Source organism: Emydura macquarii, unplaced genomic scaffold (assembly GCF_026122565.2).
Source record: "Emydura macquarii macquarii isolate MOO-44397 ecotype Brisbane River unplaced genomic scaffold, CSIRO-AGI_Emac_v2 contig_1253, whole genome shotgun sequence".
NCBI lineage: Eukaryota > Metazoa > Chordata > Testudines > Chelidae > Emydura > Emydura macquarii.
The window spans coordinates 41,749,499-41,893,677 of record NW_027131390.1 but is presented as its reverse complement, the minus strand read 5'-3'; the positions used below and the strand labels follow the sequence as shown (position 1 = coordinate 41,893,677).

The 144,179-nt window shown below is 45.3% G+C and overlaps 1 protein-coding gene and 1 long non-coding RNA gene across 6 annotated transcripts; one reads left to right on the top strand and one right to left on the bottom strand.

Annotated features, from left to right (window-relative positions):
- Positions 1-24,173: 24,173 nt before the first annotated feature.
- SH3BP4 (SH3 domain binding protein 4) lies at positions 24,174-123,758 on the bottom strand. 5 transcript variants are annotated; one of them, XM_067548611.1, is made up of 8 exons: positions 123,629-123,748; positions 93,448-93,551; positions 91,470-91,526; positions 91,110-91,327; positions 54,876-55,137; positions 43,448-45,807; positions 28,216-28,404; positions 24,174-27,130 (listed from the first exon to the last, which is right to left on the bottom strand). In XM_067548611.1, exons 5-8 carry the CDS (start codon positions 54,991-54,993, stop codon positions 26,906-26,908), a joined length of 2,892 nt encoding a protein of 963 aa, XP_067404712.1. In that variant the 5' UTR covers positions 54,994-55,137; positions 91,110-91,327; positions 91,470-91,526; positions 93,448-93,551; positions 123,629-123,748; the 3' UTR covers positions 24,174-26,905. The 5 variants fall into 5 exon arrangements, with proteins under 5 accessions (XP_067404712.1, XP_067404711.1, XP_067404713.1 ...); XM_067548610.1 differs by lacking the exons at positions 91,110-91,327; positions 91,470-91,526; positions 93,448-93,551 and having other exon boundaries at positions 123,629-123,758; XM_067548612.1 differs by lacking the exons at positions 91,110-91,327; positions 91,470-91,526; positions 93,448-93,551; positions 123,629-123,748 and adding an exon at positions 65,614-65,651.
- A 3,306-nt stretch (positions 123,759-127,064) lies between these two features.
- LOC137154052 (uncharacterized) lies at positions 127,065-134,728 on the top strand. The gene is made up of 3 exons (XR_010920048.1): positions 127,065-127,081; positions 133,841-133,988; positions 134,660-134,728. It is a non-coding gene; the product is annotated as an uncharacterized lncRNA (long non-coding RNA).
- Positions 134,729-144,179: the final 9,451 nt, after the last annotated feature.

Sequence of the window (144,179 nt, the reverse complement as noted above, 5' to 3'; positions counted from 1 at the left end):
AAGGTTAAAGCAGGTAACATACACTCACAAGTGAGTTGCAGTATGAGGTTTGAAAAAGTAATAGAATAAAATAGAATAAAAGTAATATGCAAGCTCTGTGTGTCCTTTAGGGCTAACCCAAGCTAAACAGCCAGGGATCCCTTACTTATGCTTAGAAATATTGTTCTCGCCAAATTCCAAGCAGCATAGTGATAACTCCTCAACAGGGATTTTTGTTCCCTTCCCCCAGCTTTCAAGCTGTGATGGGACGTGGGCTTGCATAGCTCCTCTTCGAGGGTGTGGGGGAAGCAATCAACAAAGACTTTTGTCCACGGATGTTCCACAATGGTTTCTCTGGTGTCTATGGGGCTTTTTTGGTTGGGCAGGTGATGACACTTTTTGCGGTAAACTAGTATTTCACACTTGGTAATGCTTTTCTCCTGACTGGAGGGGTTTACAGTTTTAGTAAACACTTAAATATGACCTTATAACATGGGAGACAGATATAAATCAGGTCAATACATGTGGCATCCTACAAGAATTTCGTAAACTCTAAACATGGACTTATAAAATTAACAATGCTCACACACAGGTGAGCCAGACAGGTTTCCAGGTATGCATTTGTCCGTGGTCAGCGAGGCCTCAGGAGCTTGGCATGAGCTGTCCCCTGGTCTGCCAGAGCCACACTTTCCATGTGAGCTGAATTGAACCATTCATGGTTTTCTCTCCCTTCTGCATGGCAAGGGCAGGAGCGAAATATTTTCTAGGGCACTGGGCACCTGCTGAGACTGGCACATGGCTGCAGGCAGATAGGAGACACATCTGCCCTATGATCACTTTTCATAGCCGGGGCAGCAGCAGTTTCTGTAGTCTGCTGGCGGAGCCATGGGTTGGTTACCAGGGTATTGATTACCACACGGCTAGGTCCCAATTGTGTCGCACCTGCTACGTGAAGAATCACATTACAGGTAATAACAAGGTCTCCTGCGCAGGATGAGAGGGCGGCAGATTGCTCTGCACACATGTCAAATTAACACAAATTAAACTCTCACATCTGAGGATGGCAGCAGCTGAATAAGTGACTCTAAAGCCCGCCCCAGATTTGCTTGTATTCACAGTCCTAACAGAAAGAAGGCAACAGATGCATTTCCTCAAACAGGCCTACAAAATGGGAGGAATTGCTGACATACTTCTGAGCTGAATCCTCGTCATGGGATGGATGTCCATCCTGAAAGGCCGGTCACATTGTCAGGCTATTGTGCAAGAGAGTTACAAAGGGTTTCACAAACCCAGGTCATAGTTCAGGGGGAAGATTTATTAAAAGGGCAGAGGTACCCAAATTCTCATTGAATACCAGATTTCAATGGAGGGAGGCACCTAACTGGTACTTGGACCTCTGAAACTTTTCCCTTCGCCAGCAAAATACAGATTTAGGAGCCTAACTCCAGGTACTGATATTTAAAAGAAGTCTCGGCCTGAGATTTTATTCCATGCAGCAAAAAAACGGCATTAAAAGCATTTCCCAACCAGATGGCCTGCACAACCTTAATTCTGTCCCATCTCTATTAAGAACATCAGATTGACCATATTAGGTCAGACCAATGGTTCATCCAGCCCAGTATACTGTCTTCCAACAGTGGCCAATGTCAGGTGCTTCAGAGGGAACGAACAGAATAGGTAATCATCTAGCGATCCATCCCGTCATCTTTTCCCAGCTTTTGGCAAACATTACAACACAGTGATCACATCATCCCATGATGTTTTTAACACAGATCCTCTGTCTCACTGCAGGTACCACTCTCCCAAGACCAGCCAGCTCTATGGGTCATTTAAGCTAGGTTTAGAAAGATGCTTTGTGCCAACTCTCTGCACCAAGGGAATGTCGCCCTGAGCAAGAGAAGCTAGTTCATGCCCGGTGAACAGCTGGCTAATATATATCTTTATCCTCCCAAATTGCTGTGCAGCCCCCATGCTCCCTGGACAGCACACCGTCCAACCTCTGTGTTGAATGAGGCAGGAGCTTGGTGGTTCAGATAGGACGTGATCAGCTACATGAGGACAGTCCATTCACGCATACCTCTGCCTCGTTGATTGCACATTGTCCCAGGTCCTACAGAAAAAGTAGTTTAGGACCATTTAATGAAAGGCTGTGTAGGTGAAATTTTCAGCCAAAACCTTTTTTCTGCAAAACATGCAGATTCAGTGACACCAAATCCTCTTCTCATTTTGAGTCAATTTTGCCAAATTTTTTGCTTGGGGGGGGAAAGGGGGAGGAGGAGAAGGAAATAAGCTCTGGAAAAAAAAATCAAGACGTTTCATTTCGACATTTTCAATATGAAATATTTGCAATTTTTTGGTTTGAAACAAATCTTTCCTTTCAAAATTTCCTTTAATTGTATTTCTAAAAACTCAGAATCATTGTGAAATGGTTGAGATCAAAAGGAAACATTTCAATTTTGTTGAAACAAAAAATGATTTGTACAACCCGAAACAAACTTTCTTCCAACTTTTCCAATACTACCAGCAAAGCCAAAAACCCATTACTGGCCTGGCTCTATTGTGTCGTACTGCATGTGAACACAGCATCAGGGATACAGATCCCATTCTACAGTGAGCTACTTGGCAACAGACTCCTGTTCCCACATGACCCTCCACTGAAACCAGTAAGGGATTTACACCATACAGAACTCGGTGCAGGATCTGGCTTCTCATTCCTAGGTCGCTCCAAATGACTGAGGTGCTAGAGTTAATCAAAACCAGACTGTAACTGGAGTGTAAATAAAATGGAAAGGATGCATTTCATCTCCTATTCTGTACTACAGAATGGCTGAATCCTTTCTGTTGAAATGCTCCACAAACGTGCTGCTGAATTGTGAACAAACATGGAAAACGTCAGCCCCCAAAGCTGGAAAAAGCTATAAGTATTATCTAGGGGTATGTCTCTACACTGCAGAGTGAAGTCAATTTCAGTCGACTTTCACCCACCGAACTTACGAAGTTGGAGATGCGTGATCATACTACGTGCATTGTGTCGGGGGTTTGCGTCTCCACCAGCTGCATTGGCATTGATAATCAAAGTGGTGCACCGTGGGTAGCTATCCCACAGTGCAACTACCCGCAGTCTCTTGTGGGAAGGTTGTCATCCTCCCATGATGCAACATGCCCCTCCCGTCCCCTCTTGTCCAAAACAGACGAAAGTTTTTCGCGCCATTTTTCCAAACCCATCTCTGCTGCACACATGCCATTGCCAGAGAGGCATGGAGCCTGCTCAGTCTGCATTATCATCATGAGCATCACAAACACCTCATGACTTATCCTGCAGTATTTTCAGAGGCGAGACAGGAGCTGCAGTGCTGAAAATTGCGATGTTACTGAAGCCGCCCTGCTACAAGCCATAGAGCGAAACAATTCCTATTTGCTGCAAGCTGTCATGCAGCATCTTCAGTCAGTGGAGTGCCACTACTGGTCCCGTGAAACAAGCCGTGATCAGTGCGGTTGCATCGTTATGAAGGTGTGGGATGATGAGCAGTGGCTGCAGAACTTCTGTATGCAAAAGACCACTTTCATTGAACTTCGCACAGAGCTGTCCCCAGGCCTAAAGTGCATGAATACTCACTTAAGACCTGCTATGACAGTGGAGAAGTGAGTGGCCATCGCTCTGTGGAAGCTAGCAACTCCAGACTGCTACCGGTCAGTTGGGAATCAATTTGGATTAGATAAATCCACCATGGAAGCTCCTGTGATGCAAGTGTGCAGGACCATCAATAGACTTCTGATAAGGGTAGTGACTTTGGGGAATGTACAGGACATAATGGACGGGTTTGCCACAATGGGGTTCCCAAACTGTGGCGGGGCGATTGATGGGATGCACATCCCCATCCTGGCACCTGACTACCTTGCCACAGAGTACATAAACCTAAAGGGATACTTCTCAATGGTATTGCAGGCACTTGGGGATCACAGGGGACATTTCACCAACATCAATGAGGGGTGGTCTGGAAAAGTGCATGATACATGCATCTGTAGGAACTCTGGTCTGTTCAAAAAGATGCAGGCGGGCACTTTCTTCCCTGTCCAAAAAATAAATATTGGCAATGTTGAAATGCCAATAGTGATCCTGGGGGACCCTGCCTACCCCTTGCTCCCCTGGTTAATGAAGCTCTACACTAGGCACCTGGACAGCAAGGAGGAGTGTTTCAGTAATAGGCTCAGCAAGTGTAGAATGGTGGTGGAATGTGCATTTGGCTGCTTAAAGGCTAGATTGCGCAGTTTGTCACTAGATTAGACCTCAGTGAATGCAGTATCCCAACCATTATGTCTGCCTGCTGTGTGTGCCATAATGTGTGTGAAACAAAGGGGGAAAGTTCCTGCAAGGTTGGGTCATGGAGGCTGATAGGCTGGTCGCAAATTTTGAGCACCCAGATACCAGTGCTACACTGAGAGACAACTGCGAAGCGCTGCACCTCAGGGAAGCAAAGAAAACCCATTTTTGCAATGAACCGCAGTAATGTACATCTCTGTCAGTGCTGTGCCTTCCCTTCCCATCCTACACCCGCGCACTATCGGTCCCCTCCTCTTCTTTCCCTGCTGACAGCCCCCGAGCTCTCAATGAATAAAGAGTAATGTTTTTTTAAAGCAGAAAAGTTTTATTGGTGATCCGTTACAGTGGGGGGCAAGGATGATAATTTAACATTCTCATAAGACTGTTAGGGAATCCAGAGCAAAGTGTTACTGTGCGAACAGCAAAGCATGCACATTCCCAGTTCTTAAAGGGGCCGTCGCCTCTTTCTGCTCCCCTCCACCAGTGTGGAGTGGAGCACATATTGCACCCTGCTCAACCTTCTCCTAGAGGGCTTGGGGGTGGGGGCTGGTAAGAAACAGCTTGTTGGTTGAGCATTTTGCAGGGGCTGCAGAGGGAGTCTGTCCTGCTGCTGTTCTTCCTGGAGCTCTCCCACACATCTCAGCATGTCAGACTGATCCCTCATAATATGCAACATCTCCTGTTGCGTTGCACGCTCCTGGGCTGATTTTCTGTTTTCCATGTCCATGTTCAGTTTTTATGACAGTGACATCATCCAGGCTGTGCGCTCTGTTTCACCAGCTGAGGAGGCATTCGTTAGTTCATTGAACATGTCATCCTGAGTTTTTTTCCCCCCACTTTCTAATCTGGGAAAGGCGCTCTGCAGGAGTAGAAGCAGGGATGAAGGCCGAGGTGTCCACTGTAAGGCAAGCAAAGCACAAAGTTTGCATTGTTAGCTGGGCCCAGAGACGAAAAATGTTACTATGTAAAAAGAACTCCCCTTCATATTCACAAGGCAAAGCCAGACCTGCATACCAATCTGTACCTATTGCACAGGTTGGAGTGGCGTTCCAGCCATGGTAAGTAAGGGCCCTTGCATCCATTATAGGGAAGTCTCCGTAGCACTAAACTCTCCAATCCACACTTAATCAAGGAGCAGGATCATTGGGTTCCCCTTTACCATCTCCAAGACCAGTTTGGGAGGAGGTGGTCCAAAGGGATTGGAGGAGGGTGTGGGTGAAGTGTCACTGGAGAAAAAATATAGAGGCACCCATTCCCAGATGTCTAACACGTGCCAACGTCATGGCTAGGAATGGTCTGTATTAGAGCCCAGGACACAGTCCATGGCAGGGGAATAACGCACAGTGACTATATTGTTTGGGTACTGTAAACTTGCGCCATCTTCCTTAGGTGACAATGTGTGATATCTGTCTCCTGAGGGTAACACAGGCGGAAAGGGAAGATTTGCTGCAAGCGCCTGGGTACAGGCCTGGCGCTTATGCTGCTATGCTGTGTTCTGCAATGATGCCAGCTCATTTAAAGCAGAGTGGGGTCGAAAGTGTCCTACCATGGTAGAAGAAATAAGGCTGCCCTCCCCAGAAACCTTCTGCAAAGGATTGCAGAGTACCTACCTGAAAGTTTCCTGGAGATATCCATGGAGGATTCTCGGAGCATCCCTGTGCACATAAATAGTCTGTTCCGGGGGTAACCCTCTGCTTAAGTGGGCCAACACCCAGGAAGCCGATCCACACAAAAACACAAACTCCTTCTTTCCAAGAAATAAGAAAGTGGACTAAGGCTATAACCACAGAAATACGATTTGCTATACACACTCACCAGATGTGCCTTCCCCAGCATCAATGACACTGGGCTGCTCTGGGGTAACAAACAGGTCCTGGCTCTCAGGGAGAATGGATACCCCACTCGCCTGCCCCATTCTCCTCATCCACAGAGTCTTCCTCATTCATCCTGGACTGGGTTCTGCGGAGGTATCTACGCTGCACAATGGTATAGTAGTGGGGTCACTGCCGAGAATTGCATGCAGCTCCTCATAAAAACAACGTCTTTGTAGATGAACCAGAACGACTGTTCACCTCCTTAGTTTTCTGATACTCCTGCCTCAGCTCTTTGATTTTAACGCAGCACTGCTGTGTCCCCCTATGGTGGCCCTTCTCCACCATACTGTGTGATATCTTCTCGTAGATATCCACATTTCTTTTGCTGGCTCAGAGCTGAGCCAGAACAGACTTCGACCCACAGGCTGATGAGATCTAAGACCTCATGTCAACTCCATGCTGGAGCATGTTTGGGGCATGCAGTCGCCATAAGCAGTTCAGCTACAGAGCTTTGTCCCTGCTGACCAAACAGGAAATGGGAATTCAAACTTTCCCAGGGCTTCAGGTGAGGGGCTGTTTCCTGTCCATGTGGCTATGGTGCAGAGTGCGAATGTCCAGAGCAGTCACAATGGAGCATTATGGTATACCTCCCGGAGACCAATGTCGTCGATTTACGTTGCGCTCTGCCTATACTGACGCTCATTCGACCCACACAATTCGACTTCAGCGCTACGCTACTTGCGGAGGTAGTTTTATTAAGTCGAATTTTACCATGATTTAGGTCAGCAGAACTGACATGCCAGAGAGGAGACATACTTTATGTGGTCGACGTAAGCTGCATTCCGTTGACCTACATTGTCAGTGTAGACCAGGCCTAGAAAGGGGATCTTTATAATAGAAACACTTGGACAAACTTTCATGTGAATGTCACTCTGTGCGCCGCTCCTCCCGCATCTTCTTAGGCAACTCAGGTCATGTGTTTCATTATCCCTTGCGCTGTAACACAAGTCACTATGGAATACAGGCAGGTTGTTTTCAATCAGACAGCTTTGGCAGGAAAAACTCTCTCTGATGTATCCCAGGATGATTTAAAATCCACTGTGGGAAAAACAAAACAAAATACCCTGTGTCATTTAGGGGGGAAAAAATCTTTTACCAAAGGAAACAAATTGCCTTGGATCCAACTTAGCATCAGGAAGGGGGTTTTGATAATGACTGAAGTGTGGATGAAAGAATTGCTAGCAGCCAATCAATCCCTCCAGCTTTGCAACAGAGGAGGAGGAAAGGAAAGGACAGGACTGATGAAAGAGAATCTGTAGGGAGAAATCCCACTGAGATGGTTGGGTTTATCTGAGGATCTTTTGTAGTGAGCAAACCTAAAATCAAAGCTTGTATTAGAGCACATTTTAATTACAGCATAGCATGTAAAACAAGACATAATGGTAGAGATCTCCTCTTTCTCTCCCTATACTGATTGGGTGCAGCCCAGACTAGGATATTATCATCCAGTTCCTCCTTACACTGGCTGGAGTTTAGCTGCCAAAAGGAGAAAGTTGTGATCCAATAACCCTGGTTTTTTGCAATGGGAATATCTTCCCAAAGTCTCCAAAACTGTCTCCAAAACAGAGAGACTAGACTTAGAGCTTCTGACGTAGGCCCAGGTCAACCCATCCCCTGCAACGCTTGCACAATCCCCAAGATACCGGCTTTGCCAGGCAGCGGAGTTTCCCTGCCTGACGAGTGGATGCCCTGGCTTCTGTGTGGAGCTCAGTGCTGTGCATAGAGGTCAGGGGCTCTGCTGCGCTCCTCTCCACTGAGCGACCTGATTCAAAACCTGTTGAAATCAACAGAAGCCTTTCCATCAACGTCAGTGGGCTTTGGATCGTGTCCCATGCTTGGCCTGTGCGCTGTCCGCCTCTTCTCCCCCTATTTCCATCAGCCCGTGTGAAAGGTTATGATGTTACTACTTAATTAACTCAATCGCACTGGATTGGGTGTGGTGTGGATCCTTGCTTCAGGCAAATATCTCAAGTGGAATCTGTTCTGGATTTGGTGTTATTTAACATCTTTATTAACAGCCTGGTGTAGGACTAGAAAGCACGCTGATCACAGAATCATAGAAGATTAGAGTTGGAAGGGACCTCAAGAGGTCATCTAGTCCAACCCCCTGCTCAAAGCAGGACTAACTTCAGCTAAATCATCCCAGCCAGGGCTTTGTCAAGTTGCAGCTTAAAAACCTCTAAAGATGGAGATTCCACCACCTCCCTAGGTAACCCATTCCAGTGCTTCACCACCCTCCTAGGTAAAAAGTTTTTCCTAATATCCAGCCTAATCTTCCCCCACTGTACTTGGGACCATTGCTCCTTGTTCTGTCATCTGCCACCACTGAGAACAGCCTAGCTCCATCCTCCCTAGAACCCCCCTACAGGTAGTTAAAGGCTGCTATCAAATACCCCCTCACTCACTCTTCTCTTCTGCAGACTAAACAAGCCGAGTTCCCTCAGCATCTCCTCATAAGTCTTGTGCTCCAGCCCCCTAATCATTTCTGTTGCCCTCTGCTGGACTCTCTCCAACTTGTCCACATCCTTTTTGTAGTGGGGGGCCCAAAACTGGACACAATATTCTAAATGCGGCCTCACCAATGCCAAATAGAGAGGAATAATCACTTCCCTCGATCTGCTGGCAATGCTCCTACTAATGCAGCCCAATATGCTATTAGCCTTCTTGGCAACCAGGGCACACTGCTGACTCATATCCACTTCTTATCCACTGTAACCCCCAGGTCCTTTTCTGCAGAACTGCTGCCTGTCGGTCCCCAGTCTGTAGCTGTGCATGGGATTCTTCCATCCTAAGTGCAGGACTCTTCACATGTCCTTGTTGAATCACATCAGATTTTTTTTGGCCCAATCTTCCAATTTGTCTAGGTCACTCTGTATCCTATCCCAACCTTCCACGATATCTACCACTCCCCCTAGCTTAGTATCATCTGCAAACTTGCTGAGGGTGCAATCCACCCCATCCTCCAGATCATTAATGAAGATGTAGAACAAACCGGCCCCAGGACCGACCCCTGGGGCACTCCACTTGTTACCAGCTGCCAGCTAGACATGGAGCCATTGATCACTACCATCTAGCCAGCTCTCTCTTCATTTTATAGTCCATTCATCCAACCCATGCTTCTTTAACTTGCTGATAAGAATACTGCGGGAGACTGTATCAAAAGCTTTGCAGGTGACACAAAGCTAAGGCAGGTTGCAAACACCTTGAGGGGACAGAGCCAAAATTCAGAGCAATCTTCATAAATTGGAGAACTGGGCTATAGGCAACAAAATGAAATTCAACGAAGAAATGTAATGTGCTACACTTAGGGAAGAAAAACCAAATGCACAAATGCAGAACAGGGGGAAAACTGGCTTAGCAGCAGCACTGTTGAGAAGGATCTGGGAGTTGTGGTGGATCACAACCTCACCACGAGTCAGTAATGCAATGATGTTGCAAAAAGAGCAAATGCATTTTTGGATTGCATTAACAGAGGCATAGCATACAAGGCATGGGAGGCGACAGTAACCGCTCTGCTCAACGCTGGTTAGGCCTCACCTTGAGTACTGTGTCTAGTTTTGTCCACCAATGTCTAGAAAGAATGTGGAGAAACTGGAAAGGATCCAGAAGTAAGTGACAAGAATGATCAAATGGATGGAGTGCAAGCCATATAAGCGAAGGCTGAAGGAACTGGGTATGTTTAATTTGGAAAAAGATAGCAGGTGACCATAAAAAAGATGAAAAAGCGTTGTTCTCTCTTGCTGCAGAGGGCAGGACAAGAGGCAATGGGCTCAAACTACAGCACAGCAGATTTAGATTAAATCTCTGGAAAAAATTCCTAACGGTAATAATAGGACAATGGAACAGACTGCCTAGGGACGTCGTGGAAGCTCTTTCACTGGCGGTTTTCAAGGAGGCGGCTGGATAGCCATCTGTCTTGGATGGCTTAGACACAACAAATCCTGCATCTTGGCAGGGGTTAGACTAGATGGCCCTTGCAGTCTCTTCTAACCCGATGGTTCTATGCAGCAGCCAGTCCCCAGCTCCCATGAAGGCTGCACTGATATAGCCCAGACAAACCCAGTCCCAGCTCCTGGGCTGGCATGGAGGACATTCCACAAGCTGGGTGCAGAGGGGAGGAAGTAATGCTGCTTCAGAGGCCTCCCCTGCCCATTAGCTCACATCATCCCCCCACTTTAAGAAAGCAGGGTGGAGAGCTGATGTGCAGCTTCATATCTTGGGAGTGTCTCCTTTCAGGGCGGAGGTGAGAGCATGATACAAATCTAGCACATTTCTGAACAAAAGAAAAAAAAATTATGGAGGGTGGGAAATCACCATTTGCAAGTGAGAAACTGCTTTCTCCCTTTTCCCTGTATAGGGATCCCTGCTACCCCCACCTGAGACATCCACAAAAAGTTCTGTATACTAGAAACCACTGCAATTTAAACAGCTCTCAGTGCAGGCATTGGGATCCTCCCATTCTAGTTTTGATTCTTTAAACAACACTTAAAACTCATGGGATTTTTGTTGTTGTTGACATTATGGAAATAAATAAGGCCCCGATCCTTTAGCAGAAATTGAGGGGGCTCCATACAGGTGCCTGGGCCTCCTTGCAAAGAGATCAGTGCAGGATTGGGAGCTAAAAGATTTAAGACCAAACACTAAATGGCCGGGGGGGGGGGGGGGGGGGTGTCTTTGTAATTGCAGAGGGTTTAGAACTCCAGAATGCACAGAAAAATGACAGCAGTAAAGCAGAACAGTGGTTGGATCATGGAAAAATATCTGGGGGAAGGAAAAAGCCACAGATGCGTCACAAAGAGTAAGATACCATGACTCGCATGTGACTCCTTACAGAGCTCCTTTACCATACCAGCATCAGTTTCACTGTACTTGGAACACAGCCTCATTAGAGAGCCAAATGGCTGGGAATCCTTCCCCGCGCCTAGGGGCCGGAGGGCAGATCAGATCCTGGCTCCTTCAGGGGATAGAAGAGCTTGTATGGGGAAAAACTCCTATAAAATCATCTTATGTTCCTCTCCCGCTCCCATAAAAGCCACAACTGTGATAGCGTCACTGAGGTTAAGATGTGACATGTTTGCATATACCAGAAGAGTCCGTACAGCCGCATGCTAAGCAAATCCAATAAAAAACCCCCACTCAATTATAAAAAATGAATGCTAGCTTGTGTCTGACTGTGAACTGCAAAATCTGAGCCCAGGTGACAGCCAAGCCTGCATAGGCATTAGCTCTGGCAAATCGGTTCTTTTCTTCAACGAATTTTGCCTCTTTTTGGTTTGAGAGTCGCCTATGAACAAACTCAGATTTAATTGTTATTCAAAATCATGCACCAGACAAACACAGTGACCAACTCTGGGTCTGCAGATTGTTCTCAAGTGGTTTGTTTATGTCGGACTATTCAATATTTGAAAGTAGAAACAATTTGTTTGCTTTGTCATGTCACGGGCAGCTGTGCTGTGACTGGGTTATCATCGGTGTCTCAACTCTCAGGTTTATAATGGTGAAATTTATCTTCATGGTTTCCACCTACATTCCTGCTAGTCAATAGGTTCTCTACCATCAGAGCCTGATGCGACACAGACTTCGGCAGGTGCTAACTTCATACACTGCAAGTAGCTCCACTGAAATCAACCTGGAGGTAACAGCCTCTTATCTGCTAGAGGAATTGACCACTCAGCACAATTTGAACCATAAGGGGACTATTTACAGTGGAAGGTTCCCCTTAGTTTTGGGTTTTTAAAACTTCTGTAACATGTGGCATTTTTATGGTCCTTTGTCTGTACAAAGAACTGAGAAGACATTAACTCACTGATCTGTAAAACAAGCCAGCTAAATTGGTGGTTAAATATCATCCCCATTTTACAGATTGGGAAAAAGTCAGAAAGACGAAGCAACTTGCCCAAGGCAATGGAGTGACTCAGTAGCAGAGCTAGGATTAGGATTTAAGATCTCCTGGCTCCTGTGCTCATCCCTCCAGCCACTTCTGCGACAGAGATGGCAATTTCCTGCCATAGCCTGGAGAGACCTTGGTGAACGAAGTGTGAGAATCTTTAGGGTCCATTTTATTAAATGAATTCTGTGTTGTCGTGGGCCATGATTGTGTGTAACCCCTCAGGGGTGTCGGGGGGGAAGGGGGGGGGGAGAGAGGAGGAAGTGACAGATATGAGACCTGGGGTTCAAAGGATTGTACTGAACAATGTCTAAGACAAGCATGGACTTTTGGAGCAAAGAGTGTTAAGTGGTTTTCTTGAAGACTATCAAGGGAGAGGCGAATGCCAACTCACCACCCCCTCGCTGGTTATGCACAAATCCAGCCCTCTGAAGCCATGCCATGAGGAGGGGGACCTGGATCACCTTCTACAGGAGGCCAAGATCAAAGGCCCGAGCTGTATAAAAGAAAGACTGAATTATTCCTGATTGAGAACCAGACAATCGGAGTCAGTGATGGACTTGTAATCACAGAGACCACCAGGGTGGGCTTTGAAGGACTGACACCTACCAGAGGCTGAGGCTGGAGTTGGGGAGACCTCGGTAGGCTTTTTATCATGTGGGTAGGTTCTTTTGTTGGTTTCAATATGTTTTCTCTGCAATATTTTCACCTTACGAATAAAAGGGCTTGCTTCTAGATAGATGTTACCACACAGCTAACTGTGGGGAATTACAAATGGTCAGAGCCTCCAAAGAGGCAGCCAGGCACAGACGCTGGTCTGGTTAGTCAGGGAGCTGTGCAGCCTGGAAGACCCCTGATCAGGAGGTAGACACGGGTCCCTACACAAGAGAGATGTGGGCTGAGGAGTGGGATCTGAGGCTGGATGCTCTTGGTGGATCGCAGAGGGGGAAATACAGGTGCAGTTACTCTGAACTGTGGCAAATGCCTTTTTCTAACCAGTGCTAAGTCTGGCTTGAGACAACTCAACACACCATATTAGCTGCATTGTTTCCTAACCCTTCAAAAGAAACAAAAAACTTTCCAGCTACTTGCTTCAACGTCTTGTGAGAAGGCCCAGCTATTGTCATGAAAGATCTGGCCCCCACTATTTCCATTTGTAAGAACTTCAGCTTTCCACGTGGCACCTTGCATTGTATCTGCAGAGCTGCACGTGTCCTCGTACCGAAAAGCATGATCACATGGGCAAAGCCAGAAATAAAGCTCCCGAGACCGTTGGCGCAGCGTCAAGCGTCTTTTCTGGCTATCCGACAGAACAGCTCTTTCGTGTGCATGGATGACTCACTATCTGGGAGGGCAAGATCGCCCCTGACAGTGAAGAGAGAGATATTCTTAACCGGACCCATTGCTGCAGAACTCAGAGCAGGAGATTAATTATCACCTGCAGATGCATTTATAGGCATGGGTGTTATTTACAGTTAAGTGAGGATAGCTGGAGAAAGCAATGGGCTGAAATGGGCCAGTAGCAAAGTCAAGTTTTCCCAAGGAAAAGAAACATCCAAAAAGAACCTGCAGAGTACGTACTGGGAGAAGAAAAGGACTACATGGCTCAGGGGAGTGGAAGACGCCTCCAGGCGGTTGGAGTGGATGTGACCCGTTAGCACACAACTGTTTGCTATCCTAACCGAGCTGAGTTCTCAGTGCAGTTCCTAGTGCACAAGGCTTTGTCTTCACTAGAAACCAGTGTCCCCATTTTCCAGCATCCCCAATGCCAGCTAAAGTGTTTGGAGCAATTTTCAAAAGCACCTAAGGACTTATATGTCCAGCCTCCCTTGACTTTGAAACCTGCCCCCAGTAAGAGCAAGTGTAGCCCACTCGCTGCTAAATACAACTGGGTTTTATAACCCAGTGGCGAGCCTGGTCTGTAGCCAAGCTTCAAATCATTCCTGGCACTACACAAAATTACTTTGAATTCTGAGGATTGGAAGGATTTGATTATCATGAGGGACTGTCAATTTCAACACACACAAACCAGCAAAAAAGCATTTCCATTGATTGCAATCGAAATTTACCGAGTGGCAAAGAAACAGGCTGCATGAGAACTTACTGGAGTTTGAGTTAAGGCTATTCACTTTGTATATTTTGACCTGTGACACTGACAATTGGCATTTTAACAGTTATAAAGCTTTAAACTTTCTGAATCTCAACAGCTCCTGTTATTAAATAATTACTTTGACCCCCCCCCCATTGTCTTACCCCTTGTGATTGCTCATAACTGTGAACGCCCATAACTGTGAACATTTAAATTAATGAAAATGGAAAATAATGCTTAAAAATAAACATTGATAGTGTCGAAATTAAAAAAAAAAAAAATTCTGCCAATCATTTTTAATGTAGTCGCTTCTCCAATAGCATCTCACACACACATATCCCCCACAGCAGAATGGATATGGAAACTTCTTACTTGTAGAGATCACCTCTGTAGGGCAGGTCTAAGGCATGCTGGCAGGGCATTGTGGGAAGGAGGTGGGTACTGCTCATGCCTGGAGCATTGGCCTGGGATTCAGGAGATCTGGGAGCTGCCTCTGGCCTGCCAGGTGCCCTTGGATGAGTCACTTCACCTCTCTTTGCATCTGTAAAATGGGAATAATGATGCTGACTTGGAGTAAAATGCTATGAGAGATATGGGTGAGGAGCGCTATAGTAACGAACAAAAAGCATGCTTTACAAATAAAACCAAACCGTAAAGAACTTTCCCCCTCCCCCCTTCTTTTGACCTCATTAGGGAAATTGTAGATTGCACTCATCACTGTGCTCTCCCAAACAGCGTGCCAAAGACAGATCTCCAAGAAAAAACTGGCAAAGGGCGCTGCGATTTCCAGAAGGGCACAGAGGAAAGATCCAAGATCATCTTACACAGGTCGCACCCCCAGGCAGAAATCTGCTGCCAGGCAAAGGGGTCTGCGTGCTAGCTTCACAGCACCCAGAGGTCAGGGCAAGGGGAAGCCAACCAGATGGTACAATTTTAGGTCACATTCATCCCTTCAGTTATCTGCAGTAACAAGTGTTATTTGATTGCTTTCCTTTCCATTCAGAATAATAAGGCCACGCACACAGGATCTGATGGTTTAAAAACCCAGAACCAAGTATACAATTTGGGGTCAGAGAACATCTTCTGCCTGGAAGTAGGCTCTGTTCAAATCCTATCCCACCACCATCAGCCCGCACCTCAACTTCACTAACTCTCTCCTGAAGCAAATGGTCCCTTGCAGTCCACAAGGTCTGAGTTATCTGGATCAGGAGCTCTGGGATCCCCACAGAGAACATTCTGCCAGCCAAGCCCTCTTGTCACATTAAGGGGGATCTGCCCTCGCTCCCCACCAGTGGAATCTGTACCAGGAATGAAGGGGTTAAGTGAGTGACTGGAGAGAACAATAGCCTTTCAAACTCCAGAAGCCTGGATTAAAACCCTGCTTTAAAACCACCAGTGAAAATGAAGAAGTGGGTTTGCCCTCGTTGCCGTAGGCAACGCATCACTCCCCCAACGTGGCCCAACAAGCGCGAGTGGTGCCAGCGTTCGCACAAGTGATGGTACAACCGGAGATCAGGGCTGAAGGGCCTTCGCAGAGCTGAGCCTGAAACTCTCACATGGCCAGTCTGCAACATGCTGGGTCCAAACTCAACTCCAAGACTTCTTTTAACTAGATAAAACTCACGGACTAAGGGGAAGAAATGGGTGACAAAACACCTTCTTATGGATGCTGGCAGAACACACACTTCTTTCTGCAGGACAAAATAAACTGAGGTGAATCAGTACTGAATTATGTAATTGATTGCTATTTTACATAACATTAAAAACAGCGAGAGTCCTGTAGCACTTTAAGGACTAACAAATTTCTGCTTATGCCTGCAGAAATTAAATTTATTAGTCTTTAATGTGCTACAGAACTCTCGTTGTTTTTGCTGCTATATAGACTAACACGGCTACCCTTCTGGAACTTTACATAACATTGTTGTCACTGAAATGACCTTGGCAAAAACAAGGGCCCTGAGTCCATTTACAAGCCCATCAGGGTCCATTCAGCGCGCAGCGGCAGACGCCAAGCTGATGAGCTGTCCTAAGGAAAGCCCAGCGACAGGCACTAGGAAAGCCAGCCGCATCTGTTGCTAAGCAACCTTGCATGGTTCATTTCTTTCTCTCAGCTGGGGACCAGAATGTGTCCCAGTGACTTAGTCTCCACCAGCCCTCACTTCACAAAGCAATTGCTGAAAACTTTAATTAATGTTCTGCAGGGGGGACGCCAAAGCAGGGCACAAACGCATGGTTCATTACACTCCAGAGGCTACTCTTGCAGTAGGCCCAGCTTTTGTCATAAAGGATCAGCTGTCCTTACCCTTTGAGGGGGGTCAGAGTGAGTGTGTCTTGGTTCCGCACCATGGATGCTTCCAAAATGCATAGGATGGAGCAGATTAGGCAGAGTAAAAAGAGAGACTTGTTAGGGACTCTCAAAACAGACAATTCATTTGCTGCTGCTGAATTCAAGTGAACTCCTTCTCTGGCAAAGTGTGAATAGCCTTATGAAAAATCTTACTCATTTTCCCAATGTTTCATGTTTCCCCATCTCATGCACTAGGACTTCCTTTCATTACATGTGCTGATTCTAATACACAAGCAGTTTTTTTTTTTTTGTCCTTTCCTCCGTGGCCTTTAATGAGCAACATTACATATTTACCCTATTATGGTTATATATTAATACTTATTGCTGTATTGGTCACCACTTGTGGCTAATTTGTCCCTTATGTTTTGCAACTTTATCTGGCTTTTTTCTTTTCTGTGACGTAAGCAACATGTATAATAAAAAAAGGTGGTCATTTACAGTTTGGAATACTCGAAAGAAGTATGGATTGGATGAATGAACTATAAGTGGATAGAAAGCTTGCTAGATCATTGGGCTCAACAGGTAGTGAACAATGGCTCCATGTCTATCTGGCAGCCGGTCACAAGCGGAGTGCCCCAGGGGTCGGTGCTGGGGCCAGTTTTGTTCAACATCTTCATTAATGATCTGGAGGATGGGGTGGATTGCACCCTCAGCAAGTTTGCAGATGACACTAAGCGGAGGGGAGTGATAGGTACGCTGGCTGGAGGGAAGGGATAGGATACAGAGTGACCTAGACAAATTAGAGGATTGGGCCAAAAGAAACCTGATGAGCTCCAACAAGGACAAGTGCAGATTCCTGCACTTAGGACGGAAGAATCCCATGCACAGCTACAGACTGGGGACCAACTGGCTAAGCAGCAGTGGACAAGAAGCTGGATATGAGGCAGCAGTGTGCCCTTATTGCCAAGAAGGCTAACAGCATATTGGGCTGCATTAGAAGGAGCATTGCCAGCAGATCGAGGGAAGTGATTATTCCCCTCTATTCAGCACTGGTGAGGTCACATTTGGAGTATTGTGTCCAGTTTTGGGCCCCCCACTACAGAAAGGATGTGGACAAATTGGAAAGAGCCCAGTGAAGGACAACAAAAACGATTAGGGGGCTGGAGCACATGATTTATGAGGATAGGGTGAGGGAACTGGGCTTATTTAGTCTGCAGAAAAGAAGAGTGAGGGGGGGATTTAATAGCAGCCTTTAACTACCTGAAAGGGGGTTCCAGGGAGGATGGAGCTAGGCTGTTCTCAATGGTGGCAGATGACAGAACAAGGAGTAATGGTCTCCAGTTGCACTGGGGGAGGTCTAGGTTAGATATTAGGAAAAACTTTCACTGGGAGGGTGGTGAAGCACTGGAATGGGTTACCTAGGGAGGTGGTGGAATCTCCCTCCTCAATGGTTTTTAAAGCCCAGCTTGACAAAGCCATGGCTGCGGTGATTTAATCAGGGTTGATCCCGCTTTGAACAGGGGGGGTTGGACTAGATGACCTCTTGAAGTCCCTTCCAACCCTGATCTTCTGTGATTCTATATGATGACCATATGCAGCTGGAAGGTAGCCTAGCCACCAATCTGCAGTGGGAGCTGCGGTTCAAAAGGAGGATGGGCTCCATTAATTTGCTGTAACAGACCCCACATTTTACGAAGGATCAGTGCTGATTACGTTGACTTAGGTCATTTGGGCCCATGAGGATGGGGAGGAAAAAAAAAAAGGGGGAGCCTCTGGCTTCTGCCAGGATTATTTAAGAAGCAGGGGGTGGATGGTCTATTAATTATCTGCCATCTGTGCCTTGCTGCAATTAGGAATGAAAAACAATTAGAGCTTTGCATGGGGCATTCTATGCAGTGATTTCAGCATGGGGGTGCATAATATGAACTGTGCTCTGACCCTTCTCTCCTTTCACACCACCTCTATTGCTCCTCTCCTTCCTCCCCAGGAGAACTGGAGGGATCCCCTCCTGCCTATCTTCCTGTGAATTGCTGCTGCTCAAACACACTGGAGCAGAAGCACATGGAGATCAGGGTAATCAGCTGGCCTCCCGGCTAGGAGGCAGCACCCCTTGTGGTAGTTAGGGAGAATAGAACCTGTAACGCAGACCATCGGGCTAACACTAGGCCAGCCCTTTAAAAGACAAGCTCAGTCCTGCACCAACGATATAATTGCAGACCGGGACTCTGGCTGGCTGAGGCACTAGCTTGCTCTGCCTCCCGGTTACCCTGGTCAAAACGGCAACGCGGACTTTCTGCATCAAAATTCACACCGTCTATTGAACATGGGACACCGCAGCTAGGGAGTGTCTATCAGCCAAGGCTTTAGAACAGAGCAGGTCCTCGTTACAGGTGTCATTCGTTTGCATTTTACACTAACTATGCTTTCCTGCTCCAGTGATCGCAACCGCCATCAATACGATCCAGAGAGCAGGTTCCCTTTTGCAAAGGGACGTGGGCAACTTCCATCAGAGCCCACAGAACGGCCTAGAGAAGCATCTCACATTTGACTGTAGGTAGATGAAACAGACCAATCAGGATGCTATAGAGATGGGGAGAAAAAGTCCACTTGAAACTGATGAATTACTTGCCCCGTAAGCACCTCCAGAACACACAGAACAGTCTGCGACACAGAGAATGACCATTCCTCTGTGCTAGGGAAAACTGACAACATAAATGAGACACACGGTACAGTGGGAGATGAGAAGAATTTTCAGCTTTAGAATACCAGTTAAAAAAATAATTTAATGACTGGCAGTTTATCGTCTGGGGTTCTTGTATTTCATAAACATATACTAACATTCAAGCACAGCTGTACTATACAGTTACTGAGCTCTATCTACAAGTACTGTCTCTCTCTGAATATATAGCTGCAGAGAGGCCTGGAAATACATCTGCATTGTTGTTGCACCTATCCATGGCACGCATTTATCTGCCAGTGCCTGACAAATGGATCTTTATGATTCAGGAATTGGATGTTATCTTTTACTGAGCCCAACAGCAATTCATTGTGCTATCCAGCTTCATGTTTCCATGTTTCATATACAGCGAGCAGCAATCTGGTGTGAAGGAAGAGACCATGGTGACGAGAGAGGGATAAAAACGTAGCACAAGAGTAGCTGCTCAGAAAAAAAATCAGCACGACTGACTCGGCTTCTCCTGCAACATGCTGCTGCAGCGCCTGACATTCCTATATTGCTTTTCCTCCCAAGGACGACTGACGTGCCCCGCACCAGTGAAATACAGCCACCTCCGGGCTGAATAGGGGGCAGCCAAGCAGATCATCGCAGAAAGCCAAAACATTTCTCTTCCTCTCACTAGATACAAAGGCCAGAGAAGTTGATTCTTGGAGATCTTTAATATTTCTCAAGAGTGGGCGGGGATCAAGATGTGAAATAATCTTCCTTCTCCACCCCATATGCTACTGCATTATATGCCTTATATTTACACCGGATGGATGAAGGTCTGACTCACCTCTGGTTCCAGGGACAAGTAGATATTCCAAGCACAGTGCTTAGGTCCCCCATTATCTCCCTGAGCTGTACTAAGACGCAATCAACTCACAAAGACCCATCTTGACCTCCATTGTCTTTATCTAGGCACGAGTTTAGTTCAACTCAAGCCTCACGGGTTTGCGAATCCCACCCGCTTCCTGATGGGCCAATGCTTGGACCCATTTGTAGCTCTCCCTCCTCCAGCCACAAACCAACTGCAAACTAGCAGAAGGGCCAAAAGAGCTGTCTCTGAGGCCACCGGCTGGCAAAAATTCTTGTATCATCCGCAGCCACACATTCTCCATCCCCCCCACTCCTTCCAGTCAGCACTCCAGTACATTATTGTGACCCAGTTAGGACCAAAGGCTGTTTCTGCCTGGAGCTGCAGCTGCCGGGCCTTTCCGTGCTAGGCGGGACAGGAGAGCAGTTTAGAACAGAAGTTTGTATTAAAACATCATCCGTAAAACTAACCTTTGCTGCCTTCTAATTTCCTCATGTCCTCCTAACTCTTACTCCTCCCCGGTATTATTATAATCAAATGTGAGACACAATTTCTTTCAAAATGCCTGCAGCCGCTGGCTCTCCTGCGCAGCTTCAGCAAGTGCTTCCTTTATACGCTGGGCCAGGTCCATATGGCCACAAAGCAGCAGCACTCCACTCAAGTCAACTGCATTAGCCTGATTTAAACTCTGCCGCTTGTTCACACTGGTAGCTGTCACCCAAGTGTTTCTCAAACATTTGAGTTAAAAAAAGATCAAGAACCCATTGCCTCTTCAACTGAGGGCTAGGAGTCTACATCCCACCAAAGAAACCATGGAAGGCAAAATTAGATAGTCCATCTTGGCCAACAGGGGTAGGGGACATTTCAATCACAAATAATGAGCAACAAATCTGCTTAATCAAGGAAAGCGGAGCAAGCAGAATGAAGTGACCTGCAGATCAAATGGCAGTAGCTTCAAGCAGGGGTGGAAGCACACGAAGGGAGCTACGATCATTGCCCATAATTCCAATGTTTCATTTCAAAAGTTCCTGGGGGTCTGGACTTTCAGAGGCTAGGAGCTGTGGAGGACAAAGCGAACTTTTCAGAGCTTTTTCAGCCACTGAGAGACTAATGGGGAACATATCTCCCCACCCCACCCACCCCCAACATAGGTTCCTCAGTCATTTAGCAAAGTGCATTAATAGTGCAAGATGATCACTTGATTTTGATGGGTTAAGGATAGAAGAAAATTGAGAGACTGCATTTCCAAAGTGACCTTAACGGTCACATTTAGCTCCTGTGGTCCAGAGCAAGAAAAAAATAGCAAATAATTCCTCTGAAGTTAAGCTATAAGAGACACAGTCATCAGAGAAACTGGTAACAGAAATCTGATCAACTCAACCAGGTAACTCTTCATGTAAGGCTGTAGACCAGGAATCAATCCACAGTATGGACAAGGGGTGAAAAAATTAAATCAGAGCAATGTCAGGAGAGGTGGAACAATACAGGCAAGAAAATAACCAGGCTTTCACAGATGGCAGCACAACAGAAGAAAACGCACGGAGATATAAGCAAGAGGACTGAAGCATGAGGCTGTCTTGGAGAAGTCCCTTCATACCAAACACGGTGCAGTGCCTGTGCCAAGAGACATCAGCTTAGCAGGGAGCCTCCCTGATTCTCACAGTGTGTCTGTGCCAGCTTCAACTCACTGGCACACGTTAGAGTAGATACAGGGCTGCTTATGCCATGGGACCAGACGCTCCTCCAGAAGCTGGGTAGCAAGCCAGGCCCTCACCCCAACACCATGGGGTGGGAGGGCACTTGGTGCAGGAGCCAGCTACGGCACTTCACACCAGCTCAGGGCTCCCCTACCCCAGGGGAATTTGCCTCTGGCCAGTTTTTGGAACAAAATGGCTCGAAAAGGAAGGCAGATTCTGGGTCAGGGCGGTTTGTATTTTGGGGTCCTCAGGTTCTTGCTTATTCCTAGATTCCAAGGCCAGAAGGGAGTTATCTAGCCTGACCTCCTACAAACCTCGAGTTAGCTGCTTGTCCCCTTACCTCCCCGTAATAAAGCGTAGGCCCTGTTTCAGCCATGCAACTCCGCTGCCTTCATATTATGCAATTGCAGACACCTGTGCAAGGCCTGGGTGACACGAGGCTCCACCGGAGTGAAACAGGAGGAGGATCAGGATCTGCCCTTCTCCCTAAGCCGACTGGGCTCTGCAGGGGGAACATGAGCAAAACCTCCCAAGTGACAGTCACAGGGAGCGGGGCTGCTGAAGGAGCAACGACATCCCCTTTCAGAGCAGAGCTGACCTGCACATTCAGCCATCAACCAGGGCCATGGGGCCAGATTCCTGATATACCCAATGTGCACCCTCCCTCCCCCACGTCCAGAGATTTGGGAGCATGGGCCAGATGTAGCCAAGTGCAAACATACAATTACCACTGGAAATCTGGCCTTTATAACGTACTAGTGCATTCTGCAGACACTGATCCCACGGCCTCCTGGTAGGGTCTCTCTCGAAAGGATTGGCTGAGTTTTACTGAGACCTGGGACTGTTCAGTTTTGCTGAGGTCTCACAAACTCTCCGAAGGCACGTTCCTGCTGAAAAACAAGGTGAAGGAACGGTCAGCAGAACAGAGCTGCACCCATCACAAAGGATCTTGTTAACTTTTCCATTGAGCTGCAGCTTTGCAAACCTTCGATTGGCAGCATCTGGATTTGGGGAATTAATTTAGTGCTCACAAAGGTGATGGATCAATATCCTTGTCTCACCATTGCCAACACCCACGAGCCAATACCAACCATTCTAGCTCAAGAGTCCAGCCCCTCCCCAAAATCATATAATTGGCTTGAAAATGGAGAAACTGACAAAAAGTTGTGAGTTGTTTACATTTCCCTGCTGGCTTCTGAGCCTGCAGTGGTCACATTTTCCAGATTTTCCCCTTGGGCTGTGAAAGGGGAACAAAAAGCACTAGACATTTTCATTCAAGTAAACTGAGATTCTCGTATGATCTTCTGACTCCAGGAGCTGGGGCTTTAAAAACCATCAAACATCACTCAGGTCACATTGAAAATCCCGAGACTTGAGAACCCGGTCTTGAACTAGGCCAAAGCGGGCTGGCGCTACGCAAAGCATTCCTGACTGTAGCTGTGCCCTGTGACTTGCAGCACATGCCCAGTGCAGAGATCCTGGAGCAACAACCGCCAATCATGCAGAGTTGGGCCAAACTGTGAGGAGCGGGGGGCGGCTTCCAGGGTGCATGAATAAAATGAAGTCACCAGACCCAGCTTCACACATGATCCAGGTCAGCAAAGTGGCTAACAAGACAAACTAGTTGCAGAACATGGTGCAAGCTCATTTCACACTTCCACCAGGTGCTACAAATGCTTACAAAAGGCCCGCATTTGGCCACATGTTTAACTCATCAGCTTCCCTACATTGCTAATAACCATCTTGCAACACATAGGTGAGCAACAGGGTGGTTTGACTGTTCAGGTAAAAGCAGAAGCTGCTGTCACGAGCAATGTTACTGGATCAGTAACACTAAAGAAGGTGAACCTTGTGGAATACACGATCATTGTTTGAATTTTTATACGCACACATTCCTCTTACCCTGGGGCTTTTTAGGAACCATCCAACCAGTGATGAATTATCTGATCATTTTCTCCAGCCAGAAAAATGCCAAAGAAGCAGTTATGTAATAAAAATGTCAGCCATAAAATATTGCAGCACATGTAATTATTACTCAGCCAGACAAATTGCCTTTCATTTTTAAAAGTAAAATGTTTTAGGCTTGTCTAGGATTTAAATGCAAATACTAAGTTCAGGCTTGGGGGGGGGGGGGGCCCCAGGGGAGGAGTGCAAATGATTTTACAGCTTGGAAAAAAATTAAACCTACACATATATTTGACCGTAAAATTGCAGCCCCACTGTTTTTGATGAATTGCTTTTGAAGAAGGAAGCAGAACTTGGCTGAGAACTTGACAAAGACTCAAAACTTCAAGGGACAGTTTCCTAGCCATTGATTTTTGTTTCTGTAAAGCATGCCTGGGGGTTGAAGGGAGAGGGATGGCAGAGGCTCATGGGTCAAACAGTTGCTGGGGGGGGGGGGAAGAGATCATCCAGTGGAAACCTAGAGAGAGATGTTTCCATGCATCAAAATAGTCCTAAGACTGAAGCAACTTCTCAGGAAACAAAGCATATTGAAACCTTGCAGGAGTATTCAAATAACCACTGCTTTAATTGTAATATTTTTCTCAAAGATTTTTTAAAAAAAAACATTAGCTGTTAAGTACAATAAGCAATTATTGTCCATACCGTAGTAATGCAACATCCAGGCCTAAGTTCCACAGCAGGGCCTGACATTTGTTGGGTGAAAGGCATTTGAATGGAAAAGGAAGCTGATTTTTAAATTAAAGAGGAAGGGGGGAAATTCATTCAGAACCATTGCAGGTGTGGGAGCTCAAATGATTTTCGAGAAGGGGGAAAAAGAACAGATGAAGCTGGGGAGAAGGGTGGGTTTAGGCTTCCGTAGAAATGTTAAGCTGGACGAACAGTGCCTGAGGTAGTTAGAAAAAAGGGGGAAAAACAAAACTAGCCAGTAATTTCCCATCTTGTAAGAATTCCAGGAGGCTAAAGCATCTGCCCTCTAGCTTGAACACGGCTGTAAGATCGACCTGGCCACCCTGCCTCAACATTGTCTTCATCTACAGTACGTTACACCTGAATTCTCCAACTAGATTCCCTGTGCCAACCACTTATCAAAGCCATTCTGCAAGCTCTGCAGACCCATTTGCAGGATCAGGGTCTTCGACAGTAGCCTTTTCAAGGGATAAAGCCAATAGTTTGGTAAAGCACGCTGCAAGTCTGTGCTTTGAACACAGACTCTTAAGGTCTGTTCCTTCAAAAAAGACCCCTGAGGAGAAAAAGCATGATTAAGGTGCTATTTTTCATTTTTCGTGGGAGTAGGTGATAATGTGAGGAGTGGGGAAACTTGTTTCTAAGGGGTGTTCTTTTGGGGGTGACAGCTGGAGGGGAAATTAGAGGCACAATCTCCATTAAACGGTCTTGTGTTCTTTGCAGGAGTGGATTCCCATAAGCCATACGTGTCTCATGTGTCGCTCTACTCTCGCTACATTCTGGTAACACTTGCCCTGATACACAAGTCATTTGGAGTCTCTGGAGTACTTCAAATGGCAGCCTGTGGCAAGGTCCAGGCAGACTGCACTAAGTTTTTATTTTAGACAATGGATGAAATGGTCCTGTGATACAAGCCAGCCCAAGTGTTCAGAGCAAACCTACTGGTGGATGGCTGACTGATGCCAGCTGCAGTCTCCTAGACATTGGAGGAACCTGACAATGGATAGGAAAAAAAGAATTGTGCCATTATCTCATGGCAACTTGTGATCCCACATCAGTCGATACAAGACTAATGCTTCTAGCAAGGCCACCCCCACCTCTCTTGTCAATATAAAGCTCAAGGAAGAAAAATATACTTCCTATCTAGGTGATCAACCCAGAAGAAACATCTTTAATCAGTAATGTTTTCATCAGTTGTCCACTGCAGGTGGCATTGCTATTTTGTTACGTGACTTGACCCTCAAAACAACCCTCTTCCTTCTGTTCAAAGCTATTTTTCCCCCCCCTCATGTGAAATACCAAAAAAGGGACTTGGCTATTAAAAAGGAGGTGTGTACATCACAGGTGAAGAAATCACAGAAAGGGTAAAATTTCAGCACAATCGAACCATTTATATGGCCAAGAATTATTTACATGGTAGATTGCCATCGAGGCTACTGAGTTCCAATCTCGCCACCAACTTTAATGGGCTTTGGGTTAAGACCCTAAAACTTGCCGACCCTGACCGAAATGGCACCTAAGTCAATGTCGTAACTCCCGCTGACTCCAGAGAGGTTTGGATCAGATCCCAACTTAGCAACCACGTTTTTTAAAAGGACTTCTAAAACACCTCCTCTCCTGACTGCTTCTGGAGTGTGCTGGTCACCGGCAGAGATTGCCAAGATGCTCTTATTGCAGTACGGAGCTGTTAGAGTGAAATGTTACCTTCAAGGAGACTGGCATCTTTTTAGTTAATGTCCATAAAAAGCAAAAAGAGGAAAGACGGGGAGGGAATGCCACTGGACCAGAAATCTTTTCAGCTCCTTCCAGAATGCTAATTGCGGCAGCTGTCATTTGCCTGAATGCTAACAGTAAGCACTGACTCCTCAAGTTAAAAACTGAAGTGGTACATATGAAAAATAATAGGTATCATGTATTTCTAGATCTAGAAATTAGAAAATGTGCATATATAAAAACAAATCACAGAGCTGCTGGAAAAAAAAAAAAAAAGAGTACAACTGCTTTTCTTTGTAACACTTTCTCAGGGTTGTAGGAGGTTCAGAGTTAATGCAATGGTTTATATAAAACAGTTATCCCAGAGTCTCACACTATAGAAAATCAAAAGCCATGTAAGGGGTGGAGGGTTGAAGGAAAGGAAAGGAAAGGAAGAGATTCACAATGTGCTTTGTTTTAAGTACATATTTACATGATTCATGGTCAATTTCAGAAGTGATCATTTAAAAAAAGTTTATACACCACATAAAAATGTAACAACTCTCCCATCAAAGTGGTTTCAACCTTTACTGCTCATTAAAAAAAATTAGATATTTATTTGCAAATGCCTAAAAAAAGGGTAGGTCTCCCCCCCATGTTAACCTTTACATATAGAAAGTTGTGTAACTGGTATCAACTCCACAGCATAGAAAACCCAGCACTTCTGGACTCTTTCTACATGAGGGAGAGAATTCAAAAGAGGACCAGCTTCATTGTGCAATTCCAGTCCCAGCGCAAACGTTCAAACTTTGGCCTTACAAAACTTTGTCCACTCCCTCCTGTTTTTTGCCCTCCACTAAAAACAGGAAGAGTTAAAAGTGTCAGGAATCCCTGCCATCAGATGGCAAAATCTTCATGGTCCTGAGGGCTAAAGGCAGCTGCACGGAGTATGTCCAAGGAATTGACTAGGATCAAGGATCCTGTGAGGTGTTTCCAGCGCTTGGTGATGGGGCTCTTCATTTTATCCAGCCCTATATGCAGCTCTTGGATAACATCGCGGTAGCTATCTCCAATCTGGTTACTCCAGGTTAGCAGAAAGTCATATGCTGGTTTCCACATGGCCTGCGAGTTCCATGCCAGAGACAAGAGAAAGCAAAAACAAACAGAATTGAGAGATCTGTTCTTGTTACTTAGACTAGACGCTGTTCTATAGAAACTCAGCAGTTTGCTGGGCATTTCCATGGTTGCTTAGAGACACAGGAAAAATGGCAATAGCAGAACAGGCCCTAGTACAACTGAATGCTTTGAAGCGCAGACCATACTGGATTGGATACTTGCCCATTCAGGCCTGACCTCAGCAAAGCCAATCCCTATTCTGCAAGGGACTTAAATGCTTGCTTGCAGCTGAGTGTGTGTAAATGCCATCAACTTCAGTGAGGTTCAACCACATTCTTTGCTGAATCAGGGCCCAAGTCCAGATTCATGCTGTTTGCTCTCCAGCTCCTGACGCTCCACAGCAAGGTGACCCTGCTGCCACAAGCCTGCTACATGCACAGCCAAGCTGTGCCATGCTGTGCATGTGGGAAAGAGGGTTGCTAGAGCCCTGCAGTGGTCAGATTTCACCCCAGAGCCACTGCTCTGGGAAAAAACTAAACTTGAGCCAGAGGGTTGTGTCAGAGGATAGTACAAACATTTATTCAGATTGAAAGTGCCTCAGAATTTCCATCAGGCATTGAGGTGCTATTTATTTTTTAAAGGGAATGCAGAGAGGTGATTGAAACGAACCATCCTTTGGCCCACCCCAAACCAAAACCACTCAGTGAGATGCAAGCAGCGAGCCTACGCAGAACAGCTGATTGCTCCATTCCCCTAGGGCAATGTGCGTGTGTCACACCAGGTGTCCATCAGGGCACCATCAGCAGGAACATATTACGATTTGCCCCCTTCCAAAGAGAGAAAATTGGACAATTGTGAAGAAAATGAAACCCTTGCCCGCCCCCGCCCCGCCCCGGGCACTGTTCCCGAGACCCACAGATCAAGGAAGCTTTTCCTCTAAGGAGCCACTTTCAGGCCCTTACACCTGGCTAGAGCAGCCGGGTGATCGGAGAAGAACATTCCTGTTGCAATGCTCAAGCATTTGCTTCCAGTCCACTAAACAAAGCCCATCACGCAGCACGACTTTACGGCACTGTAAAATCTAGCCTCACCTCGCTATCCACCACTCCACTCTTGTCTCGGTGGGGGGCTTCATAGGCGTCCATCTGGTGTTTGGAGACCTTGGCTAGCTTCTCAGCTAGCTCTCTCCAGCGCTGAGCCACTTCCACAGCTGTGGTGAGGAGCACAAAGTCCTGAATGAGCCTCACGACCAACCCCTGGCAGTCCATTTTCAGCAAGGCCTGAGAGAAGACAGAACAAACCACACAAAAGTCAGGTGCAGCCACAGGGTTTCGCCTTCTAGCAGCCATCAACAGTATTCTCCTGCCACTATGGCCCAATAAGGGCTGAGAACAGTCACAATTCATTCCTACAATGGACGTCATTCTTGGCGCTCAAATACCGAAGCGATAAAGCTTGTGAGAGAGAAGGAAGCCAAAGCCTTCCCCTGCCAAAAATCCAGCTCAATCTCCCCTTCTCTGATATGGTCATTCAAACCCCCATCCACAAGGCAAGTCCAGAAATCCCCTTTCTAACTGTGCAGCTGGTTAAACAATCCCGTCTATTTACATAGGGAAATCTTGTCAATAAATCAATACCAACTCCCCTCCCCCATATGACAGGTGGTGAAATAAGGTCACTGGACCTATGGGAAGAATAATCCCATTAAGTGGATAAAGAACTCTGCCTTGATTTTAGAGGTAGGGCTGGGTGTTCTAGCCAGATCTTCCAGGCAAATACGCTAAATATTTAGCTCCCATGCTGCAGTTTAAGCCTGTAAGAACTGAGAAAAATACCAGCATGTAATAAAGACAATTAACTTAACATGGCCAATGTACCTTGGAGGTGAGTGACCAGAGAAGAACAGAACAGCGCTTTCAAAACAGAGAATAAGGAATAAGTGCAACCAGGTATTTGTTAATAATCAGAACATCTGCTTGCTAAGAGCTGCACGCCAGCCCCGAGAAAGCTAGGTCTAGATCCAGTTCCAGTGAATCCCAGCTGAATGGGCAGTTCAGAGATTTAGGTAGAGAGAGAGAAGCAGTCATTTTGCTGAGGACTCTGGCTCACTTTACATTGCTTTTGTTCTGCATGCTTCAACTTTCAGTTCATTAGACTGTCTCTAAAGCCTTGAAAGATGGTTTACTGATTTAAGAACGGAGATTTCTGCAAACCCTTCTCTCGGGCTACTTCAATTAGCGGACCGGGAGTGCTCTGAAGTATGAGTTTACATACTTTATTTACACAGGATTTTAAAAAAAGATTAACTGTGGATGAGATGATCCGCAAGTGTCTAATCATTTTTCAGTCTCATAAATCCTTGGCCTCATGGATATCTTGCAGCAGTAAGTTCCATCGGTTGTGTACAAATTCATTTCCTTTGATCCGTTTTAAAGTTTGTTGCCTGGGTAGCCTCTGTTCTTGTGTTATAAAAGGCAGGTGTCTCAAAATGGGCACAGTGAAGGTTGTGGTTCCAGAGCTACCCAGTGAGACACACAACAACATGACAAAGAATTTTAACAGGGAATCTCATCTCAACATTACTGCGAATACAAAAATGCTGCACACAGACAAATGGAAGATAAAGTGGATAAAATCCCTCAACAGCATTTTAAAACTTGAACATGCGTGCATGTGAATTTGCTACAAGTCATAAAATGCTTCCCCCAGTTGCCAAAAGGTTTTTGCATAAGCATCTCCCATAACTGCATCACGAGGATGACATCATTATACTGCGGACACCACAGAGAACAGCACCCTAAGAAGAGAGAAAAGCAATGTCTAGTTCCTAAGGTTTAAACTACCAAATCTTTCAGGGCCAAGTTTCCAGAGGCCCACATGTTTATCACTAGGGTCCCACCAAATTCACCGTTCATTCTGGTCAATTAGTGCCTGGCCACTGGATCACACTGCCTCACCACAGAAGAGACGTCTTGGAAACTGCACTTGTCTCCCTACTTTGCTTCCTTTGTTTGAGTGGGACATTGAGGCACAAGGTGTGGAGGAGGAGCAAACAGGTGGTACAGAGGGAGACTGCTCTTTTGATTTAAAGACACGGGATCAAACAAGCACAGTAATTCCATTTCTCACGTCCAAAATGCCCCTCTTCCCCAGAAGTGCACATGTAATACAGCAGTTGGGGGGGATAGAAAACCACTAGCCCTGCAAACTGATCCATCGGTTCACAGACTGAAACAAAGTTAATCTCAAGACACCCCTGGGAGAACATCACCCCCTTTTTAAAAGGCCTTCGAGGTTTGTGCACTCTTCTAGGCACATGAGCGTCAATCCAGCGTCGTGGACCAGGGGACTGTAATTACAGGGCAGGAGCCGCTTGGATTGCTTCATTCTGATGTCCTCTCCAGATGAACATAACATGAAATGAGGCCCAAAAGGACGGAGCCAGAGAGACTATTTCTTCTGACTGAGACAGCCAGGCTTTATCTGCTGCGCAGCCATGGGACACGGCAGCCTCGCTCGGTGGCAGAAGCAAACCTCAGGCCAAACCGAGCAGCTTGGCAAGCTTCCTCTAACAGCAGAGAGCGTAGGGGAAACACATGCGCAGGAGTAATGGAGAACACTGGCTTTCAAAGCCAGGGCTCAGTGATTAGAAAGAGGCGTTGGTGACTGATGCTCAGTGAGCAAACCCCAACCAACTCATCCCCTGCACCCTACTACCACCCAATTTTCCCCTTGCACTCTCTCTCATGGAGGTTCCTCTAGAAGAGTCCCCACCAGTAGCAGGGATAGGTGGGCCACCCTACAACCTCAGACAGTGGGGTGGGAGGGCATGTGTCTCCTCTGGTGTGGGGCAAAGTGGCCATTTGGGCAACAAGCCACTGGAGGACTTGCCTAGGATTTCACTTAGAGGATCTGCGAGGGATGAGAGTCCCCAGAGAGTCTCCTCTGGGGTTTAAAGGGGGCTCTCCAGGCTCCTTTGAATTACCAGCTCTTCAGAGTCCAGGCCACGGTTGGACAGTGAGAGAAGATGGACGATGCGGCTGGCAGGCAGGGGGCACATGTGGAAGAGGCTACAAGGCATGGCCCCTTTACCCCCTTGGCGGCAGCAGCTGCAAGAACACCTGTCTTGCAGCTCACCTGCGCTTGTCACAGCTGGGGGCACACTCAGAGCCCAGGACGTGTGGTGTCGGGGGCCAGCATCAGCCCTTTCAGCCTCAACCATCCCCACCTTTTCAGGGCCCAAAGGCTGGACCATCTGAAGGGCTTAGATCCTCTGTCTCATCAGGGCTGCAAACCAGCGAGGAAGGAGAGAAGCCTTCCTTTGCAGTGGCAAGGCAGCCGAGTCACTAATTGCACTGAATATCAGCCTTTGGTTGTGTTTCCTAGACAATTAGAGTTAATTACATATATACAAACACAGAAGCTACCCAATGCTTAGCAAACAGTGTGGCAAGCCACTCTGAACTCCTCTTCACCTCACGGCAGGGACATTTGGGAGAAAAGGTGCCTCGAGGAGGCAAAAGGTTGCTGTCTCCTTCTGCTTTAAGACATTTGAATGGTCAGTTCAGCAAATCTAACGCCAAGCCACAAGTGGCATGGGTTAAAGGGAGGAGACACAGACTTGGAGAATTAGTTTACAAAGAAGTCATCACAAAGCCATATTTATAAATAAATTATTTTGTGACGTACTGAAAGAACAGTCCACCTTTTACTATGCCATCTTATCTGTAAGATGTCAAAATAGAATTTATTATGCTTTTCTAAAGCTCAGACTGGGAAAATGCTGTCTGGTTCAGCACAGAAATATTAGAATATACAATTATATCTATATAATTACGTAACATATAGAATATAAAATATAATGTAATATAATGTTTATATAATGATATATGATTATTACACACACACACACCCCAGTGTGCGCGCGCACACGCTTACAGATCAATTCAAGAAAATTACTAAATGATTCTGTGAAGGACAACCAGAGTCTCCTGCTCTCTTTCAAATACAGTACTTGTTTTAAGGTGGTCTGTGAAACTGCTTGCAGCTGCAGACCTTAAAACAATGTTTAAATCAGAGACTTGAGGCTTTGGGCATTTGTGAGTCCACAGAGTTTGCTGAAGGTTCCACTCTTTGACACAGGTGCGTGCCACAAAGAATCTAAGCTTTTCTGGATGTTTCGAGCCTTCCTGGTAGGGAAGGAAACTTAATGAGCTGAACTAAAAGGAAAGCAACGCCAGCAGCATATCTGGGAGGTGTGAACTTCCCCATTCATCTCAGTGGATTAACTCAAACCCAAAGATGATCATTTGAATATCCATGCCACTCATGTCACCTCTGACCATCGTAACAGAAACACCCAGCTCAGGATTTAGCCCCCAGCCCTGGATTGCCTCTCCTGGTACTAAAACCCCAGCTGTCACTTAGCCAGCAGCAGCTTCACAGCTAGGATGTTAGGAGTGACAGATACAAAAAGGCACCAAAAGCGGAAAGTGTGGGGACAGCGTAAAAATTTAACATAGCACATAAAAAGCCAGCACACGTATGCTATTCATCAGCCCGTGACCTCATGTACGTCAGGACGCAAACATGATGAGAGGCAGGCCAGGTGTGACACAATGGAAAGTAAAGCCAACTACAGACTAACGTGAGCAGAAGGGGCTTGGAGTAGAGACAGAGAAGGGAGGGTGGCTAACGGAGAAAAGCAGCTACAGTCCAAGCGGATATGGGGGGGGGGGGGGGGGGTGGGTTGGGTTGAGGACAGAGATAAGGGGATTATGGGACCAAACCCCCCCCACTGCCACTTCCACAGAATGACAATGCCATAAATGAAAGAACTTGATAGGTTAAAGAGGAGAAAAGTAGTCAAGAATTAGAACGTGCAAAGTCTAATCAGCACTAAAAGCAGGCCAGGGCCCATGGCAGCTGAGCCTTGGTCTGACTTCACCCAGGTGGGAATTCAGAGACAACGGAGGCACGCTCCCACCATCCCTGGCAACGGAATCCCAACGATCAAGCCAAGTGGGTTCTGTTCTCTCTCTGTTACCGTTCTCCACTGCCTCGCACCTCACCACGTCCTTTGCGCTGTGCTGTGGGAATGCAGCTGGAGCACAAAGCCACCAGACTGGAAAGGCTGATTTTACAGCCATGGTGCAGGGGGAGGGCAGGAACACGGACAACGAGGCATGCTGCAAAGCAGTGGAGAATCCGGCCTCTGGCTCATAACTTACTCTTGTGCTACAGTAGGACAGGGAGCTTCCTTGCTTTTTATTCCCTCACACTGGGAGAGTCAAGGGGAGCCTACTTACTGTTGAATAGGAGAGAACAGCTAGGGCCTGCGTGGATGGTGGGGGGACCGGGAATGAACAAACAAGTGGAAAGGAGGGAGCACTGTGAGTGGAGAACAGCTTAGTGGAAGATTGCAGAAACCATGATAGTAGCTGGTCAAGTGAGAGCCTGGCTAGAAAGAGATGAAAAATAGGAGAGGCACAGCAAGGTTTGTCGGGGGCAGGACACATTCACATCAACGGAGCGATGTTGTATCCCTGTGTGTGTATATCAGAAAAAGAGTTCATTAGTAACACCCACCCCCTCGCACCCAGAGGGGTCTATTTATGATAGCAAAAGCAACGGCAATAATAAAAGCAAACGCCCCAGATCACCTCTGGCTGTTGGACAACTCATCCCCTTTGCCACAAAAACGCACACAATGAAATCACAGATACATTTGCCTTCAAAGCGATTACTGGTCCATATGGGATTAGCAGGGGTCACAACAGATGTTAATCCTGAATCAGGCTTTTATAGCTACACTTGCTGCCTCCCTCCCCGCCAAAAAAGAGATAGAAGAATGTGTGTTTTGCTCTTAAAATCTACTCCAAATATTTCAGTTCCCGTTGCCATTGGGATACATTTATTTCTGAGGTCTGACCATTGTCATCGCTTAAAGCACGATATTGACAATGCTCTCCAAAGTCTTTGTTAGCCTCAGATCCTTTCAGCCTGCTCTATGAGAGACTAGCACGCAGCACAGCACGGAAGAGGGTTTGATATTCAAATTGTATTTCAAGCAGTGCAGCCGAAGACACACTTAAAATGCATCTAGATGCCATATTTGCATCCCAGTGCCGAAAGACAGGCACCCATTTCCAATTCTCTAATTATGGAAAATAGCATCTGAGCAAAAGATGAGCAGAGTGCCCAGAGGGGAATTTAGTACAAAGCTTTGGCGGCGGCTGAGTGACAAATGCACTATTCACAATGGTGTTTGCAGAAACATGCAAATCTCACTCCCTCCCACCCCAAATTAGCTAGACTCATTTTAGTCTATGGAAAATGTTGATTGCAGAGGGTGAGAAAGCCCTAGGCCTGATTGTCTGTTGGCCCAGGTGGACAGCAAAGCAGCTGGCATCCTGATTAGTGATTGGGAAGGTGCACTTTGTGTGGTAGAAAGTGACTATATAACTGTGCAACAATGCAGCTGAGCTGCATGATTCCTGGGGTCCTGCCCCCACCTCTGATGCCAATTTGCTGGGTGGCCTAAGTGAACAAAACCCCATCCATCTGCACCTCCCTTTCCCCTTTTGTGAAATGGGGGAAAATGCTTCTTCCCCACCCTCGGGCATGCAAAGCTGAATGAATTAGGGTCTGCGGGCCCCAGATGGAAGTCATTAAGGAAATGCAGAATTTTTCATTAATGATTCCTGATGCCATTTAAGTTGCAAAGCACTCAAGCAGTTCGAAGCATTGAGACCAACTGTAGAGCATTACTACATATTAGTCTGTCTGAACTTTCTGTAATATCATAAATTAAAGGTAGCCAGTGGCGGAGGAGGCGGCAGTAATTTTCAGTATTAGAGTACCTCTTCTCAGAGCGCTACGGGGATGTGATAATAAAGAAATGATCTAAAGTAAAGCTATGGGGGAAAAGATACCCACTGCCTTGGAGAACAAGCCAGGAAGGGGGATGTTACCTTACTCTGTAGGCTGGATTTCTCAGGCCATGACCTCAATCCAGACAGCTGGAATTGGGGTCCATGCCCCCCACATCTGATAGATTAGAAACGTGCAGTGTCACATGCCACTTCTGCTCCACTCCTGGCTACTGATGATTTGGAAGAAAGCACTTAAATAAGCAAATGTTCATTCTACTTTTTCTTCATTTCTGCTCTGCCGTATTAAAATTTCAATTTTAGGGCAGCTATGGATTTTTGCATTGAACATGCACAACTACCGTGCGGCAGAGGTTGGGGAAAGCAATGGGGTTGGAGACAAGCCATGTTTTGGGCATGGGGGAATACCTCTCTCTCTCTCCATACCTTTGATCAGGGGCAGAGGTGACCTAAGTTTGAGATAGGAGGGCAACACGCCTTAGTCCACTCTCCAACATAGTGTGACAGCCATGAACTGATTCTCCCCACCCCATTTCAGGATCTGCCATTACAGCCAAGGCTGGAGAAGGCCATTAGCTTTCAAGACCCACACTAAACTTCTGCCCTGCTGACAAAGCAGGCTTCTCATGCTTTAGGACTAGCAGGCTATTCAAAAAAACACAATCACAAACCACCCAAGGGTCATTGGTTGCCTCAGGGTGTCTGCTAACTGAGGCAGCTGCCCACTCCCGGCGTCAGTTGCCTCCCACACCCCCAGCATCAGTTACGCTTAACACAACGTGAAAGTGATTTTCATAAAAAAAAAAAAAAAAAAAAAAAAAAACAATTGGAAGGACTGGAGGATTTTTTTGTTTGTTTTGGTTTGGTTTTTTTTGTTTAAAGCTAGCTTAGAGTCTGGAACATTTCTAAATGAAACACATCAAGAAATGGGAATCTTTCCCCTCTGCTACAAGTAATGAGGGAATCTAAAAGAATTAGCAACAAAAGATGATGCCCTTTGATTTTAATGGGCTGGTAGGCATCAGGGGGATACTACTACTAACCTTTTATTTTGTGCATTTCACCCTGGTCAAACATATTTCATACTATGGCTCCATTTTTGCCTAAGTGAGGCACACAAGTTTCCTCCAGGAATTAAAGCACTAAGCACCTGCAGATGCTCTATGTCCATGTAACACTCAGGAGCGTTGGAGAGATTCTATAGCTTTCTGCTATTTAAACGGACGGGGGCTGAACCCGAGAGGTGGATATAGCCCCGCTGGAGTGTCATGAGCAAGCTATTCCTGTACCTTCTTAGCTTATGCATGTTTGGTACATCTGGACAGCCATCTAAAGTCTGATCTTTCCCCCGTGGAAAGATTCCCACTGACATTAGGACTTTAGGCCCCTTAATTCTTAGTTGGTTCTCGCCTCCACCCCGGCCCCTATATGACACTATCAGCGTACAAGGCCTCAACCGATTACAAGTGAATTCCCCTGGAGTGAACACAATATAGAGCCACGAGCGTGACCCTATGATCTTGCGCCCAGGGAAAAAGCCTTGTAGCATCCCATACTGTAGCGACTTGCACAAACTTACATCAACAGCCCAGAATTCAGGCGGTGCAAAGGAGGTGTGAGGCCATCTTGACCTCTCCACTATTCTGAAGTTGCACGTCTCAGGAGACGTATAAGGGGGTCTGCGCTTACTTTGTACCTAGAATAGAAGTGTTATGCTGAGGACGTCAGTGCCGAAACCTGTGATTCCAGAGGTCTAAGTTGAACACAACAACAAAGCGAATGGCCTGATTTCATGGGATGGAAAATTCATTTTTTGTATAAACCTCAGTACGGGGCTAACTATCGTACTGTGCAAGAATAGAAAAAAAAGTTAACATGCTGTGATTTTCTTCTCTTTGAGATAACTAGTAGCACCCTGAAACACTGAATTTCAAGAAAGCAACATACTGCTGGAAAGGGCTAGAAGTTCAAGGATTTATAAAAAGAACACTAGAAATTCCAAAGGGAAGTAATTATCTCAAAGATACAACTCTAGCTAGACCTCTGAAGAGCCGGGCAGTGTAGTTACTGTATTGCAAATCCACTGGAGTTTCCCTTCATTGCTCATTTGAGCAGCAATGTCAGCTTTTAGGACACTCTGAGCTACTGGGAGAAATTTTAAGCAGCACCTAAGTCGCATCTAAAAATGCTACTTTGGAAAATGTGACATTCCCTCATCTAGGCATGACAGAGTACATATGAGGCTTCTTAACTCGAATAGTGCTGGGTGTCTTAGGAGCTAAGGAGTACAACAAGAACCCTATTGTTCTGAACAGATTCTGCAATGCCCTTTGTCGTTCGTGGGTCTCAATTAGCACATCATGCATAGGTGTCAGCTGAGCAGAGCACTTCATCACATGCTTTAGGGCTTCACGGAAATCAGGAACTCATTTCCTGCTCTTCCCAGAAGGATGCAGGCCAGTGTCCTTTCTGATTCTGACATGTTTCTTCGCAGAGGAGGTTGTTAAAGATCAATCTGTTGGACTGGATGGCTTAGAGAAGAATGAGGGGGGATTTGATAGCAGCCTTTAACTACCTGAGGGGGTTCCCAGGAAGGATGGAGCTAGGCTGTTCTCAGTGGTGGCAGATGGCAGAACAAGGAGCAATGGTCTCAAGTTGCAGTGGGGGAGGTCTAGGCTGGATATTAGGAAAAAAAATTTCACTAGGAGGGTGTGAAACACTGGAATGAGTTACCTAGGGAGGTGGTGAAATCTCCATCTTTAGAGTTTTTAAGCTGCGGCTTGACAAATCCTTGGCTGGGATGATTTAAGCTGCAGTTGGTCCTGCTTTGAGCAGGGGGGTTGGACTAGATGACCGCCTTAGTTCCCTTCCAACTCAAATCTCAAAGCAGCAGGTTTTGGGCCACTGGCAATTCTCACCCTGATTTAATTATCTTGTGACTACTCAGACAGGGAGAGAGTGTTTTCATTCTTTCCTTCTCATTTAGGCGAGGCAGAACAGTGCCAAGACCTACAAGCCATCTTTGACCTTTAGAGCCAAAAACAGTGAGTCCAAATTAAAACTCATGTAATGCCTACAGTTTTTTGATGCAATAAAAACCCCTAAAGCATTTAAGAGGACAAGTAAATATTTCATTTCAGTCTTACAAAGAGTCCATTTACATCCATTAAACAGAACTACACACACACTCTTACTTGAAAGCAGGCTGCTTGTAAGAGAAAATCATAATTGCTTTGTTAACTCCCTGGAAAACTTTCTGCCTTCCCACCTCCACTCACGCACAACTTCCCCAGTAAGCGAAGTCATGCAGCGCATCCTGATGTCACCAAATCCAGGTCTAGAGAAAGGCCCAGAAGAAATGCACAGCCCAGAGTTCTCCTGCAAGGATGATCCAAACCTGCTGCAGTAGCACACTGGAAAAGATGCAACCTTTGAGGTATCCAAATTATTTAAGGGCTTTTAAAGTCAAATGAACGTCTTGTAATTCACCTGGCAATGTGGTAGCAAATGTTCTACCTAGTTTGCCACTCAGGGTACGTATTCCCTGCATTTAGTCTGGGCTTTTACCTCGGTGTTGCTCCTAACTCCTCACCCCTCCTGTCCACACACAAAACCCTTTCACCTAAGTTTGGTGGTGCTTTAAACTTGGGCTAACTGGCCTGGCTGGGAGTGGGGGGAGCTAAGGTCCCATTTACACTCTGGCTGATAATGTGCCCACTTTGCAATGAAGATACAGGCAAAGGCCATGTCTACACTAGCACTTATGTCTACAAAACTCGTCACACAGGGACGGGAAAATCACCCCGCCTCCCCTGAGCGACAAATTTTGCTAGTATAAGCGCTCGTGTGCACAGCGCTATGTTAGCGGGAGACGCTCAATTCCTCCGTATGCCCAGAGGACAGACAATATTCCACAATTCATTGGGTGAGGAGTTTGGGGGGTGGGGAGGGGAGGAGAACCAGAGCAGCTCAGCTGACTGCAGCGAAGAACCATGGGATACATCCCCAGAAGCCCTAGCGACATACCCAGGGAGCACAGCACCAGGGAGGACACAGTAACTCAGGCAGGGCCTTGCAGTGTGGTCGCTCACACTCAGGCTAGGCTAACCTACAGTGCCCATCACTTGTGGTAGCTCTGCTGGGAACATAGACCTTTAGCTAGAGTTGTTTTTTCAGAGCTCAGGTGGTGGGTGACTTTTCAAGTCCTCTTTACATCAAGCTGCATCCGTGTAACCACTCCGTTCCAGCTGAAATTTTCCAAAGATTATGGATCTGGGGTCCTTCAGTTTTTGGGTACTTGATTTTTTCATGGCCTGCTGACCGAGCCCCAGCCCTCTGAGGTGCCTCAAGCTGGGACCCAAAAGCACTAGACCTGAGTTTTCAAACTTTAGGCTTCAGTTATAGAAATCGTAGAAGATGAGAGTTGGAAGGGACCTCAGGAGGTCATCTAGTTCAACCCCATGCTCAAAGTAGAACCCACCCCAACTAAATAATCCCAGCCAGGGCCTTAGAGATTTTTAAGGACGGAGATTCCACCACCTTCCTAGGTAACCCATTCCAGTGTTTCACCACACTCGTAATGAAAAAGTTTTTCCTAATATCCAACCTAGACCTTCCCCCACTGCAACTTGAGTGTCTTCTGCAGCGGCATGGCAGCAGGTAACAGACTCTGAGTCATAAGCCCTTCTAGTGGGTCTGAACTCTTCTGAATAAATGTTCCACAAGACTGTTCCGATCTCTCCCGCCACCCTGCTAAATGGGTTCCTGTTTTCTTTTTGTACGCTCCTTTGCACGTCTGAGCACACGCACACAGGAAACGTCAAATAACTAAGATTTAAAAAAAAAAAAACACTAGTGAGAGTTGAAGGACCCTACTCAAAGTTAACTGTCTTTAACGTCTCACTTTTTAGACTGGGATTTAAAAGAAGCTGCATTCAAAAAGCAAGACAAATCTGGGTTATTTGCAGAGGAAGGATAATAAACTTCCAAGAGCCAGGGGATTCTGGTACCCCTCAGAGATAAGTAAAGGGAAAAATACAGCTGCTGCACATCTGCAAGGGCTCAGACTGAGGAACAGAATTCAGCCCTAAGGAAAGAACTGATTTCGAGTTTATCCCTGTAAGACGACAGAAAGGTTGGAGCCCATGGATTTTTCAAACCCTCTCTCTTCCATGTTTAGATGCTGATTTGCCTGAAAACCCCACAACTCAGTTTCAAATGAAGTGTTCCCTCAATGGGGGAGGAGCGGGGGTGACAGGACGGGGATGGGGACGAACAGCGTTTGCTTTTGAAGCAGAAGCGAATCCGGGAGAGCTCTGGATTCTATAAGCACCAGTTGGCACTGAAATTATGAATGGGTTAACTGGCCTATCTATGGGAAAAACGAGGTTCATCTTGCTGTCCAACCTACATCAGTCCCCTTTGAATTAGTGGGTCTCTCTCTCACACAGTACTAACCCTGCCTAACAACATTTCTCTTTTCACCTATAAAAATAGCTTGTGGCCTTTAGTCGCCTGCTCCATTTTGCTCTCCATATCAAGGATTCTGTCCTTCTACCTGCTCCTTCCTTAAAGTAGAATTTGTGCTTCTTTGTTCCCTTATTAGACCCCAGTTAGCGATATGCAGCCACACTCTTCCCTTTTGAGTAGGGTCCTTCTCAGCAAGAATTCTTCTCAAGCGCTGCTTTGCCTTTGAATAAGAGCTTGACCATTGAAGGTTTTCAATGATCTCTCAAGACACTTCAGCATTTGGGTCACCATTTTCTATTCCTATCAACGCCCTTCTGCACAAAGCTGACTGGAACTTCGTGTCCCGGTCACAAGCCCATTCCCAGCAATACTGCTGCCTGCCTTTAAAGATGGGAACAGAGGAATGCCACAAGCGGGTACATTTAAAAGAATCTTTTTGCTGCTGGATGGCAAATTAAACAGCTGTCTAGACAGACAGCTATATAGAAGACAGAGGGAGTAGTCCATTTAAAAAATAAAGCCGCACCTGTACTTGAAGTGACAAACAATTGACATATTAAGTGCAGGAAAGTAAGGCCCAGAACTCAGGTGGGCACCTTTCTCATTTGTGAAAACTGGACGGTGAGTGGCAAAACTCATCGGTCCACCCCTCCCCCCCAAGGTCCCACCCCTTCTATCAAGGCCCCGCCTCCTGCTCCGAACTTAGATAAATCTTCAGTCAGTCTTAATAGTTGATGTTTCCAAATGCTTTAGACTGCTCTGAAAAGGTCAACTCTAATTTTATATATTCACATTTAATTAGTTCATTAGGTGGCTACTAGTATCATGTGAATTCCAATAAAACTCAGAGTTGAATCAGTCTCTCTCTGTAGTCCAATATTTTCCCATTCCCGAAAGTGATATATCACTATTTAGATAGGGATTTTAAAGAGCTTGGCAGAATTAAAACATGCTAACAAACAGAGGGAGTATTCACAAATGAATCCCTGAATACGCTAGATAGGATGTCACTGGATAATGACTCCCCATTCTCCAAGATAACAAACGCAGCTTACACCTAATCCTTAACATTCACCACTCTTTTTAAATGACAAAAGATGTGAGTTATTACATATAGCACTCTGCCTTTCTGCACATTTTATCTATGAATAATTTAGTTTCCTCTGCAGTCAGACAAGCGAGGCCTGAAACCATCCAGAGAAGCTTTTGCTAGTCAATAATTAGGTTGACATTTTAAAAACATGATGCGATGTTGCCTCGTTCTCTGCTTTTCTGAAGAACGCCATTTAAAGGATGAGGAGCACAGCAAATCCTGTCTAGAATACAAGCACTGAATTTCTTTGCCTTGTTTCCTGCGAACACACAGAGATCCATGCTGCAAAAAACAAATTTTCAGTGAGATTTTCAAACAGCATCTAAAGCTACAATTGCAGAATTCAAGTTTCCCCTGACTGCAAACAGAAGTTTATTAGAACATCCCTGGTTAAATCATTTTTTAGATGTTCTGCATAATTACGCCATCATTCAGGATGAGCCACCTAAATTCAAGCCGATCCAATCACATGATCTACCAGATATGTTTACAGATGTTTAGAGAAAGAGAAGAAACAGATTTCTGATTAAAAATAACCAGCAGGAAAATTCCTTTTTAAAGAAGCCTAATATTTTTATCCTCTATAAGTAAAGATGCAGAATCCTTTCTTCCCAGAAGCAATCTTTATAACAACCCTTTGCTATACATCAGTTCAAGAGGTTTGTAAATTGACAGTTAACCAGTGCATTCCACTACAGAAGTACTTTTTACATTTCTTGCTATAAACCAGTTTGATCTATTATTACAAGCTTTCATATAACCCCCTCCACCCCCAAAACTGTTGATGCCTAACAAGCATTTAGAGAGGTTTTCTTACAAACTTTTTGCTTTAAGTTGCTAAACTTCCATCACTAGAAACTCTTCACATTATTTCTGAAAGTATGTATTTGTTCCTGAGCTTCAGAGTATTTAATTGAACGCCCCACTTTAGCACTAATGACCAGTTTAAAGCCAAAAGACTACTGAAGCTAGCGTAACAACTGCCAATTACATCAATGGGCTTTTGGATCAGCTACCTTTTAAAATAAAGAAACACCTCTATGGGATCTGCCTAAAACCCCACAGAGACTCTGAACATACAGCTTCCACCACTCAACGAGAGAAGAATCATGAAGTGCCCCTGTAGCTATGTCACCAACCCCACCCTCCAATCTGGATGTACAGCTTCATTTTCATTTTAACGTTTTAACTGTGGAACAGAGAGCAGCCTGCAATGAAAGCATCTTGAACAGCTATGGTGCAGAACTCCACTATGTTTTACTGATCAAAATAATTTCCTGTGCTCTTAGAGGGTGGGAAGGGACACCTCAAACAGAAGACTTATAAACTTCCCAAGTGGTTAAAAGTCATTTTCACTGAACCCCACTGAGAGGCAAAATTTTCTACTGAATAGGGCACTGGTAGACAGTCAGGAGACCTGGGTTCAATTCCCAGGTCAGCCACTGATCTGGTGTGTGACTTAGAATCATAGAAGATGAGGATTGGAAGGGACCTCAGGAGGTCATCTAGTCCAACCCCCTGCTCAAAGTGGGACCAACCCCAACTGACTTGTATAAGTCATTGCACCTCTCGGTGCCTCCTTGCTGTAATAGCTCTTCCGGATAAGGCCTCTCTTCTACTACTGTGTATAAAGAACATATCTAGCATAATGGGGCCCTGATCCCATTTGGAGATTTCTAGGCACTGCTATAATACCAATATAGTGACAGTTTCCCATCAAAACATGATGAGTAACCTGCAAAAAACGCATTAAGATGCACTTTCATTTTTAGGGACCATTTATGAAGAACTGCATTCCTGCTTCTACCTCCAATTCAGAATGCATTTCTTAAATAGATTAAGAATTTCTCTGGCAGGTGGAATACTCACAGCCACTAGCTCCTTCTGGAAAGATTTTCTCTCCCTGTTCTCTGTATTATTGCAGTCCTCTTTCAGCTTCTCCAGCACAGAGGCTACCCGTTCAGGCTCGCTGTCTAGCTCTGCTCGACAGAAGAAAGTGAGTGGCAAGTTTATGTATCCCAAGGCGTCCGCGAATGACCGCCAGCTGCTGATGTTCTCCATCAGCAGCGTCCTGACTGAGGCATAGATGTACGTGAGAAACTTGCAAGGCCTCAGGATTTGCTCAAGCAATACACTGGTGGTGAGATCAGGTCCAGAAAAATAGCTAGGCTTGACTTTCCCAACCACTAGCACATTTTTGTCGTGAACAAGGCCAATTTTCCCTTGGTAGTAGCCAATATACCATTCCTTTGTCCAGAGCTGGCCTTTCAGTCTGATCTTCTCTTCACTGAGCAGCGCTATGACATCTCCTTTCTTATATTCCAGTAGGTAATGGTTCTTGTTTTGGCGCACTACAGTTTTAAGCAGTTTGCCATACTTTAGGCTTGCAACTGGCCGGTCCTGAAAGGCAGGGTATTTGCTAGTGGCAGCCAGGGAGGACAGAATGATCTTCCCAACTTCATTCTTCTTGAGGAACCTTCTCTGCCCAGTGGACTTGATGGCATTTTTAGGAGGCGGCTGTGGCGTTTGCACGCAGAACTGGGTCAATATGGCGCCCTTATCATCCTTGACCTGTATCCTCAACGTGAAATCTGAGAGCTCATCAAGGTCATGGGACAGGATGGGGAAAATGAGGCGGCTAACCTTCCCCAGCTTCATCTGGAAGCCTCGGACGATTTTGGCTTGCTCACTGGCCTTCACCTCGTAATTAGTCATGTTGGAAAACATGCAGAGTTTCAGGTCCTGCGGGCAGGGCAGAGTGAATTGATGCTTGCCCCACAGCTGCAGGGCCACGGGTGCCACGCTGTGGATTTGCCGCGTCACCTCGGTCACCAAGAGAGTCTTTGGCGCACACTCATGTCCAAAAATAGCTACTATGGTTTTAAAAGAAGGATGTATGTGTTTGGGGCCATAGACACCCACTGTGATCTTTTTACTGATGTAGTCCCAGACAGTGTAAGGATACATGACATTCTGCCCATGGGCCACAACAGCTATGTACATGCAAGGTTCCAGGTTATCCAACTGCACCTGTACCGTGTCTCCATAAGAATAGCTGAGTTGCACTGGTGTATAAGGTCCTTCTTTCGTGTCGCTCCGCAGGCACTGTAATCCCACTAAGCTCTTACTCACGATGTCGTTCTTCACCTCCGCCGATACTTTCATCTCCAATATGATGAAGGTTTTTACATCCATGTTGCTCAGTTTAATCTCCAGCACCGGGCTTATGGTGCTGCATTTGTCACTGTTGAGCTCCAGAGGCGGGTCTAACATGGCTTTCATGGAGATTTGCTGTGTTTCTCCTGGCACGATGTGTCCTTCTGGCACGTGGATGCTGATGTTAGTATCTGGCAGCTGCACGGCTCCACCAGAACTATCCAGCTTGCAGACAATGTTGGTCTCCACAGGTTGTGTCTGACCCCAGCCAGGGTTCTGGCCAAGCAAATCCAAGTCATGGCATGACCGTGCCAGCTTCCTATGGTTCAACCACGCAGTTCTAAAATCTTCCCTGCTCTGGAATTGTTCAGGGGTAGGTGATTTTAACCCAGTAAAAAACCCTGATGCCGGAGTTTCTGATTTTGCCTGAAGGACAGACAGTTCCGACAAACTGTATGATCGTTTACTTCTGAAGAAGGGATTGTCTCGTCTCACCGGCTGTTCGAACTCAAATCCATTTGTGGATGGGAGTTCATCAAAGATGTTTCCTATGCTGCTGTTAGTTGCAGAACTGGCCCCTGTAAACGTAGGAGCTGTTGTGTCAAACAGCAGTAAGTCCACTGTGGTTTTGGGGGTGCACTCTTTGTCCAAGCTGGGCATTATTTGCACATTCCCATTCAGAAATGGGTTTGTCTGGACCCCGTTTAAGAAAGGGTTGTTACTGTAGGTGTTGGCAAAGTTCCTCTTTACATCAGTCCACTCTCCAAGCAGATCTAGCTCTCGGACTCCTTCGTCAGGACTCTCAAGTAAATTGTCTATCATTCCACTGTCAGTGAAGGAGGAGTTGCGGTAGTTTACAGGCTGGACATAGGAAGAAGGTATATAACCCATTTCTGTGGTGTTGTGAGCATACCACCATTCGCCTCCTGAGGTATCCAAGACATAGAGGTGGTCACCCTTGGAGAACTTTAAGGTTGTGAAGTTAGTTGGGCAATAATCTTTGATTGCTACAACTTCCTTTGCATTTCCAAAAGACGTGGGATTGTCTACCAGCAAGGCACTAGGAGAAGGCACTGCAAAGGGAAAAGAAACAAGAGTCACAAGCAATCTGCAGAAATCATAAGTTATTTACGAAACTTATGTCTCAGAAAAGCAATCCAATCACTTTGGCCAACGAAGGCCCGACACAGGTTTTATCATATCTTCTGATCATTCTGCTACTTCTGATCTCTTTAAAATTCACCCACCCAGTACTTTGGATGCTTATATGTGCAGTGAGAGAGAGTTTCTGCCCTGAAGATCTTAAAATATAGACAGTCAAAGGGCTTGAGGGAAACAGGAGATTGGCCAAGTCACATGTCATCCAGCAGCCCATGGCAGAACCGGGACCAGAACCCCTGACTCCAAGTCCAGTATGTTACCAACTAAACAACACTACCTCCCCTTTCAATTAAGGTCCTAACAATCTCTTCCATGAGAGAATTTGGCACTCCATGCTCTCATGTTCATGTGTAGAAAGAAGGAAAAGGAGATGCCTTAACGGAGCTTTATCAGAGCTTCAAAGGAGTCGGAGGTTGGGGACATCTTTTAGTCTGCCTGTCCAGTCAGTTTCTTAAACTGGTACCTGTTACCTTAGTCTGTTATAGCTGCAGCCCCAGGACTGCTGCACAGGCTCAACAATATCTTAACACTCTGGCTGATCATTCTTTGTAATCACAGATTGCTTCTTGGGCTCAATTAAATAGTATTACTAAAGGAGAAAGACAAGGTGGGAGGCAATATCTGTTATTGGACCAACTTCCGTTGGCAAGAGAGATGAGCTCTCGCGCTTACACACAGCTCTTCTTCGTGTCTCCAATAATCAAGATTGATGTAAACAAAATACCAAAAGTCTAAAATTCCTGCCCCTCTGAATTTTGAGTGTGGAAGGAGACTTAAAAAAACCACATAAAATCATTGTATTTACAAGAACAAATACCTGCAGACTAAAAATTAATCCTTCTAATAGGCCCCTGATCTGGCAAAACACAAACTCATATTTGTCTTTAAACACATGCTCAAGTCCTCATTGTCTTCAGGATGCTTTTCTGAATTGAAGCACTCGTCACTTGCAACAGAATTCCATGCTTTTTATTTTTGGGCTCCAACCAAAATCAGTGTAGTGCCAGCTTTTCTCCCCTTCTCGTCCAGCATTTGCATTTCAAGGTTATTTAACAAAAATTAACTTCAGGTCCAAAGAGAGATCCATGCAACACAAACTCCCCAAAAAAGCACTGCACCAAAACAGTGTGTATTATCAAGAATTAAACAGTTTCCAAACTCATTTCCAAATCGCAGCACTCAGCCAACCACAGGCCAAACTGCATGTCATTTTAGAGCTCCTGATTACAAACCTAAAGCACTCCAACCTAGCATACAGATGGCCAGCCTGGCTTTTGGCATTCACAGTTGGAACATTTCCTGCAAGAAATGCTAACAGCAAAACTTGGATCCATCACCCATGTTCAAATATGTGTTATCTTGCTAGAAAAACCAAAGAGATGTATGCCTAAGGAAAAAAGTCTACATTAATAATTACACACAAACAGCAAAAAAGGGTGCTAATATTTTTTTAAAAGTGTTCAGACTGAATTATTTCAATATCAAGGCTGAGGCAGAATTAAGATCCTTTCCCCTCATAATAAAAGGGTCATAAAAGTGACTCCCAAATTCTGAAGACAAAAGATGCATGTATATATAAAGCCACTAACCCAATGTAATTCTAAGCTGCTTGAATATAAAACTGGTTTAAAGGCAGAGATGACACCTTAATAGTTATTTTGATAAGCCATATGTTACAACACGCTGTTATACCAGCGAAGAACTAAAAAACTAAAGCTCCCAGGCAGCCTTTAAACACCTCTGCTAGCTCTTAGCTATTGCAGCATATACGGTACACAATATTATGCGTTGATCTGACATTCCCTGAAGTAATATAGGCACAAAAAGGGAAAATGTTTGAAATTCAAATGTTAGTTTTCTTTAAGAGACTTAGGGGTCCCTTGGACGTCCCTTTGCTTTCTACTGTTGCTTTGAGCTACCCTAGAAGTGGGAACATCATACTTTAAATAAAAAAGTAGCTCCTCCACTGTAATTCTAGAAACTTTATAAAGTTTGAATCCTTAAACTCCTACAAAATGAGCCTGATTATATAAGCCAATGCCAAAGAGTTGTTAATATTGCTGAAAATTCCCAATGACTAGCTATGATCAATTTAAAATACTCAGATCGCTAACTATGGAAAGCAAAACTTGAGATTCTTTTTCCCCCGACCCCTCAACCAAGGACAGCATTTTATTTCAAAAGTGGCAAAGGAAAAACAAAGCAGCAATATGCTTATGCTCCTCTCTGCTTACAACGGAGACTGGTTTATACCCAAATTCTATGCCATGTTTGAGTTTTAAGGAGCTGTGGGAGTTAGTTTCATGAATGAATATACTATACTAGGCGAAAACAATCTAGTCATGTAGGTAAAAAAGCCAAAAACGTCTCAGAACGTACAAATTAGATGGTAACAGACAATCCCAGGCATGATTTAACCTGGTGATGTTCTGAACAAAAAGAGCTCTCAACCCGGCTGGTGGGATGAGTGTCGGAAACAAGTACCAGACTCAGACATTCCAGGCGTCAGAGTCACACAGACAGAGTGACCAGGCAGGTGAGGTAATATCTCGACTGCATACCGTGGCAAACGGCCGGCTTCCCTCTAGTGGGTCTCATGCTTTCCTGATTGTAGTGGGCCAGGGAGTTGCCTGTCACCCCGTCTTCCCAGGGGAGGGGGTAGGGACCCGTGCCCGCCCACCCACTCCTCCGGGTCCCAGCCCAGGGGCCCTATGAGAAGCAGCTATGTGCTGCTGTTACTGCTTTCAAAACTGCACACTCTTCCCCTGGGCTAATTTTCCCCCTCCTTCAGTCCTTCTGGCTGCTCCACCACAGAACTCTGCTCTCCAGACTGTTCCTCTGCACAGATCAGCACTCCTATCACAACACAGCAGGGCACTCCTATTTCCTCCAGCACATGCTCTGACTGTTTGGAGCAGAGGGTTTTTATGGAGCACCTGGCTGGTCCTTAATTGGCCTCAGCTGCTCCTAATTGCCCCCTAATGGCTCTCAGTTAGTCACCAGGGAACAAAGCCCTGAGCATTCTGGGGATCACATATCTCCCGTCCACCACTCTCCTACTGCTCTCTGCCTTCGCTATATCACAATACAGACAGTGACAATCCTGGAATCTTAGAGATTCCTTCGTGACGTCCATTTATTTACGGATTGTAACAACAAGGACAGAAGAAAACAAAAGCCAGCTTTATCCAGTGCCGTGGGGCAGAAAGCAATCCTTTTGACCAGATCATTTTCCATTCCACTGGAAACACTACACGGGGGAGGGAGAAGACATGGCATGTAGGGGGGAATTAACTGTCCCCAAAACCCACATTTAATTTTCAGTGTGAAACACAAACCCTCTTAAGTCTTTCTGGCATCCTGGTATGAAGTGCCCATTAATTCAATTAAACACTTGGCTCCCTGGGTGAGGTGCAGCCATCCCTCTGGCTGCTTCTCTACTTGGCACCAATTCTACTAGCTCGGTATTTGGTCTCAGGTTGTTAACCGAGCCACCATTCTTCTGTGACTTGATCGCCCTGCTCCTAACAGGACTTGGGGTTTGCTCTGTTAATTTCAACAGCATCACTAGACACACCGTCGCTATGGCTGCTTATTTTCTCTAGCTCACTTCTGGCTATGAAGCATCCTCCGACTAGCCAGATCAACTGGGGAAGTCGCTGCCATGAAGATCTCCTGAGCCTTGCAGGAGTGATATCATGCTCCCGTATAGTTGCTGGCACGCCAGCTGGGCAGCAGGGCTGGTTGAACAGAGGGAGGGAAAATTATTAAGAAGTTGTGAATTTTCCTCCGAGTCCCTCCCCAATTAAAAGGCTGAAAGACAACTTGATCTACTGGCTCCCCAGTGAAAACTGACCCTCTCCACACACACAACTTCTGACATGGATGGTCTATTCCTCTGCTACAGTACAAAACAAAAAACAAAATAAACGCATGCAGGCAACATATCTTTTTCATTCCACGGGGCCTTTTTTAGAAGGATTTGGACCTCAGTTGATTCTGCCAGCATTCTCACAACGCTGCAAGGAGCCATACCACGTAGCTAAGGTCTAGTACACAGTACACAGGCGGCTTAATTGCAAGCCAACAGTAGCCTGTGAGCAACAGAATCAGCACGACCTCACTCTCTTTAAAGTGCTGAAATTATTTTTCACCTCCAACACAGAAGTTCCCTGAAAGTAACATTTTAAGTAATTCCCATCAGACCCAAAAGAACCCACCTGGGTGATCGTGTTCCCTGGAGAGGGAAGGGGGTTCAGAGAAGGCAACAAACATCAGTTATGACGTCTTCCCAGCTCTGATCTCGCTGGAATGCAAAACACAAAAATAAAAAGCACCTCTTGATGTTAATAGCAAGGGAGGTGGTGTTCCCCATGCACGGTTCTGCACTGCAATCGGCCTTGTGTAGACTTGAGACACATGGGGGATGACTACACCACAAGCACGGTTAGTGAGTCTCAGAGCCCAGCTCTGCAGACTGGCGATCATGGGGCTCAAGCTACGGCACTAAAAAGGTCTACATGGCTGTTTTTAGCACACCAGTGAGAGCCTGAGGGCTAGTCCACACTACAAAGTTAGGCTCTCTTAATTGCATTGCTCAGGGCTGTGAAAAACAGCATGCCCTGTGTGACAGTTAAATCAATCTCTGCCCCAGTGTAGACCCTGCGACACAGATGAAAATTCTTTCATCGACCTAGCTACCGCATCTTGGTGAAGTGGATCTACTGCAGGGATGGAAGAGCCAAATTGGACGCGGCAGTGATGTCTACACTGCAGCTGCAGCATTTCCAGTGTAGACATATCCTGAGTCTGCAGACCCAGGGTCTTAGACTCACTGCTGCGGGTTTTTGTGTTGGTGCAGCGGCCTTGATTAACTCCCAGAATGCTCCGCTCCAGGAGCATGTACCGAGAGGGCACTGCATCTAGGGTTAAACAAACCCAGTGGGAACACCGTGTTCTTAACACAACTCAACACGACTAGTATGAAGACACCAAACCCAAGTGCCTGGTTGAATCACAGCCTTAACGAACAAGCTATTCTGTTCACATTTTCAAAGAAAAACCCAACTGAGTGCTACAAGGACTTTGGACATTCAATTCTGCCTTCGGCTACTCCTGAAACAAAGATACCAAACCACCCCTGGGAGATGGGGAGGTAATGACATCTAACATTTGCCAGCACCTACCTCAATGTAACTGAAATTATTTCTCTGGGCTCATTTAGACTAAACCAGTGGCAAGATTATCTGCCTTTGAGTACTGCACTGTGTATCGGGTACAATGAGATTATTTTACCAAGTATCCAAACATCCATTACATTCTCTTTTCATAGTCTGCACTTCACTGTGGAAAGAAAAAAACTCAATACCTGGCTCTTGTTGGGAAAGCCACTTATACATTCTCTGCTTGTGTGTGAAGGTAAAGAAGCCACATTGATAGCATATGCCTTTCCTAGTTGGACATTAGCTAGTTCATAGCCTTTCCGCCTTAACGAAATGGGGAGGAATTGCAAACAGGTTTGAAGCTGCCGCACCTTTAAGATGAATTGCCTTTTCATAAATGAAAGTGCTTCCATTGATGTATTTAATGTAAACAAGTGATATGCAATAGTCAAATATCGTGTTGCCATTCTAGGGTCCAGCCTAAAAACGATGAACCAAGGACAAAGTGGCCAGCTCCCAGCAGCAAACAAGCTATTTAAAGTTATGCATTGTTCAGTACACAATAGTAGGGAGATGTTCTTTACTTAGGGGAGGTGTGCACATGTGCGCGCGCAAAGGAGGACGGGGAGGGGGAACAGAGAAACCTTGCACAAGGAGCTTAAAATTGAGTAAAGAACAAGTTCAAAAGACATCAGCATTGCATGGTTCCCTCCGCAGCTCAGCCCCAGGGATCTCCCAACTACAGAGCTACCTTTCACAACTGGCTATCCAAACAAGAATTGAAAGCATGTAGTTTAAGTATAGTATAGCGCACGGAAAGGCTGCCCTGAAGTTTGGCCATGCTGGGTCCAGTCTTAGGTCTTGCAAACATGGAGAAATTGCCTGGCAGAGCTATTCCAGAATAACTATTCTTGTCACATGAGGAATGATTCCAAAATAGCTGTAGTGCTTTAAATTCACACTATCTTATTCCAGAATAATATAGATAACGCTTTACATTTCTTAATCAGACAAATGGTCAATGAAGTCAGAGTTTGCACGATCAGCTCCAAAGCAGCATGGTCAACTCTCATGGTATTAGATTATTTTAAAGTCCAGAAGTCATGCGATTAGGGGAGAATTTAAGTTTTTTGTTTTTTTTTTAAATGAAAGTTTCTACCCTTATGGTTGCGGCAAAATACATGAAAATATAAGGGTGCCATAAACGAAACCAAAAAGCAAATAACTGCCCCCTAAATTATCCTTTTAAATCTCATGATTTTGGTGACCTGACATGATTTTTGAATGCCTGAGGTTGGCAAACTGCGATGCCGAGGGGGGCGAAGTGGAGGCAGTTTATTCTGCTGATGGACAAGTTTCAGGACTGCATGATGAGTGGGTCTCCACTTGATGCTTTACGCTGGGCAAGGCACTCCAGTGGACTGGGAAACCCAAAGATTAACGTTTTTCTCCTATGCCAAGGTGTTCCTGTATTACCACCATTTGCACACTCCCAAGGGCAGCTGTCGGTTTCGTTGCCAGTACATTTCTTATTTCTGATCCTTCCTCCACTCCCTGCCCTCGCCTTGGAACTGGGTGCTGTGTGTTTTTCTTGAATTTTTGGTTATTCACTAAATAGTTCATTTGTTCCGAGACAAGACAGACGTGTTTCTATGCAGGAGCAGATAAGTACGAGGCAGGGGGTTATTGACGCAATAGAAGACCCATTGCTAGTCTTCTGTATATATGAGAGGCAGGCTGGAGCCAGAGGATGGCTCTGTGGTTTCATGTAACAGGCCCCATGGGCAAGGAAGGGGAGACCAGTTCAGCCACACCGCCAAGGATAAATTTTCTCCCAGTCCAGCTAGCCTCTTAACTAGAGCACAAGAATTATTCTGCTGCTACCTGCCTCTAGCGATGGAAACCAGAATCAGGCTAGAATGCCTGGCCCCACTGATTGAAAAGGAACAGAGCCAATCTACTGAAAGTGAAGGAACATCTAAGCAAGATCACAAGTCATCATTACCAAAAAAATAAACCATGTTTATTTCAGTTCCATTTGTATCAGGCCAACGCCCCGCTCAAAGACCATATGAACAGCCACGCCGGGTCAGATCAAAGGTCCATCTAGCCCAGTATTCCGTCTTCCCACAGTGGCCAATTCCAAAGCTTCAGAGACAGCAAACAAAAAAGGGCAATATAGAGTGATCCATCCTCTGTCATCCAGTCCCAGTTTCTGGCAGTCAAAGGTTTAGGGACGCCCGGAGCATGGGGTTGAGGCTAACAGCCATTGACGGACCTAGCCTCCATCAACTTATCTCATTCTCTTTTGAACCCAGTTACATTTTTGGCCTTCACAACATCTCCTGGCAAAGAGTTCCACAGGTTGACTGTGCACTGGGTGAATACGTAAATGACGCAAACTACTCTCCCGCCTCTAGCAAATCAATATTTGTTAGATAATGAACTAAACACAATTGTAAGAAATTAGTTGAATGCATCCCTTTCTGGAGACAATGGAAATGGAGCAGGGGCCTAGTCAATTTTCAACTGCTTCTGACATATCAATTAGGGGCTTTATTCACACAATAAATCCTTGAATCCAAGCTGCCTTTACCCCAAGTACTGCAGTCAGCTGTGGAAGATCCCAGGTCTCTTCTAAGTGTTCATGAAGACCCCTACACTTTCACCCCATAAGGAGGAGACATTTTAATCCAGGAAAGTATGGAAACCAAATGGCAGGGGAAGGCGGCTGGTGCTGGTTACAGCAGTAGATTGGGACTCAGAACTTTGAGGGTCAATTCCCAGTTCTGCCACAGATGCCCCATGTGACCTTGAGCATGTCACTTCACCCCTTCGCTTCCCAACTGAAAAGTCAGTCAATTTACCACCATTCCTTTCTCCCCATTCTTTCTCCTTCCTCCTTTGTGCATCTTCTCCAGCACTGGCTTATTCTATGTGCACACAGAGCAGTGTTGCCCAACCTGTGGCCCGTGGGGTCTTTCAAAGTAGCCCACCACTTCCCTCCCGCTGGCTGCAGAAGGGAGCTGCTGCCTAAGGACTCAGGTGGAGCATGCTGCCGCAGGGCTACGAGACCGGTACAGGCTCCTTACTACAGCCAAGGGGATAGGAGATCAATGCTCTCCCCCTGGCTCCAGCAGACAGCACAGCGCTCTGCCTGAGTCCCTAGGAGAGGGGAGCATGGATTTCCCATCCCCCTGGCTGCAGAAGGGAGCCACTACCTAGGGACCCAGTTGGAGCACACAGGACTACAGGATGCATGCGGTTTCCCTGCTGCAGCCAGGGGGACAGGAGGAAATCAGCGAGGAGGCAGCCTCCTCACTCAACTCCTTCCGTCTGGCTGCATTGGTGGGGGGAGAGCAGGTGCTGCTGATGCAGCAGCCAGGACCTACATGCTTGAGGAGGGGCAGGACTCTACAAATCAGTGCCCACCGTGACTTTGCTGCCAGGCTATGTGCTTCAGTGTGCAGTGATAGTCACTCATCTACACTACTGCTTTGTCTGTGAGAGTGTCGTACTGAGAGTCATTTGTAGGTATAAAACAGTGAATGTAAAAACGAGCCCAGTAGCATCAAAATGTTTCCTTGAAATACATAGAGATTTGCAGTCCTATGTCGTATGGTGTGTACAATAATACCTTCTTTATGAGTTGATAGACTCGGGGCCCTTCAGGGTTGTAAAAATTATATTTGTGGCCCTTGAGCCAAAAAGGTTGGGAACCCCTGATATAAAGCCTAATGTCGTGGGCCACTCATCTCAGTCAGGGCCCCTATTTGCTACCGTAATACAAATATCAAATGCTGCAAAATGCTCCTCACCTTTGACATCACTAAAGCTGGTGTCCGAAAACCCATCGCTGAGGTCGATCAGCGTCCCCTCGGACTTGCACCGCGGGAGGCCACTGGAGTTGGCAGCCCGAATCCTCTGGGCTGCCATCCTGAAAATTTGTGCGGTCCTGGGAAACGCTAGTGGGTCATGTTTTCTCTCGGGGGCTTGCTGCAGGCGCTATGCTATCCCGTGTGGGAAATTCCGGCTGCCAAGAGAAGTGTAATCAGATGCAACTTTTACTACCTGGACAACCTGAAGGGAGAATAAAATAGATGGTTAGAGTGAGCATTCACGGCTTGTTTGTAGAAATAATTAGTTAACTGTAGACAATAGGTGTGTGGTATAGCACTGAGCTGCAACTCAAGAGATTTGGGTTCAAGCTCTCATTGTAGGAACCATCTCCTCTCATGTGTCTAGCAGAAATGGGAGCCCTGTTCACACTTGGGTCTCTAAGTACTACATGCACCATTTATAAACAGAAAAATGGTTCCTGAATTCTCTTCGGGGAACAAGAATTCCTGTGCCACCCCAGCACAAGCCACCAGTTCTGAGGTGCTAAAAGCTCTGCTAGTGAGGACAAGTTGACTTTGGAGATCATTTCTCACTGCTGGTAATGAAATCTCTTTTTTTTGTTTTTTGTAGAAAGCAACCATTGCTACTTCCTTTAAGAATTGGTTCAGGGTGTCCGTTCTCAGGTTTATAAGTTAGCCTTTCTTCCAACTTACAGACACTATATTTTAGGATCTGTTAAAATCCTCTAGAACCTATTGTAAATGTGTGGCCTTCAGCTGTGAATTACTGAAATGCCAAGTATTGGAGTCAACTCATTGACAGTGCTCATAGAGTCATTTTCCGCAAGTTAACCCAGGCTGTTCCTGCCGCCTATTGAAATACCAGGATGCTCTTGAAATTTGCTTGTTATGATTTCATTCCTGAGTGTTCCAGCACTTTATGATATATTTAAATGCAGATACTCTGAAGGCAGACACTAGAGTGCTTATAATCTCGTGTCCTACAGGCAAGAGAACAGCTAAGCAGCACAAGTCTTCCACAAACAGCTCATGAGAGGATACAAACGGCTGATCCCAGAGACTACCTGTCAAAAGGTTCAGCCATGCTTCATGGGCATTCGAAGTTACAGCCCTCAGCCAGGACGATATTTGCATGTTAACGATCAGTAAGTAATCCACTGCACACCCAACAGGCATAAGTTAAATCTGTCAGATGGGGAAACACCAGGCATGGCACAAAGTGCCTGGGCATTTTCCACAGCGACAGGTAGAAAAGAGGGATTAGCATGTACCCAGGTTGGCGGTTTACTACATTCATGTATTGTACAGACAGCACAGATTTTGGCAGATTTGGTGCTCATGCAAGTGACAGATCTTTAGAACTAGCTACCACACCTCCAACCTGTATCCTGCACCCTGCCATTCCAGGCTTGCAAAGACGCTGTCAAGAGCTCCATCGAACAGAGATACGTGACAGTTCTAACCTGTGGCCCATGGGGGGTGCCTCCAAGACCCCACTCATTATATAAATCTCTGCTTTCTGACTTGTTCAGAAGTGAATATAGTTTCTCTTCTCTGTATCTCTAATTCCAGAGCCTCGTTCATTTTTTAAATTTTACTTTAAGCTAAAATTCTCAAGTTGTATTTAAAGTAAGGGACAAACAAAGATTTCCAGGTACTTCTAATGAAAATATCCAGACTGCTTGAAACTAAACAGGCATGACTTCCCGGATTATGATGCATTGTTACCAAATCAAACAAGGGAAGTAAGTAACCCTGCCTGTTTCCCTTAAAGCTGCAGCACAAAGGACTTCAAACCCTCTTCTACCATAGCCACTGGACAGCAACTAACAGTATCCATATTTTTCCTTTTCTCAGAGAGGGGAAGGGGCTCATGACAAATATGTTTCAGTAAATTATGGGGGTGCACACCTGACAGAAGGGAAAGAATTAGAGCATTGGCATCAGATTTTCATTTCTGGTATCAAAATAGTTTATATATTTAACAAAAATCAAAATTTACCCCCAGAAATAGATACTGAAGCAAATGGTAAACATTTACTTCTTCAGTCATTGAGTTCTGATGGTCGCCTCAACAGAAGTGTCATTATCTCCTTATCTGTGCTAAACTTCAATTATTATGCGTTGTTTGAAAAATCCAAACATACTCAAGAGCTTTCCCTAGCGAGTATTGGAGCCTCAGACCCCATTTTCTAGAAGATTTAAGCTTTAATGCAACACACAGTTTAGTTTTTAGCCCTTATGGTTACAAAGAATCTGCCTTCCAAATATGAACCAATCAGCATTGCCTTCCTGATTGTGGCAGCTATGATCTGGTTCTGAACAAACAGAAATTAACACAAAATTCTGGTCAGTTTCACCACTGCCATTCAAAACTCTTTGGAAAGCAGTGAAAAACATCAAGAATCATCATTTTACCCACAGGGAAATGACAGCCTGGTAGAAATATCTGCTACTTCCCCTTCTTACAGCCAGGTAAGGCCAAAGTGATGGTTGGGTTTCTAACACACATTTTACGTCCATTATATAGATGCATAAACCGAGGCACAGATCACATTATCTGCCAAAAGACAAAATAGGTAACGGGCAGAGCTGGGAACAGAATCCCAAACCTGACTCCCAAGTTGAGTCTCTTTCATAAAGAAGCATCTTTCACCCCAGCTTCACGGCCACAACAGTTTCATTTCTTCACAGCTCCTTGCATCAGCTCCAGATCCCTCTCCCCATTGCCAGACCTATTCAGAACTGGCTTGTAGAACAGCTCAAAAACTTGGATGTACACCCCGGTTTATATCACAGCCGGGCACGCTCCCCCTACACACAAAGCAGGAAACACACACAAAAGACCGGATCATACATTCTTAAGAGCTCTCTAACAAGACTGCAGTGATACAGTGCAAAACCTAATCACAAAGGAAGAGGTCGAGTTATTATTAAGACTTACCACCTTATCTTCAAGAACTCATCGAGATGGGTGCTGCTGAGACAGAGAAAAAAAAGACTTACTGGAAAAACAAAGTAGGAGCTCTTTGTTTGGGCTTACATAGCCTCAAGTTCCTTTTCTCACCTCCCTTCTCTGGGAGACTCTAATCAAACCAGAGCAATTTGGATCTGAGACACACTACCTGTAGATCTGACCCTGGGTGACAGGTGGATGCTAATTGGATTTAAAGCCAGTGCTCCCTGCACCTCAGCCTTTGCAAAGATTTCCAACTCCTCCCTGGTCTGCTATGTGAAAACTGAATGGCAGTGGCTCTTGGATAATTAGAAAGTAAACCTCTTTGTACAACCCACTTGAGCAGAAGTCATCCACACCAAGCAAAGAGCTCTGTGTAGCTCCAAAGCTTCTCTGTCTCACCAACAGAAGTTGGTCCAATAAGATATATTACCTCATCCACCTAGTCTCTCTAATAACCTGGACTGACATGGCTACAGCTACGCTGCCTACCAACTCTAACCAACCCTGAAACTCCCATCAGAATGAAAGGTAAAGGTTGATCCTTATTGCCTTGGTTTCACATGACGTTTTCAAGCCATTTTAGAATTTGGAGCTTTCCCCATCAGACTCCTAGGTTAATAAAAGGCATAACCCCATCCAAAGGTTCCTGATAATCTCTTCAATTTCAGCCTCTCTGTGGTTCTCCCCTCTTCTCCCCTCCCCACCTGGCCTTTTCTTTTCATTTTGCAGCAAGACATCCTAAACAAACTCTTAAATGGACAGCAGTGTATTTCCTTATGCCCAACAGCAAATCTAGGGTGGGCCTGTAATAAGCAGTACAGCTCCTACCTGCTGGATGAAAGAGGAGCAAAGGAAGTAGGACTGACCTAACACAGGTGGTTTTGCAAAGCAAGCCAGAGGAGGAAGTGGGGGAGGGAGGATTTAAACAACTGCACCTCAAGTACTTTCAGATTCCATCTCAGTGGCTTTTAAATTCAGGTACCAATAGAATCAGGAAGAAAAAGAACGCAGACATCAGCCTCCCAATTCCATGTCACGCTTATGCTCATCTACACAGAGATGACAGCGGCATAAACAGAGCAGCACACGCACTTCATCCTCTTTTTAAAGACTTCGGGTACATTAACACTTAAACAGCTACAGTGGCACTGCTATAGTGCTTCAGCGTAAACACCACCGGTGCTGGTGGGAGGGACTCTCCCATCAGCATAATTAATTCACCTCCCTAAGAGATGGTAGCTTCTTCCGTTGACCTAATGCTGTCTACACCGGGGTTAGGTCAGCATAGCTACGTCTCTTGGGTTGTGGATATTTCACGCCTGAGAAAGATAATTCTACCAATGCAAGTTCCCAGTGTAGACCAGCCTTTAGACACCAGATCAACTGGTCTACCTCAACTAGTCCCGTGTGGTGTGTAGACTGAGCATCTAGGGTGGGGGAAGGACACTTCCTATATAAGTATTTTTTAAACACAAAAACCTCACCAAATAAAAGGATTTATTTACTGGAGAGGGGAGTATCAGACATGTGAAACCACTTGAGTGAGAGTCACTGACCCCAGAACCAGCTGGATAAATACACCTGAACCAAGAGGAGGAAAAACTAATCAGTAGCAGACTGCTTGGAGCTAAGACCTAGCATAAATTAGCTCTCCCTCCTGACCACGCTGCCCAAGAGACTGACAACTCTGGCAGGATTGATCAAAGCACTGTCTGCAGCATCAGATACTAGGGCAAGCATCTCTACTCCTCACCAATGTAAGTACCTCGGCAGGTTGGCTTAGGCCATGTCTACACCAGCAAGCTTACAGTGGCGTCGCCGTAAGATCACTTGCACAGCCACTCTATGCCGACAGAGAGAGCGCTCCCACCAACATAATGAAACCACCTCCATGAGTGGCGGGAACTATGTCGGTGAGAGAAGCTCTCCCACTGACATAGCGCTGTCTACACTAACACTTATGCCTGCTCAACTTATGTCACTCAAAGGGGTGGGGTCCGTGTCCCCCCCCCCCCACACACACACACAGCCCGCACTTGCACAGCTATGCCGACATGACTCCAGCTTGCTGTGTGCTTAAATGTTATTTGCCCAATTCACACAAGAGGAGCAGGGAATTCTTCCTGGGTCTGCCAAGTCCTAGGCCAGACCCACTGGACCATCCTTCCTATTTTTTTTTTTTTTTAATAAAGCTTTCTGCTTGCAAATAGAAAGAACTAAGACTCGTAGGAAATGCACACAAATCACAGCTCTTCAGACAGGGCAGGGTTCTGATAGGAACAGTGAGATAATAGGAAACATGAAGACAAGCTTTTCACTCCTAACAATTTTTCTGGCTGAGGCTGATTGTTATGAACTGGTCAGTTTCTCCCAAGGGAAAGGAGAAGGAGGAAGGAATGTGTCCTGAAGAATAGAGTGCTTTTGCTGGAATGCAATGAAAAGAAACTTACATTTGAGGACTGATGTATTCAATGTGTTTCCCCACAATCTTTCCCATGTCAGCATGTCAGGAATGTGGTTAATTGAAGGGGACAGAGATGCATTAAGTCTTGACAGAAGATTACTCTGAAGTTCTGTGCAATTTTTATTTTAAAGGCATTGTTTCAGGACGTGCTGCCAACCTGCCAGAGTTAGGACTCAAAGGTTTATAAATAAACTGAGCACTAGTTGGAGTAAGACTGTATTGATCAAAAGGTTTGAATCAGGTAATGAGACAGAGAACAAAAACTATCAACAGGATCAGAAGATGAGGTTGTTGGGGAAACGCTATTCCTTTAAAAAAGTAAATGCAAACACTGGTAATTTTGGGACATGCAATTAATCCAAGTGATTACAAGGTGATACAAGCAGAAAGGCATGTAACCTTTCCTACCTTGATTATGGAGGCTAGTGTTTGGCAGCAAGCAATATTACAGAAAGCTGTATTAATAGTCCAGCTGTCAGACACTCCAGTCAACAAGCGTAACAATTGCTATAGCGCTCTCTCTCTCTCTCATTCATGTATCTCTCACATAAAGGAGGCAGAGGGTTTAGAGAACATCTTCCAACTCAGACACACATCTGAAGAGCTCTGGTGCCTTCCATCCCCATATTAACCACATCCTGGGTATCAAGGCAAGCCTGACAGACGATTATTCAACTAGTCTCCATTTAAGTGTAAGAGTTTTCAAAGGAAGACAAATAATTTACAGACCACTGATATATGCTTTATCATTCTTTACTTCCCGCTCAGCCAAGTTGGACCCTTCCATTCACCAACATTCTCAACTAGTGAACTTCAGCCATCAAGCTATGAAAAGAAAAACAAACCTTTATTTTCACAGACAAATGCTACAGAAGTTGAGTGCACCTGTACTAAACCAATGGCTTGGAGGGGAAGGCTAGCAGACCCAAAACGAAGCCTACCTTATGTACACTTCATGCTACACATATCTATTCAAACGCACCACTCCTGATCTTAGTGGGGGGGAGAGGGCGGTGGGGATAAAACCATCCATCAGTTTTCCCAAAACAAGATCTGAAACATGGATCCAATGCCAACTTCTCCACTGTGCAACCTAGGAATAACTCTCCCAGACTAAACTAATATGTCGCTTCACGATCACAGAGGCATATGAACACGTATCCCAAACACTCACCCATTATGCTGTCAATCTACTGGTTTGTTTTTAATTCTGTAGGCAGGTCATCAAGCTAATCAAAAGTCCAGCTTCCCTGAAGTGTGTGCTTTAAGATCCAGATTTATACATATGCTAAATATGGAGCAGACAGGCAGAGCAATGTGGAGAGCAGCACAGCTAATGTTTTTCCATATATACACCAAGTGTCCCTCAAATAGCCGAGTGAATTCTCGGAGGATATAAAAATGTATGTGGGGGGGATAAGATATTGGGGGGGGGCCAGGGCTCTGTGGGAACACTAAGCAGTCTCTCTCAGGTGCCTGGTTTAACTGATCACCATACATGGGGTCAGGAAGGAATTTCCACCAGGTGAGACTGGCAGGGACCGGGGTGGAGGTGGGAATCACTTTCCTCTGCAACGTGGGGTGTGGGTCACTCACCAAGATTATCCGGATATATCTCACTTAACCATTTCCCTGCCATTGCAGCGGTCTCATGCACCAGGGTCCCCCAGTCCCACCTACGCTCTGCTTGTGGCACATAACAGCCTAGTTTCCTGTGGGCTGTCAGTTTGATCTCATTTGCGTGGTTGGCTTTAGTAAGTTGGTAGCTTGTGACATACAGGTGATCTGACTGATCTGGTGGTCTCTTCTGGCCAGACACTCTATTACTCTAATAATTGGGTCAACTCTTTTAGTGAGAAGCACAGCCTTGTTTGTAATGAAGCAAAATAAAGCCTGTGATAGGCTTCCCAGGTCACACCAAAATAGTGATGAATCTACACTTAGGCCTTGTCTACACGTCAAGTTGTACCAATATAACTGTACTAGTATAACTGAAGTGGTACAGCCCTCCCTAGTGTGGACACAGTTCTAGCCGTACAAAGCATCTTTATATCAGCATAGCAGTTCCTGTACGAAAAAAGGGAGGGGAGAAGTTAGGCACAGTGAATGAGGCACCAGACTGGGAGTCAGGAGCCCTGGGTTCTATTCCTAGGCCCAGACACCAGCCTGCTGGATGACCTTGGACAAGTCACAGTACCTCTGTTCCCCCCCGCCTCTGTAAAAACGGGGAGAATGATATGGCCCTCCTTTGTAAAGTGCTTTGAGAGCTATAGATGAAACATGCTACATAAATGTGAGGGTCTTATATGGAATTTTTGTAACAGTTCTGTATAACTGTGTCCACACACAGGGTTTTCCTGGTGTTATAGATGTGTATCAGTTTAAGGAAAAAACATCATCCCCTAACAGACAAATAGAACATAACATTTGTGCACAGACCAGATATTACTGTGACAGTTCAAAGGTATCCAAATTGCAAACACACATTGAGACTGTATTAGTAGCGCAGTTTAACGACTTGTTGGAAACACCTAATGATTTCCCCAGTTACCGTCTCCACTAAACAGCTTTAGTACCTTAGAGGGGTCACTTTCAGGCCACTGATTTGCCCCACTGGGTATCAGTGCACAACAAAAAGTCAGGGACCATTCTTTAATGAGAAGATAAAGGGTCCTGCATTGAGGTTTGAGACACAGGAGTTGACGCAGGACTGGTTTCCCAGTAATGGGAACGCATAAGCTACATCTACCAAGGTCCAGCAACTGCAGATCTCCCAGATTTAGAATCTTCATGCATATGCCAGGAAACACATTTTCTAAAAAACTAATCTTTCTAGTTGGGAAGACGTTAGGCCTACAAATATGTGCGGTGCTGTCAATTTCCCCCCATCATCTGAATGGAGTGTGAACTTAAAGCTTATACACTCAACATCAAAGTTAAATACAGCTTCTGTCTTGAGTACAGCACTCCTCAATACAAAGCACCTGGTGTCATTCCACTTTAATAGATTCCTGCACAACCCCCCAAATCCCCTCATATCAGAGTCTGGAAGCATCCTTGATAGCTCAAATATGTTCTGTAGGGTTACAGGCGCTTTAACCAGGCAACATGAGCAAACTTGAGGCACAGACGCTGATTCAGGAGAAATCGGCTTTTATAACCATGCTTGTTGGTGCATGTGCTCCCTGTGGCAGGTCAGTTTCAATCTATCAGTTTGACATATTTGATATAAATAAGTATTAAAAAGTTTCATAACATTGCCAACTCGTGTTTGTAACACATGGCTCACAAAATAAGTTCATTAGGTCTCAGCTTCTAGACTTATACAAACACATGAAGATCTCAGCTTTCATTAAAAAAGTTTCTAGCCATCGTAAATAGTGGGGAGACCAGGAAAAAAAAGACTGAAAATGTGCACCCTAAAGATGCAAGCCAGAAGGCGAAGCCAGAAGCTGAGGATAGTTCTGCTTAGAGCAGGGGGTTGGACTAGATGACCTCCTGAGGTCTCTTCCAACCCTAATCTTCTATGATTCTATGAAATCAAATCAATTTTTAAGCCCATCTCATGATTTTTCGGGGCTTGACTTACGAATTTTGAATGCTTGGGGTCGGTAATATTGCGAAACCAACATGAACCCTGGGCTTCTAAACTCAAGATGCAAGGCAAACAAGCATTGGGAATCAGGTTGTTGTGGCCTCCACCCAGAACAATCAACATGCAAGAACAAAGAGCAGACAGGCTGGGAGTGGGGGATGCTTGTTGGAATCCACAGGTGGGACAGGAGACAACAATTGTGGGTACGTGCCTTCAAAAGAAGTTAAAAACAGAACAGGAAAAGCAGCCCAATTTGTTTACTCACAGTGAAAAACAGCATCCTGAACGGACATGGGAAACAAACAATGGACGTGTCATAAGGAATTCCATCTCCTCCTCAGTGGGCATATTTGACCGTAGCCAGTGGGAAACAAGAAGTGGCCGACCAAAATGTTCAGAATAGTACAACTGAGAAATCCCAGAGAGGAATGAGGACATGAGAGATTGCGTCTGACATGCTGCCTCCTACTTGGGGCAAGTTCAGAACTACCTGAAACAACATTTTCCTCCCCGGAGAGGAATGGAAGCGTAAGGTGAGAGGAGATAAACATGAACCAAAGTTCGATTGTATGCATTTTCCTACAAACGTAATGTTTGGTTTCATGGATAGTAAATTTAATTCATAAAACAGAACAGATTCACACATGATGCCACATGACTTCTGCAGTAGATGGCATCTAATAAAAACCAGCACTATTCTACCAATAAAGCAAACGGGCTTTCCAACAGCAATTCTAGCTCCAGCTTTGTCCCTCTGTTTACCAAGGGCCATGCTCTGTCTGGAACACTATGCAGAACAAAAACCTCTAGTGGCTGGATAAGATACTGCAAACACATTATACCCATAAGCTATGTCCAACCAGGGCTGTTTAAGAATCTGGAAATCAGTAATCAGACGACAGGGAGTGTTGGGGATGTTCTCATTTTATTCCTCCCAAAGAGGCCACAAGGACGACTAGTGCACTTGAAAAGTTTGCTTAATAACTGAGCAAGTTCCTACATTAATGCTAGTTGGCACTCAGCCCGAACAAGTTAAAAAAGGGCAGTACAGAGATGAGATGCTGAATTGCAGCATTCAAATTCACGCTCCTCAGTTACAGCGACTGACACCAAAGCTTTTCGCCCCTTCCCCGCAGTTTGCGATTGCAGGATCTCTCTTCGTTTTCTCCTACAGTCTGAATCCCGGGACAGCTCGAGATAAAGACCAGCATTAAGTTATTTTCACAAGTAACTTGCAGGACTGTTATAGTTTGCATCAGCTTGTGCTGTCAATAACCAACACAGAGGAAAAACAATCAAATGATCTTTAAGCAAAATTACAACCTTCAGCGTGATAGTGCTTTTCAAAGGGATATCTGTCTGCAGATGGAACAGTTGTCACAAAACATGTTTGAATTCCCAAAATACAGAGCTTAGGAGAAAGCAACTTGCAGAAACGAAAGCCCAAAGACAGCTAACTACTCTGCACACACAGTTATACTAGGTCTTGAGGTCCACCCACACTAGTCCTGGATACACAGGGTCAGACCCTCACTGGGTGTTAATTAACACAGCTTTACTGTAAGTCAGTGTAACTCCAGCTTCCGGTCAGTTGAGGATCTGGCCCACCCCTTGTTACTACAGATTTCAAAGCAAACAGTGGTTAGCAACACAAAGTGCTGGGTGAAATATTACTGACCCCGGTGGTAATCCAGCGCCTGTACTCTTCTGCCTGATTGTGGGCCGTAAGAGATGGCTGTGCGGGAGAGCTTAATGGCTGCCAGCAAGCATGTCTGATCTACTGGCAAACACAGACCTCTGAAGTGGATGGGCATGCTAGCCAGCACTCCTTCAGCTAAATGGAAGAGACATTTCAGCTCCTTTACGACGTAGAGCTGAAATAACAGATGCCATCCCCCAAGGCACTGGACTGGAGTGGAAGGCCAGTGCAAGAACTAATACAAGGCTTTGAAGCTATGCTGATTTGTACCAGCTGAGGATGTGCCTCAAAACATTAGTGTCTATTGGGTAAAGAGAGTCTCTCTCTCTCTGTGTGCGTTGAAGATCCTCTGATGTTCAATGATTGATGGAAGCAGGGTGGAAACCGATCTACAACCTTACAGCAGGCACGAACCCAGCAGTACATTCAGAAACAGTTTAAAATGTTTCCACAGACACAAACGCGTCCCCCCCCCCCCCCCGGGGCTGCGCTGCTAGAGCTCACAGCAAATCCCTTTGCACACTGCGGCTGGGTGAGCAGCTGTAGAGAGAAAGAGGGAAAGTGAAGAAAGCAAATTGCTTAATTGTAGGGGGGAGATGCTTTGCTTTTATATAGCTGCTTTTGAGGTCAAATCTCCAAGTGCTTTTTATAGATTAATTAAGCCTCACTGTCCCATGAGGCAGAAGTAATAGGAACCGGAAGAAACGCGCACGCTAACGGCAATAGTTTCTCTTAACAGTGCAATTAGCTGCTATACAGCTCTGCACCCTCCAGCCTGAAATTCAAATCACCTCCCCCTTCAATGGAAGGAGGTGTGCCAACTTGGGTAAAATCCCGCCCCCCCCAATTATAAAAAAAGAAGTGAAACCCGGCTGGTGTGTGCAGAATTTAATTTCCAGTGAATTCAATAAGGCAAGGAGAAGGCTCATTCCCCTTGGCATAACCTCAGTTCAGTTTATATTGAGCATACTGGAAAGACACTCCCCTCTTTAACACTAGCCCCACCATCAAAACTGCATTTTTCTCCCCCCCCCCACCCCAGTGATGGGATGGCTGTGACCAGGGACCTTTTGATGCTAGCTGGCAGAGGGTTCAGGGGTGCATAAGGGTTACAGGGATCCCATGGGTCTAATAGCTACATGCTAGTTTGCAAAGGGTGTCATGCGTGGTCCCGACTGAAAGCTTGTGTCACAGTGATCATCATAATCACCGCAAATGTAGGTACGGCTAATATGTACAGACTTCTATACAGAAAATTATGCTCTTAAAATCTGAGTTGAGCTGGTCACCAAAAGGTGATGAACAAGTTTCTTTCCAGTGCCAGACGCTTATCCATCTCTCTGGCTAGATGTAGACTGAGCATTGTATATTTCACAACAATGCCTATTTGCAGTCTGAGCAAAATGCTAATCAAATGACTGCAAATTCGCCACACAAGAGTCTAGACAGGGGAAAACAAGCAGCAAGGGGTGCCCTGTTCACAAATGAAGAAATAGGATTGTGGGAAGCAGGGTGCCCAGAGAGCAAGCATGACAAAAATCGGGACGGGGAGTGATAGGCACCCATTTAAGAAAAACCCCTGAATATCGGGATTGTCTCTATAAAATCAGGACATCTGGTCACCCTAGTGGGAATTCTATCTGGGGGAGCAGAGGTGCACCCAGGTATCCTTCATCTAGGAAACAAACTGCCAAAACACAGGGAGGAACACAGCCAGTCTGAGCGTTAAAATGCTGGAAGACAGACTCCGGGTGAGCTAAACTTCATTACAAGGGAAGCATCTTGTTAATAAAGTCTAGGCATTAGAAGGGGTGCGGTGATTTTATTTCACATGTACCCACCTGTTTCTAAAGACTTATCTGCTACTTTGATCTCTTCTCCTTGTTAAGTACATGGCAAAAACAAGTATAAATGAACAGCTCCATGCACTGTGCGTTGAGCACGGCGATGACCCAGAGGCGCACCAGGGAAGCTGGGGTACGCTGTACCTTTGGAACCGGCAGAGTGGATAATTTTGTGAGCCGCCAGCCTCGGGGCCGGTCGGGGTTGGAGCCAGTCTATTGTGAACCTGCTGTGGGACAGGCTGAGAGGAAAGCACTTGCACGCTCCATCTCTGGGGTTGTCAGGGAGCCGACCCTTGGCAAGCACAGACAACAGCTCCCTCCCACCAAGGGTTGGTGGTAGTGAAGCACCTCACACCCTGGGTGCCCTAGCAAAGCATTCGGCCGGCACTGTAGCTCAGGAGCAGGAAGAAGGGAGAATCCTTGAGTGGAGCATTAGAGGAAAAGCAGGCACATCCCAGGCTTAGACTCAGACTCTATGGTCAGAAGGGACCAATATGATCATCTAGTCTGACCTCCCGCACAACGCAGGCCATAGCACCTCACCCACCCTCTCCTGTAATAGACCCCTGATCTATAACTGAGTTATTAAAGTCCTCAAATCATGGCTTAAAGACTAAGGTGAAGAGAATCTCCCAGCAAGTGAGCCATGCCTCATGCAACAGAGGAAGGCAAAGACTCCCCAGAGCGTTTGCCAATCTGCCCTGGGGGAAAATTCCTTCCTGACCCAAAATATGGCGATCAGTTAAACTCTGAGCCTGTGGGCAAGACTCACCAGCCAGACACCCAAGAAAGAATTCTCTATAGTAACTCAGAACCCACCCATCTAACATCCCCTCACAGGTCATTAGCATAGCTACCACCACCAGTCAAAGATTGGTCAATTGCCAAACGAGGCTGTCCCATCATATCATTCCCCCCATAAATGTATTAAGCTCAATTTTTAAGGCAGCTAGATGCTTTAACCCCACTGCTCCCCTTGGAAGGCTATTCGAAAACTTCACTCCTCTGATGGTTAGAAACCTGCATCTAATTTCAAGTCTAAACTTCCTAATGGTCAGTTTATATCCATTAGTTCTGGTGCACCTCTCCAGAAAAGATGGGAGACTCAGACATGCAAACTCCAATAGCACTATTGGATGCGGCTCTCTTGGGCTTCGTTAGGAAAAAGAGACTTAAGGGTTTGATGCAGAACCCAGGGAAGTCCACGCAAAGGCTCCCATTGACTTGTGTGAGCTCAGGATCAAACGCTAAAGCCACTGACCACCGACAAATACAGCTTCGTTAGCAGCACGCTAGGAATGGTGCTCTCATTTGGTTTGCCAGTGACTTTGAATGGAACCAGGAAAAGGGCAGAAGAATGGCCATACTGGGTCCATCTAGCCCAGTGTCCTGTCTTCCGACACTGGGCAATCCATCCCCCATTGCCCACTCCCAGCTTCTGGCAGATGGAGGATAGGGACACCCAGAACATAGGGTTGCATCGCTGCCCATCTTGGCTAACCCCCAATGGCATCCATACATACTGGTAACAGCCATCAGCACACGGGGCAAGTTGGATAGAATCATCGGTATTTTTAACACATTTCGACCAGGGTCAGACCAGGATCCCTCTAACTCAGCTGTTGGAGACGGGTTCTGTCAGCCCCGGCTGCTCCAGAGGAAGGTGCAGCAAGCCCTGCAGTAGGCAGTTCTGGGATAACCTGCCCCCAGGGGAAGTTTCCTTCTGACCCTCCAATAGACAGAGGTTGGCTCATGACCCAAAGCAGAAGGGTTTATTTACCTCCCGTCATTTTGGGAGAGGTGGGCAGTTATAACTGGGATCCTTACAAACAAACTGATCCAGAACTAAACTAGGCAAGAAGTAAAAGAGTTTGTCTTAAATCAACAGCCGCCCTCCCTCTCCACCCCAACTAATAATGGACTGAGGGGCAGAGATGCCAGTTGACAGAGGACAGAAGCAGCAAAAGTAGGGACAGCTGCATTGAAGGGGAGGGGATAAAGTAGGCCTCACTGGGGCCACCCGTCCCCCCCAGCAATCCGTGGACCCACAACTGTGCAAGGGACACCCTCACACCCAGGTGCATATTGTGGAGGACACCTTCCTGCCCCCACACCACATGGTCATGGGGGAGAAGTGTGGAGCGGAACCAGCTGGAGACCTCAAAGAACAGAGCAGCTGCACAAACAGCTACACAGGGACCGTCAGAACTTCCTGCAGTTTGACAGGGCCTTCTCTATCCCATGCCCACTGGCTGCCTACTCCAACCCTCCTGCTCCAGTAGTCTCTTCCCCTTAGCTTCGCTCCACACCTGCCACTTCATCCTGCTCTCCCTTCCTTCCATTTAGCTGACCCCTTCCTAACTAAACTCACGCACCCACCCACCCCCCAAAAATCACAGCACTAACACCATCTGCTGCCATCCAGTTGTTCACTCCACTCTACCGGTGTGTTCTACCCTTCTCCACCTTGGGTCTGTCTAGTCTCTTTAGCTGGTCAGCAACTGTGGGCTACTGTGTGTGTCTGAAAAGTGCCTGGCACAGCATGGCTGCATTCTTGGTTTAGTGGTGCCTATTAATAACACACACACCCTCAGCTGGGCTAAGCTTGATTTCAATGTCGCAGGATAATTTTTCACCCAGCTGAGGATCTGCCCTTTGATGTTCCTCCACAAAGGATGAAAAGATTTTTAAAAAGTTACCTGGAAAATTAAAACAGTGCAAAAAAAAAGAACAAAAAAGGAAGACGTCAGAATTAGGTGCTGAATGACCCAAACAAGAACAGGACAGAGTATTTCAGTATCCAACGTACTGATTTATTTCTCTGCAGCTATAGGTGCAGCTTTCCCTGACTAACTGGCCAAATATTACAGCAGCACCTCACAGCTCTGAGATTGGAGCCCTACTGTGCTAGGCTGCGTGTAAATGCATAGGAAGAGAAACTGTCCCTGACCTGGACGGTTTGTAATCAGCGTTAACAAAACTTGTAGTGATCCAGAGTGTTTCAGTTTCAGGGGGCATGCGGCTCCACGCTGCTCCTTTTCTTGCAGCTGTTTTTATTAGAAAGTATCTTTACCTTTTAGCTTGATTGGGCCACTGATTCACACTGCACACGGCAGGCCAATGCTTGGCTTGGAGTCCCTTTGATTTATAAGGCTCTGATGTGTTCCTCAGAACAAACTGTTCTGCAGATTGAAAACAAACAACAGATGAACATTGTAACCAAGCGCACTGAACAAAGTCAGGCAGGCAGGCAGGCAACCACCCTTCTCAGGACCTAAGAGAACAGTTTTCCCTTTCCCTGTTAGCCTCCCTTTTCTCAGATTAGTCATATTTCTAACAGCATAGACAAATTCTGTCCTGTTGGCAGGTAACAGACTATTCTTCCACTGACGTAGCCACATCCACATTAGGAGTTAAATTGACCTAATAGCGCTCAGGCATGTGAACATCTTTCATTACCCTGAGCCACACAGCTAGGTCAACCTAATATTTAAGTGAGATCAGCCCTGGCCTAAGACACACTTGTCCTCTTGTCTGCTCTGGGCTGCCCCAGACTCTGAGCAGACGGCAGAGTTACTACCCCGTGCTTCTGTGGCTTTAGAAGCCATTCAATAATCCCAAATATTTAATCCTACCTAAAAAAAAGCAAATGCTCCCTTCCCTGCCATTAACCTCCAGGAGCTGTGTGTTTTCAAATGACACCTGCTTGTGAATGCTGATCAAAAAAATTAAGCATGTCCTGGAAAAAAAAGTTTTGCAGGTGTTTTATTTTATTTTATTTTTTTTAAACTTCTTTTTACCTCTTCCCCCTCCTCTTTTTTTTTTTTTTTTTTTTTTTTTTTTTTAAAGGGGAGGGATTTGTATTCCCATTTTCTCTCCCCCCCCTTTGTTAAAAAAATTCCAAAAATTCCTCAACAGAAGGGGGGGGAGAGCGGGGGGATTGATTAAAAGCTTTGAACAAAAACATTTCAGCTAGCTCTCCTATTCAGCCGTTTCCCCTCTCCCACATGCATTCCGCTGAAAAGTTAAGAACCACCCTCTGTAGCACATCTTGATATTTTAAAATGCACTGTAACCTAAAAGCTGTAAACTGAGTTCTTATCTAAATCATTTGATTTTGCCTTCCTCACAACCCTCGTTTTAGAGATTGCACAGACAGCAGTACAGAATTCTTCCCCGTGTCTAGGAATCACCAATGAAATTAACAGTCCTTTGTGGGCAACCATGAAACTAGTTCCAAGTTTTAAATTTAGAAAGCAGCCTCACTGCAAAATGCAGACAGGATGTGGGAATTACAGAGCTCATTTCTAATCAATAGCAAGTGTCAAAGAGAACTTGTGTAAGTGAGAAACATCTACTAAATCCTGTGTTCCGATGCCAAACAGATAAGGAGTAACGTTTTTCAAAAGCATGTGAGTAAGGAAAGCAAGCCCTATTTCCATAAATGAATCAATGAGACTTTGGGTGCTTAACGTTGCTGCAATCCGTCCAGCAATCTACAGAATCTTCCACCAGGCAGGGATGTGAACCCGGTTGTTTAGACCAGTGGTTCTCAAAGTGGGGGGCACAGAGCAAGAGACAGAGCCGGTCCAGCTCCATGCTCCCCGCAGACGGAAGCAGCCACCGCCCACCTCCTGCAGCTGCAGCAGCCCTCCTCTAGATGTTTTTTTTCCCCCCCCCTGAAGTGGGGGCTTGGGGAAAGGGGGGGGGGCGCGCGACTGTTAGGGCCTACAGCATGGGAAGTACCTCCGTTCTTTTCTGAAAGAGCCCCCCCTTTCAGAAGGGGGCGGGATTGGGGGGGGGGGAGGAAGAGGGGGCATGATTGCTAGACAAGAGTCCGCAGGGGGGCACCTCCATTTAAAAAATTTGAAAACCACTGGTCTAGACTGTCTGCTTGGCGAGCAATCTGTTCTGAGCCAGCCTGGGAAGCCACGAAGGTGCAGCCTTGCATAATCTTTTCCAAAAGTACAGGTCACCATGTGTCTCAGTAGCTGAAGGCCATTTCCCACTGAGGTATTTGGATAGTCCTGGCTAGCTAGGTTCAACAGCACGACGAATGAGAAGGCAGGCTTGGCTGCCAAGAAATCCAAGGACACCTCTATAAACTGCATTTTCTGTACAGGGGTCAACGTGGATTTCGACACCAAGCTGGAGATCTAGTTGCAGAAACAGAGAGAAGGGGCTACCTTGTAACCCTACTTGTAAGACCAACCCTTGACCAGCCAATTGGCGAGGTATGGGGACATTACAATTATTTCTCGAAGGAGGTAAGTCGACAACCACTAGAATCTCTGAAAACGCTCTTGCGGCCAAGGAGAGTCTGAAAGGAAGTACCCGGTATTGAAAGTGACCCTGCTATAACAAAGCACAAATATCTTTTGTAAAAGACGTATAGCTATAAGGAAATATACACCTTTGTAGGTGGAGGGCCAAAAGCCAACCCCCTGATCTAGTGAGGGAATTATAGTTGTGTGACGGGGTATACAAACCCCACACTACAGATCACGGGCTTAAGGAGCAGCTCTGGACCCAGGCAGCCCCGCTGGAGCAAAACGAGCTCCAAGGCAGACACTCTTTTTCAGGCCGAGATGGTTGAGAAGGAACAGAGGGTGGTTTGCCAGAGCATGCATAACCTCACAACAGGGAGTGATGACCAACAGGATGCATGCCTGGGTCGAGCATGCACTGCTAACGCAAATCTCCTTGCCCATGTGACTTTGATCACACACCTGCCGCTGGGGACACTCCTCGAAGAACTGTAGTGTTTCTCCCCCTTTCCCTGAAGTTTATGGCCAAATATTTAATTTTTTTCTCTGTATATTATCTAAGGTTTTTTTAAGCTTATCTACATCCCCATACTTCTTGCTAAATATTCACTACATTTTTAGCATTGCACTTTCATCTCCCAATACTTAGTTCTGGCTGACTTTTAACTAATTTTTTTAAACTAAAATAAAAAACAGCCCAGCTGCAGGGATCACATGTTAAAAATGAAGAATTGCTTAAAAATGGATGAGATACTAAGTGGTTACAGTATCATCATGTCTGGAGTTAAGTACCTTATTTCAACTCTTAAAAGGTACACACATTTCTATTCAATGCTGCAAAGCTTACTGGACACTTCTAGGCTTTCTCAGCAGAATCTGCATTCATATGTGAGCCACTTAGAGTTAGCAGAAGATGGAGTATTGTTTGATAAATAAAATTAGACAGACAACGACCCAACACTTCAGTTTGGATGCATGCCTGGCCCCACCTGTCGGTCACAGCTCCTGGACTTCACAGCTTCAAAAATCAAATGGACAGACGGGGAAGGCAGTAGTAGTTTGCTTAGCTGTAATTCTGGCTTCTTAGTGTGGATCCACTGCTCTGGAAAGGGCATGTGTTTTATTGAAAGCCCTTCCTACTGACATGCTGGAACCAACCAAAAAGAAACAAACATCTCCCTCCCTTTCCTCAAAGAAAAATCCTCCATTCCACTGGTTCAGAGAGAGGTACCCATGATGTTATGATCTCTATCCAGAGCAGATGATTCGTGGCCAAAATAAGCATGTTGTGAACAAAGGATGAAAGACTGAATGAGTTGGGTTACCCCTACCACCCCCCACTCATTTGTACCATTCAGGCTTTGTCTTCACTACAAAAAGGTAGGGTCTTAACAGGAGTTCACTAACTTGAGATAAAATTCCAGTGAAGACAAGGGAGTTGGTAGTTTTCTCAGAAGTTAGATTAAGGAAACCTTTAGATTCTACCATAGTCTAACTCAACCTGCTGACTCGTGTGAAAACTACAGACTGCCTGGTCTCCACTAGGACTTTAACACTAGTTCACTAAAGCCTTGTCTACATTACATAGGTCACTTGCAGCCATCCCATTAATTACTGCAGTGGCTGATGCCAACCCTACCCTCCCTGGGTTGGCGGTGTGCATCCCCCATCAGGAGCGCTTCCACCAACAGAGAGGAAGTGAGGGGAGCCCGGGGTCACCGCTCCCTACCAGAAGCCCGACTGCCCTACAGGCTCCCGGTGGGCTGCCCCCTCCCCTGCCCCAGGGCTCTAGCTGCCCGACTTTGTCAGTTTCACAGCTCCATTGACAAGAATGACGGCCAACAGCTGACATAAGGAACGTAGCGTCTACACTGACACCGCATTACCCTAACTACACTGACATAAGCCCTACACCTCCCGTTGAGGTGGCTTTATGATGTCGGCCTAGCAGGGGAGTTATATCGGCAGGAGGAGCATTTCAGTGTGTGCACCTCCGCTGTTGTGTGGATCAAAGCTGACTTTTGGGTGTCAAGTAAGGGCAAGCTAAGAAACTCGTTTTATTAAAAACCTGTTCATGATTTCATTCTCCTGACTTTCACTCATACCACCCATCTCAAAGCGTTGGCATCCATTACTAGTTCCTTATTTTAAATGCATCCCCTTTTCCTTTTGAAGACGAGGCTCTTAGGCACCAATATTTTCCCCATTTCCCCAAAACATTTCTTCATTTACGGTTTAAGTCTAATCAGTTTAGTGCAGAACACAAGTAAATTGACCTTTTCATGGCTAGGAATTAATGCTGTAAAATACCATCATTACATAGTCTCAAGAGTCATTAGCATTTTTGTAATTGGAAACTGAAATAAAGACAACTGTCATTAAGTAAAATATTGATGAGAATGAACACTCAAGATATCATGACTAGTCATAGAAAGCTTATTTCACTGCATTTTTGGTTAAGTTTTCTTGATCTCACCTAGCTTCAACTGTCAGCGCCGTGCTTACAAAGTTATCTGTGCTAAGTAGGGCAGGCTGAGTCTCAAGAGTTTCAGTGTTACAGTCAGACACTATTCAAGCTAGACTTCTTGAAGTTCTACCTACATCAACAAAAATTTTCAAGCAAATCCAAAAACCCCTCCTGTTTCACACTAACTGAAATACCAGGAAGTGTTCTGTCACCTTCAAGTCTCTTTACAATAAAGAGGTAGGTTCTGTCTACACTGTAGTTAAGCGAATGTAAAAGAACCCTATTGGTGTTTGTACAGGTGTAGCTTATACCCTTGGAGAATTACACTACTGCAAACCTCACTTTGCACCATGCTGCATGTCTGCATTAGGGCTTTGCACCCAGCCCAACACACATGGATGTAGCTGCAGTGGCGCAGAGGCCCTTTGTCAACTGTCAGGCCCCTGTGAGAAACAAATTCTGTATTTATTGGAAAGACGAGTCCTGTAGCACCTTAAAGAGTACCAAATTCCTGCAGGCATAAGCTTTCGTGGGCTGCAACCCACTTCGTCAGATGCATGTATTTATTGAAGAAGCACGGAAGTTGAAGACAATAACTCATGAAATGGTCAGAGCAGAAACCAACATTAGTGTTCTGGGGCATGTACAAGACTGCTGTTCTTAGCTGTAACGTAGGTAGAGAATGGAGGATGGTATTTTATACTAGCCAAAGCTTCAAAACAGAGTTTATGGAGATGCGAAAGATTTAAGAAGTTTGCGGCCTTTTTTTTTTTTTTTTTTTTTTTAAAAAAGGGAGTAAATGTAAATTGGCCAGCCTAGCAATAACCATTCTTCGACATGAAACAGGAGAGAGCCATTCTTTTTGGGAAGGAAATTAGGCCATTTCTTCTTCTGATTTAAGGATTGCTGCCTACTCTTCAGTCAGGTCTACACTAGGAAATTAGATTGGGATAACTATGTCACTCAAAGGTGTGAAAAAACCACACCCGAGTGACGCAGTTAAACTGACCTAACCCCTGGAGTAGATAGCACTAAGTTGACGCAAAGCTACTGCCTCTCAGGGAGGTGGAATACCTACACCAACAGAAAAATCCCTCCTGTTGGCATAGGTAGCGTCTTCACTGAAGGTGTGCAGCTGTGCTGCTGCAGAATTTTAAGTGTAGACCTGTCCTAGGTTTCAGCCTTCAATTGTCAATGGCAAACTCCAGATCTTTAGTCTCAACCTTAAATCTCACTCCTGGAACCCTAAAAGCAAGGCTGCCAAGTTTCCTGTGGCTCTGTGATTTCCAGAGCAAGTGGCACACAGCTCACGTGTGAAAAGATTGGCTTTGCAAATGCAACCTGAGCTGTTAGCCAAGTTGGGTTATCTCTGGCCTATGGATCACTTACCATCCTCTGAAAAAAATCCCACAGGTAAAATCCTGCTTCTCAGCTATGCCTGTGGAGCCTCGCTTCCCTCAGACTCCACCGTGACTGGCTCAGAGAAGGGCCAGATGACCCCCCAACTGTGCTGATGGAAGAGGGAGCAGAGACAGTACAGAGTAAAGCATGTGGATTTCCAATAGCAGACAATGCCCTTGGCTGCACGTAGACATTGGATAGTCTGCAAGAGGCTCCAGGAGTCTGTAGCAGCCAGTCACAGCCTGATGCTGGCAAGAAGCCCCTAGATTCACTTCACACCTAAGTTAATGAGAACATCTGCTTTTACCTGTCTCCCACCAGTTTCTCAGCTGAGTGGTGGTGGTGCTATATAGGATAGCAGACAGACCAGATGAACTGGTGATCCCTTCTGGCCTGCAACTCTAATACTCTGGTGTAAATCAGCATAGCTTTCATAGACATCAATGGCACTACCTCGTTTTACATCAGCTAAGGATCTGGCACCTTCATCCCACCCAATGTTGCTAATGGTCAGCTGCCTAAAGCTCCAGCTCCAGGAGCCAGGCGATCATGAGACACGAGGTGGGTGAGGCAATAACTTTTATTAGACCAACTTCTACTGGGGAAAGAGACAAGCTTTCAAACTTGCACAGAGCTTGTCTTTGGGTCTGGGAAAGGTTTGTTTATTTCCAGCGAAATCTAAAAGTTTGCAGCACTCATGGTTGCAGAGAAAAAGTTTGAAAACATGACTCTAGTGCACCCTTAAGAGGTTCAAACACTAGAATAACCCCCAAAATTATAGCTTTTTAAAAAGATCTCATGATTTTCGAGCCAGTCTCATGACTTTTTGGGCCTGCCTTGGTAGCATGTTTAGGTTTTTTTGGTGCATGTTTGGGGTTAGAAAGACTGCCCCCAATGAATCCTGATCACTGTCTCCACAGCCACACTCACCAACAAACAGGAACAGCAGTTCCTGGTTTTAGATTGTAAATCCCCCACTTGACAGCAGGAACCTCCAAAAATGGAACAACTTGAGAAGGACGGACCAAGTGATGTTTGCTACTGCCCCTTTGGTCTCAGATTTATAAAGGAGAAAAAAAAATATTTTCACCTTCAAGAACATACAAAGACTTTTCTTAAAAAGATGTTAAATGCCCTCTGTAGATATAAAAACATGCCAGCATGAACACCCATACGTCCAGTGATAAGTTTTTTGGGGCTGCTGGTATGATAGAACAAAGAAGGATATTTTAATTCAATTCATTAATTTTAAAAAGCCTGAGTTGTAAGAAGTAGAGAGACTAATGGAAAAATGCATAAAAGTGCTAAATCAGACTCACACCCCCTTTCACAATTCAGCCTAACAATCTGGCATCAACAGTGTGCTCCCAACAGCACAGCGTACACCTCCAAAGACTGCATGCAGTGTGGCAGAATCACAGCGACGCCTGCTACTCCAACACGCAGGCTAGAAGTGAAGTCAGCAAGCTGAAGGCTTTGAGATAAGAGTTGAAACGTTCAGAAACAAGAACTACGACACAGCGGGAGAAGCAAAATTAAACTTGCAAAAATATGAAAGTTATTCTGTGGACAAAGGACGTACGTGGGAATATTCTGGGAATAGAGGCAGCTTTAAAAATTCTCATCCCGGAGAAGCAGTGATGATCACTCACCACTAGCATGGCATAGGTGCCGTTCATGGGAGCACCAATCCGGAGCACTACTCAGTTCCACTTCCTTACTGCACTGCTTTATTTATATATATATATATATATTATAAAAAATATAAAAAATGACTGACTGTTGAAAATCTGGCCGCAGGGTTTCTTTTAAAAGACAGATGGGAGCAGAGGACTTTTAGACATCTAAACAAGTAGCCAAATCTTCCAGAGAACTCAGCGTCCAGCAGCTCCCATTCTTCTCCGGGGGAACTGAGCGTGTCTGAAGACCTGGCCTTGAATTCCACACAGCGTTTCAACCCTTTTGCCTTGGCTGATGCTAATCAAGCACAGCTCAGACTCATTCTTGACAGGCAGAGGAGGAACTGAGCAATGGTTAGTCTAAGCAAGAGGGACGCTCTTCAGTTGAGCTGGGCTACCTGACCAGAACACTGGAAATGCTTCCTGGTTAACATGCACATCAGTTACATAGAGAGCATCATAGCCTTAGATCATGATCCTGCAAACCACCCAGGAGCACAGCCCATTAGTCACCGAGGTTGTCAGCTCTTTGGGGCAGGGCCTGTCTTTTTGTTGTGTGTTTGAACGGCACCTACTGGGATACCAGTCCATGACTAAAGGGCTGCCACAATACAAAACAGTGCACAAGCACCACACGCTGCAGGATCGGGGCCTTGTTTTGCTCCAGTTACCCTCACAGGGGTTGTATAAATACACACTCCTTCACCCATTCTGCAATGGATTTCAGAACCAACTCCTCCGGGAAAGGGATTTACAAACAAACCCCCAAAACACTTCTTGTTCCTGCCATCAGGATGCGGAGGCTGGGCTTTCCAACAGCCTGCTATAGATTTCAAGTCTTTGCATGCTGGGACCAAAAAGTTTTCAAACTTGAATGTTTAAAGTCATGTTCCTAAATGGAAACCTCTCTGATTGGGAGCTGCAGGTGCTTAGCACTTAGGAAGGGAAAGGGGGGGAAAATACCAAAATGGAAGTGGCCTGTTTTTTGGGTATCTAAATATGGATTTGGAGCCTTGATTCAGCATGGCACTTAGGTACTTGCTTAACTTTAAGCACATGAGTAATCTCATCCTTGTTCAAAGCTTTTAAGCATGGGCTTATATATCCGACCAACTTAAACACATGCTTAAAGTTAAGCATATGCTACACCAGGGCCTAGGAGACTAACTTTAGGCACCCAGGTTTGAAAGTGTTAGCCTGCAGTCCTTGCTCTGTGCCTTATTCCTAAGGTTAAGATTTTGCCATAGTTATTTTTAGTAAAAAAGTCAGGGACAGGTCACGGGCAATAATTAAAAGTTCACGGAAGCCTATGACCTCTCCTTGACTGTTACTAAAAATAACTGACAAAATGGGGCTGACAGAACACGCTCCACTGGGTGGAGGGTTGGGGGAGGGGTCCAGCACCCACCACTACTTCAGCTGACAGCTCTGGGACCTCCCACTGGCTACAGTGGCTTGGAGTTGCAGGGCCACTGTTGGAGAGAAAGGAGCCAAAAAAAGTTTGAGGATTTAGCACTCACGAGCAAACTCAACCAGGCACAGCTAATGTGGAAAAAGTGCAAAAATTAAAACAGTGCTATCCCAGCTCCACTTGGGGCCAGGAGGAAAGGAAAGGAGAATCAAGGATTAAAGATCTCAGTTCAGTGAACTATCCTTTAAAAAAGAAAATAATAATAATAATACAAATGATGGGTAGGATTTTTAAGTAATTTTGGTACCAAATCCCATCAAAGTCAATGCTAGAATAGCTATTCAGGTGGCTAAATACAGATCAGGCACTTCTGAAAAAAAAAAAAAAAAAAAAAATCGTCCTCCATGAGTTTAGTGTGACTGCATTAATCATTTCAACAAGACTGCTTCCCATTGGTTTAGTTATGCCACCCTTGCTTCACCACCAATAAGCTCTGGACTCAGCGGGTACACCCGCCCTTGGCTTTATATAACTGCACTCATCCGTTTCAGAAACTGGTGAAATCTAGTCTGCCACCAGGTCTGCAATAGCAAAGCTACTGGGAAACTGGTTCAAGTATGCACGTACTTTGCATCATCTATCCTGAGAACTCCTCAAGAGCAAATGATAAATTACACACAACGTTAGATTCAAAAGGTTTCTTGAATTAGACTTCAACTCACCAAGGCACCTAAACACATGATAAAATTTTAAGCACAAGCAGCCCCATTAAATTTGGCAAGTGCTTTGCTGGATCAGAACCTTAGTTTAATATCCATGTAGACACTGAGAAAGTAGAGGTTGGTGGTATGGGAGAAAGTCTTCTCTTTCTGAGAGACTTTCTAACCATGACAAAACAGTCAGGAACTAGCAGCAATGAGTGCTATGGCCTTGTTCCCATATTTGTTCTTTGACCGAATAAATATAGGAAAAGGAGATTTGCAAAAATCCCAATTCAAGAAAAAAAAAGAAAGGACAGGATACACCCTCCACTTAACAATAATAATAAAAGGTGTTTGTACAGAGGGGTCCTCAAATCAGTGCATTGAAAGATGCTTCACAGAGCAATAGAGAAGAGTGCTTTACAGACATGGGAACAAAACTCTCCGCAGCAGAAATGGAAAAAACATGCAGAGCTCTGGAAGAATAAAAGGAAGCTGAAACTTCTGAAAGGGAAAGATGCAACCTCTTCGGATTGGCACAGACTGACCTGAGAGAAGAAACGGCCTGATTGAAAGCAGCGTTTCTGTACTTTGAGAAGAGTAGTACACGGAATGACATTCCTATGATAAAATCCACGCTCCAGAATAAGCCAGCTCAGTAACTAATTCTTCAGTGCTGGGTGTTTGGATGACCCTCAATCATTTGCAATCTGAGACCTAACACCCGACACCACCCTCATGTCATGGGAGAAAATGTTTTCCTGAAGACGATTTAAAGCAGCAACAATATTCTGCACCTCTCAGCTGAGGATCTCAAAGCATCGTCAAAAGCAACAGATAGAATCATAGAATATTAGAGTTGGAAGGGACCTCAGGAGGTCATCTAGTCCAACCCCCTGCGCAAAGCAGGACTAACCTCAGCTATATCATCCCAACCAGGGTTTTGTCAAGCCTCAGCTTAAAAACCTCTAAGGATGGAGATTCCACCACCTCCCTAGGTAACCCATTCCAGTGCTTCACCACCCGCCTAGTAAAAAACTTTTTCCTAATGTCCAACCTAGACCTCCCGCCCTGCAACTTGAGACCATTGCTCCTTGTTCTGTCATCTGCCACCACCAAGAACAGCCTAGCCCCATCCTCCCTGGAACCCCCTTTCAGGTAGTTAAAAGCCGCTATCAAATCCCCCCTCACTCTTCTCTTTTGCAGACTAAACAAGCCCAGTTCCCTCAGCCTCTCCTCATAAGTCCTGTGCTCCAGCCCCCTAATCATTTTTGTTGCCCTCCGCTGGACTCTCTCCAACTTGTCCACATCCTTTTTGTAGTGGGGGCCCCAAAACTGGACACAATATTCTAAATGCGGCCTCACCAATGCCGAATAGAGGGGAATAATCACTTCCCGTGATCTGCTGGCAATGCTCCTATTAATGAAACCCAATATACCGTTAGCCTTCTTGGCAATAAGGGCACACTGCTGACTCATATCCAGCTTTTTATCCACTGTTACCCCCAGGTCCCTTTCTGCAGAGCTGCTGCCCAGTTCGCTGGTCCCCAGTCTATAGCTGTGCATGGGATTCTTCCTTCCTAAGTGGAGGACTCTGCACTTTTCTTTGTTGAACCTCCTTAGATTTCTTTTGGCCCAATCCTCCAGTTTGTTTAGGTCACTCTGTATCCTATCCCTACCTTGCAGGGTATCTACCACTCCCCCCAGATCCAGCCCTTGAGACTGGTGGTGGCATCTCAATTTCACAGATGGGGAAACTGAGGCCCAGAGAGGCTAAGTGACTTGTCCCACATAGCCTATGACAGAGCTGGGAAGAGACCTGAAGATCTCCAAGCACCTACCCCTGTGCTTCAGCCTTCTCCAGCTTGAATGTCCCAGCGCAAGGCAGACAGGTGAGCTATCATGATGCACAGCCCTGGTTTCTAACAGACAAGTGTTAAACCAGGCACTGAATGGCACTACTAGCTGTGATACACACGTTCTTTTTATGAGCGGGGCACAGATAAAGATATAGGTGCCAGGAGACCTTAACTTCCGAGACAAATCACTGGATTTCATCAGGGTTACACAGGGTTAAATTTCTGGCAATATACAATGCAGCAGTGTTAATGTCCTTTTTAGAGTTAATAAGGTCATAAAAAGGACTCTCCCCCAGACTAACCAGCACATGTCCTGTAATTTGACAGCAGCATTGCCAGCAATAAAGCAATTTAACGCATGCAAGTCCTGTCACACACAGCCACAGACCATTTGTCAAATAAGCAAATGAAATAGAAGCGTGTGTCTCATTGTTATTTACCATGGTTCAGATACTTCATGACCACAATGGATTATAGCAGCATGGCCAGAGAAGGTCACCCCAGCAATTCCTGCATCTAGACCAATAATTTGTGAGTGAACTGCAGCACAGTTAAACGCCTATTAGCTGGTGATCTTAAACAAGATTTTCTGTTCCCTCTCTCTTCCGCAAAAAGTACCTGCCAAAACATCTGGCATTCAAATAATTCAATCAAGACAGAATTCTAAGGCAGATGCTCAGAAGCACATGCATATACAAAAAACAGTTTGATCTCTCCAGACCGGACAACAGGAGATCTGGTTCTTGTCCCAGCTGTGACTACTAATGGGTTGTCAGACTGTGGGTAGGTCATTTCACCTCCACATGTCTCAGTTTTCCCATGCTATGGAGGGGGCTGAGATCACTTACTCACCTGCCCTCCCTTTATAAACTGTTTTGAGATCTACGGAGGAGGAAGATCTATACAAGATCCTTATTATTACACCCTCGTTTCTAAGGAAGCATATGGTAAGAAAGTGAGCCAACAATCCTTATCTTTTAGAGTCCTTTGGCAGATGTCTGCACATTTAACACACTGACATACAGGTTGATCTGAAGAAGCTTCCACAAGCTGATCTATGGGCATTCACACCAGCCCACAGGCCTGGGTTTCTTCCTTTTCATCCCACAGAGCCACAGCTTCCTCCTCTTGACACGACATACAGTGACCACAGCTACCCAGCCACGCCATTGTGCAATGGAAAGTTTGGCTATCATACAACGAAGCCTGTACTTGCATTCCCTTTGGGACGTCTGCTTTAGCTAAGTTTGGTGGTTAAAGCAGGGGACTGAGAATCAGGCCTCATGGACTAACAACTCGCTGCCCCTGAAGTTCTCTGTACCTCAAGTTAGCTTGTTTGCCAAAGGGGTTATGATTGCAGCCACATCGGCAACAGCCACTGTTATTAAAGGACTGGGAGGGAAACCTGAGGCACAAAGTGAAAATGGGTTTAGAATTGTTACTCTCCATCTTGACTTTGGGGCAACAGTTTCTCCCATGTGGCTTTGGCCCCTTAAGAGGATTTTTGGGGAGAGACGTTTGAGTAAAATCTTTTTAGAGGTTTGAATTCTGGGAGGACAAATACACTGTTCCCAGTTCAAATTATATATATTTATTCTGACTACCTTCATTTCAAATAGAAAAACTCAAATGGGGATAGGACTTATTTTGTCCTGTGTTTGTACGTCTAACACATTAGATTCCCAGGCCAAGACTGGTAGTTGCAATGGTAATACACATAAACACACTATACTTGTCACACAAACAGGCATTAAATGAGCAACATGTGATTTGCAATGTTTGAAATAAAAATAGAGTTTCATAATACAATTAGGAATGTTTGAAAGTATGGGATTGAGGATGCACCGTCAAAAATTCTATTATGTGCATGTTGCATTTGCTAGCGAAGTGCATATGTTGGTGCATGTAATTTACCAACTCTGCTAGCAAAGACAGACGAGCTTATAAGGTTTACAAGCCGATAACCTCCAAATTCTAGGGTTCCGTTCTCCTTCCAGGCCTAAAAACAAATGCAAAATCCTAGCACGAAGACAGCGAGATCAAGCACATCAGAGTTGGGAGTTCCAGAAGTGAGGGTTGTTCTAGCAACATTAACACGGTCTCGGTGCAGTATTTCCAATTCCTTTTTCACCTGTCAAATGCAAGCCTCAATGCATTGCATTACTCTATTATTGGCCTGTACCATAAACACTTACAACACGAGCAACAAGGTTTACCTAGAATAGCTTCAAGTGCTGTTCTGCCCACAAATGGCACTTCGTTCATGAAGTTACTGGTCGGGACCAATAATTGGCCAGTCCTGATCTTTGTTTTTGTGAAGGGAGAGCAACCGGGGGTGCGGGAGGAGAGCATTTAAGGCCTCAACTGAGACACGCTCTTCCTTCCTGCTGGGGTAACCTCAACCAAGTAGACTCCTGCAGCAGTACAGGATGCAGGCCCTGCAGCAACTACCTGAAGGGAAGTTAAGGACTCCTGCTGCTTCGGAGACCCCATAACACTTGGAGTTCTGGGGAGCAGGGTCCCTTAAGAATCTGTAGCATCCAGGGGAGATGGAGGCACAGAAAAACCTCCCCAGCAGGAAGAGAAGGGACGTCTATTTCAGGAGTGGGCGGGTGAGGTTGTGTGGCCTGCCATATGCAGCAGGTCAGACTAGATGATCATGATGGTCCCTTCTGACCCGGAAGTCTACGAGTCTAAGGATCATGGTTCATTCTAAGCAACACACAAAAGACCAGAGTGTGAAAAACCAAATCAATAGAAGTTACAGCAAACACGGGACTCCAGAAAACGAGTCTGTTACAAGTAAAAGCCACAGGACCTGGGACAAAGCCCCAAGAAAGGAAACAATGTGTGGGTCCCTTATCGTGCCCACGCCACATGAACCGATGCCTTGCTGCAAGGGATCATGAGAGATTCTGGAACGAGCCATCTCTCCCCCAGAGCTCTGTGTGCAAACCAGGCCTCACGCTTGCCAATGTGTGACTATTAGATAACAGAAAAGTAACAAGAGCAGAGACATCTGGCCTGGATCTGCTGCTGCAAGGCATAAATTAGCAACTGTTGTGCAAGTCATCTTCTCACCCGGCATCTCCCCGCCCATCAGCGTGCACCAGGAGCAGACAATTACATTCAACGAGATGCAGGCAGCACTTGGAAACTCGCCACAGGCTGTTCTTGAATCACACTTCCACACCCTGCATTCATTATAACCCCATCCTTGGGACATATATATATTTAGCACTGACTCAAAGAAGGTAGAACATAGGAGAAAGTTGGGCCACAGAATTCTCTCTCTATTGTATGTGAGAGATTGCCAATTATTCCCTTATTAACACGAGTGCTTAGAGACCCCAGCTCCTCCATTCCCCAGAGCAGTCAGACAAGAGGAACAGTGTCAAATGGGTTTCTCAGAATTTCGGGTGGCGTAAGTGGTTTTCCCATCACCACAGAAACTCCGCCTCCCCAAGTGGCAGTCAGTAGGTCAACGGAAACATTCTTCCATTGAGCTGGCTGCATTTACCCCAGAGGGTAGGCCGGCACAGCTACCAAGTTCAGGGTGTGGATTTTTCCCAGCCCTCTGCGCTGTCACTATGTCAACCTAAGCGTTAAATGCAGGCCAGCCTTAAGTGCGGCATCTGTAAAATAAGTCTTAAAAATGATTCCCCACCTCACAGGGGTAGGAGGACAGCTTTAACAATGCTTATTAGCGGCTCGCTGACTACGGGGATGAATGCCACAGAAAACAGAAGAGATACCACAGAAGACTAAGATGTGGCTGCACTGCAGAATGAAAACAAGGTGCAAGTCTGCTCTTTTCCCTTGGAGCCTACCATCTGAGGACTGGCCAGACCCTATCTCAGCTTCTGAGCTCCGACAAGATCACTGCCTGGGAAAATCTGGCTGCAGGCTACATAGGGCATCCATGACTAAAATGATGGACTAAGGAGTATGAATAAAGCCTGGGTCTCATGTCGCACTCCAGACTGCGCGGTCACTGGGCCAGCAGGAAAACACAGAACATACGGGGCTCATTGCTTGCTGCTCAGCAGATGTGTCGCTGCTACTGACCTGGCTGCTTTACAGACTCCTAAGGACTCTGACCCAGGCCGGCGCCTGCGTGGTTTAGAAAGACATCAAAGAACATTCAGTACAGTTGGACAGACCCTTACCTCTAGTGCTGCTATCCTAGCCCTGCGACGCTCACCTCAAGGGGCGCCTACTCCCCTGCTCTAAACCAAGCGTGCTGTTACCGTTGGCTGCTGTGCAGGGACAAATTCAGGTGGCAAAGATGGTTCAGGAGAAGGACAATAGTCTGAGGCACTGCTCCCCCTGGGCAAAACACACTCGACAGCAGCGTGTCCCAGCCACCACCCAGTCAGCACACAGCTGCCGCCCATGCGACACCCTCAGCGCTGTAAGGGCAGGGGAGGAGCACCTGTCCTGGATGCAGAGCTGGAAGAGAATGCAAAAATGGATGACGCAGGATCAGGCCCAGCAGCGTCAGCAGGAGGCCAGCGACTCCGGCTGGAGCAGGCTCCCCGGCATTAGGACTACAGCGGCAGGCGGGCTGCACAGGGATGGGAAGGGGGGGCGGAACAGTCCAGATAGTAGTTCAGGAGGCTAGGACCACAGGGACGGGGTTAGGCATGCAGCTGGTGCATGGAGGACAGACTAAGTGGGGCAGTGCCTGGATGGGGGGCTAGATACTGGGCACATTGCCTAGATGGGGGAGCTAGGTGCTGGGGGCAATCCCTGTGGCCCAGCATTTGGGGGCTGTCTGGATGCTTGGGGGTAGTCCCAGGGGGGATGGGTGGCAGTCTGGGAAGAGACTGGGGGTAGTCTCTGGGTGTGGGGGGCTGGATGCATGGAGGCATCCGTACCGGGCAGGGTTCCCCATCTTGGCAAGCAAGCTCCACAGCCACGCTCTCCGGGTGCTCAGTCCAGCCAGCAGCAGCGCAGAAGAGAGGGTGGCGACACGCCCTCCGGAAATTAATTAATTGGAACTTATTTTGCAAACTTTAAAACGCTCTTGGTAGATGTTTGCCAGCGATGAAACGAAGGGGACTAGATCGATTTGAATCGCATTGCTGTCAGACAGCAAATACTAATGCCCACATAACACAGAGAACTGCATATGTGGCCCACATAGGTAAACAGATTGAGAACCACCAATCTACAGCTGGAAGCGTGAACATGCCATGAGCCCAAACATGCTTAAACAAGGTCCAAGAGTGATCGGACCCCCGCGCTTCCAAAATGGCCTCGGTGCCCTTCCAGCCCATCAAAATACAGGGGAGTCAGGTGCATAATGAGCAGCCATGAGCAAATGAAGGCTGAAAACATCCAGCCCAGTAAAAACCTTGCCCACGTAGCCCCAGGTAAGGAATTCTGTTTGCCCCACTATCTCTTTCAGGAGTCTCTGCACAAGCACTTGGGTCCAGTATCTTCGTTATATGGACTGAGCCATTGAAGTGCTGGCTTCCCCCAGAACAGAGTGGATTTCACTCATTCACCAAACAAAGTTTCCAGAGATCCATCTTCATTTCCCCTAGAGAATACATTCTTTGTCTCAGTAAAAAGAAGCCGCCCATCCTTTGCCGTGACCAATCTCCGTCACAACAGAGAGCACAGCTCACTGGCCTGTTCCCATCTGTGATGCTGAATAAACCAGCCCCTTTGCTGGGAGAGAGAGGGGAAGGTATGCAAGGGAAAGAACTCGAGATTCACTCAGCTTCATGACTAGGATGCCAGGCTAAGTTCGCTGATCAATACAGCTCTTGGACCAAGCCTGCCCGGTGCACAGGCAGGAAAGACTTCAGAGAAGCATTAGGATCATTCACTAATTTCACTCCAATAATGAGCTATTTTCAGTCATAATGAAGCTTTACAGGACAACAAGTTGGGGGATGGTTGGGGCGTGTGTGCATGTGTTTTGTTACATGAGACGTTTGTGGCCACCGCAAGCAAGGGGAAGAGGCATTTAATGGAAAGCTCGGAAGGTTGAAGAAGAGGGAACAAGGCCCTACTTCCTCAAAAACCGGGAGCCTCTGCTCCAATAATCTCCAGCATTGACCAAGACAAAGCCTGCAGAACTCTTACTGACCTCAGGGGGCACTGCGCTAGCCTGGGCATCTAGCAGCGTCAATCCTGTGGGGCTCCACGGGAGCAGAGCAGTTAGTTCCTGGCCTGGTTAGGGTGGGGTTGGGGGAGGAGGGGGTAAAAGGAAGAAGGAGTTTGACCTTTGCAAATCCTCTAAACCCTTTCAGAATTTGGACCCATTTGGAGAAGGACTTGAGCTTAAAATGCAGACACAGGTCCCTCCGCTCTGGGGCCAGGCGCTAAGTGACTATTTCCTTTTATAAGATTTTCATGGGCAAACCCTACTACTCCTAGGATGCCCTAGTGAAACTCAGGCCCAGTGTTGCCTGGGCCATGGTATTCCTACAATCTTGGGTGTTTGGGAAACTATGTTTGGGGGACAGGGGGAGAGGGGGGGGGGGGGGAAGAGGAAGAGATTTTTGTCTGGATGATTTTAGAGTTATTCAGGACCGTCTAAGGTGATTGCTTCCACCAGGCATCAGGAGATAAACATCCCTGCCTTCAAGGCTCTGTATCACCCTGCCCTACTCATATCTTTTCTCCTTTGGGATCACAACCCATCTTACCCAGGTGACCAGACTTTCTCCTCCCTCCTTCCATGGGCACCTCAGCCGCTTCATCCATGCTGCCTCTTACATTGGCAATCCCCTGCCCATAATCCCAGCCACCGCACCTGGTACATTCATTCTCCCACTGAAAGCTCCCATCTGCCACGCACCTTAGAAACCAAAGGATTGCTTATTAAGGAAGGAACCAAGCCAGGAAGACACTGCCATGCCCTACCAAGGAAATGGGAGCTCTGACCATCAGCACCTTTGTCCTTCCTCCTTGCCTATTTACGACCCCCACTTGCAATTGTGTCAGGTCAGGACTGTACACTCCTCAGGCATCCCCAGCCTTTTTGAAGGGGAGGTGCCTCCCACACAGAATACCCAAAAAACCTCAACCAACGCAAACCATGAAGTCTCATTCGCCCTTTCTGATGCAATTTTGACTGTGTACACGAGCACCTACACCTGTCTTCAATCCTGAACAGCAGCATTCATTTCTAAAAGACCACTGGCAGCAACAGCTTTGATTCCCTGGATACACAAGAACTTCCAAGTCCACAGAAAGATTGCACTGTCCCTTGTGGCATCAGCATCATCCTTTGCCAAGCAGTAGCAGGATCCAGGATCTCACAGGTCAGTTCCCCAGTGGAGGATAAATCAGTGACGTGGAGTCTGAGTATACTCAGTGCAAGTTGCTTTATTTAAGGACATACAGCAGTCCTGGAACAAAGGCAGTCACAAACAGCATGTGGGAAGCCACTTCTTCCTGGAATCTCAGCTCAACTCCTGGGCCCACTTCTCAGGAAGCAACCCTGGCTCAAAAATTCACTCTAATCAGAGACCAAGGCAGAGAGTGAACTTTCCTGCTGCTTGCACAGCTACTTCTACCCAGAATCTTACATAATACACAGCAAGTCTTCCCCAGACTAAACATTTGCTCTCACACTCAGAAAAAAAATGTAGAGTATTAAATGTAACAGCGCCACCTAGTGACACCTGCCTTTGCCCGCTTAAGATTTGCCCTAGGAACTTGCTGGAATTATCAACTGACAATGAACACAAATGCTGAGTGTACAGCCCTTTTGAAAATCCTGCCCAGAAATTAACTGACTTGCCCACTGCTATAGTACATTGGTCAGAGCAAGGCCTACAACCCAGGATTCCTGATGTCCACTGTCACGCCCTATCCAGCAGGCCATAACTCCTGCTGTGGCATCAAAGCCCCATACACTCTTTGGAGACATTTTCTGGACTCTGCAAACAGTTTCCTCAGTTGATGGCTATGCTAGCAAAGACCCTGAATGAGGATGCACAGAATTGGGTTCTCTGGAGCGCGTCCACACCCGTGTGCATAGCTGTGTCACTCAAGGATGTGCATTTTTCACACCCAAGTGCCACAGCTATGTTGGCCTAATTTTTAAGTGTAGACGAAGCCTTACTTTACGTACCTCCCATGATGGCGTTTGGACAGACATCTGAACTTGCGCTCTTCTCCATGCCTTTAGACATCACCCATCACTAACATATCTAGAGGTCAGACAGGCACAACTGGTGGGTGAGAGTGCTGGATGCAGAGCAATTTTGAAAACCAGATACCTAAATGAGTAGTCCAAATATGGACTCAGGGACCCTTTTTGTTAGAGTCTTGGTCCATGTGTTTCACTGTTACTCCATCTCCTGGATGCTCTGCTTGGACACTGTTTATGTGTTCTAAATTTAGCAGCCATCTTCTTGCTAGCAAAAAAACCTTTTTGGATTATCAGACAGAAAAAAAAGTTCAATCAAGTGATAGTTTATTTAAAAGCTTAACCTTGATTTAATGTTCTTACATACGATTTAATTATTGCAGGTACTGATCTCCGTTTATCTTTTAGTGGATTACACCTTACCTTCAGTTACTCCAAATACTGCTAGGGACCGTCATTTACATTTGAACCAGAGCTATTTTGCATTCAGACAATGGACAGCAGGTGTGTTTAAAACAAAAGCCAATCTGAAACATTACTTTTAACCACATCTATTCCAACAACAGCCCTTTGTGGTGAGTCACACTGACTGTTACATTTACAAGACAGATTTTTTTGGGGGGGGTTATACCTGGCCCTTGAATACCTCAACTGCTTGGCACAGTTAGCAGTTTTTTTCTCATGAACACAGAATGAAGGGCCAGGAAGAAATCTAATTTAACTAACTGACCTCTGCTTGGGGACTTCATTCCAAGTTTTTCTCTTCCCCACTCCAGACACAAAGCTTCCCAGGTGCCATCGACATATGTTGGATGCAGCAAGCAATGTAAGTCAGTCTGGTGTGCAACATCTAGGAATCGGTTCTGGTTCATGAAATGAATCCCCTTTAATATAGAATTCCAGCCAGGATCTCACCCACAGTGCTTCTTCCATTTCCAGTAGAGGTAGCTGAAAGTTTTAAGGCAGGTGATGGACTCAGAAGAGTTGGTTGTTGAAATTCCAAGCTCTGTGTTGGGACTGACTGTGTAACACATTAAGCAATCTGTGCCTCAGTTTACCTACTTGTATGTATTGGGTTGATGACACTTACCCCTTTATGAACGGTTAGGACATCCACAGGCAAGTGCAGCTCAATATTATTGTTCACCTATTAACCATGGAGACACAAGATCAATTTATAAATCAGGGTCTTTGAGGCTGCCTTTTCCAGTTTTCCTGGAGAGCAGAAGTTTTAGTCCCCTCCGAGTTTCATTCCTTCCCCTGGGCTTTGGGCATCTCTTCAGGAACTCTCCAAGTCAAGCCATAGGAGCTAATCCCAAAAACTTGTCTTAAGGAGAAAGTCACAGCAATTCAATTTAAGCTGTAATTTTAGACAGATGTAATTAAACAAGCGCAAATGGCTGGGTGGATAGTCTGCTTTCAGTTTAAATGTGGCTATTTTGGTTTATCTTAAATCTGCTCCTGGTTGAATAAGGGCTTGCCTACCTTTGGAAAGTTACGGAAAGCTATTCTACAATATGATCTTGTATCCAGGGATTTATTCCAGAATAGCTTGATCAGTAAATTTCCAAATGTACATAAGCCTGTATGCAGTTTCTCCTGGGGCACTTACCTACCAGTAATAGGGGCACACTATCCAAAAAAAAAACAAAAACAAACAAACAAAAAAAAAACACCCACCAAACTGAGACAAGCTTGCTCCCAAAGGGTTGACTACAGGGGGAGCGAAGCAAAATTAAATCAGGCTATATCTACACTACAGCCTACATCGGTATAACTCATGTCGCTCGGGGGCTGAATACCCCGAGCGACAGTTAGACCGACATAAGCATTTGCGTGCACAGCGCTATGTCCGTGGGGAGGGGTGAACTCTCTCCTGTTGGCATAGAGTGTCTTCACCAGATGCATTGCAGCTGCATTGATACATGGTGAGCACATGGCCTAAAGGTGTGAATTCACACTGCGTCAAAGCTCATTAGGCCCGTGGGGATGCCCTCATTCAGAAGAGAAGTGGTCTTAGCTGCCTTTAGCTGACCGTGAATTAGGCAAAACTGAATTACAGCTGCCTTACCTCTGCGGCAGCCTCCCTGCGCAGGGGTTTAAAGCGTTGTAACTAACACACTGGAAATTCACCCCTCTTGTTGATTTGGGCTTAGCTCCCGTGTTGACAAGCCCCAAGGTTTCACTGCTTAGGCCTTGTCTACACTAGCATTTATGCCAGCAAAATGTGTGTTGCTCAGGGGTCTATAAACAAAAAAAACAAACAAACCAACCCCAAGTGATGTACGTTTTACTGCTCGTTTAGGTGGTTTTATTATGGTGGCAGGAGAGCTCTCACCTGTTGACGTAATGGAGCTACACAAGTGCTTATGATGGCAAAACTTGTCATTCAGGTGTGTTTTTTCACACCCTGAGCGACAAAACTTTTGCCAGCATAAGTGCTAGGGTAGACAAGGCCTTAGCCTGATCCTCCTCAGGTTCACATCAACACGGGCATAAAACTGACTCATCAGCTGACCTCAACAGAGGGCAGCAAATGATGATTCTGCTTGAAAAAGGTCAGTTCTCACAGACTTCAATGGAACTATTCACGTGTGTATAGCGAGGCAGTGGCCTTGTTAAGTCAAGGTCTGAATCCTTGATTCAGTCTTTTCTGACTAAAGATAGGCAGAGCGAAAACAACATCTCAGATTTGCTTGAAATTGACAAAAGAAACCTCACGCATTTAAAATGTTTTTTGCCTGAGTTCCTCATGCTGTGGAGTTGCCTTCCAATTAAAGAAAAAAAAAAATCTAGTCTACATAGGTTCTTAGACAACCCCCACCCAGGCAGTACCCAAGCACCTTCCTATCATGCATTGAGTGACACCAAACATCTGTCACAAGTGATTCAGTCTCACCCTCTCAACCTCTCTCCAGGACAGGAGTGTTTTGCTTTGGTACAATTTTGATTTCATTTTCCAAATGCACACATGGAGAGGAAGGTGGAGAGGTTCTGGGCAGTCCTTGGTTTTTAATGAGACTTGTTTCCACAATCTGGGACCAGCCCCCAGCACAGATGCACTTCACCTTTTCCTTCTGAAGTTTCTCAGTGCTAGTGGAACGGAACCCTCAGTCATGGTCCTCATCTTGCAGCTGCAGAAAATCTGTTAGACACTCTGGGTCTGGTATGCCTTGAAGATAAGGATTGAGATCTTGACTCGCTATTCCATGGGAAGCCAGTGTAGACAGCTGAGAGCAGACCGGATATTCATCATTGAAAAGTAAACTGGATCTACTCTGCCGGACCCAGTCAGTTAATGGTAAAGAGAGTACATCAGGGTTAAAGTCACGTCTTGCATTCAGGCCCTAATTCATCAAAGCAAGTAAACACATGCTTCAGTCCCACCGAAGTCTATGAAGTCAATTTATACACGTGGCTGGGAGTGTTTAGAGTAGAGAGGCTACGCTCTGAATCCCTTACACCTGCCTTTGCAAGCAGCGCAATGCTTCCACCCCTTTATTGCCATCCCACCCGGACAATCTATTAAGTCGAGTTCATAACAGAAGTTGTGCCGTAAGACCCACCTCCCACATCCTGTCTGGAGCTCTGCACCTCTCCAGTCAATGTGTTCCCACAGCTTTCTGGCTGCAGTTTCTTAACAAATCATTCATCCCCTGGAGAAGGATTTACACTCCGGTGACATATTTAACACATCCTTTTACCGTTCAAGAGTTGGAACTAGGTGTTCCTTTCCGTATTTGCTAATAATTCAGCAGAGAAGTTTATTTAAAAAAAATAAGGGACAAATTCTCCATCACACTAGCATCTTCTGCAGTATGCCTGCACAATAGGAGTTTAAAAGGATATGCACTCTGATTGAATGGCTTTTCACATCTACTTTGAACAGCTCCCCAAGTTGCAGAGCCCTTTAGATTGAGGCCCAGAGGCTCTCACTGTTGTGACAAATTTAGCATTATTCCTTCAGGCTGAAACAGGACAAGGATTTCTCTGGCAACAGACTACACGGTCAAATACAGGATTATGACGACTTAAGCCCAGCAGAGCAATAAAAGTGGTGTTGTTACGGGACAAGATTTGTAATGCAAACACAGATCCCATCAAAAACATTACTAACTTTTCGCCTCCACCCCCCTCCCTCCCCCTTGTGTTATTCCCCTCCCCAGCCATGGTCAGGAGCTCGGGTGGGAGCAGGGCCATGGTCGGGGCTGGGGCCGGGACTGCAGTTAGGGGTGCATCTGTGGCCAGGAGAGGGAGTGGAGCCACATTGCGGTCAGGGCCTGAGGATGGAGGCATGGTTGCAGCTGCAGCTGGGAGCCAAGTCCGGGCTAGAGTTGCAGTGGGGACTGGAGCAGAGGTGGGGACAGAGTGGGGCCAGGTGGCACAGCACTCCTTCCCCCCTCCTACCCCGCCTGTGGGCACTGGCCCAGGAGCTGCTGAACCCCCCCACACCCAGGTGTTTGGATTCTGATTATACCTTCCTAGAGCACCCCACAATTTGGGGATCTCTGGTTTAGTATCTACAGAACAGAGTCTAGATTCCAATGCCACCTTCCTAGAACAAAGGACAATTTGCACAGAAAACCAATACATCTCTAAACACTCCAAGCTTTTTTTATTCAAATACCTGTCAAAACACATTTGCCTTCCCTGGAGAACACTTGTTTACATGATACAGTACAGTAATGCAATTCTTGATCTCTCCCATGATGCAGGAGTTACTTATCCATGTCACAAGACCAGACCTCGCCTTCCCCCAAAATTGGAGCAAAAGCCCTTCCTCCACTTAAACCCCCATGTTGTTGGAAAGGGGGCATAGCCTGTTGCATCTATACTGAACAGAGAATAAACAGGATATGTGGTACTTTCCCTTCAGCAGCAATAGCATGGACTCTCCAGTAAGATGATCAAATGCTCACCGCCAAGGCCCCAACCCCAAAAAGACTTGTGTACAGCTTCACTCACGCAACTAGTTCCATCAAAGCTATTCATGCAGGTGCATAAGCTTCTGCAGGATCAAACCCTAAGGCCCAGCCTGCACGTGGTTTTAGTGCTGCTGCACCTATATCAATTAGGGGTGCAATTTTCTTCATGAATCTAGTTATACAAATAACTCCTTGTGTAGATGTGGTTATATGGTATAAAAGGTACCCTGCATCAGTGTAGCTTATTCTTCTTCCTGTATACTGATGGATCGCTGGGTAGAACACTATTCTGAGCTTTATTCTCGTGCAAATACCGTTATGGGCGCAGCCAGCAAGTAGTCAAAGAAGCACTCGCCATCAACATCAATCATTATGACCTTGAAATGGTGAGTGAGTTCACATATTTCATCTATTGCAGCAGTCAACCTTTCACTTGAAAAGGAATTCAATATCCACATCCAAAAAAGCTGCCACAACAACATCAAGCTGAGCAAGAGGGCATGACAGAACACACACACAGATTGCTGTGTGTATCGTTCATGTGTTATTAGCACTCTTTTATATGGGAGCGAGTCACGGACTTTATACTCTCATCAGGAAAAAAGGTTCAACCGCTTTCATATGCGTGGTCTTCGTCAAATTCTTGGACCTTCCTGGAGGGACAGTGTCACCAACACTGAGGTGCTCAAGCGGGCCAATATACCCAGCATGCAAAACACTCCTTAAACAGAGATGCCTTCGCTGGCTTGGGCCCATGTGCTGAATGAATGATGGGCACATCTCAAATGCCATCCTCCATGGCAAATCGGCATCTGGAATAAAGATCTGAAGGATGGCCAAAATCGCGTTTCAAGGACGTGCGCAAGTGAGACCTCAAAGAAATAGACATGGATATGGATAACTGGGAAGATCACTCTCAGGACCGCAGCCTGTGGAAACAAGAGCTCAATAAAGGTCTCCAAAGCTACGATAGGAAGCCATCCAGCTTAGCAGCGGAGGAAAGCACTCACAGAAGGCAGAGCACAAAGGGTCAAAATACCACCTTTAAATGGGACAAATGCAGTAGAAATTGTCTCTATCGAGTGGGTCTCTTCAGCCACAGCTGCTGCAGCCATAAAACCAACTGAGTAAATTTTCTTTCTCCAGGGCGCATACCCATAGTCTTGAGAGACTGAAGGATGCCAAAAGATACAGACGTAAAGATGCTGATGCCAATATAACTGCATCTAGACTAGGATCCACTATACTGGTACCACTCAAGTGTTTAGACAAGACCTTAGGGTCTGCTTGGGGCAGACATTGGAAACAGTGGGTCATGGAGCTTAAGTGCCAATTTTGGCTGCAAGAGATGCGACTTATCTACGTACAAAGTACCTAGATACTAGTGACGTAGATGGTTTTAAAAAAAAAAAAAAACGTAAATGGAGTTCTCTAAAAAGAAACGTCCAGTAATACAGGAGAGTTTTACACTTTGAAACTGAATGAAGCAGGACACTTAATTTAGAGAAAAAAATTAAACCAGTGTAAGTTGTTTAAAAAAATACAAAACCCAAAAAAACAACCCTGACCCTGCACACAATCACCACCAGCAGCTCTTGCTATTTTCCTGCAAGTCTCATGTTCTGGGGTGTCTCAAAGCCCTGACTTCTGTAGTTACACACTTCATGAAAATCTCAGAGCTCTCTCTCTTTTTTTTTTTTTTTTTTAAATAAAGTTTTTAGCGCTCACGCTTGCAGAGAAAACCTTGACAATATGACCTCTGAAAGATCAAGAGTCAGAAGGCAAATAAAAACCACTTAACTGTTTACGGTTTTAAATCTCAGTTTTTGAACGCTTGGGGTAAGCAATATTGCCTAACGTAACTCCACCCCACTCGGCATGGGGGGAGGAGCCAGTGAACACCAATCCTATTGTTTTGGAATATATTTTGAAATCATTTGAAGATTGTATAGGTGGGTCTGTGATAGAAACTTTTACTGGTATAGCAAGGACACAGTTAGGTGTCATTTTTAAAAAATCCTCCCTATACCAGCTAAAAACACAGCATAGATGAAGTTATAGCAGCACAGAAGCTATTTTGATGGTATAGCATATTTCACCAGCTGAACTGATACTTAAATTGTAAGCTCTTTGGGGAGACACTGTCTTTTTGTTCGGTTTGTACAGCACCTAGCCCAACAGGGTCCTGGTTCATAATTAGGCTCCCATTCCCTATGGCAGTACAAATAAATAATACTGAGAGAGCACTTTTGCCAGTATAAGCTGCATCTTCACTGGGCAAATTGGCCGGTACAGCTATAACTAACAAACCATTTGATTTTGTTGCATTGGGATACAGCAGATAGAATTGAGGTTTCAAGAGAAGTTCAGCAGATAAGGAAATTCAGTAGGATTTCTGCATGCATTCTCTGTCAGCAAACCAAAATTACATCTAACTGGATCGGACAAAAACGCAAGCCTTAAATACTGGATGAATTCACAGCAGATGCAAGATTCTTTAATTTAAAACTTAGCATAGTCACAGTCAGTTTCGATGTACTAGCAGAATATTTTAGTACTTCAGAATAAAGACTGTGCTGTGATGATCAGAAAAAAAAGCCAACTGCAAGTTTTACAGTCTGGAGTTCTACTATGCCAAAGAGGTAAAATGCAGAATGCAAAAAAACTTTAAAGCACGTTTTTGAACGTTTTACACATTTTCTTCTGTATTATTCATTTGAGGAAATGAACAGAGCTCTAGGATCATAAGCCAAACTCTTTCATGGCTAACGCTGATGTTCAACTGTGCTTGTACAGATTTCAAAGCAACAATCATTTTTGCAGAAAATATCATCAGTGTCTTACTTTAATTTAAAAAAATCATGAAGGCAAGTTAAACAGTTCAGAGACGTAATTGGGATTTCTGCTGATTGGGCTTCCTCCTCAGGGAGCCAAGAATCCAGATTTACCACACCTAAACAAATATAAAGGTTTGGAGAAATACAGCTGGTGAGGACTATAATTATAATACAGTATAAATCCCAGTTCAGGTTTTGCATTTATAATAAAGGTTTAAAACAAAAACCATCAGTGCTGCTTTACATTTGCACCAGACTTTAAAGACATTGCAAATTCATCATGGTTCTTTCATCTGCCTTCCTATCTTGATCAACTTCACTGGGGAAGATAAGGGCTTGGACTGAACAGTCAGCAAGATACAAGGTAAGTGCCCAAAAGGGATACTGAATTTAAACAGGGAGATGGATAGGGATAAAGAGAAACTGCCTAGCACCCCTGGAAACCTACTGCAATACCTTATCAAGAATCACTACATACTATATTGTTAAACGTTTCTCACTTCACAATGGATCCGCCATCAGCTGCAAGCCACTCAGGCCAACAATCCCTGTCGAAACAAAAATCCCACCGCAAGTGCAATGCTAATGATTCGTTTTGCACAGAAACATCTCAGTCCAAAACACTGGGTCAGAGTTCAAGCACATCAGGTTTCAACGCACACTGGGACATTGCTCTTTTCTCACACTGCACTAAACCAAGGCCCTGGGGGGTTGTTTAACACACAAACAAACAATGATGCAAGACAGTCCGTTCACGCCATATCCTCTCCCAATGCCTTTTCTGCTGACAGTTGTTAAGATGCAGACATATGATGTGTCATGTGGCAGAGAGGTAGCAGTCCTCTAATGCAACTATTAGAATAATAGAATATTAGGTTGGATGGGACCTCAGGAGGTCATCTAAGTCCAACCCCTTGCTCAAAGCAGGGCCAACCTCAACTAAATGACAAATACTACACTTGCCTCTGGGCACCTTGTTACAAGAGAGCCATAAATGAGACTATGGAGGTCTAATCCAACTCCTGTTGAAGTCTCCAGGCAAACTGTCTGACTTCAGTGGGAACCGAACTGAAAGGGGGGGGTCCCCCTCATCCCCCAGCTGAACTTTGGGAGGTGATCTCAGGGTTTTATTCTGAGTGGAAACGGTACGTATCAGCCAATGTTCGGAGCATCGCTTCTCTCCAATTCTCCCAAGACCCAGCCTCCACAGTGGAAGAGAGAGGCTTTTTGCACATACGCCTCTGATCTCTCTCATCAAAAACAGCAAACACAGTAGAAATCTCGCTTAATACGCTACATCGGCAAGGCGCTGTGTCACACGGGAAGTTGAAAGGAAGAGCGAGACCAGGCAGCAGAGTGACACGCTGGCTGTGCAAGGCTAGTCCATGGTGCGCTCTGGTGTGGTTGCAACTAGCATGGTCTGTAGAATGGGGGCCACTCCAAGGCCAAGGTACACTGCAGGCATCAGGACCAGCACTTGGGAGATGTGACGGGGTGCTTACGCCTCACCGGAGGCCAAGAATAGGGGAGAAATCTGTCATGCATAAACACGATGGGGGTGAGGTCAGCATGGTCATGCTGGTTTTTTCCTCATCACCTGGTTGGAAATTCTCCATCTAAATTCTGAGACACGGTAGAAGGAAAGAGTCATGGATAAGGAGAAAGGAGTCGTCTCACTGAAATCAGTGGGCAGACCTTTAGCGGGTACAAAGCAGCACAGTTCCACTAACTAACATCAAATGGAACTACTTGCAGAATAAGGTACTAGCCAGCCTAACGGGGGCCAGTATCTGGTGCAGCGCATGTAAGCGGCTCAGTCTTGTGGCTGCAGTGAATTAGTTATAGGATCAGGAATTCAGCTGGTCTCATAGAGGAACTGATTCACAAATAGCTGCATTTTGAACCAATTTTCTCAAAGTCCCATCTCCTACATGCAGGCAGGTGAGCGGTACACTGCCAGTGCTACCTTGGAAAGCATGGGCCTTCACAAGTTTCCTAGGAGTCCAGGTAATTTAAGCCTAAATCCCCTTAAAATTTGGGCACCCAACCCACTAAGGGCTCCTTCAAGAAGCCGCATACAGGATTACGGCAGTAGAATTTTAACTAGGGTTTCTTCACTCCCCAGACCCCACAATGATCCAGTTTACTCTTCAAGCAATAAACTCATCCAATCCAGAATGTTTTGTGCAATATCCTGACCAGAAATCTCCATTTCTACAGGATGCTCGGGCACAAGCACTCCTCCGCCCCCCTTTTGACAGAACAGCACAGCACAGGGAACAGTGTTATCTAACAAGAATAATTATGAATAGCTCCCAACAGGCACGTAACAAACAAGAAAAGAATAAGCTGAGGCATTGCCAAAAATAAGTTTCCTTTGTACTGCTGCCTGGCTAGTCAGTAAGATATAAAATAAATATGAGAGAGGGGATGCTGGGAGAAGGGCCAGGCTGCGTATGCTTTGCTCACTTCGGAGAGCATACAATCACCAGGAGTTGTCTCACTCTGCCACAGCAGGACCCTCCTTTCTTATTCCATAATGGATTCTTTTGCAGTTCTCCTCTGCAGCGAACTACAAAGATCAGCTGCTGCCTTTTCATCTGCTTTGGGTAGCATGCACTTCCCCCAGCTGCACATCACACAGCTCCCAATTTCACAAGAGACTACAGTACATGCTCACAACACAAGTCAAGTCGCCCAACATTTGTACAAACCAAAGCATTCTTGCAGAAGGATCAAACAATGCAGTTATTTATGTGTTGCCTAAAGGCTGCAGTCACGATTGAGGTACTGTTGTTGCTAGGTGCCGTACATACACGAAAAGATAGCCCTTGGCCCAAAGAATTTACAGTCCAAACAGACAAGACAGACAGAAAGTGGAAGGAGAAACAGCAGCACAAAGAGGTGAAGTGATTTGCCCAAGATCCTATAGAAAGTGTGCGGCAGAGCCAGGAATAGAACATGGGTCTCGTGGGACCAAATCCAGTGCTATAGCCACTAGACCCTGCTGCCTCTCCAGAGGTCTGACTGCCAATGAGAAAAGTAGCGTTCACAGCACTTCTCAGCTGTAAAATTGGGCCCGGATTCTGCAATAAACTCTGTGTAGACACCCATTGGCCAGCAGGACTCTGCATGGGGGCATGTGCCCACAGAACCAGGGCTCTAAACTGAACCAGAGAGCAGTCCTGTAAAAGAGAAGTAACAGCAGAAGTTTTCCAAGTGCGATAAAGGCCACTTCTCTCTCTGTCTCACAAAAACAAGCAAGATATTACTCAAATTTTGCAAAAGAAGGGAAATCCCAACAGCCTTTGGCAAAAGCACAAGTGTAGACAGGTCCTAAATATTACCCCACAACTCTGGATGAGGTTTTTCTTATTAGCATACCATCTACAATGGTTTTCACACCCTCCCTCACTGAGGATAACATTAGGTATTCGAGAAAAGCTGTAATTCTAATAATAGATGGCATGGACAAAACAGTGGTTTTACATTTACAGAACAAATATGCTTCCAGACTCCCATCAGGAGAAGCCTTGATATCTAACGGCTTGTCTACACTCACGCTTATGCCGACAAAACTTCTGTCATCCAGGGGTGTGGAAAAAAACACCCCGCTGAGCAACAAAATAGTTTCGTCAGCATAAGCACACATGCAAACAAGCCCTAAGTTAGCAGTTGCACTTGAGTCTAGCACCAAGGGGGCATAAAGAGTTTCTGAGAAGGGTGTTGCCCCTAAATCTCAGTAGTGATGTTCTCTCCCTCTTCCCCCCGCCCCAAAAAAAGAAATCAATCCCCATCCATCTTTCATATCAGCTGCCTGTTAGTATGTTTCTAAAGATTTTTTGAGCTCTGGTATCTTTATCAACAATCACATTTATTACAGTAGTACCTTAGGATCAACGGAGCTCACGACCCCATTGCTCTGCAGAAACAGTGGCAGACACTCCCTTTCTGGAAGAGTTGACAGTCTATAAATAAGTATTTGCCCAGGACCATACCCACCTCACTCGTTTAAAGGAAGCAGCAGCCCTTTTATGGCAATGGCCAATTTTTCCACCCTGAAGTTTTCTTTCTCCCTGACCAACAGACTGCCAAGTGTGGATCTCCCCAGAGAAGCTATTAACACAAAGAATTCCATCCCCACTGGAACTATACATGAATTGACCGCTTTAGGCAAAGATGCAAAGGCCATTTCACTTCTAATGCAGGGCACATTCCTCGTGCAGGGCACATTCCTCTGCCCAAGAAGCATGCTGACCCAAGCTTTCCCTCACCATGCCTGGTCATGTCTCGCATCCTGGAATCTGAACCTGTGCCTGTTTCAATGGCTACTATTAACAGTCACAGTAACAGCTGCTGCCTTTCCAGCATCTACAGTTAATCACACCTTAAAGGTGCTGCCAGGCTATTCTTTCAGGCCAGACAGGGAAAACGTGGGTGCAGAGGAGCATGACTCTCTCCAGCCCACACAGAGGGAAGTCCTGAATGCACAAAAGGCTGAGCAAGATTCACCACCAACCTTTCAGGTGACTTTTAAAGTTTTTTGTTCTGCTATATCCCCAACATCAAAGGACTTTAACCACCTACTTGGAGTCTCACCTATCCAAGGAGAAAAATCTCAGTAACTGGTTGATTTCTGGCATAGATGAGGTTCTGGTAGACCATTCTGGAACATGTCAATTTTGGATGTAGGCAGAGCTACGTAGTGACAATAACTTTGATGAGACAGCACCAGCACTACTTAGCGAAGCCAAGAGCGGGTGGACAAAGTTAACATATCAACCGTAGATATTCTGGGTGGTGGCTTTTAGTGTTTGTATGCAATCATTACTGAACTGGCTGACAATTTATACTTGGAGGGATTTCAGGTTTTCCATTGGAGACCTGCTGACGTGTTTACAGTACAGTCAATTAAAGAAGCAGAGTACACTGCTAAGGGCTCTGCATCAATTTATTATATACCACGTGCTCAGTTATGGACTGGGGGGAAGGAGGGTGGGAGATGCTCTAAGTGCAGCTCACAAGTGCTCTTCTCGTCTGTTGAAGGTGGTCTCCAAAGGCTGCATCTGCAGTCTTGCAATAGAGGCTTGAAGGCAGGGATGTAAAGGAGATACGTAGATTTCCCTTTGGATCCAGAGGGAACACACCCGAGCTGAAACATCACTCAGCATCCAATGCCTGAGATACACACCTCACCAGTGAAGGGTTACATTCTAAACACAGTCAAATGGGAAGAGTGCTGGCACCTTTGGATCAGAAGACGCTCCAACAAACAAACAGCAAGAGAGCATCCAGACACTCGGTGCCTATCCCATCACAAGTGGATCACACAGCGCTAAGCACACATCAAGGAGAAGAGACTAATGGGTGAGTGATCCCTGATTCCTAAAGGGCATAGCTCCGACCCCATTACACCGGGTTTAGCTAAGCACCGCAGTTCTTGGGGATCATCTGGCTAACCGACACGATTCCTAAAGAACTCGGCCTGAAAGTGAGATGCTATTTTCTGCGATGATTCACTTTCAGGTCCAGTTCTTTAGGAATCTTTCCAAAAGGCATATTACAACAAGGAGCAGCGAAATGAGCCCCATTGGCTGCCCAGGTCACACCTCAAGAGCAACGTGAAATATGGGAACAGTTACTTCAACACACTGATTTCAGATTCCAGCTGCCTGTAGTCAGAAATGACTGCCAAGCAATGGCAGAGGAGATGCCAGTGCAAGTCTCAGCCAGCTCTGGGAGAGAGAGACATTTGAAGATGGAGAACGTGGGGTTCAGGAGGGCACCAACAGCTGAAGATAGGTCACTAGGACCTGCAGGTCGAAGCGACATTGCATTGGTTGGGGGAAGGGAGTTGAGGTTTGTTCCATTTTTAAACCAGCCTCAAATTGAAGTTGTTGGTTTCCCTCCAAAACTGCCTTGGTTATTTTCAAAACCAAGTCCTTCTTAGCAAAAAAAAAAAAAAAAAAAAAAACACCACACAGACTTTTTCCATATCTAACCAGACTCCGCATCAGAGCCAGCTTCTTGCTCATCTGATCCCAGTCCTCCCTGCCTCTTCACTGTTGCGAGTGGCGCTGGGGGCACCCTCTCTCGTTTTCACCCTGTTTGCTGTCCCCAGGCCACACCCACCCCCAAACCCACCCTTGCACCGCTGTGTCCACTCAGCTTACAAAAACCACTGCTACTGTCTATATGGCCCCTCTGAGGGTCAGCATGCCTCGCAAATATTCATGGATCTAACCTCGCTGCAGCCCTGGCAGATGGGGAAGCAGTAACTGCATTGTACAGACAGAAGAGGAGCACGGGAAGTAAAAAGTGTGCCCAAAGATGCAGAGGAAGAATGCTTGTACCTCCTAGCACCTTAACCACAAGCCCATCCTTCCTCTCCATGCTGCATGACAAGCCGTAAGTAACGTGCTTATGTCATGGGAGCATGTGACAATAAGATGGTTAAGACAACAGCACTGAAGCAGGATATTTTGCAAGGCCAGACACTTGAGGTATGTCACTGTGGAGCCAATATCTTGCACCCAAGGGGAGCAAATACTTGGTCTTTCAACAGTCACTTGCCTAGCCATGACTGAGTAGCATTCACAGGTGTCCAAGGGAGTTTCTGCCAGGCCTCTGCTAGGGGCAGAGCAGCTGTGATGCAGAACAAAAAGGAGACCTTCTCAATGATGGTAGCATAAATACGCTGTCAGGCTTTTCCAAGGAGGTGTCTTTCCCAAGAAGCTTTAAAGTTCTCCATAAATTGATTTGTAGAGTTCTTCCAATTTCAAGGTAGTTTCTCAGCAGTGCAGATTTCAAAACAGTCTCTCACTGGGCTGTCAGCATCCATGTCCTGACAAGCAGCGGACAATTTAAAACAAGCTTAGGAAGGTGGCTAGATTGGATGGCCCAGACCCACCGCAGGAAATCACCACAAGGCGGTACTGAACAGGTGAAAAAACAAAATAAATGAGACATTCTCATTCACCATATCACTCATGTCTGGGGATCTTCACCCAAGGATGCAAGTAACAACCCTGAGTTAGGCCTGATCTACAAAAGAAAGTTGCACCAGTTTAATAACAGGTGCGATTTTTAACCAGTGTAGCTAAACTGGTGCAAAAGCATGGACCCTTATTTCGGTTTAAGTCCAGCTTATTTCAATTTAGCTCTAACTGACTGAGCACAGGTGTAAGCACCAGCAGAACAAGCATGTCCATAGAAGGATTTGCATTGGTTTGGAATGAAACCAGTCAAAGCCGAGGCAAGTTCGTGTGTCGATAAGGCCTAAGGGTTTTCCAAAAGCCTGCACAGAGTGTTAGAGACAGCAGGAGAATTTCAGCCTTGCTTTTGGAGGAGGAGAATGTCAGAACAGAAACCTGAGAGTCTCCAAGTATGCAGAGCTTTAGGCAACTCCTTTTTCTTAAAGGAGCAAACTACACTAAATACCAGTTTTCTGCTTGGCCAATCAAACCCTACGGATAAGGTCTGAAAAGCTGCTCAACGTGTATTCATTATAACATGCAAATACACAAAGAATGCTTTTTAAAGCACACAGTACATAGTTTTTCAGTGAGATGCATTTTCTGCCTCCACTCTCTGCCTGGTCCCTTCCTACTGCATCTGGCAAGGACACTACTTCCCGCAGAGTGGAAAATGGCTGGGAGAGGGACAAACCCGAAAACCAGCACTTGGAAACACAATGCCAAGAATCCAATGTCACCAGCCACCAAGAAGAGTGGACCATCTATGCCTTGGCATCAAGCCTTTCCCAAGCCCCTGGAAACTTTAATAGAGTCATCCAAAAGTCCCACCACAAGAACGTTACAGCCAGTTTCCCGAACGCCTTAACAAGAACCACTAGAGTAGGACTGAAGCAGAGTACACAAGCTTGTCTGATCTAAAACCCACTGAAGTTCATGGAAAGATTCTTACTGATTTGGATGTGCTCTGGTTCAGACTTTTGCTGAGAGGAGTGAGGACCAGTCACTCAGCCAGTGTAAATCAGAGTAGCCCCACTGATTGCAACAGAGCTAGAACCCACTCATCCAAGCTGGAGGTGTGATCCACCATCCCGTCTTGGCATGCATGTGTACCAATGTTTGCAGCCCAAGGCACGCCGCATCATACTAGTAGAGTGAGCGAAGACCCCCCTCAGAGAACAGACATGTTGATTACTACCTCTCTCAAGTGTCAACCTCTTAAAAAAAATATTCCTCCTGGCAGAGAAACAAAGACCTGCACAAAGCTTTACTCGAATGCCCCAAAAATCACATCACGCCTTCAGCATTTAAAAAGCTAGTTCTTCTGAGGCTGGTTTGTCTGTGCGGAGGGAGGGGCAGGAAAGGAGAATACAAACCAAACTGTTCTTCAATGTGCTTTTGTAGCAAAAATTTAAAAAAAATAAATCAATGATTTGGTGGAAGCACCATTTTTTCAGTCTCACTTACGTTTTTCTCTAGGCTCTTTCCAATCACTGTACTCTCTTCCAAAATATGCAATCCCCAGATATTTCACCTACCTGCTAACTGTTGCACCCAAGATACCTGCTTTTGGATGACTGTGGCAACCTTCAAGGGCTTGCCTAGGCTAGCATAAAATGTGTATTTTTAAAAAGTGCTAATATGTTTTAAGAATACTCTGATGTAGACAGAGCAAGCTGCATTTTAAACATGTTAGCTGGTAGAAGTCAGGCATAAGCTAAAACACCTTAGCCAACGCGTTTTAAAAAAACACCTTCCTTCCTCGTTAATCCAGCCCTTGGTGATTAACATGACAGTGAGAGGAAATCGTATCTTCTGAAGGCAGATAAATCTACAAATGAGAATCTCCCCAGGTAAACAGGAACAGACCATCATTCACTAGGACCTGCTGCATGAATTATTTTTGTTTCTTCCCAAGAGTGGCAGATTGTAAACAATTATTTACAGACTGGGTTCACCTTCCACACTTTATTACAGACTTCAAATTAGCTTATAGCGGGACTTCCACCAGTGACACTACATACAGAAAATTGCTGATTGCAAATCCTTTGTGAGAAAAAAAAAAGGGGGGGGGGGGGAGTTGTTTTTAAATGGTTGTAGGTAAAGGGAACAACTCACTAATTGCTACATTTCAAAGCCTACAGACTTCCAGCTAGAGAACACTGCTCATTCATTTTGAAGTCAGCTCCACCCTGGGTATTCCTGATCTGATTTCAGTTTTTAAATGCTAAAGTCAGGATGCTATTGACGGGGGAAAAAGGCTGGTGAGAAGAAAAAGAAAGAGAGGAAATGCCATGAATGTGAGGAAATGTTTCGGCAAGGCCGACTTTTGTTTTGTTTTCCTTCAACTAGTTGTTATTAAGAAGCAGAATCAGTTGCAGGAATAAACTTTCATTTTGTTTAATTATAGCTCTGACAATTCTCTGTCTACAGGAGCTAGTTCATGCAGTTTTCTCCCAGCTTTGTGTGAATGTTTGAACACCAGATGGGAATTTAGAACAGTGCAAATGTTAAACTTTAAGTTCTCCCATTAACACAGGACTTGAACTCATCATTGAAACAGATTATTTTTATTCACTTGGCCAACTTGGCAATATCCATCCACTCCAAACTGCCAAAATTCAATATAACAACATGACAGATTTCATGCAATAGCATTTAGCAATAAATGCTCTCAGTCCTATGTCTGAATGTATATTTTGATACACCAGCAAGAATTACAAGTTCAGAGTCAAGAAGGTGAAACAACTGAATGAAGCATAGGAAGAATTCTACACAGATACACCCCCAGAACCCCAACCAGGGATATCCTACCTCCTACCCAAAAATCCACAAACCCAGGAATCCTGGAAGCCCCATCATCTCGGGCATTAGCACTTTTACAGTAGGGTTATCAGGCTATGTGGACTCTCTCCTCAGACCCTACGCTACTAGCACTCCTAGCCATCTTCAGGATACCACTGATTCCTGAGAAAACTACAATCCATTGGTGATCTTCCAGAAAACACCATCCTGGCCAATATGGATGTAGAAGCTCTCTACACCAACATTCCACACAAAGATGGACTACTAGCTATCAGGAACAGTTTCCCCGATAACGCCACAGCACACCTGATAACTGAACTTTGTCCTCACCCACAACCATTTCAGATTCGGAGATAATTTATACCTTCAAGTCAGCGGCACAGCTATGGGTACCTGCATGGCCCCACAGTATGCAACCTTTTCATGGCTGATTTAGAACAACGCTTCCTCAACTCTTGTCCCAAAGTACCCCTCCTCTACCTACGCTACATTGATGACATTTTCGTCATCCGGACCCGCAGAAGAAAGTCCCTTGAAGAATTCCACCAGGATTTCAACAATTTCCACCCCACCATGAACCTTAGCCTGTGCCAGTCCACACAAGAAATCCACTTCCTGGACACTACAGTGCAAATAAGTGATGGCCACATAACCACCACCTTACATCGAAAACCCAACAACCGCTATACGTACCTACGTGCCTCCAGCTTCCACCCAGGACACATCACACAATCCATTGTCTACAGTGAAGCCCTAAGATACAAGAACATCTGTTCCAATCCCTTAGACAGAGACAAACACTTACAGGATCTCCATCAAGCATTCTTAAAACTACAATACCCTCTTAGGGAAGTGAAGAAAAATTGACAGAGCCAGATGGGTACCCAGAAGTCACCTACTACAAGACAGACCCAAGAAGGAAGACATCACCCACAGCCAAAACTTCTTCAACACATCATCAAGGATCTACAACCTATCCTGGAAGACGATACCTCACTCTCACAAACCCTGGAAGGAAGGCCAGTCTTCGCTTACAGATTGCCCCCCCCAACCTGAAGCAAATACTCATCACCAACTGCACACAATACAACAGAAACACTAACCCAGGAACATATCCCTGCAACAAACCCTGTTGCCAGCTCTGCCCGCATATCTACTCAAGTGACACTATCATAGGTCCTAACCACATCAGCCACACCATCAGGAGCTCATTTACATCTACAAATGTGATATACACCATCATGTGCCAACAATGCCCCTCTGCCATGTACATTGGCCAAACTGGACTGTCTCTACGCAAAAGAATAAATGGACAAAAAAAATCAGACATCAGGAATGGTAACATTCAAAAACCAGTAGGAGAGCACTTCAATCTCCCTGGACACTCAGTAACAGACTTGAAAGCTACCATACTTCAACTTCAAAAACAAACTCCAGTGTGAAACTGCAGAGCTGGAACTCATATGCAAACTTGACACTATCAGCCTAGGTCTGAACAGAAACTGGGAAAGGCTAGCCCACTACCAAAAATAATGTTCCTTCTTTTGGCATTCACACCTTCTCATCAACTGTTGTGAATGGGACTCATCTACCCCGATTGAATTAACCTTGTTAACACTTGCCCTCCTCACTGTGATGTAACTCATCCATCCTTGCATGTGTATATATACCTGCCAAACTGAAGTTTCCACTTCTTTCTGCCCACAAAAGCTTATGCCCAAATAAATGTGTCAGTCTTTAAGGTGCCAGAGGACTCTCGCTGTTTAACTGAATGACAGTTGATCACATCAGTTGGGATCAAAGCCCAATTTATAACTACAGCAAAGCAGGGTGGATTGACTTAAATCAAGGCAATTTAAATAACCATTTAAATCACACCAAGTGGAAAGCCTCAATTTAAATAATTTATTTTAATCAACTTTTCCATATGTACTTAATTTTTTTTTCCTAAAGAAAGGGGCACTCATTGGTTGATCTAACTGTTAAAACATGTTGAATACAACCAAATGGAATCTTTACACTTGATTTGGTACATCTTTTTGCTCTAAAGGAGGGAGAGTATGTTTCCCTGATGGGTAGAGTCATAAATATTCATAATTTGAGATCCAAACCCATCAGAGCTTAGGCAGCGAGAAGCAATAAAATAGGAGTGTGAGACCACCAGGAGGGCTCAGGGATGATCCTGGTGAGATACCCAATGATGTCTCCTGAAGTCAAAGGCCAGGTTCCCACGCCTGTGACGACTTCGTCAGTCTGGTCACCCAGCAGCACAGCCGCTGGGACTCCCATACTATCAAGCCCTTAAACACAGTACATGACCTATGCTGCCTATTTATAAAGTTTGACCTCCCAAGACAGATTTTCTTTATATAGAAAAGCAACCTTTAACACAACATTTCTGAGAGTATCATCGATTCAACAAGTTCATTTTTTATTTAAATATTTTAAGGGATTAGAAGAAGATTGGGCCTTCACATATTTTGCATCATCATTTCAGACTTCTTTTTAAACAGGTTTATTTTAAGAGGGAAAAAAAATGTTTAAATCTGATTTGATATTTTTCAAAAACAATCATTGATTTTTATGCTCCCATGCAACAAAGCCCTGAATTTGATTTAGCATTGGAGTCTGAAAGGGTGATCTTCCAATACTAAGCAACTGACAGGCATAAGTATTAAAAGGTCCCCTAAGTTTAGAAACAAAGCTGTTCTCTCCTGAAATATCGCATTTTAAACTCCGGAGGTTTTTCATACTGGTAACTGACCAGCGTGTGCTTCACAAAAGCATCGGCTGAACACATACTGTTCTGGTGGCATGGAAGAGTGATACAAAGACAATGCTGACTTCAGCAACAATAAAAAAATTAAACCTAAATGTAAGTTGGCTGAAGCCTGTGGGACCTGCTTACGTACATCAGTGAATGAACTAGAACACCTAGTCTAAAATATCTTCTGAATTATTTTTCAGCTGAATGAGCCACGTTCATGGTTTCATTAAAATGGGTGTTGTCAGTTGATTACCTAAAAAATCCTGTCTACACAGAAACTTTCACAGGTCTTCAGATAAGGCCACACACCAGCTCCCTTCCAAGTACCTCCCTCCCAATCAAGACCTCTTGGCTCTTATTTTGAGTCAAAACAGGTTGACTAGACATCATGGGGGTGGGGAAGAAGGGAACCACTATGTTTACATTGTCAGAGTTTTGACATATTTTATGGCCTGGGGAATACACAGAGAGTAACGGAACGGTTTCATAATGGGTTATGCTGCAACATGCAGCTGACTACATGACATCACTCAAGGGAAACATCCCAGTATAATGAAAATATACCATAGCAAAGGTCTCTGCTTACATGCCAATATTTTGAGTCAGCTAGAACACATAGTTTAATTTTGTGGTAGAGATGTCGCCACCTAAAGAATGCCAATCCTCTGAAGTATATGCAGAGTAACATTCAATAGAACAAGGGTGGTCCAAAACCATAAAGAGGACAGGAAGGAAGTAATTTTCTTGACCTTTAAGTTACGTAGCCTGAAGAATTCTCCTACTGCAAGTTTCTAATGGACAGATTTTACTGTCCCTGCAATCCAGGCAAGTTTCTAGATCAGTTAAAGAGTGTACAAATGCAGACAGATGAGAAAATAACTTTAAGCCTCAAACCTATATTTTGAGAACATATAAAATGTAACTATAAAGTTATTTTCTAATCTGTATGCACCTGTCAGAATCATGTGAAACAGAGCAACACTACTACATTTACCCAGACCTGCAGAAGAGCACCATGTAAGCTTGGAAGCTTGTCTCTTTCACCAACAGAAGTTAGATTTTATCTCCCGCATTGTGTGTCTCTGTTTATCTGCCACATTTTACAACATAAATTCCTCTGTCCAATAGTTCTCAAGCACTGTGCTCACCACAGGTAAAGCTGAATTATGTGCAGCATAAAGCAAACTTAAATAACTTTGTAAACGAGCTTAGAAGTTGTTAGCACTAGATCCCAAATCAATTACTTTTAACATAAAAGATGCTCTAAGTGCCTTAATAACTCATTAGCCTTCCAGCAATAAAATGGATGCCCAGCAAGCAGCAAAAATAATCACATACAAACACCACATTAACTAAACCAGTCAAAGGAGAAAGCCCTTGCCCTCCCCAGAACAGCCTCCCGCATAGCCATGTCACAGGAAAGTGTCACCAGAAGAGTTAAGGTTGAAAACCTTTCCCAATGGAATCCAACTACCCCCTCCTCCAATCAAAGGAGACGCTTTTCTTACAAACATTCCACATCTTTAAGAAAAAAAATAAATAAAACCAACCACTAGATTAGCTGCCAACTAAGCATCAAGAGATCCACTCTGTTCTCCCCTGCCATATAATCCTTTGTCACTTGCTCCCACCCCTCCTGACCTTGGCCAGGTCTATGCTAGAAAGGCTTTAGGGGGAAAGTGGTGCGTCCACATTGCAACTGGGAGGTGTAATTCCCAGCATGGATAGATGCAAGATGCACTAGATCTGCTCTAGCTGGTGCCAAAAAAGGACCACGGCAGCATGGGTGGCGGCTCAGGTAGCTGACCAAGCACAAATCCAGGATGGAACTGCAGCTGGGTTTCTAGTCTGAGCCATCGCCACGGCCACACTTTTCACCTCCAGAAAAGCTTGCCTATGGACATCTGCCCAAGTCATCAATTATTCCTCACAGCTGCTGTGTTCACCTACCCTTAGCTATACCAGCAAAGGTTTAGCTCCGAGGGTTGCTGCAGTTCATACAGGCACAAGAGTGCTTTTGTCAGCAGAGTGAGGCTCAGCAGAATTAAATTTTTATATACCATTTCAATTAATAATATCCACATTTTTAAGCATTTAAATTTTCACAGTTGCAGGAAATTATAGGGCAGGATGGGGGGGGGGGGTCAGACAGTTAAAGCAAACACTGAGTCAAGAAGTCAAATCTTTATAGCTGTTAAAACAAATAATCAGCCTCACATGTCAAAATTTACAAAGTGAATAGCTGTAAATCAAACACTAAAGTTCTCAAGTAGCATTTTTCTAGAGCTACTTATCTGTAAATTTCAAGCATCACTGGGTGGCATGTGTACAGAGATATCAACCTTTATCAATATTTATTAATGAAAATCTAAATCTTCCAAGCCTACATTACCTTATACCTTATTTTGCCCACTTAATGGGTATACCAGCAAAAGCACTTTTATAACAGTGCAAGTTGCCTCTACAATAGGGCTTTTCCCAATACAGAAAGGTCATTAATAAAAATCATATCCCTAATTGACATCACTATTCCGGTAAAAGTTTCTACTGTAGACTTAGCATAACACATCTATCCAATGGTAAAGCTGCTCCTTTCATTGCGCAAAAGTGGGAAAAACAATTAAAACAGCATGTTACCAGCAGATTATTCCTAAGCAGCACAGTAACTCGGTACGCCCCCATTAACCACACCCCTGCCTACCTAAGATCAGTGCATCACAAATTTCTGTGTGTGTAACAACGACATATAAACTCATACACACACAGATTTCCCCAGGAACCTCCCAGAAATACTGAAAAAGCATTTCTCAAAAAGCAGACAAAATAAATGTGGAGTTTCTACACCAAGACATGTTAATACAAATTAAAGTTACACACATTCAGTGTGTATCTGTGAAGTGCTTTGCACAATGCAGCCTTGATCCTTAATTACTGCCCCATATGATACCACAGTACAAACCAACATCACGCCAGATGTCTTTTGAAGACAACATGGGCTTGATTCTCCTCTCAAAAGCAGCCCCACTGAACTCAATGGAACTACACTAGTGTAAGAGAGGAGAATCAGCTGCTTAACTTTAAAACTCCTTTTCTGATTTTTATCCAAGCATCCCAGAAAAACCACCATCTTTGGATGAGATGCAGCATGCGACATTTCAGATCACTGCATTTCCAGACAAGTTTGAAGAGGAATATTTGACACTGAGCTTGTACCAGTACAGCAAGCCTCAACCCATTAAAAAAAAAAAAAAAAAAAAAAAAAAAAAAAAAAAACATGTCAGACCTCGCCTCCCAAAAAAATCATAAGAAAAACATTAGGGTCTTTTATTTGCCTGCTATTTAGAGCCTTTAGTGTGCACACAGTCCAAATTTGCAAGCTCATCTCTGCAAGCATAGGGAACAAACTTTTACAAAAATAAAAGCAAGATGACATCACTTGGCCCTAGCAGCTGCAACTTGAATATGGCCACCAAATGTTGCAAAAACTCACCAAAAAAACCCCCAACACACACACACACACACACACACACACACACACACACCATGAGATGGCAACAAACTCAGTTGCCTGAAGTGACGTGTACACAACCATTTCACAGTTCCCCTCCACCATTAATCAGCCAAAATCTGGCATGTAATCTGGCCTCAAATAATTGCCATGCAACAAACAATGCTAGTGGCAATCACAACAAAATATTTTGCACAGGGAAATGTTGCACAGTGAAGTGGCCCAGTAACTGCACAATGAGCATTTTACTCTGCAGTCCAGCTCACCTTATAAAAGCACACAGGCCTGGCATGCTTCAGGTAGCCACTGCTATTCTGTCAAGACACAGGGACGGATCCTTAGTTGGTGTAAATCAGCAAGGCCCACTGACTTCACTATATTAAGAGATGGAGCAATATGAAGATAAGGACAAAAGACGCTGGATTAACTAACAAAACTGAATGAGAATTTCTCCTGAAAATACCTACAAAGAGGTTTTTGGGACTGATCCTCGTGTTTTGTTAGTCCCCAAGAAGTCAACGTTTACCCACAATGCTACTGTGACGGTCACTGACTAAGTCAACATACCAGGGACTGAACCAGGGATCTCCAGAACTAGAAGGATGAGCTGCTACCTCTTGAGTGACCCAGAAAAAGCTCCCTAGAGCTGATGTTATGACGGACTCATGCCCAATGTGGATTGGGCACAGAGGGGGACCTGTACCATCCATTCACCAGTGGGTCACAACGGTAGGTAAGTGTTCTCTCAGATATCACTGCCAGTAGAGAATAGCATGCAAGCAGCAACTACTGCACTTGTCTGTGTTGGCCACGGTTTCTGAAAAGCTTCTCCAGCATTCCAGTTTTTATTCAAAACCACCTTGAGAGCTCTCTACCCCAGCGCTCTGGAACAATGTTAGACCCTTTTCAATGAAGTTCAAGCAGAGTCCTTACTTGAGGTAGGACAATATTCAGCTTGCCTGCTGTTTGCAAAGTTCAGGCACTAAAATGGGGGGGGCGGGGGGGGGGGTGAGAAAGAAATATAGCAAGAGCATCAGAACCCAAGATTGTGTATGTATTTTTTTCTATTTATTTCAAAGGCATCTCCCTTTCAAAATTTTCTAGTCTTTGTACCAAATATGAATGCAATACAATTTGCAATACCTTCTCGAAAAAAAACTGTATGAAGATGTTTTTCTAGACTAGTTGATGCTCTTATTTTTCCTGATCGCTAATACTCCGTAAGTAGCATTTCATACATAAATCAATTGCTTCAGCACAGAAAGGTTTACATGTTACATTTAAACATAAGACGCCTTTCATTAATTGTATTGTATTTTTTAAAATAATATGGTATTATTAAAGAATTAGATTAAACAGTCTCATCTGAATAATCCCAGCAAGTTAAAAACTGTTTTCTGCTTTACAAACTGATTTCTGCTTAAAGGGAAAATATAATTATGTTGTCGAGCACACAATCAAGGACTAGGTTTGATCACTTCATAATGTACTATACTGATGTTTATTTGATTAAAAATAACAGCAATTCTATTTAAACAGCAGAGTCTTCCAATTCATGCACCTACCCACTTATGAAAAGCCAGGAGACAGGAACAAATTACTTCTGAAACCTTGCACACAATAAAGTTATGCCATAAACAGCAAAATTAGACTTCCCTTTCTACCAAGGGAAGGCAGTGTGGCTAGAGCACTGAGCTGGTACTTGGAAGATGTGAGTTCTATTCCCAGCTCTGCCATTGGCTTGCTGGGTGATGTCAGGCAAGTCATGTCCCTGCTGTGTGCCTCAGTTTCCCCATTTATAAGTGGGGATAATGACGCAGACCTCCTTTGTAGTGTGCTTTGAGATCTGCTGATTAAAAAAAGTGAGGACACACAGGGGTAACAGCTCACACAGCTGCAAGCGTTCCACGGCAGAGGGTCACCACCACCAAAAGAGGTTATTCTTTCACCTAACTGTCTCACCTGAGCACTTTTTAACACTGAAACTCAAACGCTCCGAGGCGCGTCTCAGTGTGCAGCATTCGCATCCATAGAGGAGGGATGACTGCTTACAGCATTGCAGCAATCTAATGAAAATGTGTACTTTTAACTGAACACCACAGAAGTCTTTGGATGTTGATGGATACCTTTTTTGCAAGCTGCATCTTCTCTTGATTTCTCCATCACATCTTCTGCCTAATGTTACTAGACTCCCTAAGGAGTAACACAAAAGGTAGGCAACACTTATACCTCGACAATCAAGTGGTGGACCAACGGAATAGCTTCCCCTAATAATACATTGAATTGGTGGATTTGAAAAGTGGTTCTTTCTGCTAGTTTCGGATGTAATGGCTTGCAGCTTCACTGAGTGACCCCTTGCATTGTGCACTGAGAAACAGCAGTGGGCCCCCGTTGCTATGCCCTTCATTACTTCCCCCTCCCTCAAACAAGTTCTCTTTCTAGGCTAATTAATCCCAATTTTGTGATCTTATTACACAGTATACAAACTCAGTCATGGCTCTAATCATGCTATTTGCTTTTCTGCAAGCATGTCTTTTCAATCTTTTATGCATTTCAGGAGGCAAGGTAACCTGAACTCAGCACAATATTCAGATTACAGCCAAACCTGTCAGTCTACAGGGCACCAGATAACTGCCTTATTCTCTGGTCCATTTTTAGTGAATCCAGGCACAGCATGGTTGCTTTAACAGCTGCTGCACACTGGCCACACACCTGCACTGAGCTACCTAGGATGGCTCTCAGATCTTTTCCCTGAGTCAACCAGACTATTTCTCTAGCAGTCTATAGACAGAAGGATGCTATTTCTCTGGCACTCCTAGGCTATGAATTGCCTGTATAGCTACTCTAAATTACTGCTATTTAACAGGGTGAACCCTCTCTTGGAAAGCTAGAGTGAAGGAAGAAGAGCTTCTCTTGACAGCTCCATAGCACATGCATCACGCCAGCAGGACCTGGCAAAAGTATAATGAGGGTCTGACCCAGAGTTAATGAAAACACAGCAACTGCCACCTTAGCTGACACCAAGGATTAGACAAGGCACCTCCAAACTAAAGCAGGAATCTCGACAGCTTAAGCGAGGCTCTCAAGTTGAGAGCAGTAAGAGACTAATAGCCTCTTCGGAAGAGGCACAGAGAGCACGCTGGTGACACCCACTGACCAGTGGGTTACAGAAGGACACTCATTAGCTTTGGAGCAGTCCCCACACAGTGTACAGAAGATGACAGTCCTCCTGCGTGGGACTCAGAACACAGCAAAAATTTCCAAAGCAAGTTCTCACCCATCCCACCCCACCCAGTTTGCATTAATGGTACACTTTGTCTAAACAAAGCAGATTTTAAAGCTAGCAGCAAACGAAATTTAGCTGTCAACCGTGCATAAATTAAAACTTCTCAGAGATCTTGTAGCTGTGTTGGTACCTTGGGATACTTCAGAGACAAGGTGGGTGAGGTCAATATCATAAATAAGCAAATTAAGAGAAAAGTTGCTTTGGGAAGACAATGCCAGGCTGCTATTTCAACCTCTATGCATACCTCAGGGAGATTACTCCAGCTCTGGTCCTTCACTGACAGAGGAACGGTGCCATCACCAGAGCTAGGATAGTTTAGATCCACAGAAGATGTGGCCCTGTGTAATATCCTGCAAACACTCAAGCAAGATACCTGTGCACAGGTGTAGCTTCGAGCTGGTAAGCAATCCCACTGGCATCAAAGAGCCAAATCCTGACCCAGTGCAGTCAATGACTCTTTTGCCATTTATCTCTGTGTGGCCAGGATTTCACCCAAGCAGCCTACTCACAGGCGTAGCTTTAAGCACCTTGTTGAATTGGATTTCATGTACATGACTTTATTCACACAAGTAGCACTAGTGAAGTTACACAGATGGCTAGGTGACTGGGTGTAGAACACTATACTACAGAAATGAAATTATAACTCAAAGCCTCCACTGTATGGGGCTGCTCTACACTAGAGAGTTTTACACAGGAGGTGTAAAATGCTCCTCCCACCGATGTAACACCCCTGCTACTCCGACATAATAAAACCACCTCAACGATAGGTGTAAGGGTTTTGTTGGCTCAGTTTAGTTAGGGCAACACAGCATCAATGTAGACACTCTGTCCCTTACATCAACTGTAAGGCTGTCATTATTGTCAATGTCACCTCTCCTGGTTGCAAGGGCAGGAAGGGGCTTCAGAAGGGCAGCCTTGTCAATTTCACTAAGCCAGGAATTTGACAAGGCTGCCCCAAGAAACCAGGGCAGCTGGACTCCACTCTTCAGGGGCAAGAAGCCCTGGGCACCTTGCCCCTGGAAACCGGGAGAGGAGAAGCCTGAGGCTGGCTCCCGGCAGGAAACGGGGAGTGGAGGGCACCTACCGGGAGCCCGGGTGCCTGTGGGGCTCTCAGCTCCCCACACTGCCCCTCTGAGATCAGTGGAAGTGTTCCGGGTGAGGATACACTCCACCAACCCAAGGAGGGTAGTGTGGACATGAGCCCCCGCAGTAATTACTGAGGTGGCTGTAAGTCGATCCATGTCAGGTCGACTTATTTTTCTAGTGTCCACAAGGTCTACTACAGAAGGATGGTCTCTCACCACATGCCCCAAAACCCTTCATTAACAAGAACTAATCATCATCAAGCAAATAAAAGAGTGAAGGAGATAAGACATCTTAAATCTAAGCAACAAACAGTTGGCAATCGAGGGCAACAGATAAGCACTGATATCTTTTAAGATTGGTGCTTTTGAGAGACATTTATTTTAGTAGCTGATCATCACCCACCACAGGTAAGCTTCACCCAGTTGGCAGAGATTACCTCAGACAGAACCTGCCTTTAATCTATCCTCAGGGTATTGTGCAAGGCCTGTTTCCTAGATGTGCATTTCTGCGTCACAGTGCAATCTATCCCCACAGCCTCTGCTCTGAGGGTTGGATTCCAAGGTAGTTCTGTTCCTCTGGAGGAAAAAGAAGCAACTGTATTAGGCACTGCAGGCCCGGGCTCTGATTTTGCCTGTGCATTTAGCAAACAAAGTTATTTTTCAAGCAACACCCGGAAGCATCTTTTACATGCCTATCGCATTCCATGACACCCTACTGCCAAGAAGTAGCAACAACTAAGCCAAAGAGGACAGATTCACTGTGTCATTGGGAGAAGTTTGGTTCAGTGTGCGGACTCCGGGAGTACCACAGCAAGAAACATTGGGGGGGGGGGGGGGGGGGGAATCATCCTGCCCTTATACAAACCCCCTTTTTGTTAGGGGGGAGAACAATCCCTACTTATGTCAAACTGCCGTGGTAATCTAAGAGATAGTAATCAGAGAGTCCTTTATGGGAGCGCTTTCCCTAGTGTAGCACAGACAGCAGCAGAACAACTCCTGCCCCATTGAAATGGGTTAGCAGAAACATGGAAGGTGACTGAGTAGCGTGCATGCCAACATTTAATGTATAATAAAAGTGTCAAGAAATAGGCGTGAAAACATGCACAGCCCCACAGCCATATCACTGCAGCCCATTCTGTCTCAGGCTGCTTGTTGGGGCATGTCTGTAATTAGGAGGCAAACCAAAGCCCACTGAAGTTAATTGAAGAATTCCAGCTGACTCCAATGGGTTCTGGCACAGGCCATGAGCACACGTACTCTTCAGGGGAGAGAGAGCCTGTGTCTATTCTACTTATCTGCAAAGAAGCTAGTATTATTCTGGGCACTAAGTAAATAACCACAAAAGCATCCAACCTCTCTATAGTAAATCCTTAATGCAAACGGTCTGCCTTGTTCAGATATAAATCCCCAGTAACACATGAAAAAACCACCCTCCCATCCACCCCTAGCCTGCTGGCCACTTCTCCCCGCTTCAAAGCCACCATACCTGAACAGGCAACAACTTCAGGCTCTGATGACAAAATTCAGCAGTTCCCACTTTTTTCAGTGCTTTTACTCTTTGCTTTTGGCCTTGAGTACAAAACTCCCACTTGCAACATGAATACCCAGCAATTCAGTGCAAAGTACAGGCTGATCGGGGCACCCCTCTGCTATTCCAGGGGCCCTTAAGAAGTCTATTGTCCACAATTCTTCTGCTTTCCCTTTTATGGATGACACATGAAATGACCAAATTAAAAGCTATTGAGTTCTGAGAAACAGAAAGGGGAGGAAAAACAAAATAAATCAAACCATTCAAACCATTTTAAAAAGTTTCCAAGTTCCAGGAACAGGTGAAGGCTCCAAGGTGACTTCAAAAAGTGCACCCCAAACTTCTGAACAGGACTGAGAGCTTCACCAGCACCATCCGACTCCACATTTAGGATCTATTATTTATTCCACCTCCAACACCAACAGAAACAACTGAAGGGCAAATGCCACTGCTGTAATTAAATATCTTGCCATCAAATCAAACTACAGATGAGGTGCCATTTCCTAAGGGTAAATGCAGGTTCTGCAGAATGTAACTGTCTGAATTGCTGGATCAAGCAGGAGCCATGGAAAAACAGCTTCTTATGCACATTCAGTACAACAGTCTAGAAACCAGAAATACAGGGGATATACCAAATTGCTGAGAGATAAGGAAGAAACCAGATCCGCCCTCTCAATCTTAGGCCTGAATTGTTCAGATGCAATTCATAACATGGGTCAGAGACATCATAAAAAGAATTGCCATTTGTTTCCAAATTCACACCATTTTAGAAAGAACCATCTTTTGTTATTGAAGGGCCTCTCCTAGTCAGTGTTTACCATGTTTCCTGTAGTCTGATACCAAAAGATAGCTCAATCCAATTCTGAGTCTCAAATAGAATATGATTAGGTGCCTGGCAACAGTATTCACAGCTGCACGTGCCTGTGGGATCTGATGGAAAGCATACCTAGTTGGCCAAAGGAGTGATCACAGGAAATTTTGTCTTAACAAGAGGTTGGGGTTTCTGAACAGGATGGACAATATTTGGGAGTGGCGGGCCAGTTTTTAAGAGCCACGCACTAATGTATAGACATCTGGAATTTGCTCTGTCTGTTCAGAAATGCAAAGTGAAGAAATAACCTGGGTCATTTTAGCATCTTCACTGAATTCCAACTTTTTCTTACTATAAAAATTACTGTAACAGCAGCACCTAGAAACTCCAACTGAGACGGAAGACCCACCGTGCTAGGTACAAACAATAAGAGACCCCACCTTTCAGTTTAAGGAGACAAGGCAGAAGTCGTGGCAGGGGAGAGAGTCATCAAGGTGAAATGACTTGCCCAAGGTCACCTGGGAGGGCCAGTGGCAGGGCTGGGAATAGAACCTAGTTCTCCTGACTCTCAGTCCAGTACCCCATCCACTGAGCAGCAGTGCCTCTTCTCTCTTTAGGGTTAGTGTGTTCATAAACCATTTGTAAAGCAGCCCTTCTCCATAAAAGGGTTAACCACAGGAGAGGAACGCAACAGGAGCTCTATAGTTCCATGTGGAGGGCCCTTTAATCATTTGACAACATTATGTTTATTGCGATAACCTGTCAAAAATGTAACTGTTTGTTAAAGGAAACAGATAGAACTGAATATGTATCAAAGCAACATCCTTTCCTATTAAAGGACCACAGGAGTGTTTCATAGAACTAGCAGACCTAGAGCATCCTCAGCAAAACTTCTACTGCATAGAACAGAGTTAATATACTCAACAACTGCTGTCATAAGGTTTACTGACAAGGCAGATGACACTGACACAGCATCTGTAAGATGTCGGCTAGCAATTAAAACGGTTTAACATTCCAGCACTACTACAGAAACTTCAGGTCTTTCAGCAACATAAAATATTTATTCCACAAATATGAGAAAGCTATTTTCCCTGTGTGAAAACTAACATTTTTAATTTCCTTTAAATACATTTCCTTTAAATAAATGAATGCTTTGGAGGAAACCTAAAACCTGCTATTTCCAAAGCAAACATGAAGAGCCTCGAGAGTAGCACAATACAGCGTTTGTTTCCATACACTGCTATTTAATTTGACAAGAGATAAGGAAAATTTACTGAATATACTTTTGTCATGCCACTCACGTGTAAAGGTGTAGTTAGGCCAGGCAGGATTGGTTTGTTTTCTTTTGAAAACTGAAGAGTTCCCTTCCTTATAAAGATTCCAAAACAAAGCAAACCTCTGAACACACAAATCACCTTTTATAAAGAAGCAGACTATAATTTTAGAAACCCCTGGGCAGATCCTCAACTAGTGTAAATGGATTTGATTACAGTGAAACTAGCCAATGAGCTGAGATTCCCCTCCCCCTGCTATCCCCTTGTTTTACATCTGTTATTTTGGCTCATTGCACTCAAAATACTATTAGCGGGACTGATTTAATCCTTTTCCTTTTTCCCTTTAACCAGGAGAGACCAATAACTCTCCTGAATTTTAAAGGAGAGGATAACTAGGAGCACAGCAATACTGAAGCAAACCAAGGCTGAGCAGCGATAAAAGTTGAACATGCTGCATTACTTTTTAGCAACACTGTAAAAACCAAGAACAGTGGAAACACCAGGTTTCCAAGCAGATAAACCTGGGAAAACCCATCCCGGGTGAAGATTTCAGGTGTTCAGCCCAGAGAACCCGCAGAGCTCTCCATGCAACATCTCTCCTCTATCCCCAGGAGGGTAATAGAAACCAGAGCCAGCAGCCACGCCACCGGGAGAATTACCTCCCAAATCCCTCCTGCAAAGGAAGGGAGATCATTGCATTGCATTTCGCTGAGATCAGGGGCTGGAACTGGGGACAGCCGGAGCACTTGGGGAAGCAAGGAAGCTATCCTAGCGCTGGAGCCACGAATGATGGGGAAATAAAACTGGTTTAAAACATGGGCAGGGCACTGACCGGGGAGCAGGGAAGGGGAATTTTGAGGGTGGGGGAAACGAAGCTCCCATAACACCCCCTGGGCAGCCAGTAAATCCAGCCCACGCCCCCTCCTTTGGGTTTGCTCGAGCACTGAGACCAGCTTCACATGACAGGGGGATGGGAGAGGGGGAATAAAACAACGGAGTCTGACCCTGGAGACCCCGCACCAGAGACAGGGGAAGCCAGCAACAGAAGCTCTGAGAGCCCCACACCCCCTCGCTGCACCGAATCACCTTCCTCCCTGTTTACACCAGCCTCACGGCAGGGACTTTAGCCCCCATTCACGAGGCACAACAGCGGCACGGACTGTCCGGTCTCTCCCCTCCTTTAACACGAGCCCAGGCCCTCCAAGAGAGTTTCCTCCCCACTTACAGCCCAGCAACTGCCCTAACTCCAGATTAACCTACTCCCCGTTTACACCAGCCCCAACTCCCCACTTACAGCCCAGCAGACTCCTCACTTACAGCCCTGCCTGACTCCAACGAGCGAGCGACTCCCCGTTCGTCGCCCAGCAGCTGCACTAGCTCCAGCCGCTCCCTCCCCGTTCACACCAGCCCGGAGCACGCTCCGAATCAGGCCGGGTGCTCCCGTCTTACCCCGCGCGGCTACTCCCTGCGATGGCCGCGGTGCCCGGTCGCGCGGTGCCCAGCGCGCGGGGGAACAGCGGCCCCGCTCAGCTCCGCCCCGTCCCGCCGCGCCTCAGCCAACCTCGGCCCACTCTGCTCCAACCGGCCCGCTGGAGGGAGCCGCGCCGCGCTGATGTCACGGGAGGGGCAGGCAGGGGGCGGTGCCGGCCGCGGCCACTCGCAGCAGGGCCCGGAGCTGGCGGGGGCGGAGCGGGCTGCACGGCGCCCACGTGCGGGGCGGGGGGAGGGGGTGGGTACTAATCACCCTGCCCCGCGCCAGAGCTAGGTGTTTGGAGTGGCGGGAGGGATCCTAGTGGGCAAAGGGGAAGAGGCTGGAATAGTGAGCCGAGCGAGCCCCGCTGCAAGGGCGGGCCACAGGAACTGGGCACACGAGCCCCCTGCCAGGGAGAGGAAGGGGGGGAGTACACACGAGCCCCCGTGCAAGGGCGAGGATAAGGAGCCGATGCACACGAGCCCCCGTGCAAGGAACGGGAGAGGAGGACACAGGAACCATGCGTACGGGAGCAAGGGTGGAGGACCGTGTACACGAGCTCCCGTGCAAGGGAGAGGACACGGGAACCGTGCATACATGAGCGCCCGTGCAAGGGAGAGGATGGCGTACGTACCGTGCACACGAGTCCACTGCAAGGGAGAGGCAGGGGGAACCGTGCACAGGGGGTTCCGTGCAAGGAAAGGGACGCAGGAATCTTTCCCTACCTTTTCCAATGGAAAAACCGAAGAAAGGGAAAGAAGGAGAAAGAGGGGAACAATATTAGGGGGAGGAAGGAGCAAAAAAAGTTTTGTTAAAAAAAAAATCCCTGCAAATCCTTTTCAGGAACTCTTACAAAAGCTTTTCTCTGGTTAATTAATTAAATGGATGGATCATTTTTGGCCAGCTCATCTGCCCAGACAGAGACCACTACTTACTCCTCTCCCTGCATCACCAGAATCAGTGGAGCAGCCTGGGTGAAGGAGGAGGCGAGTGTTGTTGAGAAGTGTCTCTGCCCACACCAGTGTGCCATCCAGCTCAAGGAGGCAGTGAGCTGTGTCGGGGAAGAGTGTGGATTACTTCCCACCACCTGAGGCAGGAGGGCAGCAAGGAATGGAGTGCAGGCTTGTCTACACATAGTTGCACTAGTTTAACTTAAATGGTCTTTAAAACCAATATAGTTAAACCAGTTCAAATCTCTTTATGGACACACTTACATTGGTTAAAAACTGATTCCATCCATGTAACATTGTACACCTACAATGACACCCTCAAAAAATTTCAAAGCAAATAAAAAATCTTGTTTTCATTGCTCATTTTCACCGGAGAAAAACCAAATACCTTCCAAATATTTATGTGGCAGAGGGTCCCCTGATGAAAGTCAGTTAATGGAAATGCCAGGGGCATGCACAAGAGCCTCTGGAGTCAAGTCGTTGCCTTGGCCAGTAAATTTAACAAATGGTCTTAAAAACAGATCTGGGGTGTTTGCATTCAAAATGTTCTCTTAATGTATCTGGGAGTTTAGCCGGGACCGTCTCTTGCGTGGGTATGTCTTCACTACTGAGATCACTCAGTTGATGTGCCCTCGAGTTACTTGCCTGGTCCAACCTATCATGAGCAATAGCAGCTATACTGTGGAATGACAGTCGAGTTGCTGTAATGCCTGCATTCACACTGGCACTCTGCTACCTCATGTGCAGCACTGAAACTTCTGGGGGCACATCCCATTCCTCTTGCTGCTGCTGCAAGTTGCATGGCTCTATGAATGCTTTTGCAGTGTATTGTGGGTGGATCATGGGCAGAAGTGGTACAGCAATGCATGGATGCGTTTTGGAGGAATGATCTGCACCGTAGCTAGACCCAGGGACCGTGAGACCTAGAAGCATGAGTCTCTTAAGCTGGTGCAGCTGTGGATCAGGGCTCAGAGGGGGACATGTAATGCACACTGGCCAGTGGGTTACATCAGTATAGTGCCTAACAACGAAGGCCTGATCTCACCGGGGGGAGGCCTCTAGGCTCTGGCCTAGCCCCTTATTTGGTTACATTCTGCTGCTACCCTTACTCCTGCCCCCTTCCCCTCCAAATATGGGCTGCAGTTACCTAGAGAAGCACAGCGTACCCATGGATTTATCAGGAACCATGTCCAGGAGCAGGCATCTCCAGAATGCTTGTGTTTAGATCAGTGCCATCATCCACAGGCTGCAAAGCCAGTACTGGTGTCGTTAAAAAGAGCTTATTTAAAACACAAAGTAGCAAATGCGGTAAAGAGATGATGCCAATGCATTGATTGCGATATCTCTCAGAGATGGCAGCCCACAGAGCAGTTAATTCATGTGGATTAATAACTAGTGAGAACAGTATTTGAATGTAGTGAGTTGTTTTCAGGAGCCACGTGAGCCTTTGTGTTTAAAAACTACGATACATACAAGTAAGTTGTTTCCTTTTGTGTTGCAAAGCAGCTGTGGGTGCACCTAGCTGATATTGTGTTTCCACAGCTCTGGGATAGTTTCACGTTAGGTGCCTGGAAGCAATATAAACTCAAATACTTGAATTATTCTGACTTTAACCCAGCAGAACTGAGGGCAGAATTTGGCCCATTGTCTTTCATTTGTCTGGAAAGAGTCATCACTGTTCATAGATTTTTAAGGCCAAAAGAGACCATTAGATCCTCTAGTCTGACCCCTTGCATATCACAGGCCATAGCACATGGACATGGTATGGCACTGAGCAAAATAAATAAAATCATAACACTAGGATTAAAAATGGTGAGTCAGCTGGAGGAAACTCTTTGGTAGGAGGATCTAGCCTTGAGATCAGAGATTCACCAGAGGCTGGGACCAGCCATGAGGTGTGCCTCTAAACCAGTGTTTCTCAATTGGTGTTCCGCAGGAACACTGTTAGGGTTCCACGAGAAAGTGACATCGTGCCGCTGAGAGCAGCTGTTCTCCGCGCCGCCGAAAAAGGGAAGATGTCCCGGATTTTTCGGCAGAGGTTATCGGGTATGAGTGTAATTTCCCTGCGGAGCCTAAAGGGTTCCGCGGGGAAATTTAATTGAGAAAGACTGACTTAGTTGTTTGTATATAATTTGCTTATTTCAACATTTTTTTTTGGCCCCCTATGTAAAAATACTGTTAAGAGTTTGCAGGATTCCGCAATTATTTATCGAGTTCAAAAGGGTTCCGTGGCCAAATTTAATTGAGAAACACTGCTCTAAACCAACTTTGGACCCCTTTGTGGCTTTCCCCAGCAACATGTTCAGGGTTCTTCTTGTATGTTTCCAGCAGAGCTCTCCAAGAGAGAGATTAGTGTGTTCGCTATTCAACACACTAGATCATGGCAAAACTTCTGAGTGCAGGTGTGTCAGTGAGGTAACATGTATCCTTGAGCAAGATCTGAAAGACGCTTTTACCCCGAGCTAATAGTCTTGGTCAGAGGTAAGTCTTAATCATCGTGAATATCAGGACCATGTTGCTATTAGTCATTATTTGTGTTGCAGTAACACCGAGCTCAGGGCTCTCATGTGCTAGGCACCGTGGAAAAACAAAATAACCCAGAGTTTACAATCTAAATAGACAAGGCAGGCAAAGAGTGGGAGGGGAAACAGGCAGGGGAAGCGTCTTGCCCAAGGTCACAGAGTAGGTCAATGATAGAGACACAGGTACATAACCTGGTCTTCTGACTGCTAATCCAGTGCCCTGTCCATTAGACAGTACTGCCCCTCAATGAGGTCTATTGTCCATTAAGTTATAGAGGCACCTACCTGTACTTTGGGCATGAATGTCATCTTGCATCTGCATTTAGCACCAGGTGGGCTGTCTCTATTTTTCATTTATTCTTTCCCTTTAGGCCCACTGGTCTTGGGATCTGTTCAGAAAGCGCTTGTTGGATAGGGATTTTCCATCCTTGGGGGGGAGCCAGGCATTTCATACTGAATTGGAGGCATCTTGTTTCAACATCTGTAGCTTTCTCCTCCAAGATACATGACGTGTGCCTGCTAGAGCTGATCCAGACGTTGATGCTCCTGCCCCCACTGCTATCTGTTGTCTCTGAAATCTGTCCACAATTTCAATTAGGATTGCAGAGGCGTTTTGATTGCTGAAAACTTACTGTCCGCTACCAGGGCTAAATTAAAGGTAACTTCTTGCCTGACCTTGTTGGCCAGACCCACCATCTTAGCACAGTATTGCCAACTCCAAGCAGTCAAAAATGATAAAAATCACGAGATAGGCTCAAAAATCATGAGATGTCTAAAAATAATAAATCTGGATGTCTGTTTATTTGCCTTCTGTTTTCTGAGCTGTTAGGGTCGCACTCGGGTCATGTTTCAGGCATTCCTCCACAACCCTGGGGGGTTGAAACATACAATTTTTTTAAAAAAATGAAAGCTGGGATTCTCATATAATCACTTCATTCCAGCAGCCTGGGCTTTAAGGAAAACACCAAATATCATGAGACTCGTGGTAAAAACATGAGAGTTGGCAACAGAGTTACTGTCTTCCTGATCTGATCCCATTCTTTCAGAGCTGTGAGGTTTGAACTCAAATTTAGCCAAGTTAGTATATTCAAGGGGCTAAGAAAGCTAATGCTGTGATCAGGTTGATTGCGGAGGCAAAGAGTAACACCTGAAATGTTTCTTTAAAAGAGTCAACAGGGAGATCACAGTGATGCAGCTGTGATTCAGCACATCACCCACAAAATAGTATTTCTTCCAGCTGTTTTTTTCAAGGCATTTGCATTAAACACAAATAAAGTGTCAGAGTCTCTTCTACCATAAGGCCTCTTTACGCAGGGTCATGGAACCTGAGAGTGCGTGTTCATATAATCTGTTCCCAATTTAAGGCCCCTTTATTCTGTCAGTGGCTACACAGCCATCTTGGTGTTTTTCTTAAAGTCCCAGTCCTGGAGTTATGTGATTATGGAAGAATCTCAGCTTTCATTAAAAAATAAAAGTAAGTTTCTAACTTTCATGGCTGCAGAGAAAAGCTTGAAAATGTGAACCCTGGATGCATAATAATAAATAATAAAATAATAATAAAATAATAATAAATAACCCAAATGCATGGTTTGGTTTGGTTTTTAAGTCTCATGACTTTTAAAGCCAGTCCCATGATTTTCTGATACTTGACTCGTGATTTTTGAATGTTCGGGGTTGGCAATAACGGAGTGGTGTGGAGAGGCCTCGGTACAAATCAGAGTCAGACCCAACCAGTTTCAAATACTTAGTGCAAAAATCACTTTCTCTTTAAATTAATCAGGTTTCACTTCTCTGACGTATGCGCAGACCACTGCCTATCTTGCTGACCAATATTATCTCTTTGTTTCCTTGTATTCCCCCTTCAATCTGTATCCGTCTCTTGTCTTATACTTAAATTGTAAGTTCCTTGGGGCAGAGATTGTCTTTGTGTCCTGTGTTAATACAGCACCTAGCACAATGGGGTCTGGGTCCGTGGTTGGGCTCATAGGCACCATGATAAATACACATAAATAATAAAAATATGCTATTTATGATGTCATAACCCTACTAATTCTCTAGTCATCCATAGTGTCTTCCAGGAAAAATAGTGTTTGCAAGACATGAATTTCCAATGCAATAAACAAGCAGTGGAACATTTTGTGTGTGTGTGTGAAGAAAATCATGTCTTTATTCTTCCCAAATAAACAAACACAGGCCTAAGTCTGTGGAGGGCAACAAAAATGATTAGGGGGCTGGAGCACATGACTTATGAGGAGAGGCTGAGGGAACTAGGCTTATTTAGTCTGCAGAAGAGAAGAATGAGGGGGGATTTGATAACAGGCTTTAACTACCTGAAGAGGGTTCCAGGGAGGATGGAGCTAGGCTGTTCTTAGTGGTAGCAGATGACAGAACAAGGAGCAATGGTCTCAAGTTGCAGTGGGGGAGGTCTAGGTTGGACATTAGGAAAAAGCTTTTTCCCTAGGATGGTGGTGAAGCATTGCAATGGGTTACCTAGGGAGGTGGTGGAGTCTCCATTCTTAGAGGTCTTTAAGGCCCAGCTTGACAAAGCCCTGGCTGAGATGATTTAGTCAGGGTTGCTCCTGCTTTGACCAGGGGGTTGGACTAAATAACCTCCTGAGGTCCCTTCCAACTCTCATCTTCTATGATTCTATGATGTCCTCTCCTTTTCCGTTGTAGATTGCCTTCAAAGTACCCAGCATTCCTTGGTACTTTTCTAGAGCAAACTAGTTAGGGAGCAAAAGCTTGATCTTGAGTTCTCTGGGCGTGATCCAGCAAAGTATTGAAGCCCTTGATGAATTTTAAGCCAGATGTAAAGTCAATGGGTCTACTCGTGTACTTATATTATGTGCCGGAATGGTCAGTACTTTGCAGGATCATACCTTAGATGTGTTTTAACAGGCAGCAGAGAAAAATATCTCTCCCATAATTAAAACCACAAAGGCAAATTAAATATTATATACTAGACACTTTTTATACAATGCCAAGGTGATTTTGCTTCCTTTCAGAGACTTAGATTCAGATAATGACTAAGAGCAATCTAAGCAAATTAGAATTTATAGAGCCATTTGGGTAGCATGGAAAATGTAGCCATGCTTGAATGAGGCTGAAAACCAAATAGAGCTACCTAGGCTATAATTAAATGTTCCAAATTGGCTACCTCTATATGACAGAAGAGCTAAAAGAAACAGAATGTCCAGAATCACGAGAGCCTTTCTGGTGTAAAGTGTCACTGAAATACACAACACTCTGATGGCAAATGCTAGGGATGAGCATGCTCCCCCCGTGTAGAATGCACTCCAAAAAGACAGTGGGAGCACTTGGGAAAATAAAGGTAGAAACAATGCAGAGCCTAGAAACAGAAGGAAATGAGAATTGCAGAGACAACCCAAGAACCAGCTGTCGCATCGGAGGTGTCAGACATAACTCAGAAAGGTTGTTCCTGCAGCATGAAACAACAGTTCTGTCGGGGAGGAAATGCCATCTTTGTCAAATGGGAGAGAAATTGAGATAATCAGCGTTGTTTATGGGGTCCCTGCTGTGGTGACATCAGTGAAACAGCGACGTACCAAGAAGCTGGGATAGTGGGGTATGAAGACCAACAGCATTCACTCAGAGTTGATTCCCAGGCATTGAAGTCAGTGGAAAAACGCAGCACTAACGTCACTGGATATTTGATCAACCCCTAACTTTGTATGCTTCGGTGTTGCGCATGCAGCACGAGACGCCACATTTAGCCTGATTTTCAGTGGCAGGTCCTCATGGAAGCCATCCCCAGGAGCTGTGCAAATGAATCAGATGTAGACTCCTTGGTTTATAAATGAGATAAAGGTAGATATAGATTTTTCCTTTACTGTTATGATAAGGGTATAGTACTGTTTAGTGTGGTATAAGTGGACTCCATCTTGTTAGCTTCTTGAAGTGAGCTCTTCCCTGAAACTTGTACTATTGAACCTAAAAATATCTTGATGAATTCTCTTTGTGTGTGTGAGTGAGGATTGTATGTGCAGGGCATAAAAAGACCCAACCTAAACTGCTCTAACCTAAACAGAAAGGGGAGTAAAGACACGACTGCCATCCTAGCCCTGAAGGACAAAGAATGCAAATCAATGACCCTAGAGTATAGAAGGATCCACTCTGGGAACAGACAAAGTACAGAAATAAGAGAATAGTCATGCTTGCAATTAGCTGGTGATTAACAACCATACTGAACCTAGAGGCAGCATGACACAGCAAGGCCCATAGACTTACATGAGAGCCAGCAAGTTTAAGAGATGGAGTAAGAACATGGAAATTTTGGGTCTCATTCTGTAATTGTCATCTGGCGCATCAGATTCGTGACCAACAAAGGCCCGGCTCCTTCCTCGTGCCCAGTCTAGTTGGCCACTAGCCTGGCTCAAGCAACGCAGAAAAGGACTGGTAATTATATCACACCAGCTTGCAAAACTTCTTGGGTATGAATGTGTGTGTGAGACTGCTCTCTGATATTCTTACATTTACAATAAACGCAGCGTATTGTCTTGTCCCCCTGAATAAGATCCTGCTAGCTTTTTCTTTTACAAGTATAACATTTTGGTGGAGAATTGGGAAAGGGAGAGCATTGTAGTATCCCACGATTATTGTAAAAACAGGTGTGCACACTGCCAGCTTTAGTAAGCCTGGCAATATAGAGGAAGATCTAAGAATGTGTTTGTTTGTTTGTTTGTTTTTCTTTTCGGTTAACCAGACAAACTCTGAAGGATATAGGAGTTTGTTCACCTTGACTCTGAAGGACACAGGAGTCTGGGTGTTATTATTGTTGCAACCAGGTTAACCAGGCAAACTCTGAAGTATATAGGAGTTTAGGTTTGGGTGTTATTACTGTTGTTATTGCTCTTCCAGGAGTTGATATCAAAATTGTTCTTCCAGGAGTTAGTTGCTGCTCTTCCAGGAGTTGATATTATATATATATATATGTATATATACACACACACACATATACAAGTTTTAGCTCATTGTTAGTTGTTGTTCGTGTTTTATTGGGGAAAATATTTAAGAAAACACAGTCTAGAAATATTCCCAATGAAAAGCAGGAAGCGCTGCCTTTTGTACAAGAAATTACACCTTTTAAACAGATTTTGCAAAGGTTTGGGCACAGCCCTGGACACCAGAGCCACTGTCATTTAATGTAGTCAGGATAGGGGCGAGGTGTGGGTTCAGCGCTCTGGCCAATGGAGCCCCACTTCCAGATCTGTTGTTACTGTCTATACTTTTCTTGGCTTAGGTTTTTCTTCTTCCTCTGCTACTGCATTTCTCTCTCTTCCTCCCTCCTCCCTTCCCCCCTTGTACTTCTGTTTTTCTGAGATTTTGATGGAACTTTGGATACCTTTTGAATGTAAATAGCTTTTTGACAAAGCATAGACTAAGGCACCTGTGTTGCAAAGATGGTACTTGGTGGCTCGGGTTTTACAAGAACAATATGCCACCTTAAGAAATGAATAAAATATGTTAGAATCAGTTCAGTACAAACAGTGGCTGATAGACACAGTACTCCGTGTAAGAGAATGGAGAGTTTAAGATTACAAAACCATGCTGCCAGTGAAATATTAAAATCTATGGCAGCAAGGAATAACATAATAATGCTAAGATATAGTAAATTGAAGGCAAAAGTAAGTGATTTAAAGGAAAAGAGAAGAGTTAAGTGAATTGCAGTTGAAAGTTGTGGGAAGTGTTATAGGAAAAGAATTCTTGGTCTCTTTGCAGCCATTCTGAAGAAAAAAAATGGGCCCTTTTTTCAAAAGGACTGGTCTGTGAATTCTGACTAAAATCATTTGAATATGGATGATTTAGTTGAAATCCCTAAAGGAAAAAAAGGTTTTCATTGGAACTTAACTGCCTCCAAATATATAAAAGGGAATATGTGTGTACAGCTGTATAAAAATAATTAGATCGGTGCAAGGGGCAAAAAAAGAATTTGTGTGTGCAAATATATTGTGTAAATCTGTAAGGTTTTAAGGACCTGGTTTATAAAACTCTGTTTTGTAAGCTTAAGATGAATTGGTTTTGGGGTTTTTGTTTGTTTGTTTGTTTTTTAAATAATGCCACTATAACTCCATTTGAATCTTTCATTTAAAGTTGCAAAACTGACACTTTTTTACCAGACACAGGTAAATTAGTGCTGTTTGGCATTGTTATTCAGCATTTAACCCTTGAGAGGTACCTCAATGCTTTATAGGCTTAATATCTTTTAAAATAAGGACCAAAGAATGTGGCCATGGCTGCGGAGAGGAAGCCAAAAACAGGAGAATAAGAAAAGATTATGGATTCTTTTTGTTTTTGGTAACAAAATAGCAGATCAGAGCTGCAGTAAAATAATAAGAAATTAAATGGAAAGTGTCCCCTTGGAGCAACATCAGGGGTAAGATGCACAGAAAAGCAATGTTTAAAAAAACCCAAAATCCCCATTGAACTTTAAGGTGACTCTGAGTACTCAAACTATCACTTTGGGAAAGGTACATGAAAACTCTAAGCACAAAACAAAACCTTATGTAAAAAATTGATATGGTTAATATAATGTTATAGAGAAGTTAAACTATGAAAGAAAAGAAATGTGCATTTTCCCATGTTATATGCAGTCTATATTGCAGAAGGGTTAAAAGAAATGTAAACCAAACATGCTACTTAATTAAAAACCTATAATGGCTCAAAAGGGAGTTAGGATACATTGTGTTTTCTTTTTCAGATCACTGTGTGCTTTAAGAACAAACAAAAACTGACAACAACCTGTGGTGTCTGTTGATGCAAATTACATAGCTGATAAGGAAAGAAGAGAACTGCCCAGAGATGGTAGTGCAAAGGGGCTGCATGCAGATAATGGACACAAAAGAAAGGTAAGAAACAAGTCCAACCTAACAAGAGTCCCTTACAAACTTACCCCACCAGAACTCCAAGGATGTAATGAAATTAAAGCCTACGCAGATTCCAAAAGGATATTGAACACACTGACCTCAGAGAAAAATTGTCTAAATAAAAGGCATGGTATAACAAGATAACTTACAAACACCCCCTTGTAATACATTTGATGCTAATGTTATTGTTATTATGCAACCTTGAAATAAATTTAATATTAATGAGTAACTCTGTAATAATATATAATGTGTATAGTTTTTTGGGGGAAAATAGTAACTGAAAAAACACCTCATGTTAAAAAGCCTTATGTTAATGATACTTCTCAGCTATTACCTGTAGATAATCTTAAAACTTGGCACAGCAGATAAAACATTACAAACCTGGCCTGCTGTATAAAAATGGAAACTGAGGTACACCACCTCATGAATTTCATGAATTAAAAAAAAAAGGAAGATTCACCCTAAAACCTTAGAAGGTAGAAGCCATTACAAACCTGGCCTGCCTATAGAACAAAAACACAGGAAAATAGGAGGGTAGTTCCTCTGTTTTGCCTGCAATCTGAAAGGAGATTTGTAAAAGAAAGGGGTATTTTAAGCAATAATCTGCCACCCCCCGCAAAGGGGGTAGAAAAAATGTTCTTTTTATCTTTCAGAACTTCAGGAAAAGCTGGCGCCAGCAAAACGGCTAAAAGAAAAGATAAAAAAACCCAGTAAAATTGGAAGCCTGTTTTTTTTTTTTTTTTTTAAAGTGAAATTAAATACGAATGCCATCTAGCCACAGGATGCATGTTTGGAAACCATGAGACAAATGCCACTATGCTATTAACTCTTTTGCCACTGGTATCTCTGTTTGTGTATGTAGGTAATCACTGTGTGTGTCTCAGAAGCTGCTGTTCTATGCTTCTTGATAAATACATTCATCAAGTAGATTATAATCCTCACGAAAATAGATGTTTTTGTAGTACTGTAGCGATTAGGGGATGTGATTTTGAATTTCAAGTGCCTGAACCTAGATACAATCAGTTAAAAGTGATGTATACTTCTTATTCTGCTGTGAATCCTGCACTACTTGGAATGAATTTGACTGTGTTACAAATGTTGCTTGTACATCCTAATTTGCAGAACCAGCTGCACTGCCAAACAGGAAGGGCACAGAGTCATGGTGTGTCTCATAATGTCAAAGTGGGTATTTGCAAGAATTGGCCAGGATCTAAAACATGAGTGGTGGGAAGTATTGTTGCAATGGCTCCCCACTGGCATGGGAATCTTGAATTTGGCCTTGCGCCCTACTGTAGTGATTTTGGGATTCCAAATAATAGCAATCCTCTTTACCAGCTAACGGCATGCTGGATCTGGTGCAAAATTTGGCAACTACAAGTTCCCTGACAGATAAGCCAGTGGCTACTGCCACCCTCGCTCTATCCTGGAAGGGAATATATTGAACTTGTCACCCCTATCTCGAATGGGAGTTAGGTGGAGATGACTGCTTGTCAGTTGCTGATGTGGTGTGCTGAGTATGGGATGCCAACAAGAAGATCATTTGCCCAGTCTCAACTGAGAGCCTTGAGCTTTCATTGGATCACAGCTCTGGTGCATCCAGAATACATGTGACGGCAGTTACATAAAGGCCCTCTTCTATAAAAAGTGACCTTTTAAGGAGAAGAACTGTATGGGAAAATTTTAATTAACTAAACCAGGAGGGATGGGGAGCCTCTTGCTCAACCTTTGACTGACTCTGCACCCCTCCCTGATGCTCTGGTGGACATGATGTGATCTGTGTTTTACAAAAAAGACCAGTAAGCTTATTTATGAATGGGGTGATTTATTTATGGGATGGTCACTCACAGCCAGAGGAATATTATCCATAATGTTCCACCCATTGTTGATTGTTTTACTATTAAGATGTTTATGCCTTGTATAATGTGCTGTTGGATCAGAAGAAAGTATCACTTGCTTGAGGTAAAGAAGCAACCCCTGTAGCATGTAGCTGTAGTAGACTCTTATCCCCCTCTGTAGGCCAGCCACTAGAGGGAGCAAAGACCCACACTCTCTCAGGGGCACAGAAGCCCAGTGAAAATCTCCTGTTGATGTTAATCCACACTGGATCAGTCTGCTAGGGTGGGTTACACTAACATGGAATCCGGTTACTCCAGACGAGCAAATTCCTCCCAAGTTCTGCATGCTTCTGCAGCCCTTCCTACCCAACACCCTGTTAGCCAGATCAAAAGGCAGCGTGTGTGCTGAGAACATCCGGTCTGCTTTTCCTGGCTTCCAACTTCATGTCCTTTCTTTATGAGGACAATTTCAGGGGTGCTTAACCTTTCCCTGGAAAGTATGGAACAGGGTGACCAGATGTCCCAATTTGATAGGGACAGTCCCAATATTCGGGGCTTTGTCTTATATCGGGCCTATTATCCCCCACCCTCCTGTCCCAATTTTAATCACACTTGCCATCTGGCCACACTGGGAACAACAATACCCATGTTACCGAGCATAATGTCAGGAAACAGAAGTTTAAATACTAGACTCCAAAAGGCATAGAACCCTGGACTAGTTAAATTTCCGTACTCTGCTTCCCAGTTTTAGAACCGTTTCACCTTTGGAAACATGACATTTGCGTTTCCCTTGTTGGGAACAGTTCAGGAAGTGATACTTTAGAGCAATTAGGCTCAAACAGGATGCTATAACAAGCCCAGGTGTTTATAAGAAACCACAAATAAGCTTAGCGAAACTCCGTGCTAAAGTTGATTGAGGACTTTCTAGCACACCATTTCCCTGTGGTGCCGATCAATTATTTAAGCAGAACTTCTTAATAAATTGAATTTAAAATAGATTAAGTCTGTTACATTGCCTTTATTTCACGTAATTATTAATTAGGAAGAGGACAGAGCCACTAAGATACACCCTGTGATTCATAAGAGCGTATCTACCCCTTTGTTATCCTGGCTGGACATGCGAATGCCCCTTCTGAAAACGCAGTTATCAATGGGATGGAGAACTCCAGAGACATGTTTAGATAGGACTAAATATTTTAATGTGCCGCACCAGCACTTTGTTCCTAAAACCACTCACACCCAACTATTTGGTCGATAGTTACAACTATATCTCTACGGTGAAACCCCAGCCCTCTTGATGTTAATGACAAAAGTTCCCATTGACTTTGTTTCCGATGGTTGGAGTGTGTTGGACGTGAATGTTTTGCCCCCTTTTCAAAAACTGGTATCACTTCAGTGAATCCTAGTATGTCATGCTACAAACTGCTTTCCGGAGCTGTGAAACTGAATGCTTCCCTATAACAGCACCTTTAATAGAGCTTCACGAGTGCAGCAAAGCCAACAAAGGATCCTGAGGAATCTACCCTAGGAAGTTGGTGGAATCACCATCCTTACTGGTTTTTAAGGCTCTGGCTGGGATGATTTAGTTGGGGTTGGTCCTGTTTTCAGCAGGGGGTTGGACTAGATGATCTCCTGGCAACCCTAATCTTCCATGTTTCTATTCTATTCTTCCCCCTCTGTGGAAATTCATTACTTGTCTGCGCGGATTAAGGATTGCCCTGGGAAACGCTGGGGCACACGGTGCAATTTGCTCCTTTATTTACCACTTGTAGAGCATATTCGCCAGGACAGAGCCTGCTTCCATTGCAGCCAGGAGCAAAGCTCCTCTTAGCTTTTAATGGCAGCAGGATGGGGGCTGCTGTCGTGCGTTGTGTTTGCATTACTGCGGCAGACAAGCAGCCTCTGGCTCAGCCTTTGTGAATGTTTTTTCTCCCTGTTTAAATAGGTACTAATGTGACATGAATAACAGAGAGGCTGACGCAGTGCCCTCTCCATAGCGTCAGGGGCCTTGCGGATCCCAGAAGGCACGCACGGGGCCTTTGTGGTGGGAACCCATGCAGGGAAAAGGTTGGTCTGACAAAACAGCTATCAAAGATATCCTGTTATCAAAGCCTTGCAGAGCAGCCCCAAGGAAGGAGAACTCATGCACATCAACTTTTCATGATACCCAGCCCAGATTCCTTCTGCCTGTCCATCCTTGAACCCATAGCTGCTCAGAACGAGGCAGTGATCATGCAGAGTAAATCCCCTGGATAGCCCAGGTGGCAGAATGCACCAATCTGGGGCTGATCTCTGGGCTGAAATCATGTACCAAAACCAGCATTGCCATTCTGAGCCTCCAAGTTAGGGCTAACCAAGGACGGGTGGGTTGGGAGTCTTTTAGGGTACATCTACCCTTCAAGCTCGAGGAGATGCACCTGCGGCTTGCTCGTATTGAGCGAACACGCTAAAAATCAAAATGAGACAATGATATGAGTGGTGGGAGAGGCTAATCACCCCAAGCATGATCCCTTAACGATGGGTCCTTGCCTTTCAGCTCCGGGGCAGACGTATCCTTAGTATTGCCAACGCTGTGTCAACATGGATTGATTTGTTCAAATACTGATTCAGCAGGTGGCTACGTTTTATGACTGGCATAAACTGAATGAACAAATCACACCCGCCTCAAAAAGATTTATTTCATATCCAATTAGGAAAACAATTACCCACACGAGTTAATAATAAACAACCCTCCATTTATGCCAAATGGGAAGACAAAGAGTTATCTTCCTTCTGCCAGTCTCCACAAACAGATTTTTCTGCTTCATTTTCTGAATTAGATTATGCTGGGTTGTAATGACAATAGGAGCATTGACTTCTCCAACAGACCGCTCTCCTGGGGATGTGTGTTCCTCCTCTGTCTTTCTCTTTTATTCCTAACCTGGCTCTGCATTATATACATGACACAAGATTTCCAACTATTAACGTGGCTAACGGGGAAACCAATAGTTTGTTGCACTGCATTGGTAAACCTTTTTTGAGACTTCTAGCACAGTATCCCCCAGGTGAAAGGAAATGTTCGCTTGGCTCATCATGCCACTGAAGCATGTGATTGTGTGCATTTCCCTCTAGCCCAATAAATTTGAGATGATGTCAGCTGAACTGTCAACATGCAAAATGTACATTGCCCATAAACACTGTGGTTTTTTTGTAAGTGCATCAGAGGCGATGCACACAATGGATATAGATCAATCCACCTAACAGCTGAGGCTTGAATGCTCTTTTAATTTCAGTTCCTTGGCCCAAGGCTTACTGCATTGATCTGCGATAGTAGCAGCCTTTCCACACTCTTATAGATGAATGCTGTTTGGCTGCTCTGATGTGACATTAAATGACCAGCTGTGTAATGATCATTTCTCACTAACAATAAGGGAAATGGTTTTTTTTAAGACATGTGGAAATCAGTAAAGCAAATTAAAGGGTTTCTTGCATTGGTTTAGTTCCTTTTGCTGCATGTTGACGATCACTGCACTAATGGGTGAGCCAACAAAATGCCTGGAGGAGGTTCAGTGTGAATGAGGTTTGACTGCTTAACCGGAAAAGGTTTGTGTTTTTCACCCTGCACTCTCTGGTGTCATCCTTGTCCCTCTTTCCTACCTCAACCATATCCTGCTTTTCCCTCCATTTTCCCCAGCCCTATTCTGCTCCCTCTGTCTACATCTCAGGCTGCATGCAGGGGCTTTCAACATATCACCAGTGGTCTCTGCTGAAGCTTGTCTTCTTCAGATTTCACATACTATGCAGCTTCCCTGGGACAGAAGTAATGCTGATAATACATAGCTGTTATATAGCGCTCTTCATCAGTAGACCTCAAAACACTTTACAAAAAAGGGCAGTAGCATTACCTCATTTTACATATGCGGAAACTGAGGCACAGGGAGGGGACGGGACACAAGAACATGACTTGAATTATTAATTAAAATTATTATAGTAGCATGGAGAGGCCTCATTCACACCCCATAGCAGCCACCAAGTTGGAACTAGCTCTCATGTCTCCTGACTCCCAGCCCAGTGCCCTATCCACAAAGCCCCACTGCCTCCCTGTTGCAGCGTTTGTGGTATGCATACCTCTTGCCTGGCAACTGGAGAGAGATGACCACGCTCCTTTCTTATAGGCTGCTGAGAATCCATGGTTGTGAATCACTATTGACCTGAGCTGGATTTAAACTATCTGCCTAGAGATAAAAGGCTCCATATCCCGTTACTAATCCCATGAAATATCCAGTCCCTTTCTGCATGCTCTTTAAGACGTATGCTACTGAGGAATTTAAAGCCATCTCAAGGTAAAATGAAAAGCAAAGTGCTGACATTTCCAAATCAGATAGAAACTCAGCAATTTGGGGGTGCGGTTATGAATTAGCCGATCGTGACATTAAACCGAGTGACAGAGATAGAGCAGAGAGTGTCTTAACTAATTAGGTTGAGGGTACTAGAGTGTAACAGGGTACGCAGGTATTGCACAACGCCTTTGCATCACAGTGGCTGACATAGGCAGTTAGTTCGCAAAAAATTGGCATGGGAGTCTTGCTGAGACTAGCAGATGGATCATTTAAACTCAGAATAAAGCTGTCCCTTTGTATGGTCATCCCCATAGATGAGACGTCGCCAGAAACAGACCAAGGCAGCTCAAAATTTTAAATAAAGTACATAAAGCTCCCAGACCATATAGTCTGTGGGCTAAGCAGGTGGGCAAAGGAGTAGGAGGTTACCAAGGGTCGCTGGTGTTTTTCCTGGTTTGGTGCAAGTATCTGCTACCCACAACGTAGGTGTGTCCCAGTGCAGTGCAGCTCTCAGACATAGTCAATGCATGGGGACAAGGAGCGTGCCACACAGCCTGTGAGCTGCCAGCGCTGCGTCTTCTATCCCAGGCAGTGAAGAGTCATGCTTTTAGGATTCAGAAGTCAAGGATTCAAATCCTCGCTACCAATGACTCATCTGGAGACATTGCATTACATAGCACAGTGGCTAACAGCCACAACCAGCTCTAACACCCACATCACAGTAACAGTTTAGCCTCTGACCCTGTAATTGGTAGCACACAGGCTGGCTAGTCGACCCACGGAGAGCACCTTAAGTAAATGAAGATGCAGAGACAGCCCATGCACTCCCCTTCATAGCATTAGGACCTTATTTTGTACTGAACCATGGCCAAGGAATCTACTCATTCGTTGCCCCATTTAAACTGTACTGCTTCCTTCTAAACTAGACAAGAATCAGCAAGGCAGGGGAAACACATATCCTAGAAGCTGCGTTCTCCTCAAAACATGTCTGCTCTCTCCCCAAACAGGATACGGAGCATATTACAGGTTTCCATCTGGATCATAGAAGATTAGAGTTGGAAGGGATCTTCAGGAGGTATCTAGTCCCACCCCATGCTCAAAGCAGGACCAACCCCGACTAGAGACCTGATAGGGAAATCCAGGGTCTGCCTCTCCCAGAAGTGTCCACGCTGCTCCATTGCAAAGCTGGAGGGTTTGCTCTTCAGAAGCATTTCTCAGGGAGAAGACATCCCTGACTGGACTCGTCCACCAGAGCCAGGGAAATCACCCATCCAACCCTCCAGCGTTTTAACTAGGGGCTCCCCTGAACTCCCTGCTGCCTGCAGCTGGTGGAGCTGGCCGGGCACACCGTGTGTGTGTGAAGGGAGCAGAGACCAGAATGCAACATGCAGTGAGAGGGTGTGGGGATACGCATTCCCCCTGCACTGCAGTGAGCCCCCGTGGGGCATATGCCTAGCCAATGCTCACTGGCACTGGGAAATATTTACTCAAACAGGAGCAAGCAGCAACCGCACAAGTTACTGGGAGTGTTTGCTTGACTGTGATCAAGATGCCTTGAAGGCGTCCCTGCTCTTGGATTCCCAGCATGCCGAGTTACCTGTGGCGCTGTCACGGGGCACATCACTCAACGCTTGAGGCACCTCCTGCTGGTCGCTCTGAGGATTAGTTCTTTGAGGTGATGCGCCCCTCCCCCCCCATCCATGGTTCCCATGCCGTCGCTCCAAGTCCGCTGTCCGCCTGCAGTGTCCTCTTCATGGCTCAGGCCTCCGCCCTCGTCATGGTCCATGTTTCCACTTCTGGGGGTGGAGAGAGAGGGGGTGTTAGCTCTTCAATAGTCCTCGGCCATCCTCGCCTTTACTACCTCGGTGCTACTCACCCAGTGGCTGGTAGAGGAACCCGGACCCACCCTCTTCTCCAGGTTCCAGCCCAAGGACCCTCATCTCAGCAGTATGGGCTTTCCCTCTCTGGCCTCACTGCTCTACCCCTGCCTCCTGCTACTGGCTCCCCTTTTCTTCCTGGCCCTATCAGTTCCCACAGCCTCCTCCCTCTTCCTAGGGAGCGAGTGCCTCCTGCAGTCCCCACTCACTCCTCCATTTCCTCTGGGAGTGACTGCCTTTTCCCAGCAGCCCCTTCTCTTTTCTGCACTTGGGATTTATAGGCTCACCTATTCCTGTCCAGCTGAGCCTCCTTAATTAGCTGCCTAGTGGGTTAATTGGCCCATCTGGCCTGCATTAAACTCTGCAGGGTGAGTGTGGGGTAGTTATCCCAGCACAGGTGCCTTTTTACCCGTATGGCTGGCCAGGAGATTGCGAAGAGTCTACTTCAGTTAAGACCTGGCAACAGCTACCTTTGCCCCTGTGGCCTGAGGGGCTCGGCTGCAATGCTCTACATGGGGTGAGCTTTTACGACCAGCGGAAGGTTCCGTTAATGCAGCACTCTCAGTGGAGCAGTCCATTAAGTGCGTGCTTTGAATGGGCTTTCTGCTCATTTCAGGCTGTCGGAGGCAATCTCCAAAGCCCTACATGCTCTGGGAGCTGGCACCTTTTGCTTTATCCCTCATCCCAGCTGCGGAAAGCAGCTAGGAGTTCATGCTGCCCGATGCTGGCATTGCTCTCTCCAAGGACAGCAGTAGGGATTTCCCGGCAGCCTCTGGAACTCACTGTCTTCGATGGCATCCCTGCCAGGCAGCATCAAAGAAAAATGCAGGGTGGACTTCCATGGTCCCCCGATTCGCTACTTGTGGCACACAATCGTTTAGTCTCCTGAGGGCTGCACTTTGCTCTAAATCCAATTGTTGGGGTTAGAGTGTGGGTGCTGGGTGGGGGTTAGTGGCCTGTGTTGTATGGGAGTTCAGACTGGATGACCTGGTGTGCCTTTTTGGCCTCACACTCTGTGGCTCTCCAGCTTGGCATGTGAGCTATTTTTGGTTGGTTGATGCTGGCCAACAGAAGGTGAAATATAGTCACTTTGAGCATTATTATATTTGATACACACACTCCAGTGAGCCCCTGACCCTCTGCTTCAGGAGCTCCTGGCACAACGTAAGATGAATGCTTTCCAATTGTGCAGTAAGTGATGTGACCAACACTCATCTTCTCTCCAGAAGGAGACCAGTGTGTGCAGTGAAGGGTTTTGTTTTGAAATTTTATATGTAAGGATTTTGCTTTGAAAGTGTAAATCTCTAATAGAGACCCTTCCCCTTTAGGAAAGGATATTGACATGGAACGCTAATATTGAAATGAAGTATTTGAGCTGAATAGCAATCTTAAGTCTTCCTTCCCCGCTTCTGATATAAAGTAAGCAATCAGATCATAAATCCTGGCCTTGCTAGCCAACTTTGTGTGTTGACTGAAATGGAATGATTGCAATATGTGAGTTAATGGCATCGCCTTCCATACAGAGTTGATTTTCCTCCCCTAAATTACACAAACAAAAATAGGTTTTGTTCATGATGGATATTCTCCTGGCAGCAGAATGACTGAAGCTGCAAAAATGCCACGGCTCAATGACAGTTCTATCTAAAATTAAAAACTAAGATTAGTCCATTTTATTGTAGTTAGGAAAAAAGCATCACACTAATGAGAAAGGGAAAAGCAGAGGTATTTAACAAGGCTCTCCCATTGGGAGAATATCCCTGCATAGCATGAAAGGGATAAGAAATGGTAATAATGTAATGCATCCATGTCGGTTTACTGTTAATCTTGAAATTAGGTGTTCTAATAGAAAAATTCAAAATCTACATGATTTGCGCCCCATGCAATACTGTGATATTGACCTGGATTCAGAGATTTGGAGTCTGACCTACAATTCACTGAAGTCAAAGCCATAGACTTCAACAGCCTTTAGATCAGGTCTGTAGTCCTCAGAAGTTCTATGTTGCTCAGATTCCTAAATTCTAATAAGCGAAGCCTCCCCTCTACACTGCACTGATGGGAAATGCCTTCCCGTCGATGCAATGTTACTCATTTTCAGGGCGTGGATTTATTTGGTTGACTTCCGGATCGATTGAGCAGGTCTCC

Coding starts and splice junctions, on each gene's coding strand:
- SH3BP4 (XM_067548610.1), bottom strand. CDS start 54,993: ATGGCAGCCCAGAGGATTCGGGCTGCCAACTCCAGTGGCCTCCCGCGG. Junction 45,808..54,875: donor CAGCTTTAGTGATGTCAAAG/GTGAGGAGCATT, acceptor TTCCCTTTGCAG/TGCCTTCTCCTAGTGCCTTG. Junction 27,131..28,215: donor GTGGAGTGGTGGATAGCGAG/GTGAGGCTAGAT, acceptor TGGAACTCGCAG/GCCATGTGGAAACCAGCATA.